Here is a 144,179-nt window from a genome sequence, read left to right on the forward strand (position 1 = left end):
ACACACTTCTTAAATGTGATTATATTTTTTATCTCAGGTTTTGGACTTTATCAAAACAGTAAGAAATTATGAAGTTTGAGATGGAGGAGCAGTAGTCTTGATAAGTGATTAAATGCTTAATTTGGGAGGAGAAAATACTGACAGTTGTCTTGATTACCAGTAGCTTTGGACATAAGGATATTTTGTACATGTGAATATCTCATATTCTTTGTAAATTAAACATCATAATTACATTAGATAAATCCTTCTATGCTTCAGTCATTATAAGGATACATGACTCACTATAGTTTGCTCAGAGAAACTGCTGACCAATAACCATGGTAAACGCTTTCCCTTTACTGATGTGTAGCTTTCTAAAACTACAACAAATCACAGGCAATCTGGCCCGGTCTAACCATCTTGACATGACATGTCTCAGTGTGGAATTAGAGCAAGGCATTAGGAATATAAACTCATTTACAATAGATGGTTATTATTTTTTAAATATTTAAAAGAGTATGTGGAAAGTTTTTTAAAAGATTAATTTATTGTCACTATAGATAGTAACAATATGAAAAGCAGCTTTTAGTTGGAGCCCTCCAACTGAGTATTGCACAAATATTACTTAAAAAACATAGTTCTTTTGCAGTATTAATATATGAGAATTACATTCTTTTTATATTTTTCGATACAAAATAATCCTTGCCTATGATTCAATAATCCCTAAGGCTGTGGTAATGGAAAATCTAAACTGACATTCAGAGTTGCAAATAGCAAATTTATTTAAGATATTATGGAAATGCTGCTGTAACTAGAAAACCTAAATATTTGAAAATGAGAATTTAGTACTTCTAAACAGGCTTATAGCTTACCTTTTATTTTCTAGCTGTGAGAATATTGTGGTAGAGCTTGATCTTTGTAAAAGGAGACAAAGGTGAGGATACTAGTTAAGTTGTTACAGATGCTTTTAGAAACTTTTTATATAATTAGATATCACACTTAAATACCTATATGACTAAATTTTCCATCATATGCCTTACATATTGTAAAAATTTGCCACCTATGGTCAAATCGACCACGTACTTTATGACTTTATGATGGTAGACTTGAAACACCCTTAGACTGTTACTAAACAAAACAAGGGTTCCAGCATGAGCTTGTCAATTCATTGATGCTGTGACCATGAAAGTAACCTTAGGCAAGCCAGCCTAACTTCCTCTGTAGTCTGGGACATCAGATTTTAGATCTGTTAGAGTGGGTTCTCCTGGGATAGAGTTAATTTCCTTTCTAGCAGCTAGTACAGTATTATATTTTGGATTTAGTATGAGAATAATGTTGATAACACACTGATGTTTTCAGTTGTTGCTGAGCAGTGTTTATACTAAGAAGTCAAGGATTTTTCAGCTTCTCCTGCTCAGCCAGCAAGAAGGCTGGAGGGGCACAAGAAGTTGGGAGGGGACACAGCCAGGACAGCTGACCCAAACTGGCCGAAGGGGTATTCTGTACCATATGACATCATGCCCAGCATATAAAGTGGGGGGGTGTTGCGGGGTGGGGGGGCAGATCACTGCTCAGGGAATAACTGGGCATCAGTTGGCGAGTGGTGGTGCATTTTGCATCACTTGTTTTGTATATTGCAATTCTTTTATTATTATTGTTATTATTGCCATTTTATTATTATTATTATTGTCATCACTATTACTACTTTCTTCCTTTCTGTTCTATTAAACTGTTCTTATCTCAACCCATGAGTTTTACGGGTTTTTTTTCGGATTCTCTCCCCCATCCCACTGGGTGGGGGGAAGTGAGTGAGCGGCTGCGTGGTGCTTAGTTGCTGGCTGGGGTTAAACCACAACAGTCCTTTTTGGTGCCCAACATGGGGCTCAGCAGGTTGAGATGACAAATCCGATTGGAATGCATTAAAACAAATTTGTTATGGGCTTTCATTATATGGGTTCAATAGTTGCTGGTCACAATGTTCATTTATTTGCTCTCAAAACTGGTGCATTTGTTCTTAAATTTGTGTTTCATAATACCTTACTTGTAGTATATGCTCCCTGTTCTGTTTATCACCCGTGGGAACTGGGCTAAGATTATATATTGTACTTTGTAACACTGGCTTAAGATGCGGTAGAATTGCTAGTCATGAAACTAATCTGCTATTTGTACTGAGCATTGCCATCACCTCTGTACTTCAGGAGCCATCTATCAGAAACTATTAATAATTACACCTTTTACCTTTTCTCCTCGGAAAGCCAATCCATGGGCGAGACACCTCCCTTCACCTTCCCCTTCTCCTCCAGACAAATTAAAATAGCTCTTGAGAATTTTGAATATCCTTAGGATGTTCAAACCAGCATGTTCGTCTTGCTATGTCTCCTGAACATGTTCCAGGTCTTGTTTAAGGTTAAAAAACTATTTAAGAATACCACTCAGACATCTGCCCCAAGGCTGGAGAGTTATGAGTGGCAGGGTGCATGGGATAGTATGGGCAAGTACCTAGGACAGTGGGTACCTCCAATGTTTTGGAACTTCACCCCTGAACAAGTGCAGAATCCTGAAAAACTGGTAAAATATTTGGAAAAAGTATGCTGTCACCTTGGCAATTCCAGAGAGACACAAACCACTGCAATGTGCTGGGGCCTGGCCATGCCTGCCGAGACGTGTTCAAGACTATTCGGTACCTTCAAGTGGAATAGAAGGTGTCTGGATCTGATGACAAAATGACAGGCACTGCGGCTACTCCAACCCCTGCAACAGGCCCTGCAGCTGAACCAGAGAACCAACCTCTGCCAGTATCAGTCACCCCTATACAGAAGAAATACACAAAAAAATCAGTTCACTTAGTAAGGGATGAAGATGAACCAGAGTCATCATGAGAATAGGAGGAAGAAGTAGAACCAGAGGTAATCACCCGATCCCTAACCCTGAGTGAACTGGGAGATATGCAAAAAGCTTTTGGTGGTCATCCAGGTGAGCCCATTATCACCTGCCTGCTCCAATGCTGGGACAATGGGTAGCAAATGGCACTTGTTGTTCTTCGACCCTCAGGAACCCCACAAAAGAAGGGTCCTGAGAGAGACCAGGCAGGGTAGACAGCTGTTTAATTTCCTCCATCTCCAAGGCAGCTATATCAACAGCCCACCAATACCCCTTTGGGTCCTTAAAATATCCCCTCCTGAGACAGTCTATGCCAAGGATGCACAGAGCCTCTGGGCCAGTCACAACAGGGATTTTCTTCCGACCATTGCTGTGGTGTAGAGCACATTTTTTACATCTTGTCTTGCCTGGACTGGCCCAAGGGCTACTGCATGAACAATCTCCCATTTAATTTCTTCAAAGCCTTGCCATTGCTCAGGGACCCATTTGAAATCATTCTTCTTCTGGGTCACTTGATAGAGAGGGCTTACAATTTGACTGTAATTTGGAATATGCATTCTCCAAAAACCTGCAATGCCTAAGAAAGCTTGTGTTTGCTTTTTGCTAGTCAGTGGAGACATAGCTTTTATTTTGTTGATCGCATCCTTTGGGATCTGACAACATCCATCTTGCCATTTTATTCCTAAAAACTGGATCTCCTGTGCAGGTCCCTTGACCTTATTTTGTTTTATAGCAAAACAGGCTTTCACAAGGATTTGGACTATTTTCTTCCCTTTCTCAAAACCCTCTTCTGCTGTGTTGCCCCATACGATGACATCATCAATGTATTGCAGGTGTTCCAGAGCTTCACCCTGTTCCAGTGCAGTCTGGATTAGTCCATGGCAAATGGTGGGGCTGTGTTTCCACCCCTGGGGCAGTCGATTCCAGGTGTACTGGATGCCCCTCCAAATGAAAGCAAACTGTGGCCTGCACCCTGCTGCCAAAGGGATTGAGAAAAACACATTAATGATATCAATTGTGGCATACCACTTGGCTGTCTTTGACTCCAGTTCATATTGAAGTTCCAGCATGTCTGGCACAACAGCACTCAGCAGCGATGTGACTTCATTCAGGCCATGATAGTCAGCTGTTAGTCTCTCCATTAGACTTTCACACTGGCCATATGTGGCTGTTAAAGGGTGGGTGAGTTTTGCTGATCACCCCTTGGCTCTCCAGTTGATGAATCAGCTTATGGATGGGAATCAGAGAGTCTTGGCTGGTGCGATATTGCCGCTGGTGCACCACTGTGGTAGTGATTGGCACTTGTTGTTCTTCAGCCCTCAGGAACCCCACAAAAGAAGTGCATTTTGAATCATCATTTTAAGCTTGGATTTGGGTACAGTTCGTGTAGTGATAGTTCCTAACTGATATCCTGAACCTGTAAGGAAGTTTTGTTTGTTGCAGTGTTTACAATCTAATATACCTGTTCAATCTGGCTGTTATATTTCATTGTCACATAACATTCCTGTTCAATTTGACTGTTGCATTTTGATATCATTAAACAAAATTGATTTTTGAAATATATAACTTTTAGCCTAGTGTTTCTGTGACATTAACTGGCATAATCGGCAAGATGTCGACTGAGGGGCTATTACAGACGCACTGCTGTGCCCCTTCTCCCCTGGGACTTGCCTGGGCAAAGGAGAAGTGGTACGACCCAGCAGCGGTTGGGGAGAGAATAGAACAATGCCGCAGTAAAAGTTGGGATGGCAAGGGAAAAGGAACTGTGTGTGCTATCCTTGGCACCTGCCTAATTCAGGCACAAGATCGTTATAAAGATTTCATAAAACAACAACTAGAGTTAAGACAGTCTAAAGCTAAAACAACAACTGGAGGCAGACAGTCTAAAAAATTCATTAAAGAGAGAAAAGGAGCATATGTTTTTGTTAGAACAAAAGATTGAACTCACGCTAGCACAAGCAGAAAAGCCCCCCAGTATTGTCCAAATCTGGAATTTGATTACAGGCACAGGTGAGAAGGATTGGGATGGGGACATGCAGGGATGACCCAAATGCAAATAACTCTAGAGAGATGGAGGAAAGGGCCTTAATGAAACTGACTTTTGAAATATATTGCTGTTGGCCTAATGCTTCTGCAACAGACAAGAAAGCACCAGGGGACACTTGAGGTCGACCCCTGGGGTTTTGGAGTTGGGGATATCAAGATCCAACGCTCGCTATACTCCAACTGAAGAAGAGGTCTTGGCAGCATATGAAGGAGTTCGAGCTGCCTCAGAAGTGGTTGGTACTGCAACACAGCTCTTCTTAGCATCCCGACTGCCGGTTCTGGGCTGGATGTTCAAAGGGAAGGTTCCCTCTACACATCATGCAATTGATGCCACGTGGAGTAAGTGGGTCGCACTGATCACACAACTGGCTTGAATAGGAAACCTGAGTAGCCCAGGAATTTTGGAAGCGATCATGGGCTGGCCAGAAGGCAAAGATTTTGGCATATCACCAGAGGCAGAGGTGATGTGTGCTGAAGAGGCCCCGCTGTATAATAAACTGCCAGAAAATGAGAAGTAATATGCACTGTTCACTGAGGGGTCCTGTCGCATTGTAGGAAAGCATTGGAGGTGAAAGGCCCCTGTATGGAGTGCTATATGACAAGTTGCAGAAACCGCTGAAGGAGAAGGTGAATCAAGTCAGTTTGCAGAGGTGAAAGACATCCAAGTAGCTTTAGACATTGCTGAACGAGAAAAGTGACCAGTGCTCTATCTCTGTATTGACTCAGGGATGGTGGCAAATGCCCTGTGGGGGTGGCTACAGCAATGGAAGCAGAGCAGCTGGCAGCAGAGGTGAACCCATCTGGGCTGCTGCATTGTGGCAAGATATTGCTGCCTGGGTAGAGAACCTGGCTGTAAAAGTACGCCACGCAGGTACTCACATACACAAGAGCTGGGCCACTGAAGAACATCAAAATAACCAGCAGGTAGATCAGGCTGCTAAGATTGAAGTGGCTCAGGTGGATCTGGATTGGCAACATAAGGGTGAGCTATTTATGGCTTAGTGGGCCCATGACCCCTCAAGCCATCAGCAAAGAGATGCAACATATAGATGGGCTTCTGATCAAGGGGTGGACTTGACCATGGATACTATTGCACAGGTTATCCATGAATGTGAAATGTGCTGCAATCAAGCAAGCCAAGCGGTTAAAAACTCTGTGGTATGGAGGGTGATGGCTGAAATATAAATATGGGGAGGCCTGGCAGATCGACTATATCACACTCCCACAAACCTGCCAAGGCAAGCGCCCTGTGCTTACAATGGTGGAAGTAACCACCGGGTGGCTGGAAATATATCCCGTGCCCCATGCCACTGCCCAGAACGCTATCCTTCTGGGCCTTGAAAAGCAAGTCTTATGGTGACGTGGTACCCCAGAAAGAATTGAGTCAGGCAATGGGACTCATTTCTGAAACAACCTCATAGAGAGCTGGGACAAAGAGCGTGGCATTGAGTGGGTATATCACATCCCCTATCATGCACCAACCTCCAGGAAAATTGATACAATGGGCTGTTAAAGACTACATTGGGAGCAATGTGTTCTGGGACATTCAAATGTTGGGGTAAACATTTAGTAAAAGCCACCTGGTTAGTCAACACTAGATGATCTACCAATCGAGCTGGCCCTGCCCAATCAAAATTTGAGGTACTGTAGAAGGGGACAAACTCCCTGTAGTGCACATAAAAAAACGGCTGGGGAAGACGGTCTGGGTACTCCTGCCTCAGGCAAAGGCAAACCCATCCGTGGGATTGCTTTTGCTCAAGGACCTGGGTGCACTTGGTGGGTGATGCTGAAGGATGGGGAACTCCGATGTGCACCTCAAGAGGATTTGATTTTAGGTGAGAATAGCCAATGATTTAAATTGTATCATGTTAATTGCTATATAAATCTGCCACTGTATGTCATCATTATTGTAATTGTTATATGCTATATCAATGACATTACAGTAAGTATCACTTAGATAAATTAAGAATGAACTTTGATAAAACTGAGCGAAGCATAGTAGTGATGGAACCAGAACTGACTTCAATATGCAACAATCCAACATTGCACATCATCCTCCTCCTGTGTCCAATGTCAGCCACTCGCTGCACTGCACCGAAGCCCGATCCTGCTCTGCCGACTGAGTGGACTTTGCACCACCCCTCCTCCCCAGAAAGACTGGTATGACATATGGAGCCCAAAGTCATGGACTAAATGAACTCAATGGACATTTTATAGGGATGGCGCATTGACTAAAAGGGAAAAATATCTCTGTGTGTGTATATATGTCAAAGGACAGGAAAGGTGATGATGATTAATTGGGATGTGTTGGAAAGTGTGGGACGTGATCATGATGTAAATGGTATAGAATAATGGGTGGATACTGTCCTGGCTGTGATATAGTTAATTTTCTTTCTATTAGCTGGTATAGTGTTATATATTGGATTTAGTATGAGAATAATGTTGATAACACACTGATGTTTTCAGTTGTTGCCAAGTAGTGTTATATACTAAGTCAAGGAATTTTCAGCTTCTCATGCCCAGCGAGCAAGAAGGCTGGAGGGTCACTAAACTGGGGGGTAGTTGGTCAGAGGGGGTGGATCGCTGCTTGGGGACTAACTCAGCATTGGTCGGTGAGAGGTGAGCAATTGCATTGTGCATCACTTGTTTTGTATATTCCAATTATTTTATTATTATTATTATTATTGTATTATTGTTGTTATTATTGTTGATATTATTATATTTATAATTATAATTATCATTATTACTATTTTTTTCCTTTCTGTCCTATTAAACTGTCTTTATCTCAGCCCACAAGTTTTACTTTTGTTTGATTCTCTCCCCCAATCCCAATTGGTGGGGGGCAGTGAGCGAGTGGCTGTGTGGTGTCCAGTTGCTGACTAGGGTTAAACCACGACATGAGTTCACAGGAGAGACTTTTTACCAGGGCCTGTAGTGACAGGACAAGAGGCAACAGTTTTAAACTGGAAGAGGCTAAGTTTAGATTGGACGTAAGGAAGAAATTATTTACAATGAGGATGGTGAGACACTGGAACAAGTTGCCTAGAGAAGTTATGGATGTCCCATCATTGGAAGTGTTCGAGGTCAGGTTGGATGGAGCTTTGAGCAACCTGATCTAGTGAAAGGTGTCTCTGCCCTTGGCAGGGAAGTTGGACTAGGTGATCTTCAAAGGTCCCTTCCAAACCAAACCATTCCATGATTCTATGATTTTACATAGTGTATTCTTTTGCAAAGATTATTGGTATCTATTTTAACAGAATATACTTTCTAGTTAGCTACCACACTTCTTCCAATAAGGCATCCAAGCATCCAGTAAGGCATAAGCAGGCACTATCTGGCTGTTTCTAATGAAGAGTATGAGAAAATTATGTTTATAAATGTAATTAATATCTTTTCTTTGTCTCATTGTTTTTCATGCCTTCATACTTAAGTCTCTAATAGGTTTTCTTCCATAATTTTTTTCTAAACTTGTATTGATCCCATGTAAACTTCTGTGCTGTGGCAAGGATCTCCACATGTTGCACAAATAATTATCCCCTTCTGTTTTAGTCTAATTTGAGGTCTCCTAGTACTTGCAGTGCAAGAGACAATGAACTTTTGTTTCCCATCTTCCCTCTTTGTCCCATTTTCTGCTCTACAGTGTCCCTCAATCAGTGTTGGCTTCCTGTCAGCAAAGACTGTAGCAGCTATTATGGCATCTGCTGGGGAAAAATTTTTGATGTTGCATCACTCTATTAATTTGTACATGTTCAATGTCAATCATTTTCACTAAAAACATTGCCTGTATTTTACTGTACTGTAAACAGTGGTAGTATGTTAATTGTCTGCATGCTTTGTGGACTGTTAATTCCCTGTAGTGTATATTTGATAATTACGTTTGTCTACATGATGCAACCACACGGTTACCAGGATCAGGATGGTTACATTAGCACAGTATACACCTGGGCTAAAATGCTTTGTTGCCCAGAACTAATTAGCTGAGTCAAGGTACTGCACTAATGTGTATCTAGTGTTTCTGGTACCTAAGCCACCTCTGAACACCTGAAGCTAGGTTGCTTATCTCTGCACAGCAGTCCATTATGCCATGTAAGCATATCTGAAATGCTAGGTAGCAACATGAAGTCAGGACTGGTCCTAGTAGCAGCTTGAACCACCCTGGGGACCAATTCTACAGAGAAACTACTAGGGACCTGACGCCCTTCCTGCTTTATGAGCTTGTAATAGGTTCAGCAAGTTGCAGTGACAGATAATTACACTATATGCCTCTCTTCACCTGACATTTGGTAAATTTAGTCCTTAAACTTCTCTTAGTTTCTCTTGGGTGTACAACTGATTTATTTATAATTTTGAAGAGAAATTAAAAACCCTTTTTTGAGCCATCTGCCAAATTAATTTGAAGTATAAATCTCTTTCGCTGATTCTCTCCAAGCTTCTATGCTGAAAGTCTATCAATCAGATTTATTATTTCACTCATTGGAGAAACACTTAGTGAGTTTTAACAGATGTTCAAATTCCTTAATTTCTAGATTTTGCAATTCCCCCCCTGGTCTTAGCGAGTATCTTCAGTACCTCTGGGTTACAAGGTGTTTATGTTCTCACAGAAAATTTGATTTCTCAAATCTCCCATCAAGGTTGAAAAATCACTTATCCCCTGCCACACTTGTAAGGAAGATACCCTTGTAAGCAATGCAGGACTGTCACTCCTGTACTTGGTACACACTCCTCTATCAGACTGCTGATGCTTATGGCTTAATGAAAGCTTGAGGCAGCTGAAAGTCAGAAGACAAAACTGGTATATATATTTTTTTTCTCAAAACTGTTTATAACTGGGTATAAACATACTGTTCCTGAATAAAATTGCAGAGGCAAAGTAAGTCTTATTACACTATTGGAAGATAAATTTGCCTGTTCAAAGTATTTAGAGCATTTCCTTTACAGTTCGTACAAAAAGATTCAAATAAAGGTGTTCCCAAAGCTGAGAGAATTATATGAAGTAAGAGATGGATGTTTTTCCTGAGACAGAAAGTAGAAGGTAACGAATCTGCACCTGGATCCAAAGAAAATGTGATTAGTTGGGCTTAGTATGTGCTTGCAAACATATTAGATGCCTGCTCCTTGCTATGGCTTCCAGGGCCATACACAGGCAGGGAACATTTGCTGCATTACAAAATGATGCTGGGCCAAAAGCTGACTTAGCAAGGAAGAATATAGACAAGGGTATTCAAATCTTTCTCCCTCCTCAGACTGAGGCATTTCCTATCATGTAAGGTTTATGGATCATGAAGTTCTCTGGCTAGTTGATACCTGAAACAAAAGCTTGCTCCTTTTTGTGCAGCGTAGAGATGTCCACATATACACAGAATAATTCAGTGGGCAGACCCTCCACCCGGAGTGTAGCAGACCCTGATTTAATTTTCTTTCCTCCCTTTGTTTGGACTGAGGGGTCTCTTGATCAAGGGCACTACTATGACATTTCCAGAGTGAGCTAGGTTAAATACTTCTGGTTTTAAATGTCAATAATGCCATGTATGAGGGCTGTGAGATGGAACAATCTCGGCATCAAATGCAGGGACTGTGGCCAACTCAGCACACCATTAGCTAGGACAGTCTAGGTTATTTTTGCAAGAAATGTGAGTTTAAATCCCTTCCAAGAAGGATCTTGATTCATTTGTCTGAGTGCCAAGTGGTACCTGGGCAGGAAGGTATATCTTCTAAGAGAGAAGTCTGGGTACAGTCCTCAAAATCAGATAGAGAAATGTCTGATTTATGAATTCTAGCAGGGTGTACCTGAAGGTAGAACAAAAGTATATCAGGAAAGAAAGATGGAGTCATCTAGGTAAATTCAATGTCACAAATGTAATGCTGATGGATCTCAAGGTGTGAAGACCCAGGCAGCAGACCTGGATGGGGGCTGAGTGTTGGGAGTAACAATACTGGTAGACTTCTCTAGGTACTTACAGAGATTTGGAAAAAGGCTTTTTGATCTCTCCAGCTTGAGTAAATTATGTAAGAACTGTTTCTCTCTAATTTTTCTGAGGATAGTTTCAATACCCAGATCCAACATTTATTTCACTACAGAGGAAAAGCACAGTGGCATTATTAGAAAAATCATCTGCAGAAGATGTCTGCAGTGAGGGTGACCTTGCAGGCACAGATGTGTGAAGGCAGCAGCAATGTTCCTGCAGTGAAGTTCACACTAGTTCTCATGCATTGGGTCCCAGAAAAGGAGAACACACACAGTAAGCTGGAAGAGGGAAGGAGAAAGGGTGCTTGTAGCCACATGAGCGGGATGATGGGATCTGTGCTGCAGGGCAGGTGGTTGCATGCAAACTAGTGGTCCAAGCTAGTTTATGCAAAGAGCAGTCCTAAAAACTACAAGGGTTTTTCTCCTGCTGCCAGCTTCCCTCCTGTCCCTCTTGTCAAGTCTTTCCTATTGTAAAACACGCAAGGGGGAGCAGGAGGTGTAGGAACGTCTCTCTTGCTGTCTGCAGCAGCTTCTTGATGTTCAAGAACATCTGTGTATGTTAAGGTAATACAGGGGTATGAGATATAATAGGTTCAATATTTTTGTGCCTTTACCTTCCCATGTTTCTGTAGTTGCCTGGGCATTTAGAGTTCTTTTTTTCAAGGCTCAAGTTCTCAAATGATACGGACATGAGAGAAGAGCATGGGAGGGAAAGGGTGATTTTTGTTTAGTTGGGTTTAGTTTATTTTCTAAAATTACATTATTATTCTTCATTCCTCCTGCATACAAATTAGATTCAGAGTTCAAATATTATTAACAGCAGCTTTAAAATTCATCACTTTTCAGTTGTTAAATCCATTTCCTCTTGGTTTGTCCCCTTGGCAACAAAAATTAAAAGGCAACCATATGATGAAAAAAAAAATTGCAGCTCATCTGAGCCTGTCTTCGCATAACACATTTTGAGATTCTGACTGGTTGTAGACCTGATGTTGGCTCAAGCCAGAAAACTGGAGGAAGTTTATGAGTGCCTTGAGATCTTGTCCTGTGCTCTGCACACTGTATGAATCCTTAAAAGGCTGGAGAAAGAAAATGGAGACTTAGCCAATGACTGTGGCAACACCATCTAGCTAGAAAATGAACTGTTTTCTGCATACAGGTTGTGAGTACAGATGGGCAACCATTTTACTGCTGAAAGTGAGGGCTTCAGCTTACTACAGTTTTGTGTTCTCATATGGAATATTCATTCTTATTTTTACTTATGATGAAAGTTTCTGGCACTTACTGAAGAGCCAAGGGCAAATTTTCACATTTCATGTCAAAGCCTTTAAGAGCTCCTCATGGCAATACCACTGTGAGAAGGAATCCTTATCTATAAGAGAAGCAGCTGACCTAAACCAAAGTGCAGTTTAACAGAAAAAAGTGATTTACTGAATCAGCTTCCTGCTCTAACATAGCTTTTTTAATGTTGGTGAGAGTACAGTTGAACTAAATTTATATCTGTTTCATTTGCTAAAGCGATTTTCACTTAGTACTAAACTCCTATTTAAGAATTAAGTAAAATGGACCTTTCAGTTGTCAGATACTTGCATAAATGGGTTTATTCCAGAAACACTAACCTTTTTATGTCTTTTAGTCAGTTCAAGCCTCTTTCCTCACTGTGGTTTTTTCAGTTTTTTCTAGTACTTTCTTGGTGGTGTGTAGGAACGGAGAACTCCTTTACAGCAGCCAAGCACATACAGAGGAAGGCAAGTCCAGCACCAATCAAAGCAAATTGTAAGGATTTTACATCAGAGAACCTGCCTGAGACCTTAAGAACTCAGTTACAGACATGTTCATTCATGCCTGGGCCAGTAGTCTGTACCACAAAGCACCAGAAGCTTCCTCTTTTCATCCAGCTCACCGAATAGGAGATATTCTCAATATGGGAAAAGGTCCCCCCACTCTTCCTGTTTTTACAGGTTTTGATCTTGCTAGACAAAATAGCATTGGTACAGGATGACAGGGATAATAGCTAATAAAGCCTTTTTCCTGGGCAGCCTCTTCAAGAGGTCAGAGCTATTTCCTTTGGGTATGTCACCTGCCATTCACAAATGACTGGGCTGATGTTGAATGAGCAATATATAGTTTTCAAGTTACTAGGCAGAGGGATGTGCATTTGGCATGTTTGGATTTTAGACTCAAAGTCTCCATACTGACACCAACGCCAACACTGTGTTGGTAATTCTCAGTCTGTAATAATCAGCTATTCAACTCAGCTACATATTAATAATGCTGGTAATACTAATAGTTTTAGTCCTAAACCAAAGTGCAGCCACATCATAGATAAGGTGAAAGAAGGACACAAATGTACGTTTCAGCCTCTTCTCTACACATAACTTAAAATTGAGAGAGATCACGAAAAGCCACGTGGAAACAGCTCCTTTGAAAAAGCATCTGTGGAAGGTCACGGAGGATGGTTGTGTGCAAGATCTCTCTGTATACACAATGACTTGGCAAAGCGATCTGTAAATCTTCGTTGCCCTCTCAGACTGACTACAACTCTGATGCTGGTCCTTGTCTGAGACTGGGAGATACCATTTTGATAGTCCAATAGGTAGGGAATGGTTTATCCAAAATGGGTAATATCATGACTATTTCTGAGAACAAAAGGCTCGAGATTGCAAATGTAGAGCTGTATTTTTCCTAAGCTTTTAACTCTGAAAAGCACTGAAACAGAAACATCTCTCCAATTTCACAGTTTGGATCAGAAGCCAAGAATTGAAGTTGACATACACTCTTAAAGCTAATCTGCGTCATGTGCTGTGTAGGGCAGGATCTCAGACCCACTGATAGCTAAACAGTGCATACCGAAGAAAATACAACCTATTTGGACAGTGATAAACTGCAGACCCGTATGACAAATTGATCTATACATACTGCTCTGCTTTACTTTAGTTTAACCAATTCATCTTCAAGAGGATTTAGTCTGAAAATAAATCAACCTGCCAGAGAAATATTTCCTTTTCTTCCTATAAACATGGCTCCCTCCCATCTAATGTTCTGTAGTTCACCTGGCTGTAAAACTGGTTAATTACATGGCAATTTTTCAGATAAATTTATATCCCTGTTCTGATATCCCAGCACTTAGGGAAGAGGTGCTATCATTTTCAATACATAACTTCAACATCATCAGCTGCATACAAACTCCTGAACTAGTCAGGTCAGTTCCTCCCATTCTGAATTTTTTAAAACTCAAGGAAATCTCACATAGGACCAATGAATTTTTCTAACACAAAATTTATTAATGAGATATCATCTTGTCTTTTAAATACTGGAACAACTGTTGCATTGACAAGTACCCCTGACCACATGTTGCTCTGGACTGTGTCCCTTGAGGCACTTCTGAAAAAAGCCTTTTAAATTAGATTTTCTGAGAGTAGGGTCTGTCAAATATGTGGTCACCTTAGGCAAAACACAACATTTGGAAAAAAAAAAAAAAAGCCTTAATCTGACAAAACCAGACTCTCCTTATAGGTATTATGTGTCTGAAAAATCTACGATAAGGTTAATATGCTTTGTCACTTACTTGGCTTCACTTCTCTGCTATGGGCAAGGCCTGTGGTTTTAAACAATCCTGTTTGTGTGTAAATAAATTCCCTTTTAATTTGCCATAATTTCAAGTATTTTGTTTTGTAGTTATAAATAATTAACATACCTTTTATGATTTTTTTACTCCGTTTTACCTTACGGGGCATACTTCCTCTTCTACGCACATGTGTAACCTCCAATAGCAATAATAACAGTTATGAAGTATGTCCCCAGGGGAGACAATTTCCCTAAAAACCTTTAAAATGTAAATCTATGCACCGTTCTTGCCAACATGTATGCTCCAGTAAATGAAACTAATATTCTCTACTTGCCAGCATAATAATCCAAAAATTGAATAAACTCCAAGCACCAAAGTTAAGAGAAAGTTCCTAATTTTAACTCTGCATAACAACATGCATGCTGTTAACTTCCAACTGCATAGCTACTTCCTGCCATCTGACTTTTGAAGCATAGCTTTTATGTTGAGGTGATGGAGGAGAAGAGTGTTACATTTAATTTGACTGTATGCTTCTGCTAGTGTAACTTCTGGAAAATGTAGTACAAAAGTATTCTAAAGAGCTCCATAAAAAAGAAGAAAGATGGTGATCCAGCCTTATTTGGATAGATAAGGATAGAATGCATAACCACATAGTTAATATATTTAGATTTGCAGCTATAGCAATTAGGATCATAGTTACCTTTGATCTCAGATTGGTTTTCTACAGTTTAATTCCACTTAATGCAATGGATTACTCTTTGTTTACGCATCTGGGAATAAAATTTGATCTATAATAATTATGACCATTTTCTAACAAGGAAGATTGCTATTAGTTGTGTTTAACCTAAAATTTGAGTAAATGCTCTGCTGAAAAGTGTAATATTGTGTCTATGTGTGCATAAATACACATGAATATACATTAACCAAATGATGGTGTAATATTGAAGGATAAGCTTATAAAAGCAGAAATGTATTCAATTTTTAATTAAGGTAGTCCTTATGAAAAGGGTTTTTTGGTCTCTTTTTATGTTTTACTCTAAGTTCAGAGATGGAATTTTTCAAGCATAAATATAAAATATACAAATATTTCTGAGTCCTTCCTCTCAGAATTCTTCTAGGTCCCTAAAAGATATATTCTACCCATTCTACAGTGGGGCATGCAATACCAATGCCCATACCAAAATATAATACCCAGAGATAAAACTAAACAATTACTGTTGTGAATGCATCTTTTTTGTTAGGAAATAAATTGACTTGTTCCATAAATGTTGTCAAATGCGTTTCACAGGCAACATCCTTCTCACAGTGAAGTCAATATTTGCAACTCAGAGCAGGATCAGACTCTCACTCTCATTTCATTTGCTAGATCCTGTTCCCATTACTATTTTAAAAGACTGCGTTCCCAACAGTGGTCTGATGAATGATTTAATGGACACATAGCCTTGTTTTTGGCGCCCCTGTTATTTTTGTTATGACTTTTTTTCTGAGTTTACTTCTCCTTCATGTTTTCTAATAAATCTAAGCAGTACATCATTAATATTAACCGCTGCTATTTTACCATCAGTAAGTAAATCATGAAGGCAGATATCTCATCCAATATTGATACTTCTACCATGAGTATATTATAAATTGGCCTGAGAAATGAAATATTACTGGAGATTAATACTGGATAACATAAAATGTTTTAGTTCCCCTTCATCCTCTCCTTAAGAGTCCTTTCTGACAGAATATTATATTATGGATTTTGTAGTTGTAATGGTTGTTTGAAGAAAGCTTATGTTTTAAAAAACTGCTTGCAGTTTTTATTTAAAATCACATGGATAAATGTATGCAGATACATCAATTATTTTCTAGTTTGTAAACACATTGAGACTTGAAATACAAAGTAGATTCTCTTTCCTCATATTTTAAGGACATTTTAATGTCAGCATCTCTAAAAATTACACAACATTAAAGGCCACAGTACACTAACGAAGCCATGACATAATTTAAACATCATGTGTCACTGTACGTTACTTAACCCACCCTGGAGAATCATTAATACTTTGAGACCCTCTTTTTCTGGGAAGCGGTTGTAGAGGTAATATAGTTTCCTCATTGTGGAATCAGTGAAATGGTTATCTTTTTGTCCTACTTGATAACACTTCTGGCAAAAAGAAGAAATGAGTAAACAGTAATTGCTGATGTCTTCCTAGTTACCTTTCTAACCTATTAGCAGGTATATCCGCAAGACCACTAGTGTATTCCAACCCCTAATAGTTTGCCTTGCTATTTGCTAGACCTATGTCTGCATGAGTCTTCGTAAGTCATCAGCTACTGTACGTGAGAACTCATTATGTTACTGTGATGCAAACTCCCGTTACAGATGTGCTGTATGTTTACCAAAAGGGCTAGGTTTGTGGGTACAGCTATGTTAGCATAATTATACCCAGGCAAATATTTTTAATACATGCACAGCCTAAGGTAGCGTGATGTTTTGAACTTCAGTAGGTATAATCTACTTAATATGTACTTCAAGGGACTTGACAAAATCTGAATATAATTGAAAATGCAATTCTACTTGAGAATAGCAGTTTGCATGTTAAAAAGTTATCTGAACGGTATATCCCATACAAACACAAATTGCACTGGGAAGAACTATTACACAGCTGAAGTTGTTATACATCAGGAGTAAAGTACCATTGCACCTAATTTTGACCTGGTTTTAGCTCCAAATAAAATTACTAGAGTCACTGTATTTTACTTCAGTGGGATGCAATGGTTAAAGCCTGAGCAACAGAAGAAATAACAATAGTTGTCTGATTTTGCACTCATCTAATCTACTGTGGCTTATTTATTGAACAATGATACATGCGAACGAATTGTACCTTATTTTAAAGATTTCATTCTGGATTCAGTAAAGGCTCATGTAACACAGAAAGCCTGTGGGACATTCCATGTCCTAGCTGTAGCAAACAGAGCCTTTATATTTCATTTAAAAAAGCAATATGCTCACCAGCACATGCTGGATCGAACAATGTAACCTGTGAAAAAAATCTTGAAAATTATTTTTCCTTAGTTAAGAAGTGGAAAAGTGATTGTTAAACAGGTGTAATTACATGCATATTTTAATATACCGCAGAGGAAAAGGCAGCTAATCATTTGGAGTTCTTCAAACTTCCAGCTGTAATAAGGAAGAGAAATATTGTTTGGAGGGTCAACTTTTTTTCAGAAGTTAATCTTCAAAAAAAAAAAAATCCATGCAATGTACAAAGAGCTTTGTTTCGTAAAGTTTACATGATAGATGTTTTGCTTGTAAAAGTGTTTGTACCGGGATTGCATTTATTGATCCTCTCTCAAATAAATAGGGCAGTATTCCGTTCTATTTCCAAACCAGTAACTTTCTTTAAATTGTTTGTAGGACAAAAACCCCACCCCAAACAACTATCACTTGAATATGATGACGCTTACAGTTAAAATCCATTTGGAGAAAGAACAAAGCCAAACCAGAAGGCAAGGCGATGCAGAGCGCACCGAGCCTCTGCAGAGCCAGGGCCGACGTGCCCAGCAGAACAGCCCGGGTTCCCCTCCCCGTGCAGGGTGTTACTTCAACCGAGCCGCCCGAGCGCATCTGCGACAAAGAATTACCTTCTGGCAAGGAAAAGGGGAGACCGTGATCCTGAGGACGTTTGCAAAGCGAAGCAAAGTTAACAAACAGTAAAATACTTCCACTTCTTGCAGAACTTTTTTTTTTTGTGGTCATTGCAAACACTCCCGCGTTACGTGCTTTATTCTTATGATGTGCATACAGACGTGAAATGGACACAGCATCTTCCTTACTTTTAGTTAAGACGCTAACCAGCTCTTGCTTACAGGGAAAAATCCTTTCCTTAGCCCTATGACCTTACTCATCATTTCGTCTAACTTCATCACGGACTGCTTGTGGTTTCTTTTTTTTGTCTAACATTTCCAAACATTTCCCATTTTCCTCCGTTCCAGCCCAGGCTCGTCTTGTTGAACCAGAAGGGCTACGGCGGGGGCTAGCCGCGCAGCAAGACGGGGCAGCCAGCCCCTCGGCGCACTGCAGGGCCAGGCCCAGCCGGAGGAGGCACGGCACCACCTGGAAGAGCCAGGGGTGAGCGCACCGCCGCCGCCGCCGCCTTCGTTTCACCGGCCCGGGAAGGAGAACCCGGGCAGCCCAGCCTCTCGGTGTCATCCCCGGCAAGGCGTGCGCTCCGCCGCTCGGCCCCCTCTGCCGCCTCGCCCGCAGCCGCGGGGAGAGAAACTTGGCTGGAAGGGCTGCGACGCGACGCAACCGGACACGCCAAGGGAGGCAGCGGACCGGGAAACCCGCAAACGTGCCCTCCCCCCAGCCCCCTTGATACCACCCCCCCCCGCTGTCGGGATGCGGCCGCCGTCCCGCTGCAGGCGGCGGGCTCCGCGCTGCGGGCGGCCGCGCCGGGGGGAGCGCTGCGACCGGAGACCCGCCGGCGCGGGCGGGGGGGGAGGACTGGGGCCGGGGCCGGGCTGGGGGGGGGGCGGCGGGGCAGGATTAGGTTTCAGGCCGCCGGGGCGTGCCTGAGCGCGCTTCCCCCGCGGCGCGGCTCGGCGCCGTTACTTGGGGGCGGGAAGGGCGACGGCGGAGAACGGGGGTCGGGCCGCCGGGGTAAGCGGGGCGCCGGGCCGGGGAGCGGGGTGATCTCGCCGGTGTCGTCTTCCCGGGGTGCGGGCAGGGCGGGGAGGGGCCCGCCGCGTCGCTGGAGTTTTGAGCGGCCTTTTAAAACACATTCACCCCGCCAAGTTTTATTTATTATTGTTCTGCTGGTCCGGCGGGTTTGGCCGGGGCCCGGGGCCCGGGTGGGGGTGGTTGGAGGACGACAGAGGCCGTGGAGCGGCGCGGGGGGGGGGGGGCTGAGCCTGTTGTCCCGTCGTCGTGTCCCCCCCCCCCCTCGCCCCGGGCCGAGCTGTCCGTGGGCGGCGGGGAGCGGCGCTGGGGGCCGGGCCGCGGCTCCGGCCTGCGGCTCCGGCCTGCGGCAGGCAGTGGGTCCGTGGGCTCGGGCGGCCTGGCGGGGAGCCGTCCTCGCGTAAACAAAAGCCCGGCCTCCCCCACCGGCTGCTGCAGGGAGCTCTGCCGCCGTCCGCCCCCCCCTCCACCACCCTTTTCTCCTTTTAACGCCAGCGGGAGTATTTCGTGCCGGGGGAGGTCTCCGCATCTGCTGCCGCCATAGACCTGCGGGCGGCCGCGGCCCTGGGCGGGGGGGTCCTCGACGCCGCGGCCCTCGCCCGGCGCTTGCGGTCGGCGGCGTTGAGACTCGCTGGGAGGCAGCGCCGGTCCGGGGGCCCCAGCGAGGCCGGCGGCTTCTTCCGCGGCGGGTGTGCGGGCTCCTGGCGGGGCGAGTCCTCGGGTGCCCGTGCCGGTACCTGTTGCCGTGCTGATCTTGGCGCTTCTCGCAGGTCCGGAGCCCGCTGTAGCCCTGCAGCATCCCCCCACCACCGGTCTGCATGTAAACGTGACCGTTTTGGCAAAGTGGAGGCGGAGGGGCGAGGCGCAAGCCTCGCTTGTGCCCTGTGATGGGTCTGGTTGTGCAAAGGAAAGGATCTGCTTTTTGGGATGGTTTGTGTCTCGTGTGGTGTACCCGCTTGCTGCCGTTACTTCCCTACGTTTACCGGAAAGAGTAATAGGAGGAAAGAAAAAGTAAAACTCTGACAAAGCCGACCATTTGAACTCCGTGTACCTCATTTAAGAGATTTGCTTTGCCATTTGGCTGAACAATGTATTATTTTTTTCCCCTTTTCTTTCGCTTTTCTAAACACTGTCTCATCCCTTTATGTTTTTACTTTTTAACACGTGCAGAAGGTTTTGTTAGCGTAAGCTGTTGAACAGAAAATGTCCTTACTGGCTTCGGTGCCAGGAAGTGTAGCGGAGTCTCTTGGTGGAGCAGAGCAGTGATTTACTGTCATCAAGCTGAAGGGTCTGAATTCTGCCGTTGCAGAAGTCTATTGTGTAATGCCTTGTGGTTTCCATATCAGCACTGCGTTTTCCAAGATAACAGCTTTTTGGGAGGGAAGAATCTAAACTGGAAAAGGGGAAGGTTGTAAAACATTTTTGGGAAATGTTATTTGATGCTCCTGTGTAGATGGAAAGTAATGTAACATTAGAAGAAAAGAATGCAGAATGAAAATATCTAAGGACATACCCACCTTAACTAGCAACATTTTTTATGACAGAAGACATCACCTTGTTTTTTTCTTTTCAAAATTATTATCCATTTTTAGTATATATATTTTTTGTGTTTCCGTGGCTTGTTAATGGTAACATGCATGTAACATTTACTGATTAGCACTGCTGTTTCTAACGGCTTCCTTTGTGCTTTCAAGAAGCTTTTTCATCAGGAACTGGATACATTCTCCCTTCTCTTTGCACAAAAGTGCACTAGGAAAGTTAGATCAGTATCAGCACTATGGAAAAGAGAACTGCACTACTTACTGATGGATGATCTTTATATTCCATCTGGCTCTGTGAATTCTTCAGAGAGGAATGCCATACAACTTCTCAGTCACGCAGATCGCTGTAAATGGTTTTGTTTTAATAGATAACACTTTAATCAGTGTATTGAGAGCCATTATAAAGACCTTTTAAATTATCTGCTCCATGTTTCATGTAAGAAAATTTACAATTCTGTGGAGTATATCCAGTAAATTTTCTAATTGGCTTTATATTTGAGCATCCTGCTGAAGCAGTTTAAGCCAATACAATGCCATGCTGGCATTATACTGTGTCATCATTGGTAAGGACAGTTTTGTTTCACCATTGGCATTCCCAACAAGTCAATATATAAGTACACCATTTTTGCCTAGACAGTATTGGAATATTTCTTTCGTAGGCTTTTCAGACCCTGTCCTTGCATCTGAGACACCTTGCATGGTAGTCTGTTACGTGCTGTAATGATTTCCTGCATTACTTGCTCATTGTTATCACAATATACAAAGAGAAGTTTGTGTTTTCAGTTTGTAAGGAAAATGGCGACTCTTCGTTGAAGCTTACTGGCAACTGTTCAATGGGGCTTCTCTTTTATTCATTTATGTATGCTGCTGTTACCTCTCTGAAGAATCCAGTATATGTTAAGAGGTGCAACTGTTAAAGGAACTATGTTTCATCAGGTTTAACTGAGTTTAATGAATATGGTAATCAATTGCCTATGCTGAAAACATAAAGAGGCAGTATTAACCATGCCTGGGTTTCATACATTAATTCAGTATATGTAGTGTCGCATGTATTGTGCATATACTGAAAAGTTGCTTTTCAGTTTCTGAAGCTAATCCTGTATTTCAAAAGTTAGAAGAAAGTGATTCCCATTCATCTCAAGTTAAAATATTTACTGAAAGGTGATCTATTAGTTTCCTTAACCAAAAAAATTCCCCCCAAACCCAACCCCTACAAGAAATATTTCCCCTACTATGTTGTTGTTTTTGCAATACTCTTTACAAAATACCTTTGAATACCCTGTACCACACAGGTTTATCAGTAGGTGAGAGCATTAGGTATAGTTTAGGCCCATTTCCCTGTTGCAGTTTTAATTTGCACATCAGCTAACATGGATACCATGCTCATGTAGGGCTCCTTAACAGTGTTACGGAACGTTATTAATTAAACACAGCGAACAGGCTGCTTGTTTATCCAAAAGCATTGTAAGTTTCCTTAAGACATTAGTGTGATGTGTACAGAAGCTTAAAAATAGTTGAGTGTTCAGAATTCTGTTTTCATAGTTGCTTCCAAATACATGGTGCTGGTCAGCTCTATCACAGTACTTAACATACAGAGCCACTACTGTCATCTCTTTGATGCATTCAGCGTTGTGCTAAATTTCAAGAGGCTAGAAACATCACTTTTCAAGCAGTACTGCTTGTAGTCTTAATGTAGGCTGTGCATTAGTTTCTGAACTGCCTTTTTATTTCTGCTTTGAATGTTTCAGAACAATTTTTATTAGCATAGCTTTTAAATGTAAATTTCAGGCTTCTCGTTCTTGCCTGTTACGTTCTAGGTAGTCAGTGGAAATCTGCTTTGTTCCTTGTGGAACACTGCACATTAATTTTGCTTGTATTAAATCCTTAATTTGAATCAGTTCTCTTTTCTGTCATCTAGAAGCGTGCAGTCCAGGGTCTCTTGGCTGATGAAACTAAGTGGTTGATGTTAATTTGGCAAGCTTATGTCCTGTCAGTAAAATGGTAGGCTAGCCTTTTTTCCCCTTCTTTCTTCCTTTCTACTTTTTATCTCCTTTCCCTGTTGGTCACTGCTCCCCCACATTTAATTCCACACCCTTTTGGTGCGTGCTCAAGTATGTGTATCTCTTTCATTACAAGTAGTGAAGGCTATACCAGTCAGGCTGCAGTTGTCAAGTCCTTGTAATATTGCTCATAATCCTAGAAAGTGCTTTATGCAACAGCAAAATTGCCTTTGTGACAGTGGAAGAATACATAGAAAAGCGTGAGATCTTTCATTTACTGTGAATGGTTTCTGCCGTCTTTATATTGACAAGACTCCCTGCAAAGAGTCTGGGGATCACCTTAGTTTTCTTCCCAGGGATGGCAGCCAGCGCACGGGAGGTAACTGGGCAAAACAGAAGAGTTCCTGGAAATTGCAGGCAAAGCAGAAGATTTAGCAGAAATTAGTATCTTCCACTTCCTGTGTGGTTTGGTTTCCATTCGTGCGCCAGGCTGTTCTAACACAACATGCTGTTTGAGTGATAGCCAGAAAGCAGGGGAGGGAAATGACAGGGCATAAAAATCAAGTATGAAAGGATATCTCTAGCCCAGCCAAATCCAGACCCAGGTGTTTAAATTTAGATTAGAAGTTTTGAAATACTCTTTTTAGCAGCTATAAAATGCATGTTGTGATTACTGTGCTGCTTAATTGAAACAGGTTTAGTTGTAATCTCAAGCAACTCCTAGCCAAAGTTTGGGCCTAGAGATCACTCTTAAGGTAGGCATTTCCTCTGTATCCTCAGAGCACTTAAAGTAATGCAGGAGCTGCAGGACAAAGCCTATTACTAGGTTTTCTATCTTTGGCATTGCATGTTAGCTAATCCAGTGCTATGAGCGTTGGTTTCTGGACTATTATCTGAAATGGCTTTGTGAAATAAGAGAGAGAGTATCCGTCAATGAAACAGAGTAAGTTTCCTTGTAGGAAGTACATGATCAGGTGTGAAGGAGTAGTCATTGGAAGTGGGTCATCTTTCCCTTTTCATGAATCTTTTGGCTGTTTAGCTGAGTGGTTTGCGTGGTTGTAGTGGAAAGGAGGCGATTAACCCAAATTTCATGTCTGTTGTTTAAAATTCTGACACCCGTGGATTTTAGTGTTTTAGGAGTGGGCACAAAGAAACCAGAGCTGCAGCATGCCAACTGTTTTCTGGCAGCTGACCTTACAGAAGAACAGCAGCATAAAGAGTGGAGAAGTGTGTATATAGCACATTTTTTTGGTTAGCCTGGGAAGAATCAAATTTCAGAAGTGCAGATTTGAAAGGGATCATCTTTAACTTTTGTGCATGCTCAGTAGAAGATGTCATGTTTCTCACCATGTACCTGTCTTAAGATTACTTGTGTTTTCTACTGTCCTGTTGTAAAACAGGAGGAGAAGGTGCCTTTTTTTTTTTAAACCCACCTGTGCCTTTAAAAACCTGGAAGTGAATTTAACTTGCTATTCATTTAACAGTATTTCTTCAAGTTGCAAATAAAAAGGTCTAACTTTGTCAGTCTTTGTTCTTATTACTGTGAAGAGATTAACAAACTTTAGCACTGAAATACAAAAATAGTTAAATCTGCTTTGAGCTAAGCTAGTAAGCTGTTTGAGGCGTGAACACTATTTGTGTCATGTATAGAAGGGCTGGTTTTGGCTTCAGACTCCTGTGATACAGAGTGCCAGGAGTATGCAGAATGATATAATCAGAACTAAACTTCCCATTTGTGCATCTAGAAGTCTGTGATGGCATTATAAAAATATTCACTATAGCAAATAATAGGCTTATGCCTTTCAACAAATAATCATGCATGCCTCAATACTTCTTCCCAGCACATTATTGTTAAAATATCTAGAAGCAAGCTGGTTTAAAGGCCAGGAATTGCAGCTGTAGTGGGTGGTGGTTATGGGTATGTCTCTGTGGTGCATTTTGGACAGATGTGTGCTTGCTTGCCCTGTACTTCGGCAATGTTAATGTGCCACTGAGCTGGTGCTGACAGATCCCACTTGTTAGCATGGATGTAACACAGCAGGAGCACAGTCACGTGGCTTTTCGCCATTTCAGAGTGTGGGCCGAGTGTACAGGGGTCATCTTGGACTGCGACATGTAGAAATGCTGGTGTGCCTTCTGTGTCAGAGGAAGCATCCTGAAGGAAAACATCCTGACAGCAGTTTCAGTCTTGCTCCTGCTTAGTGCCGCAGTCGACAGAAGCATTAATCTGGTCAGCTGAGGAGGGATTCCCCACTAATATAAACACAAAATAAGGAGAATTAAACTGAGAGTTAAAAATGGATTTCCTGATGCTAAGATAGCTCTGGAGCAGTATTCCTACCTCTAAAACATGAGGTAAATAGGAAGTATATCATTAGTGTCTTAGCAGAGCTAAGGACTTCTTTTCATTGCAAATTAGATAGGATCATCTCCATCTATAGAGTATGTTTAGGACTTGTGTCTCCTTTTAGAAAGCTTCCATTATAAATCATCAGAGTTCATACCTCTGGGATTGCATGAACACAGTGGTGACCGTGTCCATACTGTCACTTGCAAAACATGCCTTTCACAGCACACCAAAAATGAGATTTTAGGCAAGTTGAATCATAACATAAAGCAATATCCAGCTGCTCCAAAAGATACGGACTTTTTACAGCTGCATGTCTTCTTGAGGTTCTCAGGGAGCTAAAGCAGAAGAACAGTAACCCTGTATTTTTCCTGTTTGGTTTCTTTAGAAGATGAGAGTTGAACATACGATGCCATGTGCTTGTGCATATAGTACTGTTATAAACAGGATCATGGCACTGAAATGACTGAGGAATACTCCACATCATTTTTTTTCACACAGTTCTCTGGTTGCATCCACAACACAGCCTCAAGAGCAGCTGTAGAGGAAGAAATGGAATGGTGTAAGAACTGCTTTGGTTGGCATCACCACTGGGAAAAACACCTGTGAACATGACATAAATGCCTCTATTTGTAAATAGGGGTGCTGCATAGAAGAAGTGATAGTAGTTTGTTAATTTAGAAGGAAAAGCTATGAGTGATTAAGCTTTCAGGAAGCCAGCTTCCTTCATAATGTTTAAATAAACCCATCCAGCCCTTCCCATGTAAAATAGACATTTTTTTTGTCTTGTTTTTGTAGAGTGACAAGGTTGAAAACACAAGATACTTGGTTTGTTTTTCAGATCTGGTAGTCATGTGCTGGGATTTGCCTTGCCGAGTGAGAAAACAAATTCATAAAGGGTTGGTTTTATTTATTACTGATGGGCGTAATTTGGATCATGGAATAAGGTTACTTTAACAAAGTCAGGTTCAAAGGGTTTGAATATCTGTCCCTAAGTGGTACATTGTGTCGTAAAAAGGATGATCAGTGATTCTATACCAATGTATTGGCAAATTCAAATGCAATAAAATAAACTGATACAAAGCCTCAGGTGTATTGAAACTAGGGAAGTCTTGGCGATGGAATTTGAAACCATTTTAAACCCACTTGATTGGGTTTGCTGCACAAACTGCAAATAATACAGGCTTGTCAAAATGTTCATCCTGGCTTGTGTCCCTTCTAAGTGAATCTATGTTAACAGCTATTTTCTTGCATTTATTGTGAGGATCAATTCATGCTTGTCCTGCTCAGGTTCTCTAACTAATGGTCCTGCTGAATTTTAGTTACGCTGTCTTACTCAGAGACTTGTCAACACCATTCCTTTCCCTATTTTTCTCCAAAGTTTCAAGAAAAAATAATCTTTCCTGAGTGCTTAAATATCACAGCTCTCTGCATATTGGTAAGCTCACCAGATTCAAGTCAGGATGCTATACTGGAGTGCTTTCCTATTACCAAGAAAACAAAGGCACCATTATGAAAGATAAGATGGTAAAATGCATAGCTCAGTTCATACACGTGCAGTGATATTTGAACTGCTCGCTTCTCAGCTATCTCCACCAAATATATTCCGTCACTACAAATTTCTGAGCAATTGCAGACACGCTGTTGAATAAAAAAAAAACAACCCCCCAAAAGCAACAAAAAAGAATAAACAAAGCAATTTCAGAATTTCTTCTTCCCAGTGTAGAATTTCCTGCCTGGAAACCCACACTGGTGAAAACCAAGCTGTCATCCAGATCCGAGTCTCAATTCCAGTAGGCGTTAATAGTGGAAGCTGTACTGTGGGAATCCTGCAAGCCTATGTAGCATGAAGACTTTGTGACTTCTTTTTACAAGGCAACTTTAAAAAATGTGCTATGGCTCATGCACCTGAAATTGTCAACATAGAGCTTGAAAACTGATCCCACAGGGAAGGTTTTTTTATGAATCACTGAAAAGGAAAGCAATGAAACTGTGTAAAAGTATCAGTGACAGCTGTGATTCATAGCTTCTGATTAAAGCAATGCAGGACGTGTTGTGCAACAGTATGCAGACAGCAGCTTTGGTGTGGAATTGCAAAAATATTACAAAGCATATTCCTAAAAGCTACTTTCAGGCAGGTTTTAAGCTCCAAAGTGACTCAGAATATGGTCACTTCTGAGGTTATTTTAATTATCCAAGGAGATACAGTTTTTGTGGATTGTTATTCTGTGGGCTGTTGCTTATTTTCAGAAGTCAAGCTTTTTTCTTCTCCTTCAGAGCTTAGTGCTTCTATAAATGTGACCTTTTTCCTTTTCTGTTATTTTTCAGGGAAATACTGTATTTGCTGCCTCTTACCATTATTGGAGTAGAAGCTGAGAAGCAGAAAACATGTTGGAAACAATTGGTAATCTTTTTTTTGTTTGTATCACTATATTTTTGTGGCCAAATTAAGTGTGAATGATGGATTTAGGACACAGGTATATACTGCTGAGAGAGGTTTTGTAAAAAAATTCTATTGTGCTTAGAAATACATGATGTATTTGGGTTTTTGTATTTTGTATTTGAAAACAAAAGGTGTACCATCATTTGATTAGTGTATTTAATTTTTAGCCTGTTGTCTTGATTTCATTGTTTTAATCTTTACTAGAATTAAAAAAGTTGACATGAAAAAGACAGTTGTTTTCTGTTATGGCTATTTTTGTCACTGCTTAGTTAGAGTGGTCTGTAAACACAGTTCTTGTAACTGAATTTTAATGAAGGCTTTTTCACTTTTGCAACCCAGTTCTTGTGGGTTAGAGTGGTCTGTAAACACAGTTCCTGTAACTGAATTTTAATGAAGGCTTTTTCACTTTTGCAGCCCAGTTCTTGATGGACAAAAATGTAATTTTTGTTGGCTTCTGGTTTGTGCTCTGCCTCTGACTTCCTGATTCATTAGACATGTTTGGGCTGGGATTTTTGTTCAGAACTGAACCATTCAAGTCCTCTGTAGTTTAAACAGTAGAGAGGCATACATTTAAACCTGTTACGTGCTTGTATGTGGCTGTTTCTAAACTGCTACTGACCAGGAATGATTATTGCTACAGATACACATCGGGCCCTCCAGGCCATGGAGCGCTTACAGGCAAAACTTCGGGATCGAGGTGACATTGCAAATGAAGAGAAACTGAGCTTATTGAAATCAGTGCTGCAGAGTCCTCTCTTTAACCAAATTCTCAACCTTCAGACTTCTGTTCAACAACTGAGAGATCAGGTAAGGATCAGCCTCCCAGGCACAAAAGAAAAATTGCTAAGAAGGTGCAAAAATGTGTGTGTCTCTGCATGTTGAATAGTGAAATTAAATAGCCTAAATTAAATGTCTGGTCCAAAGCTTCAGGGAACTGAGGGGGACATACCCATTGAATTTCTGGGATTTTTTGAGACCCATAGTTTGTGTAGGTATTTTTTCTGTTATGCTTGTTAGTTATGATGTGCATGGTAGGGAAATTGTGATACTGGTTGGGGAATTAACATTAGGCTTTCTGTCTCTGTCCTTCAAAAGGAACATGTTTTGTATGAGATCTTAGGATTTTTTTCCTATGAGCTTTTTATTGCTCTCTTGTGTCTTACCCTGCTAACATGAGAATATATAAGGGAAGCTGTGGAATGTTGACTTCAGAAGGACATGAAAATCTATTTTTTTTTGTGTAGGAATAAAAGATCAAAGAGAACCAAGAGCTCCTACCTTCTTTTTCCTTGCTCAGGGTTTTAAGTAAAAGTATTGTTTTTCTGCATGTCTTCGGCGAGGATGAGAAAAGGGGCAGCAACTCGACTATATTGACTTGATTGTTTGTTACTATAATTTAATTTCCTTATCAGCAGAATAAGAACTTGAAGAATATAAAAAGGAGTTCAGTAACTGAATTAGGACTAAACTGTGTATCTGGCTTTGCAAATAGTTGTTCCTGTTGACTCCTGCAAGATGGGCAGCTTGATGGCTGTATGCAGAAATGCCAAAGTGGGAGGATGCAGCTCCTGCACGCTGGGCGTGTGGAGCTGCATCTGGTGTCTGACTGGACTCTGGCTGGTGAGGAGTCGTCACAATCTTGACGCTACTTCAACTGTGTGGCAGAAGAGCACGATCTGGTCTTTACTGCTTCTTGTGGATTATCTTGATGCTATTTTGCACAGACAAGAAGGAAGTTAGAATGGTGTCTACAGTGCTATACCTGACCATGCGTTTCAGATTTTGCATGCTTGGTATGTAGAGACTTGATGACATTGGCGTGATTTAAAAAAATGTAGCAGAAAAGCCTTTCTGAGGGTTTGTTTGCTCTGCTCTTTGACAAGGAGAATTTAACAGTGACAACCAGAAATTATGCGAATTATGTGGTGGTGACTCTGGGAACACTTAGTGAGAAACGAAAGTGTGCCTGAAGCATTAATGGGAATTTGGTGAAAAGACAAATTAAATTTTCACTTCCAGACATTAGCTGTGAAGTTAAAGGTGCTTCTCTTTTTAAATACAGACACCTAAATTAGTAAAATGAAGCAGCTGATGCTACAGATGGGTAATTTCAGATGTGTAATTTTTAAAAAGCAAATAACAATTTTACCTTCTGCCCTGACTCTGCAGGTTTATCTGTCTGGTAACTTTAGTGGCCTGTGCGTGTTGCATGGTACGTTTCCAGTCTAGTTGACAGGGGAGCTACTTGGATGTGAATTCCCTTCTTGATAAGTGCTTATATGAACACTTGCACGTGCAAATAAATGTATGTTTCTGGCCATTCTTAGATTTGGGACAGCTCTTCAAAAAGTATCCTGTATTTTCTCTATAGAACCATTTCTTCCCTGCAATATAACATGAGATTGTCTGTCTCTTCTTTGCTTTATTTAAATGTTTATAAAGCATATTGAAACAGGACAAAGAATAAAATCATGAAATAGGCAGTCATGTTAAAGAAATCGCATTTCTTGGCATTGTCAAAGGCTCAATTTTGTTCAAGGACACCCTTTAGTTTTCTTTTTATGTCTGTGAATGTGCTGTGCTCTTGAAACTCTTTAAACTACAGATTGGTGAAAGCTGCAAGGCATGTGAATAGTGACCAGGCTTTTCGGCCAAGCTGTGCCAGACTGAGGAAAGAGACAAGTTGTTTTCCAAGCACTTGCAGTCAGAGGTGTGTTTGAGACAGGATGACAAGTGGTGCTGGGCTGTGCAGTGACTAGGTGTTGCAGTCTCTACCCACTCAAGACTAAGATGGCTAAATTTTTGTGATGTTTCACGATGAGCTGCACTGAAAGTTGAATGGGGGCCTGTTTCTTCTCAAGGTGAAGTGTAAGTGACAGTCTGTTAAACTGCTCCTGTGTTTTTAATTAGTTTATGAGTTTTTAAAAAGCTACAAGACTATTGCAAAATTCTCAGATGGCCATCTTTAAGGAAAGTGTTGGTTGAAAAAGAGGATGAGAGTAGAGCAGCAATAATGGCAATTTACTTTCTAAGTCAAACTGATTCCTTGCAAGCATCCCAGCAGAAGTAGGTCACTAAGTGAGACCTACTTGTGGGCCTATAGTGGCCTGAATAAATTTGTGGGTAGGGCATATTCCTGTCTTGAGGCACTGTGTCTGGAAGGCGTAAAGATGATAATGAGAACCCCATCTTACATTTGTGCAGTGAGTCTGGAAAATGAGCTGGCAAATCTTGTAAACATCTGTCATGTTTTCTTAGGAAAAAATAGGATACAAATACATAGTTTTGGCAGTGAAATATTCCTTGCATTCCAGTGAGATACTACCATTTTTTGTGGTCTAAATAGTAGACTTCCTTTTCTTTTTTTTTCCCTACAGATAAATGTTCTTTTAAGCACCAAAAGATCTGAAAAACTGTGTTTTTCTGCATGCATGGAGGTGTTTCAGATTTGCTGTCCCATTTCTCTAAAAATTCTGTGAGTTAGTTGGAAATTGATCCCCTTCATTGTTGTTGTGTACTTAACAAGAGCCTCTTGAGTTTGCAGTTGTGTTAGGAGTAGTGTGGACTGAGTGGTAGGTTGCTTCATCTGGATGTTGGTGAGGCATGATGCTGAAGTCAGCAATTCTGATGCTTTGGTGCTTATTGGTAGGTGCTTTGAAGTTTTTTTCTTGAACGAGCAAGCAAAATTTGTTTGCAGTGCAAATCTGTCATTGCAAAGTTGAGAACTGGAGTGGGAAAAGTCTAGGGACAGCAAAGGGATGTTTTTTTGAGAATTACCGTCCTGACTTCACTAGTCACTTCAGTTGAGGAGCACTGAAGGAACTAGGGTTTTTTCTGCCTCTCTGTATCCTTATTTTTCAGTGAGTGCTTGTCTTGTCATGCTGAAGAGCTGTCTTGTTGTTTGAAGATAAGGGAGTGACAGAAAAGAAGAATAGATATTGTGATGTTTTGAACTTTTCAATGGTGATTTCTTTTCTTTATAAAATATTTTAAAGAAAATACTCAGACCGTGATGGCAGTCCTCTCCTGCTTCTCTTCCTTTCCTTTTTGTCTCTCCCTTGTCCACCACTTCCTCCCCTCCTCCTGCCATCTCCACTCCCCTCAGGGCTGTGCCAGAACAAAATACGCTTCCCTTGGCTGGGCTGCATTCCTCAGATTTTTTCTGCTTTCGAGTTTGATCATAGTTTTTTGTTTGCAGTGCAGTAGTGGGGAAGAGTCCCCCTGCAGCGCAGAACATACTGGGTTGCATGGAGTAGCTGGGTGTCAGCACTAGAGTGGATGTCGGGAGGAAGTGGAGAAACTGTGTCTTTTCATACCGCCTGTGAACACTCGCTTAATTTTGTGGTTTGCACAAATAGAGGAGACCTTTAATTCTTATCCTGAACCCCTTTCTGCAACAACGCCGTTTGCTCTGTGTTTTGAAGCAAAATGCTTATAACAGATGCTGATTTGGGATATGCTTCATCCGCCCTGAGGACGGAGACATAAAGGAGCGGCCAGCAGGGCGGTGCTGGAGCGGTGCTGGAGCCAGTGCCAGTGCCTGTTCCTGAGGTTCCCCGGGGCTTTCGCTGTGGCACAGGCAGCATGCCTGTGGGGAACGCCGGACAGGGCAAGGCAGGGCACTGGGCAGTGCTGTCCTCGCTGCTGGCTCCCTGCAGGGCTTGCATGGCGGCTGGCTTGCGCTTCGTCACTTCAAGTGTGGTCGCTGCTGCAGCTGACCTTTTTGCCACTCAGGATGCTTGCAGTCAGCTGAAGTACTGCCCTGTGCTTCTTGGGGTCTCCAAGGGCCGGGGCTCAATGGCTGGAGTGCAGAAACACTGAGAATTTCTTCTTATTCAGGTTGAGACCTAGCAATGCTGATTACATTGCTTTAAGTATTGATACACTGCAGACATGGCTTGAGTAGCTCCCTTTTTGTTAAAAACATATTTTGAGCAACTGCATGTAAGCACTATTTGATTGCGTTTAGTGTCCATCTGTGCAACTGTAACGTAAGTTTTATCATACTCAGTGGTATTTGTGAATTTTTCTTTTTGTCTTATGCCAAATTATGTCCACATTGCCGAAGTTACATACAGTAAGGAGAAAGCCAATCAAGGAAAATTAGCATAAGCCAAATTATAAAACAAAGCAATATTCTTTCATACGGTACTTACACAATCACAGTGCTATAAAGCTACTTCTTGATGGATTTATGGTGATTTTATTACTGCAAAGTAGTGCAATTTATATGTTATGAAAAATATTTCATGCAACCACAAGAGCATCATCTTCTTGAGATTTCCACTTGTGGTTTATTGCTCCCCCTGGAATGACCTATACTTCTGTGGTTAGCAAGAATATAAACCAGTTCTTCTCAACTTTTACATGCTGTAAGCCTGTATTTTGGGGAGGGGGACGACAAGGAAGAGAGTGGTCGTCACATTTCTGCTTGTAATTTGTCTGGGGATTCTGAACTTCTACCTTTAGGATCATTATAAATGTCATTATAAAACAAATGTTTTTCAAGTGTAAGAGTGCATGTGTGTTTCAGGAGAGGAGACATTCTGAAATTTAAGTTTTTTGCGCACACACGTACACAAAACTTTATTCTGTTAACAATTTGACATTTTTCTTAGAGTTTTGTTTTTTTCTTGGAGTTTCACAAGTCAGAAGCCACTTTATGTGAGGTAGGCTTCCTGTGTTAAGCTCATCCTCCACTGAACGTGTAGCTGTGTTTGTTTAAAAAAAGTGTGATGAAAATGAGGTGTTGCTATCAATTGCTATTGAAGAGGTGGTGGTTGATACTGCATTGTAGCTGTGCTGTAATCACAGTTGTACTGAAGATTTGAGGTGAAGCTTTTTAAAGTTCTAGTTAAACTGGTGTGGATTGGAGGGTCATTTTTGCTTTTTCCTGCTGTATATAGTATGCAGCACTCCTTTTCAGTGGTTTCAACCATCACGCAAATAAAAACTATCCAGTGTCTTCAGAATAATAGCGTTAATTAGTTATGCAAAATGTCTTAGAAAAACATGAACAACTTCGATCTTCTGGTTTGGAAGGCAGAAGGAATGGGAGTGGTCAGTCAATTCCTGTATGTTTGCAGTAGTGTCCCAGCTCATACAAGTATGCAGAAGGGATGAAATGTCAGAGTGAGAAGGTGGGCACTATATCGCCAATTTGAACAGGATTTGGTCTATGAAAACATACAATGTAAAACTAAAATATGAATCGGCCTGGTGCTACTTCTATTTTAGCATGGGGATGTGTGAGTTTTCTACCAGAGAGAAGCATGCAAATCCCTAAGGAGACTGTTGTATCTTAATTGAAGAACTCCTTCAAACTTACCTAGAGAGGAAAATGGCGATACTGGGCACATGTTCAGGTGGAAGTTAATATGCCTGTCATGGCTAGCCTGCTGTTTGAACATTACAAACAGTCAATGAGCTGCATAAAGCAATCTTCTGTTAAACAATACTAGCAGAACATATGTAGAACATAGCACAGGATGGACACAGAACTCCTCTGCATACTGAAGGTTGTGCTGTATGGGATATTGAGTGGCACAAGAAGTATTTTAGATTCAGAGAAGGCATATAATACAATTTAGCATAAGGGCAATGTGTCATACTCAACAACCTTTTATTTTTGATGTGTAGCTTCATTTTTTTTCTTTGCTGTTTGTGCATACAGGGAAGTGTATATTAAAGAAAAACAATATCATGATATAAACACCACTTGTATCATTCATACTATTCAAAAAATGTGGTGTCTTAGGATTACTGTGGCTTGCTTGATCTATTTTGTGTGCATTACGTCATTTTTCCAGTGTTGCAACTTGCTCCCTACACATTTCTGTGTAAAGGAGTGTTCTGGATACAGGAAGAGACATTGGCTTTTTATCCAGAAAGAGGTTTCACAGATTGGGATTGTCTCTGTGTTAGCAGTCTGCACACTGTGTGGTAACATGCAAAAAACTTCAGTGAAATTCATGAAGGAAGGTAGAAGGGAAGTAGACAGTGGGATGGGCATGGCAAGGGTTCCTTACCTAGTCAGTTTCTGTGCCTTAAAAGTCTGTTACTGTTCTTTTTTTCGCCTGCATGGCTCTTTCTTTGTAAAGCAAAAGAGGTTCTAGCTTTCTGTATATAGTCTCAAATTTTGCTCTTAGCATTATTGTGGAATTTTCCTTCTTTGCCCTTTTTTGTCTTGGAAGATGACTGCACACTCCATTCAAAGCAGGGAATTCATGCATGGTTGAGTTATATAGGACTATCAGTAATATCAGTGACCCTTCCCCTTCTGCCATCCCGAAGGACAAAACCTCAGGAAGCTCCTGCCGCGTTAAAAGGGTCACAAGACAGAGTAATGCTGTGCTTAGAATGGTGCTAAATGAAATTGAAGGCATTTCATATATTTTTTTCCAGGTTTAATCAGATTCGCTGGAGTCATTAGTACTCTCAGCTGCTGAGGCTTGCCTACTTAGTTTGAGGTTACCACTCCAAAGGCTGCACCGAAGAGGTTATGTGAGCTCTCAGTAATCTACATTGGGCAAAATCAGTAGATTTTGCTCATATTATGCTGTTGCTTGTTTAGGCTAACCCTGCTGGCTTTACCTGAGCAGTTGGTGAGTTCTTTAGTGACTCCTTTCACCAAGCAAGCTCTGAGGATGGTAACCTTCAGCAGGAAGAGCAGTTGAGTGCTGTTTTCTACAATGAACACTGCAATTTAGAAAATGAACATATATCCATGACTTACTAACATTTGTGATATCAGACCCATATACTATGGCCTTGAGAAGTAGTTTGGGTTTGCATCTCATATGCTATTAGGCAGCCTTGTGTTGCTGTGGAAATGTGAAATGTTTTTAAATAGAAGCAGTGCAAGACCGGCTAATTACAGTGGTGTTAGATACTTTTAGGAATAGTAATTTGACCCATGACAGTTTTTTTGCGGGAAGGAATGTGACAGCAGAAGATATAAGAAGATTTGAAGGTGGAGGAGAACAAGAAATGAAGCATGTTAATTGACCAAGTTCAGTGATACACTTTTATACATTGAAATGGATGACATTGGGAAGGTGGAAGTGAATTAACCTATTATATGGACTCATGCAGATAAGAAATGCAGTATGGCATAGACTTTATTAGTTTCTAATCCATGTATATAATGTAAGGGGAAATCTTGCATTCATGGAACGGCAGAATTTGATTATGTCTCTGGGTGTTGTTACATGCAATGAACTGTGAAACAAGGCTTATCTACCTGTGCCTTACAGGCTTGCTGAAATGACTGTATGTGATTAAAGAAAGTGCATGTGTGCACATTTTGGGCATTATGATTTGTTTGAAACATAACCCAAGTGATTCCTCACAAATACGGACAGCAGAACGTAATCGCTGTGTGATGGAAATCACTGAGTTGCAAACATCCTGTCTTTCCTCTTTCCAGTTTTCTATGGCAGAGCAGGCTAAGTGCTGTTGAGGACTTTTCTTTCCACTGCCGTCTTGTGATATCTTTTCTGTAACTGGAGGGTCTTCCCAGGCACATAAGGTGTTCAACAAATGATGTTTGTTCTATTGTATTTTCCTAAAGCACCCAGATGAGAAAGAATTGTGTGATGGAGAACAATACTGACCTTTTAATGACTGAACTGTTGGGAGAATGATATGATAAACTTAATGGAAGTAGCATGCTTAAACAGTTGAGACTGGTCCATTAGACATTTTAGAATACATTTAACGTTTTGAAATTTTTTGTTGATACTTGAAGTTTAAAAATAAGGCTTCAATGAAGGGGAATCCCAGTCTTTTGTATTGTGGTGCAGAATGCTAGAAAATTTGCACTGTACAACTATGAAAAGTATTCTGCTGCAATATTGTCCTAAATTGTGGTTAGTGTGCCAGGCAAGTATGAACCGGATCGATGTGGAGTAAAACAGTGCCTGTTGACAGTCAACAGGCAAGTGGGACAACAAGCCAAATGAAGGCTCCTGCTTCACCTGAGCTTTATATCACCACCAGCCATTCATTAGATTAGTTGGCAGAGACCTGCTTGAAAATAGGTAAATTACTATGGCTGGGCAAAGCAGAGAATTTTCTTATTTTCTTTTCTGCTCTAACAGAATGGTATTGGCAAGGCTGTCTGTGTAAAGGTATGACTGTGTTTTTCAGATCAGCCTGGTAATTTTAAGACTTGTTCAGTAATTCTCTATTTAATTCTAGCATATGTAGAGAGTCGCATTGGCAGCTGTAGTGCATAGTGATGCAGAAACCCTGACCAGTGAAATTTGTTTCCTATGTAGCTGGTGAGGTTTCTTTCTTTTTTCATCAAAATACACATGCTTTTTTTTTAGTTTTCTTGTAAAATAATTGGTAAATCCATTTTAAAAAATACTGGTACTGTAGAGAAATCTTGTTCATACTTGCTTACCTTTACCATTGTGTTGGAGTACTTCAAGCTGCTATGCTGATACAATCAAAAGAATTTTAGGCAGAGTATGGAAAAGAATTTTAGATTATTTTCATCAGTTTCTTTCATGTTTTATGCAGATAATTCACAACTTCAATAATAAATATCAAAGATAATTTTTCTTTTTAAGATGTCTTTTTAAAATTGCAAGTTGGGATTTCAGATGTTTTTAACAAGCAATTGGCCTATCATGATGCTTTTGGGTAAGGAGGAGGTTTCTGCTGTGTCTATAAATCTGTGTCGCCATCAATCTTTTACAGGTGAATATTACACCTTCTGTACATTCCACTGGTGAATTCCCTCAGCTTCTCCATCATGGTGTGAACGTGGGGTCCTTGCCACATAATGAGCCATATTTGTTGGCTCACCAGAATGGCAGCCCAGCTAATGTGCTAGAAGCATCAATGAGATCCATTACTCCTCAGGTTAATGGGAAGTCTTCTAGTGATGACTTTGAGCAGCTGATCAGAAATATGTCCCAGGTAGGCATGTCATCTGGTAACCATGAAATGTGGATCACTGATTGTGTAGAAGATGAAAATATATGTATGTTTATTTAAAAGCAATTTGAGTTATTAAGCAAACCAGAGCTCACTTGCTATGTAAAACAAAACCAAGCTTTTAATTTGAGGAACAATTGGTAAATGAGAAAACAGTTGGAAAAGTAGCCTTGACATTGTCACTGCTGAGTTATTGTCCTTGGCTGGGCAGTGTGCCTTTCAGCATGCCATTATATTTCCATGCTCATTGTAGGACTGCCGTGCTGTGCATGAGGGAAATGCTTTGTCAGAGCATGCTCTTGTATGCATAACTAATGAAAGCTAGTTCTGTGACTTGATTGGAAATAAGATGGAAAATTCCTTTTTGGCCTTGCTACGCATTGTTCTGTAGTCTTACTGCTTTCCTGTGGTAGGCAGAAATGGTGTATGAGTCCCTTCAGTGAATGGAGCTGGGAATGGCCAGGCATATATTCTAGCATTTTTCTAATTAACCTGTAATAGAGCCAGATAGGGGTAGTCTCCTGCTGTTCTCCTGGAGAGCCTTTTGCATGGTCCTGCTTTTTTCCTCTTTCTGAAATTCATCCTTTTTCTAGTTCTGCTTGAGAGTTGGCCTGTACCCTCTAAAATTTTATACACACATACATCCTAGTTGAGTCACTACTAAGCCTAAACTCTGCATATTTAGTTGTTGTTTCCCGATTTCCTCTTCTGGACTGTAATAATCTTTATTTCTCAAATCTTTAATATTGTCACTTTTCTGTATGATAGCAAGAAATTGGAAGTGAACAACTATGTTTCAGTTATTAGCTGGTATAGCCTTGTCCAGCTGTAGCCGTCAAATTAGAAACTCATTTCCAAGTTGTTTACCACATTCATTAGTGCTGCTATTCAACATTTTTAACATTTGTACCCTTTTTTTTTCTTCTACTGAACAGGGTCGTCTTGTTGAGACCATTGAGCTTATTAAACCATTAAGTGGTGGTCTGGGCTTCAGTGTTGTGGGACTCAAGAGTGAAAACAGGGGAGAACTAGGAATATTTGTGCAAGAAATCCAGGAGGGAAGTGTGGCACATAGGTAAGAGTACTACTGGAATATTTTACTGTGCCAAGTGTTAACATGACACTGCAATTTACTTGTGTTACTGCTGTTGTTTTTGTGGTACAAGGGCATGTTTCTCTCATGTTCTAAGCCATACATCATAGCAGATTTAAAATTACTTATCACTACAATTTATGTAATGACAGAACAGGGCAGCATATGATCTGTTCTGAATTTCTAGAAACTACAGATGTAGTTTCTCTGTGATTTGTTCATAATATCCCCTTTCCAACAGGGAAAATGGGGAGGTTACTGTTCTGTGTCATGGCTTTTAAAGCTGAAATACAGATTTTGCCATCCTTGAATGGACCCCCAAAAAATTTGGTGCAAAAAAAATTGCTTGTAACTAGCAGGGTTGTTTGTTAGGTAGGGTCGCACTGAGCAGGTGTGAAACCCAGCATGCAAGGCTTGATCTAAAGTTGTTGGACTCTTAAAAAGAGATGTTCAGCTGGTATTACCAGAAACTCAGCAATAATAATAGCTTGCTGAAAGTTTGTTTTAGACTCTAGTCCTGATTCCACAAGTAGCGCTGAGAGAAATGGATTTCTGCTGTAAGAACAGCCTGAGGGAGCAAATTAACTCAGTGGTGAATGGCAGCAGCACTGGTTCGCTGCGGTCTGGTGGGGTGTATCACTGTTTGTGGATTTGCTGATCAGGATCCTGGCCAGAGCTGTTTCGTGGTGTACTCTGTATGTTGTGTGAGGTGGCTAAGTCATCTCGGTGCTATTTCTCACTGTGCTGTAGGGAGAAGTGTTCTGATGATTTGTGGTCTGAACACTGTCCTTTTAACAGAGGGCAGAGTGTGGCCTACAGAGTTAAATCAGTTATGAAAAGTGACATGCTTTATGTCATTACATTATTTTTTAATCTGCCTAAATTCTACTTTCTTTTTTTTTTTTTTTCTTTTTCCACCCTCTTCCCCTTCAAGAAGTCTTTGCTTTTACTTCTCTTATTCCATGGAGTTGAGACCTATCTTTACTGAATCAGGGCCTGCCTGATTCACTGATGAGAAGAGAAACATTCAACAACTGCTACAGGGCTCATAAATCAGAAAGACCCTGGCCGTAATAAGTCTTCAAGAGCACTCTGAAAAACAGTTCAAATTCACAATTGAAATACTATGGGTTGAAGCTAAATAGTGTTTTTCCTGAATGCTGTTGAGTACCTTGGCTTCTACACTGTAGGTATTCACAAAAGCTGGTGTAATAGGGATCCTTGTTTTTGTTGCTGCCCTTTGTTTTCAAAGCATTGCCACTTTGGGATGTCAAAGGCAAGATCCCAGAGTTTTTGCTGGTTTGTTGCAGAAGCAATAGAAGCAGTGGAGGAGGCAGAGGGTAACTCATCTGTGTAGGCTTCATACACTTCTTTAAAGTAAATCTGGGGCGGGGCTCAGTATGTAATTTTACAGTAGTGCTTCCTTTTGTCAGAAAGTGAAGAGTTATTTTTTAATTTGTTAAGGGCTTTTTTCCACTCCTTTAAAAGAGATCTGTTTTATCATTGTTTTCCTGTTTCTCTCTCTGCCTCCCATTCTTTTTTTCTTCTTTTTTTTCCCCTGGTTTTGTGCAAAACAAAATTTGTTTCCATAACATCTTGATGAAAGTGTGTTCCACTCCATGGTTTGATGAATATTCAGAGTGGGCGCACTGAACAAAAAGTGGAGCACTTGGTCTGTTAAGCAAGAGGCTCAAAGTCAAGAATAAACATAAGTTCCCAGGCTATAGTTGGGAGCGACTGAGATCTAATGTGCTTAGTCTCGCATGGGGGTCCAGGGAGAAGAAAGCTAGCTAGGGGGTAGTAGCCAGGGGAGAGTGGCAGTGGGATTAGCTTCAAAGGAAGCAATCACCAGGGTGCCGCATCAGCTCCTTTCAGCAAAACTGCAGGGAGAGATTAAAAAGTGGGGGGAATAGAGAACAGGTTATTAAAAATACTGGAAAATTGTCAAAATACTGTAATTTCTGTGGCAACACTTCTTTGGTTTTTCTTGTTTGTTTATTTTGTCGTCCCCCTTCCCCGTTTACCCATACGTGGCAGAGATGGAAAGCTGAAGGAAGCAGACCAAATCCTTGCTATTAACGGACAAGCCCTTGATCAGACAATTACACATCAACAGGCTATCAGCATCCTACAGAAAGCAAAAGATAATGTCCAGCTAGTTGTGGCCAGGGGCACTTTCCCTCAGCTCATCAGTCCTGTAGTTTCCCGGTCTCCATCTGCTGCTAGCACAGTTTCAGCCCATTCCAACCCGGTGAGTATACCCCAAACATCTGTGTATTCAGTTCTGGGCATGTATGCGTTTACTGCATCTAGTATTTTGAGACTTTTTTTTGTAACTTATATGTACATTTCTTTCACAGTTGTTGAGTTTTTTCTTCTGTTTATCTTTGTTGCACATTTTCCTATGCAAAGAGTAGAAAATAGTCAAGGTTGCTGCGGGGGCATCTTGATCTTGGACATATTCCTTCTTCCCGTCTGCCAAAGTCTCTGTATCCACCAATGCAAATACAGCATGTTTACCTTACTACATGAAGCTTTATTTTGAGGTAGCAGTAAATGGGATCTTTTTTCCTCTTCGCCTTCTGCTTGGGCAAACAGAAATTTTTGAGGCATTGCAATCTGATCTGCACCACCAGCTGGATGGGTGCTTCTCTGTTTGTTTCTCTGTTGTCTGTTAGCGGTGAGACTCAAGTAAAACACCAAGAGAGAGCCATCAAAATGCCATGTGTAGGGACATTCTTTAGGACCCCCATAAAACAGCTCTGCTACATTTCCTTTCCTTTGAAAGCTTTTGCACATCTAGGTGTAGAGAACATAGCTCAGAAATATGGTGATATTAACTGCACTTTCTCTTCCTGGTATCTTATTCATGTAATGGCCTGGTATGAAACGGCCTATCTTCAGTTTCTGTAGGTTTCTCTGTTCAGTCATCTGTGGCTGTTCTTTAAGGGAGTCGATAATCAGAAGTATACAGAGCAATCAGTCTGGAAAAAGCAGCTATTTTAGTGTTTATTTTAATCATTAGCATAAGACTTTTAGTGAAGAAATTTCAGAATTATTCTTTTTTTCTGTTGGCTGATTGGCCTAACGTTTCCTGTCAGCACATAGGAGAGGCCTGCTCTCTTCCAGTATTCTTGTGACAGACACACTTCTTTCTCTGTGTGGTTGCCTCCATATTCTCCGAACAGCTTCCCTTGCTTCAAAAAATGTTCCTTTCAAACCTGCTACAACTCCTTCTGTTTTTTTATGCATGCCTTTCCCAGTCCTTGTGTTCCCTTCACTTTCAAATGCTGGGGGAAGGCAGCTTATCTAGAGCCATTCTTTTTCCTTCAGGCTTTGCTTGATCATCATTGATTAATGTTAAGACTGCGGATTCCCAAACAGGTACTACAGGGCTTTGAATTTGCAGTACCTTGATTATTCCAGAATAACTGCTTGTTTTCAAGATCCTAGTTGGTGGAGGACCAGCTGCGGTTTTAAATTTCAGATGAGTTTACGGTGTGGGTTGTTCTTCAGGAGAAACAATATCAGGAGCTTCCAGTCGTCCCGTCAGTACCGCCACATGTGAGCGAGCTAGCGTTCGCCTTTCTTTCAGGGGAGTTTTGCTCCTGTCAGAACAGGAAGCCTGCCGTCAGAGCTACTTCTTTCCAGTGCTGTTGACATCAGACAACCCAGAAATCTGTTTATTACAGAGGGGGCAGTTCTGCTAATGCCTACCTTGTGATACTGGTGTTGCTTTCAGCCTTAACATCTGAATTGGGTTTACGCTTCCTGCTGTGCTTTGTTACAATAGCCGATGTGAACATGCACTTACCTGAAGGTTTTAATTTACAGTCCTGTGAGATTTCCTACCAGCATTATTTTTCTCACTGACCAAAATGGGGCATGGAGGTGGACAGTTGTAGGTTGCTTCTTAAATTCATTCTGCAAGTTCTTTAAAGGTCTGACCCATTACCCAGCTCTGGTTTGTACCAGAGAAATTCCAACTGTTACGGAATGAGCAATTTATTGCTTGAATATTATGTAATCTTATACCTAATAGTAACTGTTAGAAAGGGCCCACATTTCCACCTTCCTCCCACCTTCCTTTGTTCAAAAACATACCCAAGAAATAAGAGAAAATATTTTGCAAGTTTTAATACGTGTGTCCTTATTTTAATCATTTGCAAGCTTATATTTATTCCTTTTAGGTTCACTGGCAGCACGTGGAGACCATAGAGTTGGTAAACGATGGCTCAGGTCTGGGATTTGGGATAGTGGGAGGAAAGACAACTGGAGTGATTGTTAAAACCATCCTCCCGGGAGGGGTGGCTGATCAGGTAAATTCAACTTATTTTTCTGTTTGCTGTTCAGTAAGGTGTGGAGTTACTCTTTACTTTTATAATCATGCTACTTAGTGGTAGCTTTTTTCCTCATAAGTGTAAAAAAGAGAGAGCGAGTGGTGAAATTTATCCTCAGTAAAGGTGTGTTCAGTGCAGGGGATCTGTGCGTTTGAATGCAAAAGCTGCATTAGGCTCTAAATCACATTTTCAAACCTGTTTAGATTATACGTGTTTGGTGTAGATGCATTTAGACTCCTGATTCTTTCATGAATGTACTGGTTGTAATCCAAGGGTGGGGACGCACACCAAACACTTACTTGCTTTGCCCTGACAGCTGAGAAAAGCATCTGCTTCTATCTACTGGGCTTAACTGAAGCTTGGAGCAGGCATGTGCCTTCATGTGTCTGCTTCAGGACATGAGCTCTGCTTCTGCCTGAAGAGGTCAAGTGAACTGCATTTGGTGATAATAGCTCATTTATAGCTTCTCCATTCGACAAGTATCTGGGGCTGTGTTAGTGATGGTCAAGGATTGAATAGACAGAGAGACTGGTCAGTCTTCCAGCCACAGAAGTGGTGGCCTGATAACAGGGCCTGGAGATGCATGGATAGGGTTTACTGCTGCACTCTTTCCATGAGCAGGTAGATGGGTTCCTTTTACAGACCTGTCTCCTTAAGTACTTTTCATATGGGCTTGTCCTAGTTTCAGCTGGGGTAGAGTTAACTGTCTTCCTAGTAGCTGGTACAGTGCTATGTTTTGAGTTCAGTATGCGAAGAATGTTGATAACACTGATGTTTTCAGTTGTTGCTCAGTAGTGTTTAGACTAAAGTCAAGGATTCTTCAGCTTCTCATGCCCAGCCAGCGAGAAAGCTGGAGGGGCACAAGAAGTTGGCACAGGACACAGCCAGGGCAGCTGACCCAAAGTGGCCAACAGTGTATTCCATACCATGTGACGTCCCATCTAGTATAGGAACTGGGAGGTGGGGGTGGGGAATCGCTGCTCGGGGACTGGCTGGGTGTCGGTCAGCGGGTGGTGAGCAATTGTACTGTGCATCATTTGTACATTCCAATCCTTTTATTATTGCTGTTGTCATTTTATTAGTGTTATCATTATCATTATTAGTTTCTTCTTTTCTGTTCTATTAAACCGTTCTTATCTCAACCCACGGGTTTTGCTTCTTTTCCCGATTTTCTCCCCCATCCCACTGGGTGGGGGGGGAGTGAGTGAGCGGCTGCGTGGTGTTTAGTTGCTGGCTGGGGTTAAACCACGACAGGGCTAAATTCATGTGGAGCTTTTTTACTGATTAAAGGTAAATCATGGAGAGTAAACCAGTGGAAAGCAATATAAATAACTGGATCACAGTAACGGAGAAAAGTATTTTATTTTGAAGTTACAGTTAATCCTGAGGGCCAGTTTTTAAACGGAAGTGCAAAGCTGTATATACGTTTGTATGCTGTCTTTTGGAAGTGTGTTTGGAAATGAAACCTGAACTTCTGTAATCTCTATGCAGTTGGTAAATACCAGTAGGTAGTAGCCATAACTATATGCATTTTTTTCTGTGCTCGCGTGACTGATTGCTTGAAAAAGGATGTCCTGGATATTTCTGGGGAAATTTCTAGTAAAATTAGTGTGCCATTAGGCAACCTACTTTTCTTCTGCATGTTATCAGGTTATTGACTTGGCACCCCAAAAAGTCACCTGATTCGTATGTCTTAAAAGTGACTAAAGCTAGGTAGTCTTTTTCTAATTGTATGATACGTGGGAAAAATGGCAGGATGTTAGTAGATTTTTTTCATCATTCTTCCTCCAGCATGGGAGATTGTGTAGTGGAGACCACATTTTGAAAATTGGTGATACGGACCTAGCTGGAATGAGCAGTGAGCAGGTGGCACAAGTTCTGAGGCAGTGTGGAAATCGAGTAAAACTGGTGATTGCAAGAGGTCCTATTGAGGAGCTACCTCTACCAGCAGTCCCTCCAGGTACACCAGTACCCACCTCCACACCAGAGAAACAGGTAAGCAACAGTGAATATACTTAACTCACAGCAAACTTACTTCAAACTTCCTTTTCTTTCAGCTGCTATTTGAATGTCTGTCCTGGTTTCGGCTGGGATAGAGTTAATTTTCTTTCTAGTAGCTGGTATAGTGTTATGTTTTGGATTCAGTATGAGAAGAATGTTGATAACACGCTGATGTTTTCAGTTGTTGCTAAGTAGTTTTTATATTAAGTCAAGGATTTTTCAGCTTCTCATGCCCAGCCAGCAAGAAGGCTGGAGGGGCACAAGAAGTTGGGAGGGAACACAGCTGGGACAGCTGACCCAAACTAGTGAAAGGAATATTCCATACCACGTGACGTCATGCCTAGTATATAAACTGGGGGGAGTTGGCCTGGGGGGGATTGCTGCTCTGGGACTAACTGGGCATCAGATGGTGAGTGGTGAGCAATTGCATTGTGCATCACTTGTTTTGTATATTCCAATCCTTTAATTATTATTGTCATTTTATTATTGTTATTAATATCATTATTACTTTATTCCTTTCTGTTCTATTAAACTGTTCTTATCTCAGCCCACGAGTTTTACCTTTTTCCTTCTGATTGTCTCCCCCATCCCACTGTGTGTGGGGGAAGTGTGTGAGCGGCTGTGTGGTGCTTAGTTGCTGGCTGGGGTTAAACCACGGCAATGTCTTTCACGCTTATGTTCTCAAAAGCCAGGATTTTCCTTCCCAGTAGCAGTGTTCTCAGCTGACAGTCTGGGAGAATTTAAATGTCATGAGTCCAGAATGCAAGGAACTATATGCTTGAAGCCTTTTGGGATCAAGGCTTAGGAGTTCCCTAAGTATGATCTGAATAACGTCTGGTTCTGGGTTGCTTGTGATTCTGCAGTAATACATTCGGAACAACTGAAGCCATGCAGTCTTTTCTTCAGACAGAGCAAGCTGGCTGTGTAGTATTTCTCTGCCTGCCTGTCCTTCTCCTCTCCAGGAACATTTCTTATTTCCATATCATTGCAGCTATCCATCAGACAATTCCTTCCTGTGCCAACCAGCACACAGATGCTGCTTCTTTCCTACATTACCTGGCATTGCTCATTTGCTAGACATCTTCCAAAAAAAGTCAGCCAGCTGCTACCCTTATTCCCCTGCTGATGAATGTACTCTCTGTGCTGTTACTCCTCTATAACTGTCAGCCACTTAAAAAATGCTGTAAATATTATCATGTCCTGTCAGCTCAAAACCTCTACAAAATAGGTCATTTACATGTTTGCAGCAAAGGCTGGTTTCATGGGAGACAGGAACAGTAGTGTTTTGTCACATACAGTTATGACCAGATACATTTAAATGTGAATACGTAGAGTAAGTAAATGACAGAAGAAAAAGGTGTTTGTTTTTGAGCCTACAACTAGATAGAATTTATGCCTTACAAAGAATTTCTTGTTTTAATTTTTCCTGTTGTTTTTGTAGATATTTTCTTTCCAATTACAAATTACATTTCAGATAGGTCACTTTGGAAGAAAAAAAGCCTTAGTAATTTTTGCATGATTACTGTTATTTTGCCTCTGTTGATTGTAGTGGTACCTGCGGAAAACAAACGTATATTCATCACCTTTTTTGTGGCTATAAGGCAAAGAAAGTTAATCTTGACATGGAGTCTTCTGAGCATCTAAGAGGAAAAACAGACTGGTACTTCTGTGTCTCTACAGCACTCAGAGTGCTGTATTTGGCTGTATTTTAGATAATGGGATCAGTGTTTAGCCCGAATATTACTCATCTGAAAAGCAGCAGTCTCAAAAGAGAAGTCAAATTTGATAATTTCATCTGTGTATATGTCTTCAGTATTTGGCTTTCTGAGGTTATATTTTGCAGTGTTGAAGGCCATATCTGCAGCTGCAGGATGTATAGGATTTCTAGTACTGAGGAAATAGCTCAAAGCCGCCAAGTGGCAAAATTTAACTTTTTGCCACCTTTGTCTCCATTTTCATCCTTTTCAATACCTTGTTCCTGGTGCGTTACTCCTGGCAGGAGGCAGGCTATTTTCAGACTGCTGCCTGCATGAAGTCTCATTCTTGGAGGGAGCACCCAGTTAATGGTGCTGCAAGCCTCATTAATTTGCGTCTGGAGTGAAGGTGATGTTGGAAACAGTTTGGTTTGTTAATTTCTTCTGACAAATACAGAGTGGGTGAAGACTTCATGATGCTCTTGAAGTTATTAGTGATAGCAGAATAGCTTTCCAAAACAGGCACTTTTCATCCTGTCCCCTGTAGATGTCTATCCTGTAAAATTCATGAGGTTATAGAAATTGGAGCTGTTTTTTAGTGGCATTAACTGTGGCCAAAGTAATCCTGAATTATTAAGCAGAGATGTAGTTAAAGCAGTAGAAATTTATTTTTCTTGTGTTTGATTGTGGTTTTGGGTGGAGTTGTTCAGATTAAGAACTGAAGTCAGATTCTCTTTTGGCAAGTAGCATCATAGCTCTCCTGAAGTTGTCTTTTTTTTTGGCACATGCATACTCATCTAGTTAAACTGAGTTTAGTTAGTATCTGTCTGTTTGCCATATTGGCACTTTAAAAAATACTAGCTGTTATTTGTCATGAAGAAGAGACAGAATAAAATAGGAGTATAGCAGGATCTTGATAGATTTGTACTATATCTGTGAATTCCCATTTTAAATATTTGCATAAATATTGATGTCCATATAAATACAATGAAATTGAAGCCTTGTATATGTAATCATATACTGATACATATCAGCTGTGGAAGTGTCTAGTAACTATCTGCTTTAGACCGCTGAAAGATGAAAAATTAAAAAAAATTTTTTTTTAAGTTGAAATGAAGTTTTATAAGTTTTTTTTTTTTCTTTTAATACAAAAGCAATATTGTTGAAATGGGATTTTAATATGTAATATACATTCATTAACAAGAAAGATATGAATTCATTACCCCCAAAATTCTTTGTTATTGAAATTGAGAGGGTTGTAGTAGACATTAGCAGAGATTGTAATTTTTTAATTAGCTGGAAGTATAATTGCTACTTTTTAAAACAGAATTTTTAAGTTTTTCCAAATTAGAAATGTGATTGCCTCATTAGTAATAGCTTTTATTATGTTTTAAACTTGGCATGCATAGGAAAAAAATAGCTACAGTTATTGAAGAGGAATTTAAACAAAAAGAATACAAAATATAGTGTGGGGGTTTTTTTCTTCTTTTTAATGATACAGTAGTCTAAAGCTGGTTCTGAGGAGGTCCCAGAAGGGCAGCAAGCTACATAGTCTAACGTTTAAGCATGGTTTGTGTAACTTACTGTGCAAGAGCCTCATTGTTTAATTTGTACAAATTTCACCAGTCATTTTAGTCATCAAATTATTATTTTAAAGGTTAGAGGGTAATATCCCAGGGGTGATGTGGTGGGGAGGGCATGACGTGCATTGCTTTACAGTGAGGAATGTTACCTACGTCTAGTTTCTCTGCTGAACACCAAATAAGAGCAGAAGCAAAGTTGGTACTTTCTTTTTTACATTTGTGTCTAATTTTACATGTTAATGACATCAAAGAATGTGGTGGATCTTTAAATATAAAAAAGCTTCCTTTCTAATCACGCTTTCCTTATTAGGCAGATGCTTCTGTTGGTAGCTCTGAAGATGGGGAGAAATTTAATGTTGAACTCACTAAAAACAACCAGGGATTAGGAATAACTATTGCTGGTTACATTGGAGACAAAACGTCAGGTAATGATTGATTCCTGCAGTTTACTGTACAATCTGTTGCATGCTGTAGTGTATGTGCATTAAAGACTTAATTTTAGTTTCGGTATAGCATCTCTAAAACCCACCTTGACTATCTAAAATCTTTTTAAATTTTGTAAAGAAAAAGGAGTTGTGTTCCTCTTGTGAGAAGGACATTCAAATTAGAAGCAATTAGTTTTATTATAAAATCCCACCTCAGCATTTTTAAATCAATTTTTATATTTACTCTTGGCTAAAGCTTGTGCTTACATGTTTTTGCAAAACAATTCTAAAATAGATTGAGCCATTTTTGTTAGAACTAGCTGGGCTTTTTAAATTACATTTTCATTTTTAAAAGACTCTTGCAAGATAATACATTAGTATTCTGAGTAGTTTTAGGAAGTATTGTTACTATTTTAAAAACAATGTGTAGAGTACTGCTGGCAGATCAAGAATGCCTTAGTGACTTCTGGATAGAATAAATGTTTGTTGACCTCTGGGCTGTTGCAGCCAATAAATGTTTGTTTAAATAAATAAATGCAACAGTGTTCATGTACAGTTGTGTATTTTTACTTCGTAATTTCCACTACATTTTTCAGAAAAATGGTCCAAAACTCTGTTAGCCCTCCCTAGGGGGAATTAGGCAAATGCAATACTCTAGGAAGGGACAGTTGTTGAATGTGTTGTAAAACTTCTCAAAGAGCTGTTGGTTTGACTTTTACCCATGTATATATTGTTAGAAAAACGTATGGATAGAAATATCCCACGTTATTAGAGGTTTATAGATGTAATGTGTTGGCTTTCAGAAGCTGGACTAAATTTTAACTATCTGTTCCATAGGATAGGGTGGTCACAGTTTGTGTAAGTCCACTCTTTAGCAGCTTCCAGTTGAATCTTCAAAAGGCAAATTAAATTGTAGAACACATGATAGATCTGATAGTATATTTTAACTGATTTAGTGTTGGAGTATCACCAGTCTTTGATTTTAAATTATCATGCTGCATGTAACTGCATTAGAAACTATTCTTGCCTTAGGAACTAATTGGGCATCTCACTCTAATTGGGCATCTCACTTAATTTTGTGACTTAGCACTTAGTTAAAGAACAACTTTGCTGTCAGAGAAGCAGCAGTAAAACTACTGGACAACAAGATCTGTGGCTGAATCTTTCATGAATGACAAATAGCAACTCGTCATGTTACCATACAGCTCTTACAGGATATAAAACCACTTGGAAGTTAGTAAGACCAGCCATTTAATTATTCACAAAACCTGAGAAAACTACAATTTAAGAAAAAACGGAAAAAAATTGTTGATATTGTGACTTAAATATATTTGTAGTCTTATTCTTCCTAAGCTGAATATAGTCATTAGAGCAAAACAGATTTAGCCCTCCTTCCTGCTAACTTTTGTCATATTGAGGCCCAGTAAAAGGTGAGTTTCAGGTCTGCAAAGGCACTGGGGTGTCTTGATAGCTGTTAAACCCCATTTTGTAGTGGATTATCTTCCCATCAAATGTATTCATTTACAGTTAGATCTTTTGTTGAGAGAAACTAAGTTCTGTTAAGATTTCTGATACAAGTGGTACAGGCCTGTGACCCTCGGTTCTGATTTCATGCCAGTTCATGCTAGTATTTTTCTCAGTTTCACATATACTATGCAAAGTGTGCATGTAGGAGCTCCATAGATTTTCACTTTACTAAACTGCTGAAGTTGTTTCAAATTCCCATGTGTTTTTCCTGAAACAGATTTCTTTTTGTAAAATGTCCCTTATGTAGGTGTTTTATATATACTACTTTTCTTTCTGATTCAAAATCAGTAACTGTCTAAAATGGTTCTGTTTTGGGGTTTGGATTTTTTTTTTTCTTTTCTGTCTTTCTTTTTGTTTTTATTGGATCAAATACTGACTTACAGCTATAAGTTAAAAGCTGGTTCAAAAGTAAGTTGTAGTCCTGCTTGCTTATAATTTTCTGTGTTTGGTTATCCAAGCATGCATTTTCTTCAGCAGTTATTAAGTACCTAGAAAATAGAGAATTTACCAGGTTAGTGTACTCAAACTGAATTTTTTGACCTGCAATTTTAAATCTGACCAAGAGCCAGAGAGACTTTTTTGTCAATGTTGGTTTCAACATTTAGATCAAAATCAGTTAGAATATTTCTTCTTTTGCAGCAAGAATTGGGAATTCGGCATTGTAAGATTTTGAATGAAATCTGGTCCAATGCAAGCTGATATTAATCAGGCTTATTCTTTAGGAAAATAATTACATGGTTTACTGAGGCACATACTTTCTTGATGACTCTTTCCGTATCTTACCTGGAGATTGTGTTTTCTTTCTTTTTCTCCTTTTGGCTGGTGGCATTAGTTGGAGATTGTTGCATTATTTAAATTGTTTCTTAATAAATTAGTTAATTTAATTTTCTCTCTTTCTTCATCCCAGAACCTTCCGGTATCTTTGTGAAAAGCATTACAAAAGGCAGTGCTGTTGAACATGATGGCAGAATCCACGTGGGAGATCAAATTATAGTTGTAAGTAAACACAGAAAGAAATGAGATGACTTATCCGCAAAACTCTACTGTAAGTTTTAAAGACGTCCTCATGTAGTACTTGTTTAAAACATTTAGGATTGGTGTTGAAATGGTGACTTTTTTTGACTGAGTATTCAATCACATTATCTTTCTGATTATGCTGCCTGTGTGTAACCTGTGATTCTTAAGACAATCTGTATTGTATGTGTGTATCTTATCAGCAGGAGCTTTGAGACTGCTTAATAAAGACAAAGTTTCAAAGTTTGATTCAAATTAAGCAACTGTTTTCAAAATGTTTTTTTAAAGTATATCATTAAAATTTTAGATGCTCAGAGAAAGAAGAAAATATTTTCATGCATAAAATGTTAGTTGTGTGGTGAAAATCAGGTCACGAATGCAAGAACCACATTTTTGTGGCTGTCATAGATCTGTCCTTGCATTTGTGTGAAGGCAGCAGTAAGAACAAGTTATGGTCTCTCTCCAAGTACAAATGTGCCTGCATGCTTGGATGTGGAAGTATATCTGTTTTTTATAATGATTTAAATGTTGAGTATAAATTGCTAAAATTGATTATTCCAAAGTTTGATTTCTTCTTCTACTGCAGATGCAGAAGGAGGAAAAGATTCGAGTGACCTCAGACAAAAGAATAATAAACATTTATAAAATATTGTTTCCTTAAATGTGGAGGAAAAATTAAATAACCCCAGCTCATTCTTAATTACTTTATATTTAGAAGAGCACCAGAGGTGGAAGAAGTTCAGAGAAGGACAACAAAATGATTAAGGGTCTGGGGAGAGTCATGCTTCATGCAGGAGGAATTAAAATAATGGAATACGTGTATTGTATAGTTAGACTGAAACAACTACAGGAGTCAAGGAATATAGTATTGTTGAAAGTATTTCAGAAATTGAAGGGTCTGAGGGGTCAGATGGAGAAAGAATAGAATAATACGGAGTTTGCAGGGAGAAGGAGAATAAAAAGTGGTGTGTACTAGGGATAATGGGATGAAATTGAGCAATGCCAAAGTCTTGAGTTTCAGAAAAAAACCCTGAGTTAATGAGATAACAGGGTAGCTTCAAACAGAAGAGGCCAAAATCTTTTCTTTAAAATATTAAAATGATGGACCAGAGGTAACATCTGGCTGGCTGGGACAGTGTTTGATTGGGAAATTGGACTTCATGGTAGTAGCAGACTTCACCGCGTCTGAGGTTACTTGGCCTCAGAACAGCTGTGCTCTGTGGATGGATGTCTCTCCTCACCCTTCCCTCCACAGCTCTCCCAGCCACGGCTGTGTTGGTTTATCCACCCAGTGTTTTCTCCTCGGAGGTGGGGGTGGCTGAAGTGGTTGAGCAGGCAGGCTGCACAATGTGCCCTGCAGAGCATATGCTGCATCCTCTAACACCTCACAGAGCAGATCTGCCTGGCCCCACTGTGGTGGGCACCCAAAGCACTTCTCCCCACTTTGCTGGTTTTTACCGAGCTATGGGGTACTCCAGTGAAAGTGCTTAGTGTATCCAATGTCATTAAGTCGTCCAGGTTTTTGTTCTTGTCCCTCCACTTGCTTTGTGCTCAGGCTAGCAGGTGCTGAGAGCTCACCGTATTATGTTGCCCTGGACATCTTTTTTTTCTGGGTGGTGTCTTGTGGGCTGAAAAGCTGCTTAATCCTGCAGGTGGATGGAACAAATCTTCAGGGTTTTACTAACCAGCAAGCAGTTGACGTTTTGCGGCACACAGGACAAACGGTTCGGCTCACTTTGATGAGAAGAGGGCTTAAGCAGGAAAATCATATTCAGCCCCCGGAGGACTTCAGTGCTGCTGTTGAAAAGGACTTACTGTTCCAAACAATGGATAGTAGCACAGCCAAAGGTAATTAAAACTGGCTTTGCTTTAAAGTTGGCTTGAACATTTTTCTTCTCAGTTGCAAACTGGAAATAAAATGGGCCGGATTCATTCTGGGTAGCTATTACTGATGGCAGAGCTGTTGTACATGTGGCGAGAATTTGGTCTATTATGGTTTGATTAATCTTTTAGACACAGTGGTATTATTTGCTACATTTTCAAAGTGAGTGTTGAAAGCTCTGCGCTGCATTGCACTGCTGGCTGAATTGCTTCAAGACTTTGATCCTGCAAATCTTCAAATGGTAAGGAGGCAGTGAATGTTTTATTTGTGCTCAAGAGTGAGAGCTGCATTCAAGAGCAAGCAAAGAGATAGCCTCCACAACGAGCAAAAGCAAGTCTCAGTTCCTTTCACTCTTGCGTATCAGTGTCACAAGCTCGAGGTATGAGAGGAGCGGCCCATATCTAGAGGTTATTAATAATCTGATAGGGCATTAACTATATACGTGTACAACGTTCAGAAGCCAATGACCATTATTAATTTTGCTGCTGATGAGATGAGATCAGTGAAGCTTACTCTTGCACTGTGCACATCCTGAAAAATATGTGCCAAATCTTGAAAGTCCGTGTGTTTGAACAGAATATCTGCACAGAGGCTGGATGCGCAAACAGATTTTTGTGAGCTATTTGTGTTATAGGTTGATGTCAGTGGAAGTGTATCAGAACTCATAGACTAAGGTGTAATCCCCACGTCGCATAAGATTTTGAAAGACTCAGTAGTATGTTATCTGTATGGTATCCTCTCATTCCCACTTCTAGCAAAAATTACAGAGGAGATGCTCAGAAAGTACTGTTTCTCCAGCCTAGAGGTGTTCAATATAGCTGACAGCCAGAAACATACCTAACAGAACTCCGTGGTAGGTGAGGCTTTCTACAAGTGAAGAGTCTGTCAGGTATGCAGGTCTCCAAGTCTGTAGCATTTTTGTTTTTCAGCATCAGCTTCCTGAATTGCACAAAGGAAAGAAGAGGAAGGGGGGTGGGGAAGGTAATGCAAGAGTGCTAAAGAATGTTATATTTATATGTTTTCCAGTAACTTTTCTTTCAATCATAGAGATGCAGCTACTGATAGTTGTGCTTTTTTTTGTTTCATTGAAGAATTCACTGGAGAAGGCAAAGCATTAACAGAAGACAAAATGTCTTTAAAATGTGGCATTTGTTCTGGGCCTCTCATGCCAGATTCCATTTGCCAAATATGGATCCTCTGAAGTCCATTGGAAGAGAGAGTCAGTGCCCTGAGGCATGCCTGTGAGCCTGATGAATATTACAACACATAAAATATCTGAAAAGGCTTCTTCTTTTTCCAGATAACAGTGAAACAGAGCAGGGATCCCCATCACTGCCATGCAGTGCCAGTGTTGTAAATACTGGAGAGGACATGAAACACCAGGAAACAGGTTCTCAACGTTTAATATTTTATTCTGGGAAAATGCACTTGGGTGTGCTTACACAAAGATCAGGTGTTTTGTGTGCCTTTCCATCTCCTGTGTGCTGTGTAGCTGAGGTACTGCTAGAAAGTGAAAGTAATCATACATGTCAGCATGTACTCTTGAGTGCTGTAAGATCATTGACTACTGTATGTCTGAAAATAATTATGTCAAAGATGTCACATGAAGCAGTCTGCTTTTGCTACATGCTCAGCCCTCTTTTTAGTCTAGTTTTGTATTTCCACTCTTTTAGTCTAGTTGTGTATTAAACTTTTTCTGTCCTCATTCCCCAACATGCCTTATCTTTCCAACTGCGTGCAGCTGCCCAGCTGCAGTTCCAGGACTTCTACCTCTTCTGATAAACCTCCTTTTCACAAATTCCTGAGCTTGCATTCATTTCAATCTGTCTTCTCTGATAATGTTTGAAGTTCAGTCTGGTGCACTGGTATGCTCTGACTTTTCCCATGTTCTTGGTAGAAATTCTTATTTTCTAAAGAGTATTTTCCTTTCACTCTTGTGCTGTTAGGGCACTGTGCTGCTTTTCGGAAGTCCTATGTGATGATACATTTTCCATATTGAGACAGCACTTGATGTGTTTTCTAACATTTTCCTCCTTCCAGAGCTAGAGGGGAACTGAAAAGCATCACCCATATGAGTTCTGTAATATGTATCTTTTCATAACTCATACTTTCCATTAGCTTGGATAGCTGAAGGATTTCTTTCTAAAACTTTTCCTTCAGATAGTGCAGGGTCTCTGCTTTGGGGAAAGTATTGTCATGTTTGAATGCCACGTACCACCTGGCTTTCTTTTTAGTAATGTTTCTGAGCAATGACTAGATTTAAAACACTGTCTGAGGCTGTTAGTCACTTTAAATTCTTACTAAAAGTCAGTGGGAGTTGGGAACTTAATCTTGTAATGAAGATTCTAGTCTTTGCCTGTAATGAGCATTCAGATCTGAAGAGTTTATTTTGATACTTATTGTAGGCACAGCACAGACCGTGGACCTTGAATATGTAGGGTCCTGTTATATCTGCTGTGTTTGCTGGCTATCGAAATACTGCTTTTTATTGTTTCCTGCCCTAGAATCTAAACAGTGTGAATGAGGGGAAAATGAGCAGGAGGAAAGCATTTCTCTGTTTTTTTCAGCCTGCAGATAAACTTTCAATCAAGTTAAGAGTTGCTGCAGTTTGCCGCCTAACCTGTTATTGTATTTTTCACAGCATCATTACTTTTCTCCTCTCCTTCCCTTCCAGTTTCATTGCTGCTCTTTAGCTATTAGAATTATTTCTAATTGTATCTGTGCACATATGTGAATCTAACAAAAAAAAAAAAAGAAAATGAGCTAGGACACTTGTTCTCTCACTGCCCTCTAGGGCCTACAGTTTCAAAAAAATCTTTTACAGTGGTGCTCATAATTTTGAAAGTACAAAACCTCCAGATTCTGTTTGAAAACTTTACTTGGACACTCTCTCTAAAATGCAGGCACTGTCCAAAAGATCAGTATGCAGTATCACATATGTGAGTATTTCAGCCATCCCCCTGAACCAATCTGATCAGTCCACATACAATGTGGTTTAACAAATGCCAGGGGCATGCATGTAACTTTTTTATTTGCTTTGTGCCCATTATCTTGTAGAGTTGCATTAAATTCACTCAACACTGAGGCTAGTTTAAATATATGTTCTTTCTTCTCAGCCGTGCACACCAAACTTTTTGACTGAACTTCGTGTCTTTCAAAATACAGAGTTTTGCAAGGGTGGGATCTAATACTATTTGGCAAGTTTTTCCTCTGATAAACCCAAGCCTGCTGAGACAAAACATGCCAAGTTTTTAGTCATATTTAGGAGAGTTCTGGCATCATGGGAATGATTGTGTAGTCTTGCATGGTCCATATGCTTTATCAGTTGTAGGAATAGACAGGACATTTTATTTTTTGTCACAGTAATCTCAGACTTAACTTTCAGATTTCCAGCTAACTACCACAGAAGCAGAAGCTACGAAAGCAAAGTGGCAGAGGATTATGGGTTCAAATTATGAAATAGTGGTAGGTAAACTTTGATTACTATTATTAAATGCCCTTTGATCTGTCCACCTATTATGTTGCTTACCGATAGAAATATGTCTGTATTTTATTTGTTTCTTTATTTATAAAAATCATACATATGCTCCTTAATCTGTTGAGATTCTTTTATTTTAAGTTTTGAATATAGATACATATATTTCTGTATTGATTTTAGCAAAATAATCCCAGGCTTCTCAGTTTTCTGTGCCTATGAATATTGTTTTATAGATTTCCTAGCTTCAAGAGGATAAATGTGTATTAGAGGAAAAATAATATTTAAGGTGAACTTCAAAGCACCCTTTATTAGCCAGAATTTGAAACATCCTACCCATTCTGCATACTGAATGACTTGTTTGATGTAATGATCTAAATAACGCATAGGACATGTACCGTAGATAGAGTTGAAAAGCAGTATCTGAGTTTAGGACTTTATTTCAAAATTATATGCCAGACCTGTAGTTTTCTGCGGAAGTATATATTATTAGATATATTATTGTCATATACAGCTCCCACTTGTTCATGCTGAAGTGGTATGTGATCAAAGTTTTGGTTTTTACCTGACTGTCCCCATTACACATGACAATATTTCTGGTTTCTCACTTCTGGAATATTCACCTCATTGTATGTAAATTAAAACAGAAAGTAACAGTTACGGCTGTAAATATGTCAAAAGTAACCATTTCTTAATCTTATTTTAGGTGGCTGTAGTTAACAAATTTAGCGAAAGCAGTGGGTTAGGGATAAGCCTTGAAGCTACAGTGGGACATCATTTCATCAGATCTATCTTACCGGAGGGGCCAGTTGGACGAAGCGGCAAGCTGTTCAGTGGAGATGAGCTGCTGGAAGTAAGAAAAAATAGTACTTTATCTTAGTCTGCATTCAGTAAGATTTTTGAACAGTGACTTGCTTCTCACAGGTTATGACTTTGAGAATGCAGCATATTTAACTGCATACTAGCTGTCACCAGAAGTGCCTGAGCAGTCACTTCATGTGTACTTACGCATATTTATGTGAATGCATATGCTTACATACATTTCTCAGCTGATAGCTCATTTTTCAGATACAGTTCAAGGTCACCAGAAAGAATATCTAGCAAAAGCATTAAGATTTAATAGGAATATCTCTACACAGTGAAGAGACTGAACACCTGTTTTACTTTTCTAAATAATTTTCTTAGAATTAAAATGTGAATTTGGCTCACAAGAGTGCCAGAAACGTGAAGTGATAGAGTATGTGGTGTTTGTAGGGTGGTGTCATGCAATTTATGAGTCCATTCAGTTCAAAACTTACCTTGGTGCTGATTCTGAACACCAAATAGAGGAGAAATTAAGGGTTGACAATGTCCATCAGCATGTTGTTTTTTTTTTTTTAAATCAGGTGATTAGTGAATTGGGGTTTTTTTTAGCCATTTTAGTTCATTGTACTTCTAAACACTGTGTACTTCTAAACACTGTATTCTTTATTTATTGAGGTGAATGAGATCTCTTTGCTTGGAGAAAACCACAAGGATGTGGTCAATATCTTGAAGGAACTGCCTATTAAGGTGACAATGGTGTGCTGTCGTCCGGTAGCTCCCCCCATCACTCACCCAGAAGCACTGGAGAGTCTAAGTCTATCTGAGGTTCAGCTCACAGAAAAGGTATTTTGTCTTAAAAAAATGACTGAGAAAATGACCGTTTCCTTGAGAAAAAAAATATAAAGGTCTTGTACAAGATTAGAAATACTTCTTAATATTTTAGGACTTGGAACCAGGTAAACAGAAAAAGGGAAATGATGTTCATCAACTGTATTTTAAGCCACCAGAAGCTGTCAATCCTGGTAGGTCATGGGCAGAAATATTCTGGGATGCAGGTCTGTCTTACCCAAGTACTTAATTTCTGTTCTGCAGATGGGCTGTGGAGGTATGGCAAACTGAACTGTGTGTTCTTTAGAATCTGAATATATTTAATCTGGTTTTGAACTTTGCTGTCTGAGTTTGTGTTGTGCAGCACTGCGTGTGCATTCACTGGCAGACACATTTCTGTCACTCCTAAGTGCTCTGCTCTGGGCAGCCTGATGTGCTAAACATGTAGGAATGGCCTGCAGTAATAGTATACGAGGCAATAGCATTTATATGAAAAGAGACACAGTTAATTCTGAGTTCTGGGCAAGGCATCAAATTCAGCTTATAGTTGCTAAGCTTTTCTATGAAACCAAATGAAGAATGTATATGTGTGTGTATGTATGTGTGTATGTTTTCTTATTGTAAATGTTCTGACTCCTGTCAGTGCTACTATGTTTAGATCAAGGCGTATTTTTAGACATATCATTTAATAACAGATATTGCCTGTATATTTGAATACATGTACTAAGTAAGTTTTATGAAGTTTTTAGTTGGACAGAAATTCCATTTCGTAATTATTTTTTTCCAGTGAGTACTTTCATATACTTGCAGCCTAGCTATTTTGTTACAAGTATATGTGAACTCTGTGCTAGATTTTTCAGACTTGTTTGTTAACTCTGAGTACTTGCACTTTCCTTGCTTTATAGAGACATATCACTTAGTTTTTATCTTATTCTTTGTGAACAGAGTTTTGTCTCTGCAGATTCACAAACATATACATTTTATTCACTGTTTTCTCAGGCTCACATAGAACTTGGATTCATTGGCTCTTCGGACACGGAGGGAACAGTTTTGGAAATAGCTGACGAGGGTCAGAGTATGGAAGAGGTACAAAGCTCATCTTTGGCGATGTGGGAAACAGAAGTACAGCACATTGAGCTGGAGAAAGGGAGTATGGGACTTGGATTTAGCATATTGGACTACCAGGTAACTTCTTGTCCTGGTTTCAGCTGGGATAGAGGTAATTTTCTTCTTAGTAGCTGGTACAGCATGTTTTGGATTTAGCGTGAGAACAGTGTTGATTAACACACTGATGTTTTAGTTGTTGCGAAGTAGCGCTTATCCTAAGTTAAAGATTTTTCAGCTTCCCATGCTCTGCGAACAAGCGGGTGTACAAGAAGCTGGGAGGGAGCATGGCCAGGACAACTGACCCTAACTAGCCAAGGGGATATTCCATACCACAGATCGTCATGCTCAGTATATAAACTGGGGGGAGTTGGCCAGGAGGGGTGGATCGCTGCTTAGGCGTCAGTCAGCAGGTGGTGAGCAATTGCACATCACTTCTTTTTTATTGGTTTTTTTTTGTTGTTGTTTTGTTTTAATTTAATTTTATTTTATTATATTCTTTTTCATTACTATTATTATTTTATTATTATTGTTAGTATTACCTTTTATTTTACTTTAGTTATTAAACTGTTCTTATCTCAACCCACTTTTTTTTACCTTTTTTTTTTTCGATTCTCCTCCCCATCCCACTGGGAGTGGGGGAGTGGGCAAGTGGCTGTGTCATGCTTAGTTGCTGGCTGCGCTTAAACCACAACAATTCTGTGCTCCTTTCTTTGAGTAGAGGACAAAATACTTTGTATTGTTTGGATCTCTCAATATGATCTAAACACATATTTTAAGGGTAAATGTTAATGGAAACCAAGCAATACGGTAAAGCTAAGTGGATATCACTACTGGTAGGCATCCCATTAGCTACATTACTTATTCCTCTTACTGTATTAAGGCTACAGGTTCTAATGGTAATAGTAATACTGGTCCAGAAAAATAGATAATCCATAATATACAAGTGTCTTCAGAAGGCTCATCTTCTAGTGCCCCAGGGGCAATGAATGATGTGGTCAGAATATTCAGGCATTTATTTAGCCATGTATTTTGTACCTGCAGTGAGGTGCTTAGGACAAGATCCAATAAAGGACTTTAGATGCTTAAAGAAGGATTTACTAAAATCCAGAACTGCAATTCTGAAATCCCTTGCTTAGCTGCTGTCTGTCCAGGACGTGCCTAAACGCCCCCATTCATTTTGTGTTTGACTTCAAAATCCCTGGGTATCTCAAGCTGTGATTCTTGGTGAATCCTGATGGACAGCTCAGTCCCTGTCTCCTGCCTTCACTTGGTCAGGATCCCAGAAAAAATTTTACTCCTCTTCCCAGTTGCCACGGTGGATAATTTCTAATTTGACTTCAAGTAATTTCTCCCTGCAGTCAGCGTAGGCTTTTGCCCAGCTGGCTGGTAGTGCTGCAGGACCCAGTCTCCTCCCAGGTCTCTGCTGGATCTTGTCCCTAAGAGTATATGCATTTGCATCTGGAGGTCATTTCCAGGTGAAAATTATGCATGCAGAATATTGCGCTTAGAATTAATTTGTGCCTTGGTAGTGTTTTGCATTTGCACACTGATAAAGGTGAAGAGCAGTGTATTTTAATCATCTGAAAGGCACAGTACCTGTTTCATGAAACAGTGGTTACTCCTAAATGTGTTACTCATGATGCTCTGTAGTGAGACACTGTAGCTGAGCCTGAGTATTTGGAGTCCATGTCAGGACAAAGTAAAGCATATATTTGCTTCAGCCTCTTCAGAAGCATTGACACAAATGGTGGTTTGCCTATGTTGTTAGTTACTGAATTTTGTTTATGGATGGTAATACTGAAGGGTTGTGGGAAGTACCTTAAATTGTTTTATATATTTTGCAAATGTGAATTTGATTATATCCTACATCTCTAGTCAGCTTTCTGAAACTTACCCTTTTTTGGTGTTATAATATTTGCGATTTGTCCTATGTTCTCTCCTCTGACATGTAGTTAAAACATTTCAGTTTGTCACTGAAGTTTCTGCTTTCATCTAAGACTGAACAATAAGTTTACAGTGAGATTTATCTTTGTATTTCGCTGTTTCCGTCAAATGAATGAACAGTGACTAAAGTTAAGGACAGTTATGTTCATACTAATACATTCCTCACGTTTTATACAATGGCAGGCCTGTAGGAAAGTCTACATTACTTCTTACCCCAGGGAAGACTATCACAAACTCTAGAGACGTGATTTTTTTAAAAAAATGTGTCATGCAGTGTCATCTAAAGTGAGAGTGGAAATGCTTGTTGTTAAAATAGTGAGGAAGATGCCAATGTTCAGGCTTAAGCACTATCTCTAGCAGTGCTAGCTGTATTTCCATTTGTAGTGTTCTATTGCTCCATGGCGTTCTTCTTACCGTATTAACTGCCATGAACTGTTAAGGGTCTTTTTGGTGTCCTTCCCTCCCTCCTTCCCTCCCTCCACACTTCCCTGTCACTCTAGCTTTCAGCAGTCTCCAATTCCTGTGGTTTTGGGTGCTGCCTTGATGATGTGCATCCTTTCAGATGTACATTTTGGCATGGAAACTTGTTACAGTTGCCTGCCAGTTTGTAGATGTTTGCTTTTCACTTGCTTTTGCTATCAATAAAGCTGGTACATTATTACATTTCTTGTTTTTTTCCGTGCATGCACTCAAGTCAATTGCTGTGTGTTGGAAGTAATTAACATGCGATGATGTTCCTTGTGAATGTAATTCTATAAGAATCATGCAAATGTGTGCACCTGTGATAATTGTTACAACAGAATCGTATGTTCCTGTTACTAGTATTTGATGCTAGCGTTTTTATAAACATCAGTGTGTTGGAGGATGGGGACTTCAAAGCAGGGTTTTTTTTAAAAGCAAATGCCACTTTGTTGTGTCTTTTTGAGTAGAGTGCTGTATTGGTATGTTCCTGTCTCGCATAAAGTGTGTAATTAGGGATGCACAAGGACTTGCCTCTTAAAAAGTGCTTTCTCAGCTGAGCAAGATCTGGTGCCATGAAGTATAAGAGAGTTATTGAAAATAAGCCCTTTGTTCCACCAGAGTGCACGTGTTAACTTTGCCCCAGTCTGCACTGCTGTATTGGCTTTGTGTGGCAAGGTTTTGGTAGCTGGGGGGGTTACAGGGGTGGCTTCTGTGAGAAGCTGCTGGAAGCTTCCCCTGTGTCCCACAGAGCCAATGCCAGCTGGCTCCAAGATGGACCCGCTGCCGGCCAAGGCCGAGCCCATCAGCAATAGTGGTAGTGCCTCTGTGATAACATTTTTAAGAAGGAAAAAAAAGGTGCTGGGACAGACAAACTGCAGACGGAGAGAGGAGTGAGAACATGTAAGAGAAACAACCCTGCAGACACCAAGGTCAGTGAAGAAGGAGGGGGAGGAGATGCTCCAGGCGCCGCCGGAGCAGAGATTCTCCTGCAGCCCGTGGTGAAGACCATGGTGAGGCAGGCTGTCCCCCTGCAGCCCAGGGAGGTCCACGGTGGAGCAGATATCCACCTGCAGCCCGTGGAGGACCCCACGCTGGAGCAAGTGGGTTCCCAAAGGAGGCTGTGACCCTGTGGGAAGCCCACGCAGGAGCAGGTGGATGCCCGAAGGAGGCTGTGACCCTGTGGGAAGCCCACGCTGGAGCAGGTTCCTGGCAGGACCTGTGGATCTGTGGAGAGAGGAGCCCACGGAGCAGGTTTTCTGGCAGGACTTGTGACCCCGTGGGGGACCCACACTGGAGCAGTCTGTTCCTGAAGTACTGCACGCCATGGAAGGGACCCATGCTGGAGCAGTTGGTGAAGAGCTGCAGCCCATGGGAAGGACCCACATTGGAGAAGTTCGTGGAGGACTGTCTCCCATGGGAGGGACCCCACGCTGGAGCAGGGGAAGAGTGTGATGAGTCCTGCCCCTGAGGAGGATGAAGCGGCAGAAATAATGTGTGATGAACTGACCGTAAACCCCATTCCCTGTCCCCCTGCGCCACTGGGGGGGGTAGGTAGAGAATCCGGGAGTGAAGTTGTGCCCGGGAAGAAAGGAGGGGTGGAGGGAAGGTGTTCTGAGATTTGGGTTTATTTCTCATTACCCTGCTCTGGTTGATTGGTAATAAATTGAGTTAATTTTCCCCAAGTTGAGTCTGTTTTGCCCATGATGGTAATTGGTGAGTGATCTCTCCTGTCCTTATTTCGACCCATGAGCCCTTTGTTATATTTTCTCTCCCCTGTCCAGCTGAGGAGGGGGAGTGATAGAACGGCTTTGGTGGGCACCTGGCACCCAGCCAGGGTCAACCCGCCACAACTGCCCAGCTCTATTCCCGAAACACTGAGTGTAAGGGAGGATAAAGTCTGCAACGCTGTCATTGCAGTAGGAAGTAGTTGAATTTCTGGTGTGTAATTACTCATTATAATGCAAACAGGACTCTCTGTTGGAGATATATGATGGGACATCACCTAGAAAGGAGTAATAATTTTCACATTTAAGAATTAAAAATAGGTGGAAGTCTAAATCTATGGGCAGTATGGACAGGAAGGTATGTTCCCACTGAAGGTTCATCTGGAGCAGAGCTCCAACTTTTTTAATAACTCAACTCTCTTGGGTTATTAAAAGCTCATGTATAAAAAATTAGCCTCTCAAGGCATAAAAGAGTAAATAAAATGAGATGTTTTTCTTCCTTTTATTTAATTAGGATCCTGTTGATCCAGCAAACACCGTAATTGTGATTCGCTCATTGGTTCCTGGGGGTGTGGCTGAGCAAGATGGCAGACTTCTTCCCGGAGATCGGCTTATGTTTGTTAATGATACCAACTTGGAAAATGGCAGCCTGGAGGAAGCGGTACAAGCACTGAAAGGAGCCCCAACAGGAACAGTTAAAATAGGAGTTGCCAAACCACTGCCTGTAAGGATTTGGGAATTTGATCAGTACTTTTCATGTCATTTAAGCTGGTACATGATGATCCTGACTTCTGCATACACTTTGTGTTCTGCATACACTTGCGTTGGGGTACAACTGGGTGGCTCAAAATACCCAGAAGCTCTTTAACAGATTCGTGTATCTCCTTGCATGGAGGAGTGGCCTGTGTAGTGTATGGCTGGTGTAGTGATTGCAAGACCTAGCACACCTGTCTTGCAGCTGAGAAAACAGTGAAGCATCTTGCAACCAGCACAGTCTTTCAGGGCTGCAAGTTGCCAGGCATAATTTTTTTTGTACACTTTACAAGATTCTCTGAATGTGTGAGGTGGTGACATAAACTCAATTTTATGTGGTTTGCCTGGAATTTGCCTATTCCTTGCTTTGTGAGGTATAGTACATATGCAGTCTTTGTATTTAGACTGCACACTTTGTGTTTAAACAATGGTGAGTAGTCTTCCGTTCATATACCTCAAACTGTTTATTTTAGCATAGCCATAAATAATTTCAGGCTTGATTTTAGAAGGTAGTCTGTAACTATTAGAAGAATGAAGTTGAAGGAGACCTAAGGTTGCCAAGATAGTGTATCAGTAAGGATGCTAGTGGACTAGTGTCCCTAGTGTGTTAAATTCAAATCAGTAGAATGGCATCAGTTCATACATACGACGAAGATACCTTTCACTATATTTGTAGGCCTAAGTGCAGTCTTTGGGGTTCATTTTTGCTTTTCATGAAATGATAATCATGTAATCCTGTAATCCTTGATGCAGTTACCAAATTTTCATTCTTAGTAGAACTTTGTGGAGAGGGTGGGAGGGAATGGCTGATGTTTAGGTTACTAGAAACTTTGCTTTTTATAGTAAGTAAGTGGGTACTTTTTAAACTTGCTTTGTTAAATTAGTTTTTTGTAGTGGACACTTACTAAAATGTCTTGCAAATCAACATTTTCATACTTAAGAAGATACTCTAAAAGAGAAAATATGTGGAAATGCATGGGGGTTTCTGTTCCCAGCAGTTTGTAAACATTCAGCATTTGCACTTCAGTATTTCATAAATTATGCTTGCCAATTAAACATTTTGAATAATCACTGGCTTCTTTGCAGTACTGGACAAATGCACTTACCATCAAATTATGTTGGAAAAAGCTACTGGTTTGTAGTCAGAATTATGTTTTGTCATCTTGAGGCTGTTCACCCGGCAGATACAATCTAAAACACAGACAGTGTATGCAGTCTTCCTGCCTGCTAACAAGGTTACTCTGTGGCTAGCAAGGTTGTAAAGGCCTTTGCTGTTAGGCTCTTTCCTTGGTGGCATCTCTGATGGCAGTTTTAGTATATGTTTAATAAGAGCAGAAATTTAAAATCAGTTTAGGCTAAGCTGTGGGCTCTGTGGTGTAGCTGGATAGGCCTTTTTCATTACTTGGGGATATAAAATGAGATGTGAAGCTGAATCAATTCAGGTAAATTTGAAGAAAAGTAATTGTCTCTTTACCTACCCAACACTGTGACTGTGATCGAAATGAACTTTCCTGCATTTGGAATTCATTTGCCTCTGTAAACCTCCACACATCACACACTGCACGCCCTGTGTCCTGGCCACTCATCCAACTCAGAGCTTCGTTCTTTCTGCAGCTTTCACCAGAGGAGGGCTGTGTCTCTGCTAAGGAAGATTGCTTTTTCTACACTGCCCAGTCACTTGAGGAGGAGGGGCCAGCTGATGCAGCCCTCTTCCATGCTGAGCTGGCTCTGGTTAGTGGCCCAACTTACCAAAGATTCCTTAAGTCTTTGCATTTTGTAATGAAAGGGGTTGCTTTGTCACTGTTCATGCTTATTTTTTAGTGTTTACTGTCACCACATTACTCATCCACCATAGTTGGGATGCATCCCCACATGGTAGAAACTGGCATCTGAAGATGTTGGCTGTTTGCATGAGCTGTGAATCTGGCCTATTATATGTTAGTTGCTGGAAAAAAGTAAGCATTTTGCTGAGATTTTCAAAAGTGCATGGCTACCCACTTCTCCTTGCATGCACTGAGTATCCCTTTGAAAATCTCACCTTGTGTAGAGAAACGTTCTTGTGCTTATTTTGTAAATAAATATCTTTGCCTATATATCATAATATATCACTTCTCTACCTTGAAAAGTTTGTGGAACCCTCTTTTTGCATGTAAGCCAGCCCTAGAAGGAATGCTGTCTATCTTCAAAAGCTGCCAACGCTTCCTCCTAATAGTATTCTTTAGACTTCAGCATCAATCAGTGATTATGAGATTTGCAAGGTCAAAAGGTGTTCACTTGTACAAACAATGTGGCTTACCTGAGCATTCAGTGCCTTACATGGCCCAGAAGTTACCAGTAAGAACTCAGATTAAAAAGACCAAGGAAATAGGACTCTACAACCCCCGCTCCAAACCCCCCAAACCAGAATATAAATGTATTCTGAGTGTGTCTTCTCATGGTTATTTGTACTGGTCTGGATCTGACATTGAAGTTACTTGGCCCTCATTTTCCAGGCACATGTGTAGGGAAGCAGTTTCTACTAAATACCAGAACTTAATTCATGAGAAAAAAACCAAAACCAAACAAAAACCTGAAATGGATCCTTCCTAGGCAAAAATCTCTGAATTACTGATTTGAGTATGTTTGCTATTTTTTCACATTTGCAAATGACAAGCTGTTTTTAATAACTTGCTTTTAAACAAGACTGCCTATTTTTTCTTCTGCAGTTTGTTACCTTCGTACGGTAGTTAGATAATAGTATTTGCCTTACTCTGTTCATTGAGAAGAAGTATGAAGAAGCCATGTTATATATTGTAAATATCCTTTAATTTAAGGTGTATTGATAAGATTAAAACTTAAATATTTAAAAAATTAACTTCTATCTGTGATTCATATAAAAAAAATTGTGAAAGAACAATGAAAATACATGGCAGATAATAATATGGTTAAATTGTCAACTCTGTCAGCTGCCTAATTAAAAGTGCAAAATTTGAAATTGAATGTGCAGTAACCCAGTTGAAGATATGTTTGCAGAGTACACTCATGAGGTACTGTTTTTCATAGGTATATCTACACTCAGATTCTACAGGTCTGTCACCATTTTTCACAATCCTTTATTTAGGGCATAGCTTCGGTAACACTAGTCTGCATTTTCCAGAAGATGGGCTGAGAGTAAGTTACACCAAAGGAGCAGTTTGAATTAGTTGTTAAGCCTTTAGGTTTGAGACAATAAAAAATTGGATCATTGTACCCTAAAAAGGAATCAATATGTTGAATCACTGCAGGTTGTTGCTGTTGTGGATCTGACATAATGAATTCATAGTATGATTAACCACAGAGGCTGAAAAACAACAGTTAGGTCTCATCTCTGCAGATGGGTACACTTGGCTGCTTCATACAAGTTTATGGTATGGTCATGGCTCTGAACTCACTGATCGTTTTTGTTAGCATACACTGCTTTCTTGAGCTCTACCAGGGGAGATGAAATTATAATCAAAGTGTAGTATGTGAAGCACCATAAATTAAATCTTTTAGGACTTAATTTTATTCTAGTATTTGAAAGTATACAAGTCTTGAAAAAAATTATATATCATGTAAGGAAAAAAAAAGGCAAAAAGTACTGCCCATGTCCATGTCTGGAACTCTTTTAAAAATTTTATTTCTCATGTAAGACAGGAGAATTGTCCATATTGATCTTGTTGTCAAATGTAAAATATTTTGGAAATCATAAAATATCATGTTATAAATTTTTCTTATAAATGTAGTGGAAAGCATTGCAGTTTCCGGAAGATTATTTTTTGTACGTTGTAAAAACAACTGAACCTGTGAAGCTGGGTGGAGGGACCATTCCTGACAGGTGGCACTAAATGAAGCTCATTTTCTTTAAGTGCTAATTCTTGTGGAATAAAATTAAAAAAAAAAAAAAAAAGCCCTACAGAAATCAAAATATTGATACCAGGGAGTACAGCAGAATTCCCCCAACACCTCGTACTTCTATTAACAGGCATGAGTCTGCCTCAGCCCTGCAACTCATTCCAGTTAAGACCCTCACTTTACTTCAGATATTCTTTGCAAACTCTGAAGGTGTAGTAACATGAATTGTAACTGGAAGCAGAAATTTTTCCTACTATGCTGTGCAAAGGTATCTTCAATATAAAACATAGAGGGAAAAAAAAAGGAGGAACGTGTCAGTCAGTATGTAGCAGCTGAGTTGCATGTGTTTGGGGCTTATGTGGTGTGCAGGTAACAGCCTGGCTGATTGAATTGCTTTTGTTGTTAGGTGGACTCCAGCGAGGCAGATCTAGCGGATGAGTCCACCTTTGAATCGCAGTATTCTCTAGAGAATGACGTCTTCGAGGCTTCAGTGATAGCTCTGCATGGCAGTGCCTGTAGCGGTGAGCTGAACTACAGCTTCTCTCTTCCGTTGTCAACTCCCAAGGTAAAAAGGAGGATGGTTTTATTGATGACAAACTTTGATTATAAGTGTGAAGAGGCTGTATTATTAGATATAAATATTTTACGGCATCCTGGTTCAAACTGCACTATTTATTACCAGATTAAAGTGCAGTTTTGTTTAGGGTAGTGCTGGTGTCTTTCAGATGCCTGTGTTGAAGAGAGAGGCAGCTAGAAGGTTGAAAGCTTGGATTTGTGTTTTGTATAGCCAGAAAAAGTATGGTGAGATGTTTGTAGTGTTGAAATTGTGGTGAGCAGTCTGCTACAAAACTTAATTCAGAGCATAGTAAAGAGTGGTAACACAAAATAACTGCATTATTCTACAATATTTTTGGTGTGAAAAGCAAGAGTAAGTTATCATCCTAAGCTTTGCTTTTATGCTTCATAGTTATTATGTTTGCTAATTAATTTACTATGTTCTTGAATGAAATGTTCATAATGATACTATAATTAAAAGTAATTCTTTATATATCAAACCTCTGATTGCTAGTAATTTCTGTTTAAAGTCAGTAAATGGAGATGAGTTCCTTAAGAGTACTACAAAAATCAGTATCTTTTTTCTTGCTGGTCACATACCTATAATGACTTGATTCTTTGTATCAGAGTTGGTGTTTTGTTTCTCTCCATGGTTCTTTTTTTGTGGCAATCTATAGATTTATTTTGCTAACCCAGAGTCTTCCAAGTCATTTCTCCTAGCAGTCTTCTTTGCAAGCAACATTGTAGGGATTTCTCCCAGGTTTGCAGTCTGGGGTCTTGAATAGAGTAGCTGCTGCTTTTTCCTCCACACCTGAGCTGCAGTAACTCCCTTTAGCTCTTGTGGAATATGTTCAGCCCTGGTTGGAAAGCTAAATTCATCTTCTAATGGTTTCTCCTAATCCACAGAAGAGCACATGTCTGCTGTGCCAGTGGGACAGATTGCATTGTTGAACTCTGTAATTGTTACTTAAATGGATTATGCATTTTGCATGCTGAGAAGCATTTTATGAGATAGAGGCTGGATTTACATTATATATGAAGTTGAGGCTCTAGAAAGTCTTAAGTTATTTTCAGCATTGACTTAAAGATGGCTTTAGTTTGCATGTTTTTTTAAAGATTACGGTCCTGACTTTTCAGTGTTCCTCTTTGTGCACCAGTATGAAGTGAGTAAGTTCTCATCAGGTAACTTTCTGTACTCTGCAGTTATGAGTGACTTCACAAAGTAAACATAGCGAGAAAATCTGTTCATAAAAGAAGACATTTGAAGCAAGTGAAATGCAGTAAAAATGAAAAAAATTGCTATTCAATGCTATGAGGAATGCAGAGGTATTTCAGCTATTTCTGGCTGCAGGGCAGTTGACAGGTTCTGACTGCCTTTGGTGTCACTTTTAAAAATACGTGATGAAAAAAATACTTAATGCAAATGCTGTAATGAGGCCACATGTTGCTGTGGTTACAAATTCCTGAAATTGTGCTTGTCTTCAAAAATTACAGCATTGCTTTTCTTTAAGTGAAAAAAAAAAATGGGCATATGCTGCAACTCTAATATGTATATATGGCATATGGAATAAATGTTGAGTACAATCTGGGTCTTGTTTTCACCATTTGGAAATGGATATAAAACAGACTTAAAAGTAGATGTCCCAGCTGTCTTTGAAACCTTATGAAATAATTTAAATAGATTATAGTCCTGGTGTTCTGTTCTCCAAAAGGTAGGAAATTATTTCATTGATTACATTATGCAGACTAGTTGTATTTAGGCTTTTCTCAATTATCTTCTCAGATGTTACTTAAACCACTTACTTACAGGTGAACCTTTTCTGATGGTTGTTTGGGGACAGAGCAAGCACATATGCACTTCATGCAAGATAAGAAAAACTAATTCTAAGACCCTTGATACAAAATGTTGCAAAATATCCCAAAATCCTGGGAAACATGTTTTCCCCACCTTTTGGAAAAGAAATAGAAGAATTAATAGGACCAGTGGGTAACAACTAAGACAGATAGAGGTAGACGTTCTTGTGACTACATTTACTACATTTCAGAGAAAAATTCTTAATACTGATACAATCCTCTAAGTCCAACCTTTAAGTCCTTGATATATCTTTCTAATATCTAATAGCCTACATGTTTTTAAAATTACTTACTTTGAAAGCTCAGCTAGAGAATATTTGAAGATTTTTTTTTCAGAAGGTTGTGATTCTTGCAATACCTTAAAATATTTGAAATGCAGGACCTTGGAATCTTGAAAGTCTAAACAAATTTTGTGTAGAGAACTTAATCCTAGTACTGCAGCCATAATTGATATACTTGCAATAAGTACTAACTGCTAATTTTCTGTAACTGCATGATTGTATTTCATTGTTGTCACACTTCAAAACCTCTATGTTCATTTTTTGCTGAGATTTGACCAAGTTTTTACATTTCCCTCTTTGTGTGGAAGGGATGTCTAAAGATGTCTGATAGGTTTCTATTCAGTTAAATGGATTATTAGATTGCATTCTTCTTGTCTGAACTGCTTGAAATTGCTCCTTTCTTGCTAACGTGTTTTGAAAGTAAAGACCTTAGTCTTGCAAAGTTCTTCCACCTAAGACAATTCGATGCTTTAATTTTAATAACTTGCTGGAGTTATGTCTAGTTTGGGAATCTGTGAGTGGACGTTACTTTGCTGAAGTTAGCAGAGAGTTACTGATGAGTAAGTACCAAATTAGAATTTGGCCTTCAGCAGTAACTTACTGATTTCTGTTATTTTAAAACAGAAGAAATTGTCTGGGGAACCAAGTAAATTTTATAGTAAAATTCCTGTACGGATCTACTGAAGACACTGATGTTACAACAAATATGTTTAAGTTCTGGGAGATTAGTTTCTGTTTAATATTTTAGCATGAAATGTACTATTAAATTCTATTACAAAAGAATGTTGATTGTTCGTTGTCTTCTGTGTTTAACAGTCTGTTGGAGAGGAATGTTCAAATGCTGCAGCTGATTTCTGTGTATCTGACAAGAACCTGTACAGCATGGATCTGAATCAGAGAGTGACAGAGCAAAAGTCCATAGTGGGCAGTAGCCTGGAAACTGCAACTGGTTTTGCTAAAAAGGATCTTCTGCCTCTGGCTGTTTCGGATATCAACCAAAATGAAAGTGAAAACACAGCAACATGGACTGCAACTCAGACAACAGCAGAAATTGCACAATGTACAAGCCTTGCTACTGCAATGCAGCTTGATCCCACTGGACAAGTAAAGAATTTTTTAAAATAGTAATTGAGAAAAACCTATGGAAAGGCCGTATTACACCATAGAATCTCCTACAGAAATAGACACTGGCCAACAGCTGTGTATGGTTCTTTCATTATAAATATCTGTCAGATGTGGTAGCTCACATCAAAACTTAGGGATTTAGATCTATCCAAAATGGAGATAATCTATGGCATCAAGATAGTCATCTACCAGAGACTAGCGATACAGGGGTATGTAAGTCTGCTCATACCTCACAGCAGTAGACACTGCTGGACCACAGTGTACCCATTGGGCAGGCCAGGGGGTTCTTCTTATACCCTATTAATCTCCGCAGAGGCATGGGCCCAAGGAGGAGGTGCACAGCTGGAAACCAGGCTTTTCCTAAGCCAGGGGGGAGTGGTGTGAAAGTCTTGCATCCTGGTGTTCACACAAGCCTGCGCAGTTCAGTTCACAAACTGCTCTGTGATGCCACAGTGTGCAAACATAATATTCCTTTATATGTCAGTCGCTGTGATGTGTTTCTTTTTTCTTACATTCAGTGGTTTGTTAAGAAATTCTTAAAAAGAGCTGCAATTTCTTACAAGATTTGTTACTTCAGCACTGGCAGATTGTTAGACATGTGGTGAATGAGTCTGAGAGCCCTCGAACTCATCCCTCTACTTTTAGGAGTGTAACTTAGATGTCTCTAAATTAAAAGCATACTTTGTGGTAGATTTGCTATATTACCTGAATGAAAACAGAAACCTTATGTATGTCAGTTTGATCTTTGGTGGACTGACTTTTCCAATGTCTGTATAAGGAATTTGTAACAATTATGCACCTAGATTTTGTATAAGGTGAGTCCAGGTCAGTATGTCCAATCGTATTTTTATCTTGGTATTCTGAACTGATGTTATTTTCCCTTGTGTTAGGATCAAGTGCTTTTAATGGAAAAGAGATGCCCAGTATCTCTGGAGGGAAGTTCCACAACCCCAAATTCAGTCAAAAACATGTTTGAGAAGACTATCACTATTGCAAAAGGCAATTCAAGTCTAGGTAAGGTAGCTAACATTTTTTGTAACCTGTTCAGGAACATGGCTTTCTGTTTTTCCCATACGTTTCTTGTTTTATTAGTAAAGACTAAACGTTTTCCTTTTAGTGGGGAAAGCATAACAGGATATTCATTCTTTGCTGCTCTTGCCCTGTTTGGCTGTGATGGCAGTGGATGCATTTGCTCTCACCGTGAACACAAAAGTGAACTGTACAGTCTCACTGAGAATTTTTTTTTCCTCTAAAGGAGTTTAGTCATTCCTAAATGTTAACAGAACAATTTTAATACATTGTTTTTTAATGTCTATACATTTATATAATATAGCGTAAAAATGAGATATAGCCAAGGAATGCTGTAGAAGAACACGTTAGTCAAAAAGCTGCAGACTAGACTTTCAAATGTATGTAAACACAAAATGATCTTGCTTTCTGAGAATGGTCAAAAGGGTCTAAACAAGCTATTCACTTCCTTGCTACATATTTGTGCTTGTATCTTAAGTGCCTCAGTATTTCTGAAAATCAGATCATAGATACATTTAATAGGTAGTATTTTTAGCTCAATGATACTATAATTTTGTAGAGAATTTCAGGGTTTTAAATATCTGCAATCCGCAACTTCCTGAGCATACTGACTGGAGGCACATTTTGGAGCGCAGAGGCACAGCAGATGGAAATGTTTTTCAGCATCCTTTCCTGGTCTCTGGTGTGGCCCTGGGCAGTGTGAGGGGGAGCACAGGGATAGCATTGTCCCAGTCCAGTTCCCAGAGCCAGTGCAAGGGAGACTTTGTGGTAGGAAGCAGTGGTGCTGCCCTCCCATTCGAAGCTGGTGTGTTCATTTGCTTTGATTAAGGTTCCTGGTACCGTTTCTTCTGGCTAACTGCACGTTCTTGAATACTCTCTGGTGTTGGTAGGGCAGGCGTTTGTGTAGGCACTGGCTGTTTGCAATAACTCCACAAATGCTTTAAGATGGGTTGTCCACAGGAAACACCCTGGAAGTGGCCTGTTGGCCCTTTGTTCATAAAGAGCCACCACTCAGGACTCCCTTGCTGTGCAGTGGCGGATGGGGTGCTCTGGTGCTGTAATTCCATGGGTGCCTCTGCCTGGAATAAACTGCGCTCTGATGGCTGGATGCTCAGTCTGCCTCATATCCCTTCTCCTTTGTGATACAGCCAGCCTCCAAAGTGGACTGGGAATTGACCTGGTTTAAAATCAGCTTCCCCAAAATATAAAGCTGTAGGCAAGGCTGATGTGGGTATAAGTTTTGACTTTCATTGGTGTGAGGTGCTTGGGTAACTACTGCCTTCAGTAGCCTCATTGCCAGGATGAATAAAGTGCAGGTCACAGTGCAGTTTCAGGCATTTGGATTTTGTTTTGTTTTGTTTGCAGTACCCTCCTAACTCAATACAGTTGTGTTTTTGATGTATGTCTATGAGTATTTTAAGTGCAGTGAACATACCAAGCAAATTCATGTCAAGCGTAATATAGCATAAAAATACATACTTGGGGCAGGGTACACACTGGCAGACATTACATGCATGAAAATTAAGACTGGCCTCTCATACACATGGTATGAATGTGAATAACGTTTTCTCCTGGCTTTTAACTGTAGTCTTTTTCTTCCAGGCTGTGTGTGCTCTGGCCTGGGAAGCTGCCTGGGCACAGTGACCAATTTACACACATGGCTGCACTGCTTTTAACTTCCATTTTTACAGAAGGAGCTAAATCAAGAGCTGTGAATGGTGTTGAAAGCCGCAGCTGCATCAATTATTTCAGTTGAGAACTGGTACTTTTTTTTTCTTTTTAAATGGTGTCACCCATAGCTTGCAACAGCTCTTCAAATCCAGCCAGAGCTGGAGCTCTAACCTTTTGATTGTGATTTTTAAAAGGTGAGAGGACAGAGCACCCACATGCAAGACCTGAAATGCCATTGTCCTGTGTGATTCATGTGGCAACTTGACAGTGACATTTGCATTTTTAACCTGAAACTATAGCTGTCCAAAGTGTGACATCAGCCTTGCAGATCTGTTGTAATGAGGATGTCAGCATAAAAACCAGGGGTGATGTTTTTCTAAAGTGCTATTACGCTAGCCTCAGTAATACTGTTGGTTGTTACTGGCTTAACCAAGCAGCAAACTTAGGTTCAGAATTTCAGACCACGTTTCAGCTGTTTGCTTGGCAGTTTGCTTTTCTGTGCATGCTGCCTGTATTCTGGTGGAGACCACTTTGTTGCAGAGTTGTGTTTACATTCAGATCTAACTGAGTAACCTGTGTGAGCGGATCTGTCAAGAGGTGGTTGTTGGAAGGAGTATGTGAGTGTAAACACCACAGGACAGCACCTGTAAATGCCATCTGTGATGTGCTCAACATTATAACGTTACTAATTGGAGGGATAGGTCACAAGATCTCCAGTCAGTGGTAACACCATATTCTTTCATCAGTTTACTATAAAGTGCCATCATGAAGATGGGTTTTGCAGTTTTTCCAAAAGATAAACCTTGACTTCTGCATACCAAAGTAGAGAGGTACATGTATTCCTGTGTCTAAGAAGCTTATTGGGCAGTTCCTTGCTAGTCAGGGCCACCGTCTCGTACTTAGACAGCTATGTTAATCTCAGCCACAAGTAGGTGTGAGGAGCCAACACTGTGAAGAGATTTTTATTTTCTGGAAGGAGTTGAAAAAGCACAAATGAATATCCAGAATCATGTTGTTCTTTAAATGGTTACAGTATTTTATTTTTTTCTCTGAGACAGATATATAGACATATGTTTGTAAGGTTGGCTGAATCTGGGTAGCCTGGGTCTTATAGCTACCTTCTAAACTCTGTTCAGCCAGTCTGTCTCCCAGGGTCTAAGGTCACACGGTAAAGTGTTCAGTCTCATTCTGTAGCCACGTTTGTGTATAAATGGTCAGAATTTTTTCATAGTCGGTATCCTTGGAGGTTTTGCTCTGGGTAGCTATCATCTTCCTTCCGCTCACAGTCTGGACAATAAGGTAAGGGCTTGTAGACACACAGCTGCACTCCCAGTGCTTGCTAGCCTGATGTTTACATGCAAAACCAGGAGAACACATAGTGGGGTAGTCCCTGCTTCCTTCTCCAATAGATATTCCTCCATAAGGCACTCTTACTTCAGTGGCTTCATCTTGTTACTAAAGGAAAGCTTCCATGTTAGTGCACAAAAAAGAATAAAAATGAGTTTGGCAGTATTAAGGTAGTGGAAGTCCACTGGGTGGACTGGTGGGTGGGAGGAGTGGGAAGAGCATCTCTGTCTCATTTCCCATTACTGAAAAGAAAGTAGAGTTAAATGGTGTGTATAAACATTGAGAAGTAGTGTCCTGCTGTGCCACAGGTGGGATTGTGGTGTAACTCACGTAGTGTCCTGTATCTGTCAGTAGTGCACAGGCTCTCACAGAAGTCAGGATACTCTTCTGGGCCTAAGTAATGGCCCACCTAGGAGAGCAGGAAGGCAGCCACTATCTCAGTGGGATCTGATTCAGGCTTTCTGTTGAAAATAAGTGTGTGGTTGTATTGGCCCTATGCTCCTAATTAACTGTTTAATCATTTCACCTCCTTTCCAGAGAGAACCATCATAAACTAAACGGAAATGCGATGTATAAACTCAGTGAACTATGGTGGTAAATTTGACTGTTTTAGAAGCGATTTCATTACCTTTCTTGTGTATTTTCTGCTTAAATTTTCCACTGTCTTTTTATGTTGAGCCTGGTATGTGAAATGACACAAGGTAAAGATACTGTGATTGTGATTTGTAACTGCTGTCTCCTATTGGAAAGAAGGAAATGCAAGGGCGAATAAGAGCAATGTTTTTATAGGCTTGCTGACATTGGCAGGTCAGCTGACTGGCTTTTACCTTCCCTGCCCAAGGTCACATTTCTTTTTCTTGGCACTCAGAGTTGGGGCTCAAAGATGTTATTAACTGTTTAATGTGTTTTTCACCCTAGGGATGACAGTAAGTTCCAATAAAGATGGCTCAGGAATGATTGTCCGCAGCATCATTCATGGAGGCTCCATAAGTCGTGATGGACGGATTGGTGTGGGGGATTGCATCCTGTCCATTAATGAAGAGTCAACCACTAACTTAACCAATGCACAAGCCCGGGCTATGCTAAGGAGGCATTCACTCATAGGACCAGATATAAAGTAGGTAAAGCTAGATGATGAATTGTGGTAGGAAAAGGCTAATAATCAAAATTTGGGTATTTATGCAAGTATTCTAAATGAAAATTTTGTTTGTGTTCACAACATGAATTTACCTTTAAGTTACAGCTTCAGATGGATAATTCACCTTCAGATTACAGCTTCATGGGTTTGAAAGATAAAATCACTTGTGTGAGAGGCTTTGGATATTCTTAGAAAAGTTAATACTGTCATTAGTAATCATCATCATTACTGCCCTGTCTGGTTTTATTGAAGGAATAGGATTAGTTGGAGTTTTGCATTCATAGTATGACTCTTCTAAAGAAAGTAAGGATTTGCTCATGGTGTTTGTGTTTCTTAAAGGTGGACTATCCTGGCCATTGCACAAGTGGTTTCATTTGATGGAGATCTTTGTAATGGATTTTGGTTTTGACCGCTAGACAGAAAGTGTGGCACATGATGTTAGTGCAGAAAAGTAATACTTAAAACATTTTCAGTATATCTGTGACAAACAGCAGAAACAGTCTGTTTTGTGAAATCACTTCCAAGTTTTTATGAGTACGTACAAAGGAGCTGTTGTTGTAGTGCATAAATATTTGCTCTCGGGAGTACTACATTAAACTTGCAATAATTAATACAAGTTTTGGAAAATCTGCTTGGTTGATGAGGAAGTTTCTTCTCAAGTTCACTCAATTTACAGAATTTTAACTTTCCCTTAAAGTACAATTCTTTCTAGCCGTCATGGTTGTGGAGTTAACTTTGCCCACATGCACCATCTAGAAGTGAGGTTGTTCCTGAACTTGTGGAAGGTGCTCTAGACACCTCTAGTAGCTATTTTTCTCAAACACATGGTAACATGGTTTGGGTCAGATCTGCAAATGGGATTAATGGAGCTGTTGGTAATAGAAGCCTCTACTTATTTAAGAGGGTGGCCTTGAAAGGGATCAGTTCAGCCTCAGTGAGGCTGTGGCTAACTGTGTGGTTTCCATCAGTTCAAAATGGACTGCAGGGCACTCCTTTCTTCGCTAGAAGGATTCTAGCTTTGAAGAGACTTGGCATTTCGGGAACAGGTAGGCAAAGTATCTTCACTGTGGGTGGTAGGTGTAATTGTCTGCCCCATAGCTGTCATGCGTTTAGGATTATGATTTAAAGCAAGCTTGTTTAAAAAATAAGATATCCTTATATAATGAATTACATTATTGTCAGTGCTGTCATGAATATGAGTCAGTGTTGATAAAATGTGACATTGATTATTATTGTAGGCTTTCAAACTGTATTGTAATTCCGACTGCCACGACTGAAATCAGTTGGTATGTGTGCATGCATGTGTGTGTATGTCTGCTTAGATACACAGATGCTACAGCACCATTCTTCTGTGAGGAGTCTTTTATTAGTGCCGTAGTTACGTGATCAAACACACGTGTGTACATTATTTGTGCTTATCCTTTTATAGCTGCTGCATTTTACTCTGTGTGACTATAAGTTTTGTTTTGTAGTCTTAGTCTTTTGCAGATATGTTGGAAATATAAAAATCTTGTCTTAGATGTGAATATTCAGACTTTCAAGAGAAAAGTGCATCCCCTTTCTGAAAGATCTCATAGAAAAGGGGTAGTTGCTATTCATATTCTTACTTAGGATTTTTGTCTTTCATTTTATATTTATGTTCTTCGGTGCACTTTCATGATAAGGGTTTAAAGTGAAGCCGGCTTCTGCACTTCAAAGAACTGAAAGACCAAGTCCTTTGGTAGCTTCTAAAGGACTCTTGCAAGAATAAGGACAATATTTTTGAGCCTACATAGTTTTGATACAAGACTATTGAGCATAATTAAACTTTTCTGTAATTTGTACTTTCAGGAGCAGTACAGGATCCCAGAAAAAAATTATGATACAAACATGTGGGTAATGTCCCAAATCAGAAATTTGGAGATATGGAGCATTATCTTATGATAGTTCTTCCTCTTTGCTGAGAGGGATACACAGCTATAGAGATGTCATTTCAGAGCTAATGTGGTGCACCACCATGCAGGATTTGTGATTTAAGGGCCAGCATTTCAAATAAGCAAGTTGAATCTCTTTGGTGTCTTCCTTGGGAAACAAGGGTGCACAAGCACTCAGGTGTGGCCATCTAGATATCATTCCTCTTTATCCATACAGGGCTGCAAACTAGCATGGTGCCCCTACAAAGTGATTAAGCAGAAGTATTTTAATTTCAAAGCTGTATTTCAGTGGCGAACATTATTTGCTGAGAAAACATAAAGCTGTTCTTACTTGCCACATAAAGGCTTTATTTTGTTTTATTAAAGGAAATTTTATTTTGAATAGTTCAAGAACCAGCAGTCTGAGTTTCAGACTTAGGTATTTAATGCTTTTCTTCTCTGTGAGTGGAAAACCAGATGTGTGGCCTTACCAGAATATGTTCTGTTTCACTTCTCACTCCACCTTGCCAGAAGCTCTTATATTTCTGTAGTAATAGCCAGGGTTTTGTGCTCAGCAGCAGCTGCTTGTAACATCTGTCAGATAATTACAGAGCTGAATCAGAATTCACCTGCCTAAAGTGTGGGGATGAATTCCTGATCAAGAAATAAAAGATAGATTGCAATTCCATTTTCCATGCTTGTTAATGATCACTGCTATAGACAATAATAAAGAGCAGATGCTTTCTGGGGGAGTTGTAGATGAAGTGGAGGTGGAACAGGAGAAAAAAAGAAAAGAAAATATAAAGAAGAAGAAGTTAAAAAAAAGGCAGGTCATAGTTTTAACTACATAAGTATGCCTCTCTCATTCAGCATGAGACATTGACATTTGTTAACACTATTGTAAAAAGATGCTGCATCGTATGCTTCACATTCTAGATCTTCTCCAGCACCTGCTGATGATCAGGCCCTCTGTTATGTGTGAGTATTGGCGATTCAGAAACTCATTATGGCTCTATGTTGCAACTTGTCTGTAAAATCATTCCATGCTTTTATGACATCCATAGTAATGTCAGGGATATATCCAGATATAGGTACATATTCTCTGTCTCTTTGTGTGTGTGTGTGTGTGTGCATGCGCATGCAGCTGCACATGTGGACGTATATATATATATTTTTAAAAAAAGCTGTGAGAGAGTGTGTGTGTATATGTATGTATATATATGGCTTTAAACTTGAAGATTGGAGCGTACTTCCTAAGACTGGAATGAAAACACCTGTATTCTAAAAAAAATATTGGTAATATTTTTAAATTTCATCTCTGATGGCCACCCCAGACATGTTCAGAGCACATGTGCGCGCGCGTGTGTGTGTATGTGTGTTTACAGGGTTCACTGCTCAAATTGGCATGAGTACAATGTACTGATATCTGGATTAATCTCAGTGTCATACTTTCTGTGGCACTTATATTTTACTTCCTTCATGTATAAAAAGGTTCAAATTAGACCTTATGTGTTAATGACAGTAATTTGTCCTGAACATTTTCCATACTTTGTTATTTGGTTTGTTGGTATTTCAAGGTTTTGTGTGGCTGTTCAGTCAAGCATGTGATAAATGTTCCTCTGTACTGCATGCGGTGTTGTGTTTACAAGATATTTTCATATGTGCACCCTTTGGTGTTTCCATTGTCACTGCTTTCATTGCTAGTGCATATCTCTGGGGGGAGAAGGGTGGCTGTAGCTCTCAAGAAAGGAAACCAGAACATACTCTTCTTCAAGCTGTACAGCTATGAAAGAGAGGAATTGATTAAACCCTGCATATACTTTCCCTTGAAACTGTTGAACTTTAACTTCTCTTGCAGATAAGAAATGCAACACAAGAGTAGAGCAGTCATTTACTTGTTTCCTGTCTTCTGTGTCTTCATCCCGATTTCCTGGCACTTGTTTCTCTTACCCTCTTCCCTGTCACCATATTAAGACAATTATCAGTCCCATTGCAGATGAAGTATTCAGGTGCCTGGATGGATTTTTATTTCCAGTTTACAGCACAAGGGTCAACAGAGTTGACCAGAGGAGCCCAACACACTTCTTGTTCTGGGCCCCTCATCATCTCAGTCACACACTGAGCTGTTCAGGATGATGCTGGATGTCTTCAGACCTCATTGTGACCTCCAAGAAATTAGCTACAGTAGCAATCCAGAAAGTGATGGATTTGGTAACTGTGGGGTGTCTGCCCAGGAAGTACAAAACAGGGAAAAAATTCTTGGCAGATATTAGGTCCAAGATCTTTAGTACAGTCTGACCTTGCCGTGTGTCAGAAGGCAGGAGCAGGACAGACAGCCACTTAGCAAAGATGACTTTCTGATATACATATTTTCTAAAACTCTTAATTCACAGCAGAGCTAGATTTTTTTTATAACTTTTCAATAATAAGATGCAGAGGAGAGAGAGGAGGAGGAAAGCCACATAAGTAATACAGCTTAGCTAATAAGAGCAGCTAGGGAAACCTTTGCAGTTAACTGAACTTTGGAAATGATGAGCAACAAACAAAGGTGAACTCCTACACAGAATATACCTTTTCATGCATTTGATCCATGTAATTTAGTTTTCTTTTCTCTGGTATTTTTTGCAAAAGGCAAGTAAGTGTTCTGGTTTATATTTATGAAGTAGCTGAAGCATTATTAAAGTTTAGTTGTAGATAAGAATGAACACTTAAAGACATACTGAATGTTCCTTTGAGTGCTTAAAATTAGGCAATTAGAACTGTAGTTAAGCACTAGAATAGAAATAATGTAATTTTCCAAAGAGCTAAAATGTAACTGCTCCCAGTGATACTATCTAAATTTGACTCCATCTGTGGAGATCAATTAGGTAATTCAGTTGCTCGATTTTAGACGCATTTTTAAAAATGGTGGGTTGAACCTCTTCTCAGTTCCTGTGCTGTACACAGAAAGGGAAGCTTACCTACTTAAGAAGAGCTTTTGGGAGGTGTTTGTGGGTAGCGTATAAGGCTGTTTGAGAGCACTCTTTGAGCTGTACCTTTTGAATGTCCCAGCACAATGTCAGTTACTCATTCATATAATGAAAAACAACAGAGTATACCAGATGTTGGGGTGTATGTGGTTTGTCTCCCCCTTATCTGATCTCTTAATGCTGATGTGGCACAAAAGTATGAGGTAAGGACTACTACTACCCATGGACCTTGGGACCCTGCAGAGTTGTTTGCTGTGTGCTCCTTGTGCAAAAGGACTGGACAAGAGTTGAAGGATGCTGGACACTCTATCAGTGATCACAGTTAACTGTCTAGATCCAGGCTGAATCTGGGCATATCTGTTCCCTTTTTAGGAGCCAGCCATTCTCCTTTCAATTCTTTGAACAATAGCTTCCAGATGCAATTTAGCATAAAGGAGATTGTCCAAGACTTCTAGCCAGCAGAAATTTTTCTTGCAATTCTAGTTTCCTTACTGCAGCTGTCTTTCAAGGGAAAATACATTATTTCCTACTTATTTTTATGGGGTGAAAATTGATGAATTTGATTGGGATAAAACTGATGAATGTAAGTGGATGAATGATACATTTTCTTTCATTGAAATGCAGCTTGCACATCTCATAGCTTTTGTAGAGGCAAGATACTAGCATGGGCTTATTGCGTAGTGCTTGTGCAGCAGCATTCGCCCTGTGAGAGTTTTGTGACCATAATACTAGCACTTTGCTATGGTTCAGTGCATTTGGAGTTGGAGATGGCTGAGAAGTAGTAGTGATTATTTTCAAAAACTCTTTTCCCTCTTGCTACTCTCTGTTTCACTGCTAGGGCTTTGCAGAATAACTGCTGCATGTCTTGCTTGTTTCCAGTGCTGAAATGCCCTCAGGGAAGAGAGATAAAAGTCAGTGACCTTCTGCTGAGTGTTTTTTCCCTAGTGTATGTTAATTCCCCAGCACTTCAAAATGAAAACACTTTGTGTCAAGCACATAACACTTGTAGTTTGAAAAAAGGCCAAAGCAGAAGAGAAAGGAGTTTTAAGGAAGAGAAAAAGCTGGTGATAATATGGATAATTTAGAAATTTCTGTTAAAAGAACTGCAGAGTTCCTCCTGTTCAGCACCCTAGCCACCTCCTTAACGACCATTTTCTGGACTTTTCTAGATATGGTAGATGTGAGAGGAGCTAGGGAACACACTTGGCACAAAGAAGACAAATAAAGATGGTCCTTCTGATAATATTGGTAGAGTGGTTTGGACAGACAGCATTAGTCATATAAAAGTTTTTTTGCTCTGCCTTCTGCTCCTTTGTCTATTCAGCAGAAAACCAATGAGAGGGGGAATCAGTGGCAGTTAGGGAGTGACAGACAGAAGAGGACTCCAAGTAAGTGAGAGACTTAGAGCTGAAGGAGTCTCTCCTCAGCAGCTTACATGTCCTTGTGAAGTGCTCAAGATTATTTTTTTTTCCCCTGTCTGTTCTGTGGGGAAATACGTTCATATTTCTTTTAACCATGTGATGGATCGGAGGACAGCCATTTTTTTTGTGTTCTTTTTCCGTCAGCCTTACTTCTTGGCAGACTTGGATCTGTTAGCTGCTTATTGAACAACTAAAGGTTTTTAAGAAGACAAAGCATCGTTAAAGGAGGGCCGTCTAAATAGCCCTGTTTAGATCATAGTGTCCTGTTGCCTGTGGAGGGAGGTTTTTTAAGAAATATTCTTCATGCCTTAATCCTTTTTCCATCTCTTTGTTTCCCCCTTCCCGGTCTATTGGGCCATTTCTGTTTCTGGCATTCAAACATGATTGGGTTACACCAGGGCTTCAGGAGTCTGCATGTCATTTGGCTGGTGAAACATGACTATCTGACTGTCTGAAGCTGGCTGGAAGTGCATGAAGGAATGGAGGAAGGAGCTGAGCAGGGGATTGCTCCCTGCGACATAGGTGATGTGCTATAGCGCATTTGTACATCCAAACCCATGCATTATTTTTCACCAAAAGCATAGAAACCTAAAATAGATACAAAACTGACAAGGAAAGCACAAAACCTCCTGCAGGCCAACTTCCAGAAGCATTTTCAGCCAGCATTTGGGATGGTAATGGTGGTTCACACCTCACAGATCCTTCAGTGTTTGTCTTTGCACGAGGAATCTCTGTTTTGACTGAAGCTAGATTGTCTCTATTACACACTTGTCGCTGTTCAAGCACCATTTACTTAAAATGGAGTGGCCAGCCCTCAGAACATTATGTGCTGTTCAGCTACCTAGTTTGACCATAAATGCACATTTGTTGCAAGGTCACGAAGGATTCATCTAACTCCTTATTCCCAACATACCAGCATTGTGGCTTTGAAGTCAAGTGGCTTCCTCATATCCTTTCCTCACACCCACCAAAGGCAGGACCAGCAGTCCTCATGCTACTTTAATCATGTCCCGTTTTGTTGCAGTATTACGTATGTGCCAGGAGAAAATTTAGACGAGTACAGGGCCAGTTTGGGACAACAGGCAGAAGGAGCTGTGCCATTTGATCTTTTTCCTTCACATACTGTCAGGTGAGTTAAAAGACTTACTGTTTTCTCCTATAGGGCTCTCAGATATGACTCTTTCCATACACTTTGCACAGTTCAGGAAGATAAGTTTTATTTTAGAAGAGCTGAAAGATGGATGATTTTCATTAAACCAGCAGCCATTACAATAAAAAGCTGTTCAGAATACAATTTCTGCTTCAGCTAGCAAATTTTTCTGATATTTTTACAAGGCTGTTTTTTAGGTGTTTGATCTACCCAAAAAGGAGATTGAATACTGCCTCATCCTAAACTTCTCTTGAATACCATGCAATTTGATTTATGTATTGCCACAAATACTCAGTGCTTCCAACATGAGAATTTGGCATCGATGGTCTTTCCAGAACATATACTGGAAGGAATGAAGTACGCTGTCCTTTTCTTTGAGTTTCAAAAATTCATTACAATTATAGGCCAAAATATTCAAAGTGACTAATAATTTTTTTTATTGAAAATTAATTTCCAAAAGCAGTAACTGTTTTTCAATGCTGCTGTTGTAATTTCTTCCATTTTGGAAACAATAAATAATTACCTTCAGCTTTAATTTGGTTCTAGTTCCAAAATGCAAAGTCTTTTATTCTGTGGTTGTCAGTTGATGATAGCAACTTAATTGCGGAGACAAGTAGACAGGGAATCCCCAAATGCAATATGTATTCTAAAGGACATCTGAAAAAGAAATTCATTACACAGACCCTGTGTATGAATTCTCATGCTGGCAGGGTGATCCAATACATGAAATTTTGCAGTGAAATCTAGTGATTATGTGGGTTCTTTAAAAATGAATTGCATGTTCCTGTTCATCAGCAGGGAACTCCCAGAGCTTCCAGAACGTGAAGAGGGGGAAGGAGAAGAAAGTGATCTTCAAAATGTAGCTTTCAGTAACTGGAACCAGCCCAGAAAGTAAGTGCAGATCTAGTTGCACAGTATAAAATCTCATCTGAAATTAAAAAGTTTTGAAACCTGTAATGTATTTTAGGAGGAATAAGAAAACGACAGAATTGCTGCACTTAAGTATATTGTGCATTGCAGGAGTAATTCACTATTGATTTTTACTGCCATGGGGCTAAATCCCTGCAATCTAGCAGTTTCTTGGTTGCTTTAGTAATTTATCTCTATAGGCTGACTCTTTGGGAGACAGTAAGAAGAGATGAAGAGAAGGATTCAAAGTTTTGATTAGAATCCAAAATAAAGTGAACAACAGTAGCCACAATTACAGACTTTCTGAGCAACTCAGTAGGTAACTCCCAGTGAAAGACAGAACTTTCCAAGGAGGAGTTATTCCTGAATGTTTTTAAACCATTGTGCAAATCGAGGTGTCTTCAGTGTGCTGCATTGTCATAATCACAACAGATTTTCATTTATTTTGGTCCTTGTTTTGTCACAACAGGGTTGAACTCTGGAGAGAGCCTAGCAAGTCACTGGGGATCAGCATTGTTGGAGGACGAGGGATGGGGAGCCGCCTGAGTAATGGAGAAGTAATGAGAGGGATCTTTATCAAGCACATCCTGGAAGACAGCCCAGCTGGCAAAAATGGAACGCTGAAAACCGGAGATCGGATCGTGGAGGTACCAGCCGAGTGCCTTTTGCTTGCAATATCCCCAGCATTTCAGGAGCCACTGAGATGGATGTGTGGTCCTGGGCTGACAGCTGTGTAATTGCTCCAGCTGGCACCACTTGAGCCATACAGAGTGTAGTACCATCTGCTGATGTTTGTGTGCAGACAGCTTTAAGTTGAATATACAACCTAAAGCATAGATGACTGACTGTGTGAGCAGGGGTCTACAAAGCCAGCAGTTCTACCTGCCTGTTTTAAAGCCAGCATGTGTGGGAAAATGCTTAAGTTTTGTGAAGCTAAAAGGTTTTACCTTTGGATATTGGATAGCAACAGAAATGGCCAGTGAACAGCAAATCATGCAAATAAATGCCAAGCTTATTTCCCTCTTAAATCTCACTCAGATCACATGATTCTTGTACATCTTTTGCAGGAATTAAGGGAGACAAAATTTTTTTCCTGCTGACATGAAGAAAGCTGGATTTGATACAGAGGATAGGGTAGTCACTGATGTTGGAGGGAGGAATTTATCTAGATTTGTCTTCTGCTTAGCCAATCCTGTGCTCATGCAGCCACTTGTGCTTTCTCACTTAAAGATATTGAAGAATGAACATACTAAAAGGAATGTGTCTTTCCTGTAGTGATTATCAGTAAGTTAGACATTACCCTGTTTCCAGTGTCAGGCTGTTAGGAACTGCATTCTTCTTCGCCCTGCTGGATGTCCTTAGCTGACTGTCCATCAGTAAGACATAGTAAGCAGGGTGATGGAGATGGTGATTCTCCCCGGGATCAGACTGGGCTTGCTTTACATGGTGATACTTAAACTGCAGTTTACTTTCTGCTACAAGATCTGTATGAAGGATCTTGAATTAATACCTTAAAGCACTTTCTACAACAAGGTGGAAGAGTTTCCAGTGTATAACAGGTTGGGAGGTGGAATTTTGCTTGATGGCCACAAAGTTAAAAAACATGCATTATATTTGAATACCTGGATTTTTATGAATGCAGGAATTGTCTCTGACAGTGATGCTTGCAGAAGTTGGAGTGCATGAGTGAAATGAGCTAGTGTTGTGTTAATGTGACTGTTTCTGAATGGATTATTTCAGTTTCTCAAGTTGTGGTGTATCTAGGCTTTTCTCTCTGCTAGTGCATACAGTATTTCAGACATGGGGAGTCAGAGAGCCTTAGTGTTATTGTTCAGTTCCTCATAGGTGTAGAGTTACCTCTCTCAGATTTTTTTTGTTCTCTCTTTATTTACATTGGATGGTTAAGTTTAAGGTAGAGTTAGACAGTTAAAAAGGTAGGGGTAGTCCTCATTGCATAACTCTGTGTGCAAGAATTGCCACTAACAAATAACCTTTCTGTGTTAGCTTCTAGCTTTTATTATGGTCATTGTGAGAATGCTTTACTGATGCTAACCTCACCATAACATGGTTCTTACCTGGATCACAAGACAAACTGTTTTACACACCAGTACATCCAAAAGCATGAAGAAAAGCAGGCAAAAATTTGTCCTTAGCCATCCTTTGTAAATGCTTTCTTCTAGAAGAGAGAAAGCTTTTGAGCTCTGACCTAAAAATTTAACTTCTGGGGAAAGTGTCTAGTAGCTAAAATTGGTCTTATCTTGCTTTCTAAAAAGAAAAAAAAATAAAAAGGAAAAAAAATACACTGTACTGACATAATACCCCATAATGAAAGACCCTCCAGCACCTAACAAGTTTCAGTTTGTAAATCTCAGAAAGTCCTCAGAGGTGGGTTATTCCGAGATAGGTTTGCAGAAAGCGGTATTTGGCAAACACTACCACTCTCTTCAGATTACCTTATCTCTTCATGTTACCATACCTCTTCTGTTACGTTGCCTGTGGGAAAACCTATGCAGCCTGAACCAAGAATGTTGAAAAACCTGTTTTTAAAAAGCATGGAGAATATTTATTTGATGTCCTTTCAGTGCTCTTGGAAATCTCAAACTTGTGTGTGAGGGACCTCAGGCCAACTCAGTAGAAACCTTTCCACCAGTAACAGAGGTTTGGGCTTAGGTTTTAGTCAAAGTTCCCTAACCAAACCCCAAAGCTGACTCATCATTCTTGTAGCTTCTTGCAATGTTAAGATGAGGCCTTCCAATTACAGGTGGATGGAATTGACCTCAGAGATGCCAGCCACGAACAAGCTGTGGAAGCCATACGGAAGGCAGGCAATCCTGTAGTCTTTATGGTACAGAGCATTATAAGCAGACCAAGGGTAAGCATAAAGAATGTGAAAAGAGATGTAATACATAGTAATAGATGAAACAAATGTTCAAGGTGGTGGTGTTTGGGAATGGGATATTTAATCTTAATCCTGAAAGTTCCATCTCAGCTATTTTAGGAACAAAGATTTGATTTAAGTATTATTTCCATTTAGAATGAAATCGATTTGGATTTGGAATTACCCTCCAGCACGCCGTCCTCAAACTATTTTGAAAAGCCTCAAGAAAGATAATTTGTTGGGGGGCAGAGTAGGAGTCTAACTAAAACCAGCTCTTAGAGGTTGACAGCATGTCTGAGGAGCGCATGCAGAAATACAGCACCTGTTAAAAAATTCATTGGACATTAATGAAAGGACCTAGAAGTACACGGAAGTTTTCCGTCACTAAGCTGCATGGACATTGCAGATAAAAGCTACTGAGCTTTAATATAAGTTGTTTGCATCATTAGAAACTAAACTTCCTCATTGCAGAGTCTGTGTAAGCTGCATGTTTATTTACTAGTTGTCTCATAACTCTTGTTCCCCAGCCAGAGTCTCTTTATAGCCCTTCTTCAGCTTCTGCTCCCTGTGGGCAGAAAACTACTAACCCATTTTATCGTCAGTCATCTAAGGTAAAGTTGCATGAAAAAGCTCTATTGAATGTTGGTTATTGATACTCAAGCTACTAAAGTAAGGCTTTTACATTTGCTGTGATATGAACAAAATTGCCACTGCTGAATGTTTAGGCCATTTTGGGATGGGAATGATGCCATTACTTTATCACAACTTACTTTTATTTAGAGAATGCTCCTTTGCTATTTTTAATTGTAGTTCTTTGTTCTCTTTATTTTCGGATTATTAAGCTTGTTGGTTATTTCTTGACTGTTTATGGACAAACCTATTTTTCTGTAAGCAGGAACATTGCAAATGCTCTTACTGTACACATGGGTTGCATTGTGATCTTTGTAAATGACATTATATTTATTGTCTTCATCTTTTGAAACTTGCCTCTGTACTTTATAATAAGATCTTATAAAGGAATTTCCTGCCTTCATTCATGTGCAGTCACCCAGATAGCTAGCTGCCTGCACACAGCTATGTATTTAGCAAGGCAGTCGGTTTCAACTGACATGTTGCTGAGTCAGTTTCTTCCCCTTTGTTTTTTTCATTCAGGCTGCTGTAGTAGTTAAAGAGATCCTCAGTGTACTCCAGAATAGCCCAAATAATGCAAATGCAATGTGAAAAACTAGTTGATAGTTTTGCTAGCAAGCAGTTATCCATCAAATCTGTGTTTCATGCTGATACTGCTCTGGGTATCTCTGAGTAAGAATTAATCTATCACCATGGTTATAGTCCCATTTGTAGGGTTACAGGATTGTGCAATATGAAATGCTAGCTAGTTTCTGATAACTTAGCATCCTGGGCACACTAATAAAATGCTGAACACAAGTTAGTTGGAAAAAAACAAAAGAAAAAAAAAGGTAAAGTAAATCCTGTTATTTTAGGTTTTGTTTTGAAAAAAATGAGTAAAAGGAAAAATACCCTTTATTTTAGTATTTGCTTTTTGTGGTCCTAGACTGTGCAAGAAGGCATGCTAAACGGAACTGTTTAGGCAAACTCAAATGCCCCATATTTTACCACAGTAATCAGTCCATATTAATACAATGCTCTTGCATGAATTAGAATTTGAGCTGGCAGTAGTATTTTAGGTGCTATGCCATCATGGCAAAATACAAAAGGCAAGATTTTGAATTACTGTGGCTGATCTTTTGTTTTCTCTTTTACTAGGATTTCACTGTTACACTATATTCCTGACTTTTATTATTTTTATTATTTTATGTTACTGATTTCACTATATACAAAATGTTTGTGATGCTTATTCTAGTTAGCTAAAATTTCATCAAGATACAATTTAAAATTTTATGCAGATGACAAATGTAATTGTTAAAGTGTAATAGGATCATTACACAGGCAAATTACTTCTCCCAAATTTCTCTTTATGAAAGACAAATTCAAAGGTGAATCACATGTGTAAACAGAAAATCTTGTTGTACTGTAGGGAATTCATCCTGCTGAATTCTGCACTTCATGCATTTTGTAGACTAGAACAGGTATGAGGATCAGTGCTTTTCCTCTATGCTCTGCTAAACATAGCTGATACAAACACAGGGCAGGTACAGTTTTACTTACCTTCACGTGTCTGTAGCAAAGTGCAGGAAGTGAACCTTGTTTGGTTAGCACAAATAGCTAAATAAATATGTTTTGCTTCATAAGTCAAAAAGGATTCATTTAAAAATGTTTTTGCTTAGTTTCTATTAACGTTTTCCTTTTAGAACACTTCCTTGCCTTTCCTGCTGAACAGTCTTTTCTGTAGGCCAGCTGTCTTCAGCAGCACTAACCCGTTTGCTGATTCTTCTCAGTTCAACACTAACAAGGTTGGATGATGACACACTGTCTGCTTTTGACTCACCAAACATTATGTGTGTGCTTCTTTGCCATTAGTGTCTCTCTGCATTTAAATTCTTTTATACCAAGTTGGGTAAAATACTGTGCTGATGAGAGTGGAAATTCTGTGCAGTGAATTAAAAAGACACAGACATGCATGCACACAGAACAGTTTTGAAAAAGTTAAAAAATGCCAGCTCTATTAATCATAACCACTGAATCTGATCTAATCACAACTACCAAAGGAGTAGGTTCTCAATTACAAAATCAGTCCCCATGTTATATGTTAAATACCCACCTGAGTGTAACTCTCTCATCAGTGTGAGGTGTTTTGCTGCTATGTACTTAATTTTCTTTTTATGTGGTTAGGACTTTCCAACTATGATATCTCTTCTTTCTTTTTGCATGAAAAAAAAAACATTGGCAGCTTTCGTTTTATGATGCTGAAAATATTTTCCCTCTGCTTCTTGAAAATTCTTCTAATGCACCATGAACAGGATGCTGACATCTTTGGAAATATGAAAGAAGTTAGAATCTTTTTTTTTTTTTGTGCTTAGTGCTTACTGCTTGTTATTCATATTGCGAACAGAGTTAACCTCTAACACAATAATAAATAAAGGATTAATTCTTATATGCATGCATTTCTGATTTAATAAAATAATTTCTAGCTGGTTATACATCTTGGGAGTGATTGTGCCCTTTGTCTGTTTTCCTGTGTTGTCAAATATATTGAATGTACAATGAAAATTTATGATATGATATGTGGTGTATAATTGCATGTGTGTTTTTGAAATCTGTCTTTGTGTTTGTTACAGTTTTAAGGAAAGGGAGTAGAGGTGTAATATAAATGATGGCTTGTATTTTCTATATTTTCAAAAGTATTTCTGAAAAAAATTACACATATTTTTAGAGAAAACCTAATGTTTTTGCAGTTCCTGCAATAATTCTTTTTTTAACACTGAGACAAGAATGGCCTTTTGTCATCTCTGTCTGCTTCTGCTGAACTAAGGTTCACGTACAGTAAGAAACCTCGCTGAAACAGGGTCCTTAATAACCCCTTAAATACTTTTGTCCATTTATAAGTGGAGTTAATAAAGTTGCTGCAGTTAGTGAAATGAATCCGTAACTAAAAATGAGTTACTCATTAATAATGCTGTGTATTGACAAAAGTGCTGTAACATATGGATTGCTGTTTTCTGTTACTGTAGGAGGTATCGAGTCCAATTAGGGTTACCTTCCGTTGTTCCCCAACTAACCCTTTTGCTCCCACACCATTCAAGGTTTGTCTTGATTCCAGTGAGTGGGTCCTACCATATGTGTGCTGTACGTTTGTACGTGGCCTGTGATACCTTCCGGAGTTCTGCTTCTTCCTCCACGTGTGCCTCCTTTGTTGAAAGTGATACTGCACCAAACTTGCTGCCATTTTTAATATTTGCTTGGCTGTGATCGGAGTGACCTTGGTAGCCAAATGGGTTCATGCACTGTCTAATGCTTTGCATTTTAAATGAAATACTGTGCCAGGGCACACCGAAAGTATTTCATGAGTTAAAGCATTTTACGGTTTTTGTGTGTGGCCCGATTCAGGGAGCAAAAGTCTTATGTGTGTGTAAACTGCAGGGCCCAGCTTCTGCTGCTGGGGATGCATGTGTGGCAGGCTGAGTTCTGGAGGCAGGACATAGTCCCCTCCACCCAAATGGCATTGTAACACTCTTTTTATCCTTCTTACAAAGGAGCTGTGCTTTTACTTTCATTTCAGCATTTCCTTAAACATCAGACTTGTTCAGACTTATGTATGCGTGCAGAGGTACAGAAAAAAGCATTTTTTTGTCAATTAGATTATGGTGGCTGCAGTTCATAAGTGCTAATCTGTCAGGATGTAGCCGTACATCCACACCTTATAGATCTTCCAGAGGTCCTTGACAGCAATTTTTTGTTCTTTTTTTTTGCTCATGTTTTCTTTAATTTTGCAAAGATCTTGGACACTGTCATTTACCAGGAGTACCACTAAAGTGATATGTTAATTTTGGTTTTAAAACATGGAGACTACTGTAAGGTCTGCTGATCTGGTCTGCTCTCACACTGTATTTCCTCATTTTTTCAGTATATTATGTAGCTTTCCAGTTAAAACTCTAGGATGCACTCTGAAAAATCAATGTTTCTGGAACTACTCTCCCCTTCACCCCTCCTTGAGGTAGAGGTCTGTCACCAGTTTTTCTCCATGGTGCATACATGAATTTTTGATTTTGAAAAATCACTTTGAATGTTATTAAGTAGTGTTTCCACCCTACTCTGATTCTGACGGGTAACAATGTCTTTACTAGAATTTTGCTGCTTCACTTGAGGTTTATGTCTGCCCTGTAACTATTAGCATGTTTTAGAGTATAATTTGCATAAACTGTAAATGATTTCTACATGAAATTTAGTAATGCAGGGTATCATCTCAGCAGGATGGCATTGTCTTAGATTTGAAGCACAGATCAATGTGACTGATATAATGATAGAAAAAATCATATAGGATTTATTTGCATTTTTTATGAAAATTACTGGCTTGATTGCCATATTAAAACTTCCCAGACTTTTGGCATTTAATGACTTCTTAGTTAAGCTCCTTGAACAAGTTCCTGAATGAAAAGAAAATCTTTTTCAAGCAGAAACAGAACAAGAGAACTGAAATACGGCATTTGCGTTTTCTTTAAATCTTTGGAGTATACAGAGAATGAAGGTAACTCATTCTCCCTGAGAGGTCAGACTTTCCTTAAATCTCAGTATGACTAAATTGGTAACTTCCTAGTTTTTTCAACACCTTCAATTTAAAGCAGACTGAAGTCTTCCAAGGTGTATGTTGTTATCCATTTCACTATTGCCTGTGATGAAGAAACTGTCTCAGTGTTTTTGGCACCCAGAGACACCATCTGAGATACTGCGTTCAAACTTTTCATAATGGAGGTAATGAAAGCTGAAATGATGAGAACAGGGCTATGAAGCTAGGGCAACACCTGAAAATCCTAGTGTTGGAAAAATACGTGGTTTTCATCTGAAGTTTTTGTTGTTTACATCAACAGCTGATCTGGCAAGTATCAAAGTCTCTTGGGCATGCATAAGCTTCAGAATGATGATATTCAGACACCCGTTTCTTGCCTGCGTGTTTACTCTGACCAAGCCAAAATTATGTAAATTACAAACACTTAGCCAAATCCCTGATCAGAGTCCATATTCCTCAGGGAAACTGACTTAAATGGAGGCTTGCCAGATTGTGGATTTGGGCGTTCAACGATTATATTGCAGTAGTCGTGTGTTTATACTTTTTAACTTTTTGTGAATATGAATAGACCACATACATCAAGACCACAAGTATTTGTGTCCTTTGTGATTTAATCTGTATCCTCCTTTATTTGATCTCCCCTGTGCAGCTTACAGGAAATCAGTAAATAAGACTGAGGAAGTCCAGTTACTGTGGATTTCTTAAGTTATCATCTGTTTCATTTTGGTTTTAAATTGTCCTTTCAGTTAATAGGCCAGTTATTGTCTTTTTTCTGTTGACATTTTTGAAAGCACCAAGTTCTCTGTTTCCTTTCCCTTTCCTCCTATTTGGCTTCCAAAGCACATGATAGGAAGAAATTATGTGTGGTGGCTTTTAAAAATAAAATGAAGTAGAAGTCTTTTACAAATGTGACATTAAAAAAAAATCACTTGAGTCTACATAAGAGACTTTTTCTGAAATGTAAAGCGGCACATAAAACTTTACTGAATTGGGCTTTTATTGTGAGTTCTGTTTGCTTCCCAATACATTTTGGAGTGATGTTATCTCTTACCTTGCCTGGTGTTTGTTTCCGTCTTTTATCTCTTGCAGCCTTTCTGTGCCGTGTTATTAATTTAGAATTCCAGCTGCTTGGTATTTAAACTTCAAAGCCATAGTCATTGCCATTTCGACATTTTTGTATACTAGTTTGCCCTACATAGAGTCTGCATCTGCTTAGCCACTGCATTTTTCTTATTCTCCACAGGCATTTGATCAGTCCGATCTAGAGCCAGAAAAGACTTCGCTTTGTAACAACTTGCCTCTGCCCCCTCCTTCAGCATTTTCAGGAATGAGCTGTGATGTTGCACAGTCATCTTCTAGCAGAGTCCCAGAGGATGTGGAGAAGGAGGATGAGTTTGGTTACAGCTGGAGTAAGTTAATCCTTTGTGATAATTCAGTATTGAAATAGCACTGTAGCAGAAGATAATGGGGGGTCCAGTTTGAACTATTTTGTTCTCGTGTGCTTTGTGGTTTGGGTGTTAAGTGTTGCTGTCAACTTTCAGTTGTGCTTGGTCAGATGCACATGGTGAAATATAAAACTAATTTGTTCTTCTTCATTGCACTCCAATCTCTGTTTTCCTCTGTGGTCCAAATGCACTGTTTCACATGTAGGACTACTTGAAGAATTTCAGTGTACTCTGTGTAACTGATGGCAGTGATTAATGTGATAGCTTCTGTTACCTGAAGGTGTTACCGGAGGGAAGGTTCTTGCTTTTATGTGTGAAAAGCCTTTTTTTAAGAGAGGTTTTAATGTTTTCCAAAGTTAGAAGGAAAACAAGGAACTAGAAATATTGTTATAAATCACCTAAGGCTTAGCTTAAAAGAACGTGTGTTGTACGCTTAAAATTTTCTCATCTATTTCGAGATTCTTCTGTCAGATACTGCCCACTGGACACTGATCTTGACTCTCTAGGTGACTTGTGAAACTTTCTAATGTAAATCCAACCTCTGCTGCCCACACTTTTACATTTAGAAAAGATCGTGCAGCGCTATGGAAATCTACTGGGGGAGCTACACATGATTGAGCTGGAAAAAGGAAGGACAGGTCTGGGACTTAGTCTTGCTGGTAACAAAGACCGATCCAGGATGAGTGTCTTTGTAGTGGGAATTGATCCAAATGGAGCAGCTGGCAAAGATGGCAGGTTACAGATTGCAGATGAGTTACTAGAGGTGAGTTTTTGCAATTTATACTGAAACCCAAACATACTGACCTAAGATGCACTAAAATATTAGAATCTTTCTGCAATATAGATGTTCTTCAGTGGACTTTGAAATCCCCAAGTTATCCAAGTTGACATCACTATGCTACCAGATTTTCATTCTGGTGTATGCCAAATAGCTGCAGCTGGGATTTTTTTTCCTGGTTATAGTAGTACTAAGTAAAGGGTTGTGTGTATTTAAAATGGATAAAAATGGGGGAAGACAGCAGTTTCTGGGTTACAGAGATGTATGGAAGGGCAGTGCATTGCAGACCATGGAGAATATTGAAGTCTTTTAGTCTATCCATCTGTGGAGTGCTCCAGACTTTCTAGTTACTTCTCTGTCTACTGGAAGTATGATAATATCAGAATATTTTTATCTTGTGTAATGGATATGAACATAGATATGTAATGGATATTTCCATGAAAATGGAAATGAAATTGGGGAAACAGGAACAGATCCATTTGTGTTATGGACTTTTATCTCATGACACATTCAGGCTGTTTTCTAGTGGCTTTGTGGAGGGACCCAACCGCTGAATGTGCAGCTAACATTCCCAGTACATATATGAGCATAAGGTACATTTTTATATTACCACAGTTTAGTTGATGATACTTGCACATACATTCTCTGCTATAGGTTTTCCCATTCTTTCTGATAGCAGTAAGTTACATTACCCTCACAGAAATGCTTTGTGTAACTTCAAAACTGTATGTGGAGGTGTTTGAGGACCACTGGGGAGATGGTACGGGGGGGAATGGTGAGACTGAACAAAGCTTGAGGGAGACACTGAGAGAGTAAATACTGTAGGTTGGCAGTTGCAGACTGGGAGAGAAACTAGGGGATTTGTGGCACCATGGATCTCGTCTCATGGAGGGACCTGTTAATTGCAGAGTCCAGTGTTACCTGCTAGACAGTTCTCTTGAATCAGCTAAAATGTGTGTTTTTAAAAGCTTGATGTTGCTAGTGCTGAGTATCCTCAGGACACATTGAAACACAGCTGTCTGAGTCTGCTCTCATGTGATTTCTTGCTTACTGTCCATGCTGTGAACCTGCAAACTGATGCTAAAAGATTATCTTAGCATCTTAGAGGTTGAGATTGTCTCAACCTCTTCTGAGAGGAGACATCTGAGCTTGCTCCTCATGTTGCCAAGTAGCTGTCCATCAGCTGTGGCAGGCCATGCCCTGTCCCCCAGCTGACAGCTTGACCGTGGTTCTTCACAAGCCCATGGCAAACACTGGAAGCAGTACTGCATCTGGATTGTCACCTTCAGTGTAAATGACTGGGCTCAGTATCCCTGTGACCATGGCTGCATGGGAGCTGAGGGGTTGCTGTTAATGCTCAGCCCTCAGTTCAGTCTTATGTCTGTTGCTCACTGTCCGTTGCTTCTCTGCTTCTATTAGTATTACCTCGGGGTGTGTTGCATTATTTTCCCTTTGTGTAAGTCCAAGCTATCCTTTTCCAATCATTTCGCCTGTCTTAGAGTGGACTTCTGCACTGTAGTTTTCCATTTCCAAAAAGAAATGCAACTAATAAAATGTGAGCTAATAATGGCCTTATTCTGCAAACTCACACTGATACTTCCAACTGTATCCAAATCATAGGGGCTTCAAAGGGTTTCAGTGAGTCTGCTCTGCCAAATGAAGACAACGATTGTCAGGTCAAATCTTCAGATTGTAAATGCACCAGTGTTCAGACCTCTGTGTATGAAGTGCCTGGCTTAGAGCTGAGATTCAATAAATAATAGCAATCTCGTTGCTGGATATAAGCGATTCATTTATTTGTTGTGGTTAGAATTTCCCATGGCCATGCTTTATCATCACATCAGTCAGGAGGTGATCAATGGCAAGTGGAAATAGATGATGTGCCAAGTCAACCCAGTGTAACTCCGAGAATGACATTTTTAGCACTATGACAGTGTTAGTCTGAAATCGAACCGTAAGGAATTTTTTACTGGAAGAACGGAGTGAAAGCAGGACATAACATACTTCGTTATTTTAATACAATTGCTGCTTTAGCCAGTGATGTGAGATAATGGATTTTTTTAAGGTTTAAAAATTAGTTTAATTATAAGGGAATTAAAATATTTTGAGAAATAATTGCTACCTTCCTTTATATAGATAAATGGGCAAATACTCTATGGAAGGACTCATCAGAATGCTTCCTCAATAATCAAATGTGCACCATCTAAAGTAAAAATAATCTTTATCAGGTATGTTCTGGTTAAAGGTTTGGCTAAAAAGGTTTACTTTTAATATGCTCAAGTTTTACACAGAGTGTTTGTGTTTTAATTTTGATAAGGTAGATGTGCTTTTGAACCCAGTTCTTAGTAGTTGTTAAATATATCTTGTTTTCTGTTTTGATATTTGCATTGTGAGTGCCAGAAATAAAGTAAAAGAAAGCACTAGACTTAAACTTGTTCTAAGAAATATGGTACTGTATTACTACATTCTTACTACATTCTTTAACTGAATCTATTGTAGAAATAAAGATGCAGTAAATCAGATGGCTGTTTGCCCTGCAAAGTCAGTAGAGGCTTCACAGTGTACTTCAGGGACACTTCCACATCAAGAGGTAAAGTAAATTTTTGTTTTTCTCATTTGACTGAGATACTAACATTGTGCTGTATAGAGGAGTGCCCTGTCTGCTTAGCAAATACTAGAAGAAAAAGAAATCCAAGGGAAAAACAAATGAGATTTTAGTAAAGCTGCTAAATTTAGTACAGCTGTGCTAAATTCTGTTCTATTTTATTTTCATCTAAAGTATGAAGTAAATCTAACATTCTCATGCATAGGGTTATAGCAGTTTAAATGAATCTGGAAAATGATCAGACCCACTTTAAATGTTTGTGTGCTACTTTATTTTGATGTAAAATGTTGGATATAGTTGTTCACAGTTATGTTTTCATTTTCTATTAGACTGATAGCAGCGCTGCAAACTCCAGTGCTTGTTCTGACTTCAGTTCATGTAAAAACATTCAGTATGTGGAACTCCCTAAGGTATGTGCTGAAAATTAAATTCACATCAGCCACATTTGTATTCACTAGCTTGCTTTTTTGTAATGGTGTCTCTCTTATGGTGAATAAACTTTGTCTCTTACTTACCTGAAGTCAGAACAGAGATTTCTAGATGTCTTCTCTTCCTATTTGTGAGTAGACCCCAAAGTTTTCCTGATGTAATGACTGTCTTTGGCAACCTCATGAGTCTTTTTAACTCCACATAAATTTGCCAACTGTTCTGTGTCTATAGAAGAAGTTACCTCTTGTCCTATTTGCAGAACTTTTGGTACCCAGCTGCTGGTGGTGCCTCAGGTCAAGTCATTGCCTTAGATGTTTGAAGTAAATGAATTAGCAGATTATAAGCACCAAATCCCCCCAAATAACATACATATTTAGTGGAAATTGTGCATCCGGGAGAAAATGACCAGGTGTTCTGAACTATGAAGCTTCCAAATAAGGGTGGAAAAATTGCTGCTCCTGCTTATTGACATGGAGAAGACAGTTGCATTCAGTGGACATAAGAATAGAGACTTGCAGACTGTTAGTAAGTTTTTCTCCTTGGAAGGCATCTACCCTTCCAGTATTAACCAGGAGAATATCTTACAGATAGTGGTGTCTGGATGATTTAGTTCTAGGTGAAAGCTTCAGGGAAATTTCACTCTGCCTCAAACATTTAATAATTTCACAGGAAGAGCATACATTTTTCCATCCTCTTTATTTTCCACTCCCATGTGTATTTCTTCTGTGGTTTCAAAGAATGAATTTAAGCTATGTCATGAAGTTTTATTTACCTCAGTTTGTAGTTTCCACATATTTTGTGTTTCTTACTCTTATTTGTGAATTTAACAACTTAATCACAATTGACCTTGTAAATTTCAAAGGAGTGGATTTGAATTTAAAAGTGCTTCAGATTTATTTTGGTAGCCAATATACTGTTTGTAGGTTGGCAAAATCTATTTCAGAAATAGATTAGTTTAAAACAAAAATATTGATGCATTGTGAAAACCCAAACTTTTGTTATGTCTGCTGCCTTCACTAGTCTTTAGTGAATGTATTCTACCATTTTGATAAATACAGTACCTAACCATTTGCATTTTTCTGTTTGCCCCAGGATCAAGGAGGCTTTGGAATTGCCATTAGTGAAGAAGACACAATTAATGGAGTAGTTATTAAGAGCTTAACAGATCATGGTGCAGCAGCAAAGGTGTGAGAACATTTACAATCCGAACAGGGAATGAAAAACCTTTTTTGGAGTAGTATCCAGAGCTTATATTTTTTATTCTGTGTTGTTTCCAGGATGGACGAATCAAAGTTGGAGATCAGATCCTGGCAGTGGATGATGAAATTGTTGTGGGGCATCCCATAGAAAAGGTGCTTCTGAAGTGTCAGAAATGTTGCAGAAATCACACCACTTAGTGTAGGAGGTGATTGTGTCTTAAACAAACCAGTGAGGTTTTCATGACTATAATCTGACTTCATTCTCAAAGCTGGCTAAAGAACCAAAGATCCACAGGCGTTGTTTGGATAAGGAAACTACTGCAGAATAAGCTAAAGCCTGAATTTAAAGCTCAGCTGCTATTTTATATTAATGCATTACATGAATCATCTATCTCTGTGCTAAAAATGTGATTTTTTTTTTTTTCCCCTGTGGTTCAGATCTGATGACTGAGAGGTACTTAGTTGTGAGATAAAAGCCATGAACTGTCACTCAATAATGACTCTTTATAGCTACTCCACTTCAAAAGTATTAGAACCAGTAAAATTAGTATGTGTAAATTTACATGGGTGAGTTGCATCAGTGGTAAATCAGGCCATGAACTGTGCTTATACATGGGGAGTGTATGTAATAACGGCCTCATTATACTCCAAGCCTGGTATTTCAACCCTTTGGAGAAAACAATCTCCATTCCTAAATAACAAGATTTATTTCTAACTTCTAGCTCTGCAAACTCAGTTTGGGTTCTGTAATGAATCAGGGAGGGCTTTTTTCTAGCACCTGCCTTGCTACAAAAAAAAGTGATTCTTCAGAAGAAGATTGCTTTCTGATTTTTAGAGGGCAATTAAGAGAGCATCCAGTTTACTCTTTGATGTGCTGCTGTCTCTGAAGCGGTAAATGAGTAAGAGATAGTGAAGTTCTCTGCAGGGAAGTAGGGAGGCTTTGGAAGAAAGAGAGCTTGAGTAAGTAATTTCAGAAAATACTTCTGATTCTACTGAAATGTAAAGTCTTGGGAGGATTTGGTGTTTTTCCTGTGAGATGGCAGTTAATTGTGAAGGTTTTTCAGTATCCCTTTAAACTAGATTCTGCATTACACACCAGTGTCCTCTCCCTCCCATAGTTCAGATAATATTTTCAGATTTTCCTTCCAGCGGTGCATCTGATGAAGGAGCTAGGGTGGCAGTAGCACATTTATTTACATCAGTAGATATTTTGGCATTGACTTCTGTGGGATCAGAATTGGGGTCCACCCAAGCATTTAAAGACAATACTAGTTTTCTGATTTTTCTATTTGTTATAAACATAGTATTTTGTCCAGAGAAGCCATGAAAATACTGCCACATTCTCATCTGGTGTTGTTTGCCGAAGTTTCATGGAAGCTACTTGATTAACATCAGCCAGGTCTGGCCCACAGATAAATCTATTGCTGTTTCTTGTAAAAAAAAGTCAATATTTGTCCTTATTCATTACCAAGAAAACCTGCAGGATTGTGACCTTTAGCTCCAGTTTGCAGAACAGTTCTTCTGCTTCACTTTTGTTTTACAACTGAACAGTCCAGTTACAGTCTTCACCAGGTTTTCTTTATCATTCAGTTTATTAGTCTACTGAAGACATCCAAAACTATGGTGAAGCTTACAATCAACTCAGCAGAGACGGATAGCCTGACTGCAGCACCAGTCCCTTCCAGCACTGCCCCAGCAGAGAGGAGGAATATGCAGCCACCAGCAACTGTCCCCTCTTCCAGCTCACCAGAACCAGAAGCAGTCAAAAGTAAGGTTCTCCTTGTGTGTCTGTCTTCACTGGGGCTGTGACATGGAAATATACACCCAGCTTGTAAACAAGTTCTCTCTTTATGTATGCACTCAGCTGTCTTCTGAGTTGCATTTTCTAGTACTTCTGGATTACAGATCCATCTAAGTAAAGCAGTGAGGCTCCACACCAAAGAGCTAGCTCTTGCCTTCCCACTGGCCTGTTTTAGAGGCAGGAGGATGGAGGGGTTTCCTCCCCGCTCCCAAAGGCTGTGCAGCAGGTGCCTCTATCAAGGTTGTCCAGAACTAAGTAGGGGGCTTTCCTTTAAATGAGGGAGAAAAGTCGTGTCATCTTTCCTAGAACAGGGGAATGATTCAGACTGTCTTGCCATTTATGACTAGCCATGTTTCACTCTCTCCCTTTAGAGTGGAGAGTCGAGATGTGACCAATTGATGATGGTTATTGGTTAAGCAGCACACTACTAAGAAGCTAGTAATAACTTAACTGAGTAATGTGCACATCACAGTTTATGTATATGTACATCACTGTAAGTATTACTGAGTCCACTGCAAGTATTACTGAGTCGTGTTTCTATTGATTATTACTAGAAGGGGTATTGATACACAATTATACTACTATAAAGAAATCTTAAGAAACACATGGGAGACCTACTAGGTAATAATTCTGTTGTCTTCCCTTCTGCGTTTATATAATCTATTGCTTTGTCCAAGTCTATCCCTTCCATTTCTACCCTGCCACAGCAAGTCTCAGGGATAAAGACCTGATGGAGATTTCAGCAATGCCCCCTCCAGCATCCTGGGGATTTGTGATTGCAGCTTGGCTTCACTACCATTTACAGGCATCTACAACCCAATTGCTGGAAGATCTCGTCCTCTTGGTTCTCCACCTGATTTTACCATTTATTCCCCCACTTTCTTTTACCAAGCCCACCTTTTTGCTGCCCCTGCACCTTGTTTTCTCTGCACAGACTCCTTGCAAATAAGCAACCCATCCCTAACTACTTTTTTTTCCATATTGGTCTGATTTCTACTACATCAATACCGCACTTTGGTGTTTCCAGCAGTGCTGTGTAGGCAATTTTTGTCTCAGTACCGATGCAGCTATCTAGATGAGCTCAACCTTGCATACCAAGATTCCCTTCCAATTCTTCAGTTCATGTATTTCTTGTACATTTTATGCCTTCTGGACAGAATTACATTACTTAAGCTTTGACTCCCCTACTTAGCTCGGACTAAGCATGGACAGTTGCTCATCAGACACATGAAGAACTTGCATAACAGAGCAATAGAGTAACCTGTTCTGTACTCGCACAGAAGCTTTACCCTTAAAAAGTCTTAATTGCCTTTCTGGTTCGCTTCAGAGGCCAAGACTCATAGTTTTGAGTCTTACTGTTCCTGAAGGACCTATTGCTCACACTATACCTAAGTATTTGTCTAACATAAATCCGTATTTCTGAATGGTCAAGTCCTCTTTTAGTTTCAGTGGAACTTCTTTTAATCAGTGCCCTTTTAAAATGTCTCAAAAGGATTTAGATGCCTATTTTTACCTCTTGGAAAAAATGTAATTTTGGTGTTTCTTTAAAGCACAGGAGATATCAGTGACAGAAATAATCTGAACATCCCAGACCTTTTGATTGCTGATTCTTTTCTTTAGTTGCTACACAGTATCCCCTCCTAGTATTTTCAGCTTTTTTTTCTGTGAAGGATACAGAACTGACAAATACTGAAGCAAAGATCCATTTGTGACATACCAGGGATACTGAATTTACGGATAAATTGCTACATAGGGATGCGATATGTATTTGCGCTAGGAGAATATATATTTACACCGCAAGACTTACTGTTTCCAAAAGCTGTGTCAGTGGCCAGTTAAAAGTTGGACTGGCGTGAAGAAGTTCTTTTTGAGGGCCACTAAATATATCATTGTGTATAAAACCTTTGACTTGACCATGGATTGCTGGACTTGTGAAATACCACTATATATGATTCATACTTAACATTCTTTCTCATGGTACAAATCTGAGTCTGAGACAGAATATTTAGTTAGATGGACCTTGACTTGACCCATTGCAAAAGTGCAGGGCTGACATCCTTGATATTTAATACATACTATATACTTCATTTATCTCTGGTCTACATTGCATAGTTGCTGGTATAGATATTTAAATTAAATTCTATCCTAAATAGAATCTGTTGTGTACAATAGCTTCTTTGGCTATCCAGACTGTGATTCAGGAACTTGATGGTATAAAAATGGGACAATTGTGATTAAAACTAGAGGATAGTACTTGTCTGAGGGGAAGGGAGAGTTGGCAGCATCATTCTCTGTAGGTCAGCTGCTCAGCTGTTGCTGTAGAACTGTCAATGGGCTCTCAAAATGCTGTTTTAAAGTCACTTTTCTAATACCAAGCTGTCTTACTGTAACCAGGTGTTTAATTGTTGTTTTAGACACAAGTAGATCTTCAACTCCAGCCACACTAACCTCTGACCCAGCTACTTGTCCCATCATTCCTGGATGTGAAACAACCATTGATATCTCCAAAGGGCGGACTGGTCTTGGTCTGAGCATTGTTGGAGGAGCAGACACTTTGCTGGTTGGTTGGAAAAATATGTGTCACTCAAGTGAAATAACAATAATGAAATTAAAATGTGTGATAGAAGAGATCTTTCCTTCATTTGTTTCTGTAGCATTTATAAAAAGATACCAAAGATACCAGTTTAGGAAAAAAAAAAAAAAGAAAAAAAAGGCAAAAAGCACTTTTAAAATTGAAAGTATAAATGAACTTCTTAAATGTTTTGGTAGTTTGTTTGTCACACATCTAACTGTTTTGTTTATCACTGATGAATTATAGTAGGAATTTTCAGTTGTTCTTGGTTCAAAGCAGGGGCATGTTCTTTCAACATGCAATTTATTTTTGTTTTATTTATCCACAGGGAGCAATCATTATCCATGAAGTATATGAAGAAGGAGCAGCATCTAAAGATGGGAGACTGTGGGCTGGGGATCAGATATTGGAGGTGTGGTGGTTTCTTTGGTCATTTTTGTTGTCATTTGCTAGTTAGGCATCTTCTGTTTGCTTGGAAGGTCCTGCACACTTTATCATTGTATGCTTTCATTGCAGGTGAATGGGACTGACCTCAGGAATGCCACACATGATGAAGCGATAAATGTCCTCCGACAGACTCCCCAAAAAGTTCGTCTCACTGTGTACAGAGATGAGGCCCAATACAAGGAAGAAGACATGTATGATGTACTCAATATAGAGCTCCAAAAGAAGCCTGGCAAAGGCCTTGGGCTGAGTATTGTTGGGAAAAGGTATGAATGTACCTGGATAGTCAGTGTCTGGGACTTGCTGGGCATGCTCATGTTTCTGTTGGGGTCTGGTGCTCAGATCCTGCAGACTTGAAGGCTGTCCATGTCATTTTTGTGACTAAGTTAATTGGCCATTCCTAGTGGAACTAGCCCAGCATTACTCAACAGAAAAATGAGACAATGCTTATTGTGCTCCCAATAGCAAGCCATAAAAATGGACCTCAAACAATACTGTAATGCAAAATCCATGTGTGTATTTGCAGAAATGATACAGGGGTGTTTGTGTCAGACATCGTCAAAGGAGGAATAGCAGATACGGATGGGAGATTGATGCAAGGAGACCAGATATTGACAGTGAACGGAGAAGATGTTCGAAATGCTAACCAGGAGGCTGTTGCAGCTTTGCTAAAGGTATTGGTAAAAGAGAAGGTGGATAAAAGTGAAGAATTGAAATGCAGATTTTTTGAAAGCTTTCGTTTCATTCAGACCGAGTTCAGACTGTTATTGAGGTGTCAGTGAGAATGAGCTGTGGATCCAACTTTAAGCTTTCTGAAGTCTAGAGCATTCTGATTTTGATACTTTGCCTGATGAAAATGGGAGTAGTGGTGGTGTAGAGTGCCATATGTTTATAGGGCAATAGAAGACCATTACCTGGAACAACCTAAAACTTAACACTCTATTTTCTCCAACAAACTGATAACTGGTTAAGTATCTCACATTTTTAGAAAGATAAGCAGACCTGACTTTAAATGATGGAGAATTCATCAGCGTAGTTGTGCCAAAAAGTGATTACTTTCATAGTTAATAATGTTCATTGTGCTGTTTTTTTCTATGTATGTCTAGTGTCACCTTACATCTATTAAATACTATAATGCATTTTCCAGTGACCAAGGCATCTAGTATAAGAAATTGCTTTCTCACAAAGATAACTGAAGTAAACTTCTGTCTACAGCTCTCGGAACCAGAATTTCTATTCTCAATAAATTTTGTGCTTCTGATGTCCTCCCCCTATTTCCAAATCAGAATGAAGTCAGTTATACAGCATTTCCTGTGGTCTGGCAGGAAGTCCAGCTGGTCAGCCAGCTTGTCTGTTTTCCATCCAGGGTTTTGAGACATTCCTGCTGCATGGTAAGGATTCCATCAAGTCAGCATTTTCCAATGGAAAGCCATTCCACTGGAAAAAATTTAACAGCCACTACTCATAGCTGACTCTTGGATACATAGACATATGATCATGCTTCTTTGCACTCACATTCAAAGGTATATTTTTCCAGGTCTTGAACAGTTCCTTGAGCCTTTTTTTTTTTTGGGGGGGGGGGGGGGGGGTAGTTAGGAAGGGGAGGTAGGAGTACTTTTTCTGTATTTTCAGCGTGTATGCATAAGTGAGAATGCCAGAACTGGGTCTGTGTTCTGACAGTGAACTCCTTAATATACTCTTCTGGGGTAATAGTACTTTTCCTTTCTTACCTGATACTTTATTTTATCTACAGATAATGTGTTTCTTCTTCATATGCTGCACTTTTATATCCCCTCTAAATTAAAATACCATTTTATGTGGAAAGTTTCTTCCATTTTGGCAAGGATTTTGGAGTATCTAATTGAAGATTTTTAGTTCCCACTTAACCATTCGTATATTCATGTTTTAAATACTTGATCCCACTCAGTAGTACTTGTAATTAATTGTCCTAGCCCTGAGAAATGAGGCTTTTAAAATACCTGAGATAAATTTTTCTTAACAATTCTGTTTTGTTCATGCAGTATAAACGGAGTAAAGCATGATCACTCACATGTAGGCAGTCACCATTTTTAGTTCAGCTAGCAGTTCTGTTTTCATTCACAAGAGTAAGATCTAGGAGCAAATTGTCTTGAACTGCCTGAAATGTACTTTGCTAGAAAATTATTTATAATCTTTGGAGAATCCCAATGTATTTTAAGTAGCATGAGACCACTGGAGTGTGTTGTCAGGCTGAGAATTCTGCCTGTTCTTGCAGTGTTTCTTTTTAAGTATCCCTAAAACATGTGAAAAGTTGATAATTTTTTCCCCTCATTTGACTTAAGATTTATCAAATGGGAGACTTCAGGAAGAGAGAAAGCTGTAATAAAATTAAATGTGAATTGATTTATTCAGAAGTTCAGTTAGAAAGTATTACCTCCCACTTTCACACATTATAACTTTTAAATCTCATTTGTGGGTTTGCGTTCTGTGTGAGGATGTGGTAATTTTAGGTACATAGATTACTTACTTGATTTTCCATTTTGGATTCGAGTTGTCCATGTGGTTTAATACGAGTCAATTCATACAAGCAGGAAAGAATGGTTTTGCCTGAGCTATGATCAAGTCTTTCCCAGAACATAGAGAAGTCAACATTATTTAAAAAATAAAAAGCAATTTAGTAATAAATCTCTTTTAGTGTCACCCCTAAGAAAACAGCAACAGGATATGAGGTATGGAAATCCTATTTGAATGGGTATGTCCTGTTGTTGGTTTTGATATATTGGTCTATTTCTTACTGTGAATTTTCTGACAAATACATGAAACTCTCTTAGGGTAATGCAGCTAAAGCATGATAAATAAAGGCAAACTTATGTAATATTAAGTTCTTTGCATACAGGAGTTCATATAACAACTTCCTAGTGGAAGAAAGAAGGAAAAGCAAAATAGCAACAAAACTTTGAAATTTCCGTATTTTAATACGTTGCAGATAGATGGTCTTCTTTTGACACTACTTGTATTATTTTGGAAGTCCAGTTTTCTAAATGTTTGTGATAAAAACTTACTTGTTTCCAAAATCAGCCTAATGTCTTGGTTTCTACATATTTGATTGCAGGTGAATTTTTTTCCGAGACATGCAGACATGTAAATATTAATAGTGTAATTAAAAGCTTAAAGAGTAGTGGAAGGATTTTCCAATGCGCAAACAGTCCGTATCGCTCAGCTTTCTGTTGGGAATCAGATGCAGAAAGTTCATTTAAACTACAGATGTTTGGAAAACCTCCTGCCCAGAATTTCTTTAGTTACGTTGCTATGGATCCAGAATAACAGATAATTTCAGGAGCAAGCGGGAGATGACTAACTACCAGTTTAGATACCATGTTCTCAGTCATATAAACAGAAATAATGATTAATACTTTGAGGTGTTACACTATTTTTAGTGCTTATTGTGAAAATAGTCAATTTCACTATTCCTTGAAAATGCCATCTTGAAAATATATGTTGACATAACAATTGAGAAACCAAAACTACTCCCTGTTATGTGAACAGTAACAGAATTAGTCTTCTTGTGTAATTTTCACATCTGTATTGTAATACTGGTTAATCCAAAAAGTACCGTGCTCAGTATTGAATATCATAGTACACTTAGTTTGTGTGGCTTTGATACTGTCATGAGCACTGTCTGCTCAGTGCACACCACAGGGTTGTTAGTCTGTTATTTTTGCCTGTCCATATTTTTTTCTTTTTACACCATCTAATAAGTGAATTAAATATTATCATAGGCTTTAATGTTGTAGACAGAAGAGATGTGTTATAAGTGACTGGTTCTTTAGTGTTCATTAGGTACGGTAAGACTAGAGGTCGGAAGAATAAAAGCTGGTCCATTCCACTCTGAGAGGAGAACATCCCAGAGCAGCCAGGTGTGTAACTGTAAAACTGTTTAGTTTGGAAGAAATAATGGTTAAATAATGAAAGCAAGTAAAAAGAATTGGTTTTATGATGACAAGGATTTTCTACATACCTGATCTAAGATGAAGGAAAGTAGTTTTTATCCACTTTGCAGCTTTTTGGTAAACATTTTATGTGTTCACTTTAGCATATTGTATCTGTTAAAGACATGATCCAGCCAAAAACATAATCCAGAAATTACTTTGCTGTGTTGTCTAGTCTGGTTTTTATGGCTCCACCCTGGGAAGCAGGGAGAGCTCTGATTCTCATCAATACCAGAAGAAGTTGGAGTGGACTTTAAACACTTTGTTACTTTAGGAGTGCTTGGCATGCAATGGAGTATTGTTTCGGTAAACTTAGTGAATTTCTCCTTGCGTATTCTTACCATGATCGTGGTCATCAGAAGCAGGAAACCTGCACACTTTCCATCAGGGTTCTGTGAAGTTTATTTATTGTTGGTCTAATGGTGGACTGTAACAAACTCACATCAGTTTCTGCATTTGAATGCATCCTTAATGTGGTAGCAGTTCACATCATGATTCTCTCCAGTAGGAGCTATATTCCCAAGAGTTCACAAGTTACCTTAGAACTTTCTTTGGTTATAAACTGGGTATGCAGATCATCAAGTACTGAAGATAAATAGTTTTAAGACAAATCATAATTAAACAGTTTCAAGTGAGCAGGTTAAGACTGGATAACACTGAAATATTAGACTTTCTTCAAAATGGGGAATGCCAAACAAGATGAAAATGTGCAGGCTCTGGGTGGTCTTCATACAAGTTGTTACGTAAGAAGAAGCTCCCAGTGTTGAATGTTTTGAAGAGTCTGTAACAGTCAGCGAATGAGTCTCACTGGGAGCCATGTTGTTCCTTTACATTGCCCTGCGGGTGTAGTGAAAATTTTTCTGGAAATTGTGCAAGGTGAAGCTGAGTGGAGAGCCTAATCTTAGTTTTAGCTGATGCAGTGGGTGAACATGAGAGTACACATGAGGATGTATAAAGATCTGTCTTTTATATTCTGTCCCTACTTTGATAATCATGGCTAACTTCTGCACCGGAAGATCTCTATGAAGTGGTAGAAGGTGCAAATATAAGGGCACAGTATGGCCTCAGAAGCAGCGCTTCAAAGCATTGCATGGGGTTGTAGGCGTACGCTCCGTGTTGGTCTAATGATGTTTCAAACAAGGACCATTCTAGAGTGACCAAGAGATATGTGGAGGTTCACTGTGCCAGCTTTAACTGGGCACAGGAAAAGTAAAATGCGGCAAAATCTGCTGAATACAGTAGGTTACAGTTTTATCATTTGGGTGTGTGAAGCTGCTCTCTAATCCCAGTTTAATGCTGTATTTAGGTCAGTGAAGGAAGTGGCAGTCTCTCATCATTCGGTTTCCCGGTTTCTGGGTCCAGTGCACCTGAGGTCTTTGAAAGTGGTCTGAAGAAGAATACCAGTAAGGTTTCTTTGGTGCTTTCACTATTTTATACATGTGAACTGACAGCTGAGATCTTTGACTTTCTCTAAAATGTTGTCATATGTGCTGTAGGCCTGAAAGTGATTCCTTAGTCATTAAAACACTTCAGGGGTGGTTATTGTATATCATATATATCTTTGAATAGGTTTTTGTAAAAGAAACTAGCAGCTTGTTACACCAGCAGTTTAGATACTGAGAATCTTAAGTTGAGCCATAATTTTCTGTTTAATCGCAATATGTCTTCAGTCAAACTGTTTCATACATAGAAATCCAGATACTGTATAGTTAAATTAGAGTAGATGTGAAATAGCTGTCTCATGCTCAAATTTAGAACAAAGTTACTTCTGACCAAAGTGTTGCTAGGAAATAATATTTTTTTCTATTTTATGTGAGTATGCTTAGAAGTCTTATTCCAAAAGTTATTTAAATGGTGAGATTGAATGACTTTTTTACCCATTCTAGAAGTATTTCAATCCTGTTAATTTAATGACAGCCACTTTCAAAATCTGCTTAAAACTTAAGTCTATAATAAACCAGCAGAAACTTACAATGATGATAGTGGTTTGGATAACTTTAATGGAAAGTTTCCTAAAAATGCTAATGTAACTTTTCTTTTTTTAAATTTATTTGACAGCAGCTTCTGAAATACAGGGACTAAGAACAGTTGAAATAAAAAAGGTAAGTTACAGCATGAAGTGGTATATATCAGGAACAGGTTTTGTAGATGTTGTCAATAGGCATGTTTGCAGAAATGAAGAAGTCTGGCCCTGTTAATCATTTTGAGAGAGGAGCTGATGTGGCAATAGCTAATTAATTTGCCTGTCTTTTCAGGTCAAGACTGTATGATTTCCACTGCCTATATTTTTATGTAAAATCAGTGCGATTTATGCCATCACATTTTGTGACCTGTTCTGAAAGCAAATGAAGGAAGGATTAGTATAAGAGATAATGGGACCTAGTTTTACTGTTATCAGACCAAGTTAAATCCAGACCCTGTTTTAGTGAAGTCAAGGGAACTATACCAAAGTTGCAAGCCCATTGTTTGGTATTTCACATTTTTCTTCACACGTATTTTTAATGGGCAGGCTTTTAAATGACAGCAGCCAGGTTTTCAACTGTGATACTCAGTCAACTTTCTTATTTACAGGAGCATGAGGTCTGAGTCACAGACTGCTTCCAGTTATCCAAAATATTTATATTTATTTGACTTTGCCTGGCATCTAGTTCACTTGGTTACATGGATGGTATTTAGCCATTCTCTTTTTACAGTAGAATCTGCAAATACCAGTTTACAATAGAAGTTTTTGCAGTTAGGTAGGGTGTTGTACAGTAGTGAACAGGTAGTTTTGTTCTTCAACAGTAGGACACTAGGGGGAGCATAAGGATTAATTCTAGTCTTTGGAAAGTTCGTAATAGGAGATTGATATAGACGGTATTAAGGACAAGCAATCCCATCTATCCAGTTTTCCTTGCCTAGACTTTCTATGCTGACATTAAGGGTCTGACGCTGAATTCCATAAGTATTTAGTTTGGTTAAGATAAAACATACAACTAAGTCAGCAAACTGTCACCTACCACTGATAGGAGGAAACATATATTATGCTTTTGGCACTTTCTCGAAATGATGCAAAGTGTATTAGCTTAAAAAATGGCTTGAGACATGGGAATTCTGATTTTCTTAAGATAGGGGCTTTAGTAATTTTTTTATATAAGCCTACAGTTCTCTGTATGTGTTTTTCTTTACACAAGAATCTAATCTTTTTTCATGACAATAACAGGGCCCTGCAGATTCACTAGGAGTGAGCATTGCTGGAGGTGTGGGAAGTCCTCTTGGAGATGTTCCTATATTTATTGCCATGATGCATCCGAATGGAGTTGCAGCTCAGACTCAGAAACTCAGAGTAAGTTAATTGTTAAGAAGGTTTTAAAGATTGCATGGGTAATGCACAGTAATTACTCTAGGCAGGCAATAAATTAGCAGTTTAATGATACAGTCATAAGTGCTTCTGGCTGTGACAAGAAGTTTTGCTGTTTGGATTGATGAAACAGTAACTCAGATTGGTAGCATGGTAAAAGGTAATTGCTGAAAGATACTAACTTTGGGAAGGAAGTCCTAAAGCAATCTTAGATCATAGAGGTAGTCAGCTTGTGAAAATTAAAAGTAGAGAGAGTGGTTCAGAATGATGGATTCTGTAAGTGAGCTCCACTGATGAGCGTGGTCGTTATTACTGCAACTGTATGTATGCAGTCTGTTTTATCTCATGCTTTCTATGCTTATCTATCTTAGGATAGAGATAGTACTTTGTAAGGTTCTGAGTTAAAGTGAGAGATTTTATCTGGTACAGCACTTAAGTGCATACTGTATCTGATCTGTGCCAGAGGTGGCTGAATTTGACTTATGCTCCGTGGAAAATGGACAGTGGTATTTCAGGATGAATTCAAAAATACATTCTCTGATGATAGTTTACTACTTCAGTCTGTCTGTCTTCACGTGACGTAAAAAATGTAACTCTTTTCTTACATCCGGTATATTTCTAGAGTATTAGGATCAATTCTGTAAAGCATCATTATTTTTTTGTACTGAATACACTAAACCAGTGTAATTTGCTAACTGTGATGTTGAATTTTCTACCTTTGTATTGGGTCTTTATGTAGTTCAGAGATGATTGGCCTTCAAGAGAAAATGTACCATAAACAGTTGCTAATTTCTTTCTTCCTGCCCTATATCACTGATAAAATCTGGCTGAATGCAAATACACAAATCTGCTATTGTTGAAAGAAAGTGACAAACAAATCTATGTAACTGAACTTAGTTAGATTTTCCACCTTTTCTTCTGCAGGTTGGGGACAGGATTGTTAGCATCTGTGGAACATCTACTGAGGGCATTACTCACTCCCAAGCTGTTAGTCTCTTAAAAAATGCTTCAGGCACTGTTGAGTTGCAGGTAAAAAATCTATAGTGACATTTGGAATATTTTCTGAATACCATTTTTCCAGCTGCTACAATGAATTATTTTAGTGTCAGCATTCTCATTTGACTGGTTTACAAACTCCATTCCTAGGTTGTAGCTGGAGGAGAAGTGAGTGTCGTAACTGGTCAGCAGCAGGATCCACCTACGTCCAATCTTTCATTTGCGTCACTAACTTCAACCAGCGTTTTTCAGGATGATTTAGGGTCAGTAAGTACAGAATATACAACCTCTGTAGCCTGTTATTTTAGGTAGAACTCAACCTAAAAAAACTTAACACAGTCTAGCAAATAATGGATGAATTTTTTGACTTAATCAAGACTTGCACATTTGGTATAATGGGACCTGTAGGCCATAGATCCTCTTGTGCATTTTTCATGATGTGATTTGCTGTGCTGCTTTATTTTGCCCCTTTGTAGAGTCATGATGTGATTTGATTTCTTTTCCGTAAATACAGCCTGCTTTTTTCACTGAGCCTTGGTAGCTGGCATTGATTGATACAGCCAAGATGTTTTTTCTCAAACGTAAATAGCAAGGCCCTTTCCACAGTGGTACCTGTGTTTCCATAATGTGCTTTCTAGCACTGGGCTATCAGGAGCATTGACCTTTCCTGTATACAAGGTATACTGCTTCTGGTGTACTGCAAGGTACAGCTACGTAAACAAGTTTTGCCTCAAACTCTGTCATAAATCTGAAGCATTTTTATTCTAGGAACAGGGAAAGAGAGAATGGGGTTCTTTAGCCACACAGATCTACCTTGAAAGATAGAACTTCAAAATTTCTTATAGTCAAAGTATATGTGGGGAAATATACCTATAAATGGTATGTATAAATGCATATGTACAAATACACAGTCATATATTAGTGGAGGAGAGAAGCAATTAAACCTTACAACATAAACTATTGGGTCTAATTTTGCACCTTTTTTAGGAGGTGTAATGGGTTACAGGATTTTTAAAGTAGTTGTTTGTTACAGAGATAGGAGGTACTGGTATTGCATCTCTACTTCACTAGAAAGCACTGTTAGTGGGACATTGCAGCCATAACTATGCCCTGAGTTTGGAGGAAGAGGTGTTTGAAATAGCTACCTTTAAGTGGTAGCGAGGGCATTAGACAGTTACAGTGTTCTACATGAACTAAAATAGCCAATTCATTATAACAACAGCATTTTTAGTTACAGTGGAAAGGGAAATGTATTGCTTAGCTTGAAAGGAAAAATGTTTTTTGTTGAATATTCTACATGTTAAATCATAAGTTCAGACAACATCGCAATACTATTTTTCCTTTTCTTAGACCTCCTCAGTACAAGACCATCACTCTGGATAGAGGACCAGATGGCCTAGGCTTTAGTATTGTGGGCGGTTATGGCAGTCCCCATGGAGACTTACCAATTTATGTGAAGACGGTGTTTGCAAAGGTAAGTGTAAATTTGTTCAGTCGATCCATTTATTAGTTAGTTCACAGCAGCTACTATCTTAAATCATGGCCTGATTTTGAAGCCAAAGGATTGTTACGGTTTCTCACAGCTTTTCTTCCTTAGTGCAAGTGCTGGTCAATATGTGCCTGTAGCATTTGAAGGCTATAGTCTTAGGAAGATTCAGAATTTCCAAATGCATGTGCCCCTGCATATGGCAGAGTCATCTTCAACTCTCAAAACTGGAATTCTGTACAAACTTAGAAAAACAGCCCCCTTGCCTCATGTTTAGAGTGTGTTTTCTTTAGGTAGTAGAAGGGACTGTTTTATTTATTTTTACTGAGAGTCTGAAAGGTAGACCAAGATGAAAGAATTGAACTCAGTCTGGACCTTTGGAGAAGTTCAGATACTGACCTGGATTTGATAGTTGGGACTGCCCTAGGAAACAGCCCTGAGTCAGAGAAAACTGGAATCAAGAATCCTAAACTTTTATCGTAAATCAAAGTACAGAGCTGAGTTTTGATTACTGAATTTCTTATACCAGTTGCTCAAAACTTCTTCAGGCCTTGAAAATCTTACTTCTATGATAGTAGAGTTTAAATGTTATGCTAGCTGGACAAACAGGGTTAAGGGAATATAAAAATCCTGTAGATCTGATGTTGTGAAACTTAGGGCAGAGCATCCTGCAGCACTAGCAGGCTGTACTACAATTGACTGTATTTGAATCATTGAAAACAAAAAAAGTTTTAAGGGGTTTTGTGCACTGAACCCATCTTATTCAGACTATAAGGGCAGTGTGGCAGGGAGAAAAAGAAATGCATGAGTCTGCAGTTACATGTTGTATCGTTTCAGGGTGCAGCAGCAGAAGATGGACGCCTGAAGAGGGGCGATCAAATCATTGCTGTGAATGGGCAGAGTTTAGAAGGGGTGACCCATGAGGAAGCGGTTGCTATTCTGAAAAGGACAAAAGGAACAGTCACTTTGACTGTTTTGTCGTAAACTGGCTGCCCAAAGGGGTAGGGTCAATAAGACTATATTATTTACATTCCGCATAGCAAAGAGAATGGAAATGTTTATATAGACTCCTTGCTCTTCCAGCTTCACAGAACTGTTACAACACTGAAGAAAAATAACACTTAACGATATTTTTGTACACAGTAGATGTATTTCTCTTACTGTCAAACCACTGGGATGGACTTATGTCCACTATGGAAAGACACAGATATCTTTCATATTAGTATGATAATGAATGCTTGTAAGCCACCAAAAAAAAAAAAAAAAAATGTTTGCATTAATAACCATACAACAAAACTGGAATGTTTTGCTAAGAGGCTTTGGATATTTGAAATATGTTGGAAAAATGATAAAGTCACCAAGTCAGCAAGGAGGTGGCATGGGCAGCAGTAGTCAGAAAACAGAAATAATGTTATTGAAGAAAGAAAGTATTAACAAAATAAGGAATTTTGGGAAAAGAAGGAAAAGTATGTAATCTGGAGGCAAATGATTAATGGACTTAGATGGTTATTTGTATTATTTCACAATGCCCAAGCAGAAGGAGCTGAGTGGGTGACTTGGGTGGGTTTTTTTGCTTGTCTGTTTGTGTGTTTAAATTTCCTAAGTCACAGTGTATCCAAAAAAAAGACGACTATGTTTTAGTTTGGCCTGAGTTTGATGGTTTGGGTTAGTTTTTTTTTTAGGCAGGGGTGTGTGTGTGTTTGTGTTGAAAGAAGAGGACTTGTGCTCAGGACTGAAAAATCACTTCGCTAGTGGAAACTACTCCTGGTGAATGAGAGTGCCCAGCAACTGCAGTATTAGAAGAACTAGACTTTTCTTTTATAATAGTAGTGTTTTCTAGCCTATATGGATGTGAAAGCAACCTTCCCAATATCGAATGTATGTAAGTGAAGGTTGTCCTCTTCCAATGTGCAAGATTAACTACAGGCTCAGTGCAGATTTTTCTGCGAGCTGCTTGAATCAGAGCTGCTAACAAACTGCTCAGGGCAGGTTTACTTAGCTGCAGACAGAGACTTGGGGATATTGATTAAGACAAGGTGGAAGAAGTTGATGTTATGGTGTTGCTGCCATTATCAGTAGCAGCAAAGGTAGAGTCCTCCTTGGACTGAGGCGGCCTAAAACCAGGAGTTGAGGGTGGGTAAAAGGCTGAAAATCCCTCCTAGTGGAGGTGAGTAGTAAGACAGCAGTGAAGGTCTTTCTGCATCAGCATTAAGCAGAAGAGGAGGTGTGAGATGCGCAAATACTGTTTTGGGGTTATTAATCTTAGAGCACAAATGCAAGACAGTGTCTAGTGAGCATGATACAGCCATGGAGCTGTTCTTTGGGCAGCAGTGTGGTCACTAAATTTATCAACATCCACAGTTTCCTAAGTTGGGATCCTCACTAAAACTTTCTCCCAAAACTGCACTCACTGAAACCCATAGCTGATTGTAGCCTGCCTTTGCCTTTGGTCCTTCAAAATGGCTCTTAGGAATCTGGCAGATAAAGCACACTTTGCCCATGATTTACCTTCATGCAGAAAAATTTCACCAAGTCTTTTGAGGGAGAAAGATACATTGCTAATTAGCAGCAAGACCCTTTGTGTTAATTAGCCAAAAAAATTGTAGCAAGAACGACACCATGTCAGTTGTCATTTAAGAGAAATCTGAACTGAAAATTGTGGTGGGTTGACCCTGGCTGGATGCCAGCTGCCCACCAAAGCAGCTCTATCACTCCCCCTCCTCAGCTGGACAGGGGAGAGAAAATATAACAAAAGGCTCATGGGTCAAGATAAGGACAGTTTTATAAAGCAAAAGCAAATGTTGCATGTGAAAGCAAAGGAAAATAAAAGATTTTATTCTCTACTTCCCATCAGCAGGCGATGTCTGGCCACTTCCTGGGAAGCAGGGCTTCAGTACTCATAGTGGTTGCTCCAGAAGACAAACATAAATAACAAATGCACCCCCTTGCATCTTCCTTTACATAGCTTTTATATCTGAGGTGATGTCATATGGTATGGAATATCCATTTGGTCAGTTTGGGTCAGCTGTCCTGGCTATGTCCCCTCCCAAGATCTTGCCTGGCCCCAGCCTGCCGGTGAGGGGAGGAAATGTTGGAGAGACAAGCCTTGGTGCTGTGCAAGCACTGCTCAGCAGTAGCCAAAACACTGGTGTGTTATCAACACCTTTCTAGCTACCAATACAGAGCACAGCACTATGAGGGCTGCTATGGGGAGAATTAACTCCATCTCAGCCAGACCCATTACAAAAATGCAGGCAATGGTCAGGCCACTATTAGGGGAAGATACAAAAGACTAGCATTTGTTTTAGTGGGACCCAAAACCAGTATTAGGAATGTCTGTGAAATAGTATTGACAAATTGATAGCTTTGTCTAAGTGAATTAACTAAAAAACCCACCCTCTTTGTCTCTTACTATTCTAGAAGTTACACTGTGGTAGGCTAAGATGAAAGAAAACAGACGGTACTGTTACTGGATGCTGTTGTTATTGCTCTTCTATGCTTACTCCTTGGTTAGAGTGAGAAATGCCTACATTAGAGTATGTAAAGTCACTTTAAATAGTATCTATATTTGTAACAGAAGTAGTGTACAGATATTTTGTTACTGCTGTTCTGTCTAAATGGAGGATTTAAATAAATAAATTCCAAACTGTCATGATGAAGAAATAAAGTTGCAGGTGTGTTTCTGGTTGCTTTACAATGGCATGCTTGCATTGTTCATTCTGTTGTGAAAGATTAATTCAAAACAACTTAAATTAATTTTTTAAAAAAGGCATTACTCTTTATGTGAACCTTAAATCATCTGCTAAAAGTTGCTTTATTTGGATTTTTTTATTTGGATTGCAAACTCAGCAAATCCATGAGACCATATACCAGAACTATTTAGGAATTAATATGAAGCCACCTTGCTTTTTTGAATCAGACAGCATTAATCATTGTTCAGTCTGTTTAAAAAGCATTCCTTCAGCCATGGGACTTGCCATGAGGGATCAAAACAGTGAGCCATGGAGCCTGGGACTTTGCTTTTAGTTGTGACCCATGCTGCTGCTTCAGAGCACAGGATCTCCTCCGAGCCCCACACTGGGAAAGCTGTTGCTAAACTTCGCAGGCTTAGGATGTTTGGTTTTCTTTATCATTTGGTATTCAACACAACTTCATATCACAGGGGTTAGTTCTGTAAGGTGCTAGGTACTGTGGCTCTGGTTCTACTAAGTCTTCCAGTTTTGGTTATGTTTTTTCCACATGAGTGTGTTAACTATGGAACTTGACAGGGTTGGGGCCTGGCATCTTAAAAGCTCCAGCTTATTGTCTGTTCAGATATCCAGTCCTTTCTTTTAACTCTGCTTACCTCTCACCTCTTTGATGCTAGTAATCTTAGAGTGGTGTTAATGAATAAGACTGTCACTTTTTGTAAGCCTGGGTCTGGACAAAGGACAGCTGGCTCATGGGAATGCACATACTTCATTTCTTGGCAGTGAGCAGGTATCATTGGCATGGCTGGTTTCCTATTCATTCCTCTGCTGGAATTTATTTCTGGGTTAGCTATATGGAAGCTGTTGGTAATTCTTAGTTGGGAGAGTGGGTGGAATTTAGTAGCCATTGAGGATCCCCTTCCCTTCACCCTATCCAGCCTCTTTTTAAAAGACAAAAAGAAGGTGTATATTCTGTAGACCTAGACATGGACTTGCCTAAAAAAAAAATCCAAACCTGAAAGAAGAAAAAAGAAAAAAGTTGTCATCTTTATTCTTAAGTGGCAAAAAGTTGTTTTCTTTTACTGACAGAGACTTGCAAGTAATGTGGAGGAACTTAGTACTTTTAATAGTGTTTTGCGAAGAAAGCCTTATCTCAAAGTGAGAGTGACATTGGAAAGAGGCTGGTAGTGGTTTTCCACACACACCTTTTTCTTGCATTTTAAAAACAAATTCTTTGAAGCATTTAAAATATTAATCTGTAGGGACCACTTCTGTCTTAGTCACCACTTGAAACTACTCAAAATAGATAAAAATTTTCACTTCCTTTACAAATACTATTAACACTGTGAACACTGTTGTCCTTAGCATATTCAATACCTGCAGTGTATATACAAGCTGGTTTTATTTCTTTCTGAACTGGAGATCATGCATCTTCCTCAACAGCTGTGTAGATCTTTATTTTAATGCATTTTAGTAGCCACTGTTTCGGGGTTATCTGTTATCTTGTGAAGTTGTGTGGCCAATATTCGGGAAAATGCTAATAGTGTAAGGTTAGACTGATGCATTGAGACACTTGAGAACAGTGGAAGATGATGCCTAAGTAGATAGAGGTTCATAACTTTTTGCCATATGTTTTCATTCTCCTGTGGTAAAATCTTCCACAATACTATTGAACTTTCTACTCCCAGTGAAAGTGGTTGTGTGAAATGGGCAGCAAAAAATAGGTGTTGCTTCTGTTATTTCAGTAGAAGGGAGAATAATTTCTGAAAAGCTACTAATCCTAAAAGCTGCGTATATCTCAGTAGAAGATAACAGAATTATTCAAACTGGATTATTAATTTTTAATTCAAGACTTTTGTTAAGTTGCAGCAGCAGATTGTTTTTAGAAAGTGAACTAAGCAGGCTTTTACTTAGTCTTCCTCATCAAACTACTTTCTGGTCAGTCCATTTTTTTTTGATCTTCAGATAGGTAGTTTAAATATGTAACTTTTTTTTTTTATTACATACATTACATTACAATGTAATTACATACAATACATTACAATAAATCTTATCTGTATTCTTAGCTGAGAGTGCTAAATAGGATATTTTAAGTGCTTGCAGTTAGATGTCCAGTTTACCCATAGATAGGGAAGTGAAAGATTTTTGTCTAAGATGGGAGGCTTTGAATATGTCAGCACTTGCTAATGTTTGCCGGTATTTCAGCCTTTGGCAGTTCATTAGTTAAGATCACACTTCGTTAAGTGTAGTTCAGTTTAGTTAACAGTACACTTTGGCTGAGCAAGGTAGGCATTATAGCTAAAAGGGAGTGAATGTTCTTCATGAGTATTTCTATGGGATGTGGGATACCTTTTTGAGACTCTCAGCACAGGTCAACAGAGTGTCAGAGTTTGGTCTGTTTTCATAGCGGGTTTTTTATGCTCCTCACTGTTCATAGCCACAGAGGAGTGCACAATACCAGGACTGGGAGGACTGAAATCACAGGGTACATTTTCAGGATGCTTTATGCAGTTTCCACTACTGCACACCAGATGGAGATAAGGGAGCCTGAGTTTCTTTTTGGGCACCTCATACAAGCACTTAGGCTGAGGCACATTAAAGGTCTTTGCAGGCTGTAACTTGTCAAGTACCTTCTCATCACAGGGATGCCATAGCCACTGTGTCCAACACTTCAGAGTTTCACATTATTTGGGGATTTTACAAAAAGCAATGGGAGCAGCATCTTGGGTAGTTAATAAGAAATTAGTTACTCTCTGTTTTGGGAGTATCTTTGTCTGAAACTGTCAAAAGACATACACATTTTGTTTTGGCTTGAAAAAGTTTATTTATTCATCAAGTGTTAAATGTGAATATGTCTGATGGGAGTAGAAGGGTCGGTGTTGCAGATGAGTTATATAAATATAATCCTAATGGTTAAAGCAGCAAATGTTCACTGGAATTCCTGTTTGTGACAGGAACCACTGAGGACAGATGATAATAAAGATTGTCGTATGGGGAAAGCATTAACCTTTGTTACTGTCACCAAGACCAGAAGAAGATGGTTAGAAGTGATAGCGTTCACATTTTTGTCATGCTTTTTTAGTAAGTCCACATTGACTCTTTTTCCCAGATTTTATACTTTTCCCCCAAGCATAAAGTGCCTGCAAAGAGCTAACAAGGTGTTATTCTTCTGATATTCTTGGAATGAAAAAAATGACTCAGTCGTTTCAGGTGTGTCATTTTTCTTGGTTTTGATGAATATATACAAATACAGGTAGTGAAGGAAAATGTCACTCTTAATGTTAGAATTCTCTTGGGGAATCCAAGCAACTCCAAACATAGTGTCTGGGCCAGAGACTTCATTTTTGGTAGTTGGGGATTTAAATAGGACAAGTGACACATATAATGTAGTAAATGAATGTTGTTGCATGGTGATCTTAAATGCTTGATAATACCAGCTGCATCTGCAGCTGCTTCTTTTCGCATGCACCTGGATGGTTCACTGCTTGAATTCCCATGTCCTGGAAAAGTTCCTGTAAAGAGAAGGCTTAGGCTCCACCATTTCCCTTGTAAGTCATGCTTTAATGGAAAATAAGGTCCAGCAGCATTTTGGAAGAATAACTGTAGGTTTCTGTCTGCATCAGAAATTCTGAGTTTTAGGTCCCAGGCAGACAAAAGCTCTGATGGATGTGATGTCTGAGAGATGTGGCGGTTAGAAGCCCACCCTTGGGCACAGCAGGCTCCAGGGTCACTCCCTGATGGGATCGATGCGTGCTTGGCTCTCCTCAGTTGGCATACAGGTGTGTACCACAAATCTGACAAACTTCACTTGCAGTCCTAGAAGTCAGGGTTTTTTTGGTTGGTTGCTTATGGGCTTTTTTTAAGATCTAGCCTTGAATGTCTTGGCTTTAATTCAGAGATTATGCAGAGGACCTGCATTTTTCTACCTTTATCTTGAGTTCTATCAGGTACTTCCTGCTTTAAGCATATACATAAGGAGAAGTAATCCACTCAAATTTATTGTTAATGTAGAGTCAGAGGTTGTTCTAACCAAATATGTGTGTTAATTACTGTACAAAAATGTTTGTGGGCACAGTCTCCTGGCGAAGCTTTTACAGCCCCTTTCACAACACTGAACGACAACAGTGATTGCCTTTGTGTTAAATTGCATATCTAACAAAGCCTTTGCAATAAGTATAAATTTGTCCTGGTTAGGAAAGTGAATTGCTTGAGACAAGGTGGGAACCTCCTGGACTGAGCTGAATTTCCTATTATGACTGAGAACACTCTCTTTTCAATCTGTGCCTTATCTCCCCAAGAACAGCTTGGCTTTTGTTCGTGTCAAATGGCAGCTGACCATCAGAGTTCTGTGTATATAGTCTCTTTCTGTCTGGAAAAAGGCCTTTACTTTTCCTACTGCAGTCGCTAGGGCTGGAAACAAAAATATAACTGGACTTTTGTCTTTAAGTGCATATTTATGGAATACTAACATTTAGTAGAAATAACTCAGTTACTGTCTGCTATCATATGGTGTCCTCTTCTTTCTACGCTAAGAAGTCAGAGACTTTTCAAAGCTATTTATTTTGCCAGCAGCCAAACAATTCCTTTTTGCACTTCCCTTGCTCCCATTTCTTTTGATTTGTGTGTTGGTGTTATATGTGAGGGGAGGATGTCAAAGGCTTTGTGTGTGTGCGCGTGCGTATGTATATATATGTGTAGTTTGGAGAATAGTACTGTGTAAGTGCTAATTACTAGCCTGCAGATCCTTCCTTCCAGGCATGATTTTTTTTTATGGAAGAAATTAAAATAGGCACTCCAATGCTTTTTTACCCATAGGTCTCAAAGGATTTTTAAAAAGGGAGTAAATATTTGATGTATTTTAATGTCAGGAAAAGCTGCAGCAGAGGGATTACTTGTTTCTTCTCCATTGGATTGTGATTATCGTGATTCCCAATGAACCTTTTTCTAATGTGAGTGTATATCGTGATTCCCAATGAAACTTTCTCTAATGTGAGAATACATCTTTTCTATTAGCCTGGTATGTCTAAGAATGGAGTATGTTCCAGTTTGTGCTTTCAGGACAATGAAATCCTATATGAAGTTGAGCAATATTTGGGTCTGGGATACTGATGCAGTGTTTGTGGGGCTAAGAGCACCTCATGAAGTATGAATACACTCCAGACTTCCTCATTGCTAAAAGCTTTTTTATTTAGGCCCATGACAAAGATCTCACATTCATAGGACTGTCCCTTTTATATATAGGAATTGTACTCAATTTTACTCAGTTGATAGGTTGAACTCATGTACCTGTATATATTATTGACCTCAGACTTGAGCTTAAACCTTAAATCTGTTGGCCAAGCTACAAAACCTCTTTGACCAAGGCCAAAAGTGGCAACCCTGAATTGGATTGGTTTCCTTCTCAATGTCAAGAAGATGTCAAGAAACTGTCAAGAAAAAATCTTGGGCAACAAGCAGAAAGGAGACAAAGGTACTTGCTGGTGCCCAGCAGGCTGTTTGCTTTTCTCTGTAGTAAAAGCTGGCTGGAACTGCCCTAGTCTGAACTTCCAGTTCAAAAGTGAATGGGAACAGGATAGGGGAAGTGCTTACCTGTTTAGGTAGAAATAGGCCTGGAGGTGGCCACCAGCAGTCAAGATAACTCTGCCTGCATGAGTGTTTCTTTGGTATTTCAAGACACAAAAAAGTGTTTATGCTGTCAGCTGCCGGTTTCAGCTTGGGCACTTAGCCTGGGAGCTTGGGAGTGCTGAAGCTTTGTGGGAGAGGCTCTTTGTCTGTAGTACCCAGCCCCATGCTCACACCTCGAAGTCAGACTAGCCATGGAAGAGGGACCTAGGTTTGTCCATAGATGCTGACTTTTGTGTAGCTGCGCTTCTACGCATTTATCGTTTTCCGTACTAGCCGCTAGATAGCACTAGAGAATCGAGGTAAGTCTCGAACAGCGTGCGTTGTAAAGATTGAAACGAACTGGAGCACTCCAAAACTAACAGCCACTGGAGTCTGTGGTTGGTCTTCAGCTCTGATCAGCAGCCCAATAGAAATTGTTCAATCAGGACAAAGTTATTTTAACTTATGGTGTATTTAAAAGGTCTACACTGATGTATTCCCAAGCAAAAAAACCATAGAAGTAGCATAAACAGTTACCTTACTCCAGCCCTCTTTTTATTACTTTTGATCTTTATTGAATGCCACAAGCGTCAACAAAATATCCATTAAATCCAAAACGTTTCATACTGGCCATCACGAAAAGAACGCTTTAAAATTGAAGTAAAAATACACCTCTAAAAATAGCCATAGGGATACGTGCTTTCCAAAATTATGCCTTCAAAAACATATCCTCAACAGAACTCATTTGCAGAGAGGGTAGAAAGTCATCTGTGCCTGTCACTTTCTGGAAGTTTACTCTATCCCTTGCAAAATTATTTGGCATTTCTGGCTTTCCAAGAAGAGTTTAAGGTAATGAAGAAATCATTACTGACCATCTCTGCGAGAAGCCCAAACCTGATGTTTTTAATCTCTGCTATGACAAGCAATAAGGGTACAGCTTCTACTTGCTTACTGATAGCCTTTCAAGAAGCCCCATACGAAGTTTTTTCTAAGGGATTAGGAAACACAAAAAGGTCTTAGGAGTAAGGCATGAATTACTGCCTCCTTGTGCTGTGCATTTTCATAGGTTTTGCACTCCTCTTGCTAACCATCTACTTAATGCATGTAAATACTTTTGATCTGCACATCCATAAACAGTTTTTCTGGCAGTCCTGAGGAATATACACAGGTATACACGGTGCCATGCAAGGTAGGAAACTTGGTAATCTCCTCTGAAAACTGCATTCCTGACTTTGGTTTCAAAATATTGTGTAGGTGATCACAAATTCTTCTATTATTTATTAACAGGATTTGTATGATAACATGTCTCAAGAGTTTTTGGCAAGGATCTAAAATTTGAAGTTTGAAGGTCTTGAACTCATAGAGTAATGACTTCTAAATGGTTGTCTTGGAGAGATTCATAATCAGTTCAGGGCATCTGGCTCTTGTGGCTTGCTTCTAAAGTACATTAAACAGACTGATATCAAAATATGCAACTGTACTGTGGATTATTTGCTATAGGCATGCTTCATCTTAGGTACAGGGACTTCAAGGACTGCAGTCTTGGCTGTCGTTGATAGAAGCTCGCAAGAACTCCCAGCAGACTGTGCTGATGCATGTGTGTGAACTTTCAGCCAGTAAGCTGTTTCTTGCAGAAATGACAGCCTGTTATCAAGAGATGCATGGGCTATCTTTGAGGCTTGCTTACACTTACAGTACCTCCAGAATATCATTACCTACCAGCTTTCTGTAGAAATTCACCTTTTCCCATTAGTATATGAGAGGCATGTGTTTAAACAAGGTAAGAATTTTAGCAGCACTGAAGGTTGATCATCTTTTCTCCACAATTTAAATGAAGATTTTGCAGCCCTCCTTTTCCCTCCCACACCAGTCCCTCAGCTGCAGCTTGGAGGGCTGAACTTTCTTTGGTGTTAAGAGTCAATTATGCAAACATAAAGCTGAGTAAGATTTGTCAATCACACTTCTAGCCTGTATCAGGCATCCTTTACTGGTCGACAGCTATTTGCAGTTGGCAGGCTGGTGAAGTGGTTACCTACAGGACCGGAAGGTGAACTAGCGTTATAGTGCAGCTAAAGCAAGATTAGTGACTGACGTTGTATCACAAATCCTTCCAGCCCCTTTCTGGCCTTATTGATTTATTGCACATAGAAAACTATACTAAGCATGTCCAGACTACTACTATGCTTCGTTCTCAAATGCAGCAGATTTTACTGAGTTTGTTCTGTGATTTGTTTTGCTCCAAGTGCCAGTGGCAAGGAAGCTGTTTTTTTAAGTGCTTTGAAAACAAGTTCAAGCAAAACCGATCTTTATCAGATCCCGTTGAAAAGGCTGCACATACTGAATAGTGAAACACACCAGTTAAATTTTAATCTGGGTTACATAAAAGATTGTTCTTAAAGTGGCACATATTGACATTTTTCCCACACCCATTAACTTGCAGCTGGAAAGTGAAAAGGCCAAGAGACAAATAAAACCTCTGTGTGTGTGTGTGTGTCTGTGCATGTGTGTATAAACAACTTTTAGGTAGGTTATGGTAGAATCACAGAAACCTTTCTGCAGCATCTTGGCTGTGGTGGTGTTTTGTTTTTATCTCGTGTGGTGGCGGGATGGTGCCTTACAGACTAAGAGTTACATAATTCAATAGCTCTTTTGGGAGAAGAGTCATAGTTTTGGGGACCCACTGTAAATGCACTGAGGATCTTTTTCATGTAAGTTTAGAGGAGTAGTGAGGTTGTGCCTGGAAGCCCACATGTGGTCTGAGCTGGAAGATTCCTAAGTCAAGGCAAAGGTAAGGCACATATACTCAGGCAAAAGACAGCATGTATTTAGCTTATGACAGGTGGTAAAATTTAGTTGAGTTGCCCATGTACAATTCTAGCCAGTTGTTTTTAAAGTATGTGCTGTTGGATGCTATTCTTTGTAAAGGATCTGCAGTTACTGCAAGAGGAGAAGCAAGTAAAGACACATGTGCCTAAATAAACCAAACTACCACTCCTGAGAGCTCTAGGATTGCATCAGTGCAGCCTAAGAAAAATGATAAGACAGTCTGGTGCTTTAGTTCTGGTTTTTGGATTTCTGATAGTATTTCTTATCTGTAGTGAAACTTGAAGCAAGAATTTTTCCAAGTAAGTAATCTCTGATGTTTAATACTCATTTTAAAGTATTTACAAGGTTTCCCTTCTAATTTACTTTAAAAGGACTTGGAGTTTTTGTAGGGAATTAAGAACAGTTTTTTCTGTGTTGTGAAGTCACACTTCAGGATATTTTAAGATCTAAGAACAAGTAAGTTCTATAGTGTGCCAAACTCAGAGGTCATTTACATACCTGTGATGCCTATTAATCTAGATCAGAGACCTTTCATATTTACACCTGTGTGCCTGGGATGATGAAATGGCCTGAGGCATTTGGTTCCCCCTTTGGTTTCAAATACTGTTCCATTAGCATTGGGTATGACTTCACTTACATGCAGGAGAAATTTTTCCTTGATTCACTTTTTGCCATGGGAATTAACTATTAATCAAAATCCCAGGAACATTGCTGTAGCTAAAAGTTTAGTCAAGCGGGTTGCAATGGCCAGCTGCTGGGTGAAGTGGTAAGGCCAGGTGAGAATGATACATGCGCAAGCATCAGAAGCAACAGAATACAAAATAATCTCAAGAGCTGGAGGGCCAAACTCATTTTCCTTAACTTATTTGCTGCTGAGTCTTTGGGAAGTCACACATCCTCCCTGTTAATTTTATTCAGTCCCCAAAGACAGCTAAGGATGTCTTTGAGGCTGTGTCTTCAATGCAGTGAAGTCTCAAAATGATGGGCAATGCAGTCTTCATCTGTGAGGAAGGATCAGAGCAGGGAAGAAGGGTCAGAAATAGGGAAATGGCCTTCCATTTTGTCAAAAAAGCTGTGCCTTTTATTAAAGCTTGACCTGGGGTCAAGCCCTGGCCCAGGAAAGCCAACCACACAATGAAATCTTATGGTTTGTTGACCAAAAACAGTTGTCAAACCCACACTTCACACATTTTAGTAGTGATGATTAAACCAGACTTCCTCTCCACTGTGGATGTGGTCTTAAACTTGCTTGCACCCCACAAAATTGTGTGGGTAATTGTTTGCTTGTGTACACTGCCCAGGATAACTTAATTAGGAAAATGTGCTTGGCAGGAGGGAGATGGAAGCTGGAAAAGACAGAATCCTTGTCAATGACCCATGTAGTTCCCAAAAAAGGAGGGTGGAAGTGTGTGAAAGATCATAAACCACTGCATAAGTGGTGGTATGTGTGGTTGCTAACAACCCAGAAAGTGAGGATGAGCAAAGGTATCCGACTGAAAACTTCAGGAGCCACACACTGATATCCTGTCTCAGGACAAGTGCAGGAAGGCTTGGGCTTGCCTTTCTGGTGCTCTGTAATCATTCTTCTAGTGCTTACAGTGCACCTGAGTAAGACATGGCTCAGAGAGGTCAAGAAATTTCCTGCCTAAGTATTTCTGCTGACAACAGGTAGTCTGGGAAAATTGTGCTCTATCACTTAAGAATCAGTGGGGAGATCTGCTAAGCAATCTCCTTTCTGTTCTCATTAAACAGCAAACTTTGTCTTCCACACATCTTACAGACACACCAGAGATTCAGATTTTGGCCCTTTGATCCCTAAAGCCCAGTTAAAATTAATCAGGGACACCACCAAAATAAAGCAAAAGGAGGTGTCTTTTGAAAAGTGCAGTTACCCCAAGAAACTGTCTTCACACGATGCTGTGGCATTCAGACAAGAGATGAGGTGAGCTGAAAGCAAGCAGCAGACAGTCTGAAAGATGGCTAAGGTTTAAAACCAAGCTCATTTCTAAAGAGAAGTAGTATATGTATTGTATGCTCTATTGATAGGCTCCCAAGGTAGGTGATGTGGGAAAAGAAATCTGAATTTCAGCTGGAAAGTCTTCCCTCTCCATCTGTATAATTATTGTTTCCCTCCTTGCTTTTTCCAAAGATGTATAATTACTACTTCAGCAGATAAAACCTGTAGCTGGAGTTAAGTCAACTATAGTAAGCAGCTGTCTTTGCATTAGTAATTAAATCAAGCAGGGTAGATCTGAATCAGATTTGTAAAGCATAAATTTACCTTGTAGCCAAAGCAACTAGAAGTAACACACCCCTGCTCAATGCAAGTGTCCAGCAGTCATGCTGCAAACATCCCCTGGAAATACTGTTATGGAAAAATATTTGACAGTCCAAATGTTTTAAGGGATGATCGGTCCAGTGGGTGGCATCAGGGCTCCCTGGAGTTCAAGGGGCCAGAGCAAGTGCCCATTTTGCATCCAAATGTATATTTTTAATCCAGAGTGTAGTTGTGATATGAATCCAGCTACACTATTCCACCCGTTAAAGGTATAAATTCATGAACTTTATGAAGAAACGTGTTCAAATACCCCAATAGAATATAAAGAAAATCCTTACTAAATGCTTCTATTTATCTGGGACAACTAGGGTGTAGATTGCTAGAAAAGTCTTACCATATGTTAAGGACTGTCTGCTGTTCCAGACAATGTGACGGAATTCAGGAGTTTATTTCAGTTTTGGTGGAGGCTTCAGGTATCATCCTGAGGAAGTCATATAGTTAAATATAGGCACAGCTGCCAGTTCAGATTATTCCAATTGCTTGTCTTTGCTGAGATATACCTGCCACAATGCTGTTCATTTATGACTTGGTTTTTCCAGATTTGGTGAGGCACTCCAACAGGAGATGCAGGTAAGCTGGAGACTGCCTTTACAAGGTACATGTTTCCAAAGAAATGAATTTGTAGGGTGGAACTGTTGTTTCTGAAGATAGCCATCTTATTTATTTTTCAGTGTAGTTATTCTCAACTAATTCTCATGTGGCTTCTTCAGCTGACTGCTTTTACGGGACAGCTTCAGCTTTAGTCTCCTCCAAAAGGTGTCCAGTTTGAGTGATCCACTACATGAGGTGAATCAGTATAGTCAAAACCGTACTTCAGGACTAAACTCCTGATCCAGACTGATGTGCTAACGCAGGGAAACCCAGACAAAAATACATATACTTGAAATAAGGTTTTGACAATACAAGGTAATTGTTGTTAGCAATCAAAATTGTTGGTAATTTTTAGAAACTGTTTTAACCAACAGATTAGTTATTACAATATCTGTGCCTTGATAAAGAGGGGTAGTGTTCGCTTGAGGTCCAAGTCTAACCTGTTTCAGATGAAGAACATAATGTGTTTGCATGTAAGAGGCTGCATGCAAATAGGGAGGAACTGGGCTGTGGCTTAGGTAAACCTTGTGTGTTCTTATACAGAACAGCATCTGATTGATGGGATTTAAGTGTGTGCTTTAGGACTGTCCTCAACATAGATGCTCCCATGTTTTACAGCCATAAAAAATTAATCCTTTTTCTTTGCACATGTTTTAGGAAGGAAATATTAGATGTCGTTCAGGAAATGCCATTGAAATATACATCTCTAAAACAGGTAGAGTCTGTCTCTCCAGGTTACTACTTGGCCACTGCAGTTTCACAAATCAGTCCACAGCTTAATGTAGTAAACGACTAAGACGAATCATAAACAGCATCTGGGAAGTGGCATTCCTGGCTCACTGCAAAAGATGAATCATCTTGTCTTTGTATTGGATCTAGGACCTATACTTAGTACCAGTTGCACTGAGTCCATCAACAATTCTAGCTTATTTAAGGCCTATACAGGGAATGATGTTCACATGCAAGATTATGACGTAGAACTTCTGAGAAGGTGCACTTGCCTGTCTTCTGTATCCAGGAAAGCTGCAGTGCTGAAGGGAGGAGCAATTGGAAAATCAGCAAAGCCCAAATTTTATTTAGAGCTTTGTGGGTTGAATCAATACTGTCTGCTCTGGCCAGAAAGTCAGAGATGGTGAAGGAGTGAGCAAGAAGGTTCAGGCAGACGAAGTAAGCAGCAGTGTTTTGCCCACAGTGGGCAGAAGTAGTGCAGATATCAATGCTGCCAAAGTCTGAAGCTCGATGTGTTTCTCCAGGAGGGAACAGTGCCATGCTGCTCTTGGGTGAGAGGACATCCCAAACGCTGCGCTCCAGCTTGGCCCCACCATGAACTGGGTTTCATGTCCTGCTCAGAGAATGGGCTTTGCGCTCTGATGCAGGGCAGCGTTTCACAGATCATAACTGCAGATGTGCGGGACAAGGGCCAGTGGGCTCTGCTAGGTTAATGCAAATTCTGGCTTTCTTACCCTTCCCGTCTTTTCTGGGGTTTTCAACAGCTGCTGAACATGGCAGCAATACTTTTTCAAGGGTTGTTAGCTCTGTGTGTCACTTTGGCCTGATTAGCTGTGAAGATATTACTGAGACACTGCTGGAGCAGTTTAGGGAAGAGCTAGTGAAGTGGAACAATCTTCACTAGATTGCTGCCTCTGTGATCAGTAGCTTCTGATGTTGCATCTTACGCTTCATCTATTTAATGGAGACATAATAGGAAGAGGATAGATTTTCTTTTTTCTCTCTGCTGTTTCTCCGTGAGTGGTCACAAAACCACAGGTTACTCTGTGCTTTGCTTCAGTATTTCTAAGGTAATAAGATATTAATCCTGAATTAGGTATTTGAGTCAGAGGTGTGAGAGATATATGAATATATATAGTTTAAATATACACTATATATTATTATATTGTATATAGTATATATTTAGTGTACATGTAGTATACATATATATGTACACTATAGTATACTGTGCACTATACTATAGTGTACTTCTAGTATATATGTATAATATATATCTATGCAGTATATCTACATATAAAAGCATATATAGTATATATACACACTCTTTTATGTAAGTGTGTATATATATATACACACTGTTTTAATTGTATTTACCCTCATCTGTTTGCTGTTGGATGTGATATTTAGAAACATAGAGCAATATAAAGCAGATTGCAATGTCTCATTATAAAGTCTCTTGAGCACAAAATGGGTGAGTTTGCTCCCACAATGCTTTAAAGTCAAATGGTCCTCACGCACTTACTTGTTACAAACCTCCAGATAATTTCTCCCAACTCCAAGTACCTTCAGAGTGTTTGCGTTCAGGAGCTATCTTAATAGTTTCCTTTTCACTGCCATGGGTACATATTTGCACATTATTAAAGCTATTCTCCATCTTGCCTTATTACATAATTATTATTTAGTCTACTGCATACAAGTCTTGCATTTTCACACACCGTGACAACTCAAAAATTATAATGATAATTTAAAACCTAGAATCTGTATTAGATGTACTTTTTGCTTTAGGGGAATGAAAAGGACCAGATAACAGCCTCTGCTTGCCAGTTAAAATGTGTTGGCCACTTGCTTCTGATCAAAAGGCCTTATAGCTTGGACTGGAGAAACAGGACTGGTCTAGCCCATAAGCTGGTGCACGTCTGCCACCAGCAGTATTGGTTTTTGGTGTCAACAGAGATCCCATCCTGTGGTGCTCTGCATCACATGGTACAGCAGAGCAAAGGCAGGTCGAATGCCAGTGGGCTACTGGACTGTACAGACCTGGATGAGGCGCACCAGGACAGATCAGAAGGAGCATGCACTGTGTCATGGGGTTGACACCTTGCGGGATAGCTCATTCAGAGAGGCGCTGAGAGCAGAGGCATCAGACTTGGAAGAGCACCACACAGTGACTGCTGGCATTCTGGAAATGGCCAGTGGCCTGTGAGTAGAGGTAACAAGAAAGTTGAGCTTGGTCACAGATGATCTTAGCTCCCAGGCCCCACTCCCCTTGCCCCCTCAAGAAGAACAGTAACAACAAAACATGTACCATGGACAAGGAAGAACTTACCATTTGTTGTGCTTGACATGCAGGAAGATGTCTACAGAAGCAGATCGTTTCCATGTGGCAGTGACCAATAGAGAATACAGATGATAAAATTAAGTCAGCCAAAGTGACCAAGGAAACTCCAAAACTGTTTCAGCTGTAGGAACTATTACAGTATAGTGTTTCCCTGAGATACTTCTTGGACATACATATATATTTTTTAGAATGTTTTAAAGGAGGGATTTTATTTCAAATGCACTTTCTTAACTTAGAAGAGCTCTGGCTCACAGGAGTCTAAATATTTTGATATCTGTACGTCCACCAAGATTACCAAGTATCTCTGTACAAAAATATAGGAAAAATCAAACACCCACAAGTAGACCACTTACAGTTCTCAGATTAATTAGCCACCTGCACCAGTTAACTGAATTGCTTTCTTAGATCCTACCCCTCATGTCACCCTTCACCCCATTTAGACTGTGAACCTCAGTCCTTCCAGGATCCAAAATCTTGAGTATTTTCCTCAGGGGAGGCATGTAATACTTTTCATTCAGGAACATGTTACTTCCCAGCACAGAAAGAAAAAGGGCTGGCCCTAAGCTATTTACCAACAGCACCACTGGAGCATTTATTTACCAGGGGAGGTACCAGCTCACAGCTGCCTTAATGACAAAGGATATGATGTCCTGCTCTATGCAAAGTACTGAAGCTTTCTTTGGGCTGGCACCTTGTAGAGTGTGAGACTGCTTGTATTGCTCACTAATTGCATGACAACGTAAAAGAATTACAAAGCTGTATAAATTGTTTAGCTGATCTAAACTATATAACTGTATATAAACTTACATTGTAAGATATTCAGTGGAGGAAGGGGATGCAGTTCTACCCCATTAATAGTAAATAGGCTTGGAAAGGCTGTAATACCAGAGCCAATGTGATTCAGTAAAAGTGTTCAAGTGGGAGAATATAAAAGTTTGCAACAACATACTGGATCTCATAACAGAGTTGACCAGGGAAGTTGTATTTGATCTTGAAAATATCATCACAAGAGAAATGTCAAACTAATCAAGGAAACTTGAAGCAGGATTATAAAAACTGATGGTCACATCTGGGGGTCCTCAGAGACCTTGGGACAGCTGCTGACAAACTGAGATGGGATTTGATTTTGATATGGCTGGCACAGAACATGGGTCACACATATAGGCTAAAAATTCTATTGTAGCTGTTCTTGAGCTTGAATCCCGTGGCCTTATGCTTCAAGTAAACACACAAATTTGAGTGGTGGTGGGAGCTCTAATCTTTCTATTTATTTGGGAATTTTTTATATGTTACCCTTTACCAGTGTGGCCAAACCATCAGCCCAAGGGGCAGCTCCAGTTTGTCCGAACCTCAGGGTTGGGAGGGGGGTGATGGGAAATGACTGTCAGGACAGCATCCGAAACATGTCAGCCAAACATTTCTTTCTGTCAGCTCACAGTGATAGGCTTAAACTGGGATTATCCACGCAGCTTGCAGAGATGCCACAAACCTGGCAGGGGCCTTCTGAAAGACTGAAAACCCCCCTTGTTCTAGGTCCTTCAGCTCTGGGATATGCAACAGCACCTATTACTCTGCGCACACTTGAATGAGAAGTCCCAAGCTCGGCAGAATAAATCCTGACGACGCTGAACCTGATTGCAACAGTCTGGCTGGTTTTAAGAGAGGCAGTATTTCACCTGGGAAGTCTACTGCTTAGTGTCAGAAACTGCAGAATCTCAGCAAGAGGAAAATAAAACCTCTTCAGCTGAGACACTCCAAAGAAATAGAAAGTTGTGCCAGAAATGTTCCCATATTTGCCCTGAAGATGTAATATGTAGACTCGGGTAAGCAGCCATCTTCAGACAAGGTGCATTTACAATTGCCATGTGATGGTGACTTGGTTATGGTTGCTGAGAACAGTAACAATCTATTTGATGCAGTATCTGTGATGGGTTAATAATTGAAACTCAGAGGACATGGTTTTCAGCCCTTTATTTATATCCGGATCTTTGGCTGCTAACTGGGTCTTAACCAATCCGTTTGATTAACTGTGCCCTGGTATCTCGTCTGTTAAAAGTAATTGCAACATTCCAGGAAAAAGAGAAAAGAAAAGTCTGTGGAACAGATTGGGATAGGCCCATGGTATTTTATTTCAACTAAAGAACAAAAAGTAACTTTTCTAAATTGTCTCCTGAAATAAAGATGCAGTTTGGTTATTCAGGATAGAATTATGGATATACCTGTTGCAGAGAAGTAGAATAACCAATGTGATTGTGTAATGAATTTCCCGATTAGTGTCTGCAGGAAGGAATCTTAATTGGTGCTAAAATAATAGGTCGTTTGTGTCCAGCACTGTAAAGAGGATGAGTTTTTCTATCCAAGAAATTGTTTCATGCAGGAGGGAATCTTACAGACCATGTATAAAGCTATCTTGATCTCTGACCTTGTTTGTTGGAGGTTATATAACTTTTCCCAGATAATTATTTTGCTGCAATGATGAAAATCTATTGAGCTGTTATTTAATGCTTAGCTACTACGCTGTGCTTTTGAAAAAGAGGTCATAAAAGGATTTTCTCTGTCTCTCTCTCATGCTTATAAATTTGAGTACAATTTTTTGTCCTGAGTCTGTTCTCCTTTTCTCAGCTGAAGGTCTTAATGCTTTGGAAATTTCTAGCTTGAGCCCAAACTAAAGAAGTTGTCTTCCTCTGAATCATGGAAAAATATACTTGCCTGCAGAAAATGAGTGATAAAAAGGTACAGGTGGAACTGAGCTGTTTAACACAACTGTTCAGTGTCATATAAGGTGCTTTATCTGAGACATCTCCACTGGGGTGGAAGAGACAACTCAGAACAAGAAAATTCATTTCCTGGGTTTATTTTGTCCAAGAACACTTTGCTGTGCCTTCCACTTAAGAATCTGGAAGTCTTGTGAAGAGGGAACTATCTATTGATGCTTCCTACTCATTTCATTAGAGGCAGAAATCATCCTGGATGTTGCGTTGTGAATGCATCAGTTTCTAACTACATTTCAGAGCAGCAGCGCTGGCAGAGAAAGGAAACCATGCCTCTGATTTCACAGGCAGTCTGCACATGCACTCAATCTGAAGGTTTTGGTGTGTAGGATTTGAATCTGTGTTTACACAAGTCTTCCTAGTTAATACTAAAACAGCATAGGGATCACTAACCAAAAAAATAGCAGGTCCCACCTGGGATCATACTGAATGATGGCTCCATTTTCTACATGATACCAGTTTTAGATTGTCATCTATGCCCAGCCTGCTTTCCTTCTATAGATTTAGGAATGGAGCAATTTTTAGGGTCTGATTTCCCATTAATTTCAATGTTAATAAGATGCCTAAACAAACTCTTGAGGTTCTGGGTATTTGTCTCCAATTCACGGAAGTAATTTAGCTTCCCTGAATTCTTTTCACACATTTAGTTTTACACCAGTATGCCTTGTTGGGTTTGTTGCTCTTAAATCTTAACTTTAGCAGGTGATTGATTTTCTTCTCTCCTCTTGGATTATTTAAGTTTCTTGTGAGTCTTGTTATAGAACAGAACACAAAATGCATGAAAACGGACAGTGCAGGCATTAAAATAAAAAAGAAAATCAGAAGTCAGGAAGTTGAGAGGGTTAAATGAGTCAGTAGAAAGAAACTACAGCCACTCCTACCTACTTCTAATCATTTGACTGTGTATTTTTCCTACAGATTTGAACTCTTGAAAACAGACAGCTCATTTGAATTTTTAGTACAGTCTTGGTTGCCAGGTAAAGTAAATTATAACATTGTATTATGCAAAAAACTTCTGCCTGTTTTCTGGGGCATTCATTTTGCAGTTCCTAAAACCTGAATTCAAGCACTGGGGTCATCCTCCTGTCTCAGTAAGGACATTGTGCAGTCCAGCCTGATTGCTGTCACTTCATATTCTCTTACCATGAGATTCTCCTGTTGCTCCCAAGTCTTTGACTTCCCCTAAGCTAGTGAAGAAAATTGCAGGTAGGATTTCTGGAAGCAAACATCTGGATATGCGTCCACTGACACCTGTAAGAAAAGTGTGCTGCGTTCTGGGGGTAGGTGTGTGGTCCTGATGAGGAGCCCTGGCTCACAGTAACCCTTGCTGTTGAGATGGGATCCCTAGTAGATGAGGATCCAGGTCTGATCCCACCCAGCTGCACAACCCTGTTTCAGAGAAGTAAGAGCACTAAGAGGGTGTGAGGACGAGCAGAAAGTCTGTAGAGAGATAAGGATGATAAGATTACAGACTGCAGGTGGTTGGAACAGGATCATCAGGTGTGTGAGGATCCAAGAGGGAAAACACCTACATGAGAACTGTAAAGTCTAAAGGAAGAAAACAGAGAGGTTAATCTAAGGACTGCCTGGTGTCACTAAGTCACCAGTGTAACACCTGTGGATGGAGCTGGTGGCAGAGGGCAGCTCCGCAGCACTGAGGATCTGGCCTGGGGAGCTCCAGGCACTGGCTTTTCTCCACCAGTTCACTGATGCTTGCCTCATCAGCAAAGGATGTTTGAGTGCCTTACCAGGGTGGCAAGAAGACCTGAATCCTACCTCTCTTGTGTGTGTCAGCTGAGAAACAGCTGTTTCATATTTTTTAGTTGCATTTATCTTGCCTGCAGGGTCTTTTCATATGGCTAAGGGGGCCCAACTGGACTCAGCCAGAAGAAGGTTGTTTAAAAGGTAAATATCAAATTGAATAAAGATTTTTTTTTTTGAAGGAATTGTTACTTTTTGCAAAATTTTGCTGGACTTGAATGCACTGAATGTCTGAACTGAGTGACTGGTGAAGACACACTGCTTGAAGCAAGCTGGTAATGTATGACTCCAAGGTGGAAACAACAGCAGATATATTGGGTCAGCAAAAATATGTTAGGAGTTGTTATCTCTGACTATGTTATTAGGCAGACTTCTGTAATGACTCAAATGGCAATAACTGCCACTTTTACTTAAAAATTGCTCTATGGAAATAGGCTCCCCCCGTCTTTTTTTTTTTTTCTCCCCCCCCCCCCCTTGGTTATTTAATTCTTCAGATTTCTCTCCTTCTTGTTAGTACTTTATCAATAATTAACCAAGACTTCCCCAGCTTCATGTATTTAAAACAGGTGGTGTGACTTCAGCAGTCCCTCATGATATTTTTGAAACCTGGTGATTTACAGCTATAAATAATGACTTTTATTTTCCTTTCATGCTGCTTGATTTTTTTCCATCACTTGTAACATTTGTCTAAATGATGCATTTATGTTACATGTGACAAACATATTACATTCATACAGACTCAGGAGTTCAGACTGTTGCACCAAGAAATGTTTCATGCTTGGATTTAATAGGTAAGAAGCCATAGATTAATTCTGGTACGGTACTTCTTGGAATTCAGTGTTATCTATTCATAATGCTATATGTCTAACCTTTTCTCTTTCATTCTTACAGGCTGAGGAAGAAGAAAATAAGAGCTATTGGTCTTGGATTTAGATTCTGGAAGTTAAAGAGCAACTCAGTGAGATAGCTTTTAATTTGGACCCATAATCCATTCGTGTAAATATTCATCTCCAGATCTTTCAATCTAACTTGAATGGCCTGGCCGTTCTGAGAAGCTGTTTCCCACTGCTGTGTGACAACAAAATGTCAATTGACATGATATATCACTAAACACAGTTCCAATGACAGCCGTGACTCAGATTGTATTGCCTTCAGTGGCATGCTTACACTCTCAAAACACGACCTCTGTAACTAATAGGTGACAGGTGGGAGTACTTTTCAGAAAATTCGCCCCCACCTGGGTCCTTGCATATACATAGCTTTTCTTTCCCAGGGAACAGGGAGGTATTTACCATTAAAGCACTGATGAAGTTCTCAAAAGTGATTTCTACTAGATAACCATTTCAATGACATCGCTTTTCTTCAAGACTTGTGGGATTGTCCTACAGCGTGCGTTATGTAATGTTTGTTCATACTATTGTGGTAGGTTAATTGCAGTGTGATTGTTCATTTTATTCATACATTTTTCAAGCAATCAACATGGTTTGCCTTTTGTATTTGTATTATTGGGCTCTCTCCATAGTATGTTTCAAAATTCCATTACATGAATTTCCTTTTTCCTTTCCTGTCACCAACACAGATCATTTGTAGAATCAATAGTAAATGCTCCCCAACCTTCAATTCAATGTTAAACCACTGCTCAGCTCCACCAGACATTTTTGAGTAATGAAAAGCACGTAAAATGTTGATTTATGCCTGTTTCATGCGTATTAATGTATACAAATGTCTATATATGTCTATATACAGCTGTGTATTTGCCTCTCTATGAACTAATTATTCATGTTGTGTTTCATTCTTAAAGAAACAAATGACATCTGAGAGACATGACATAGATCTTTTTCTTTTGTTTAGGGTTGTTTTTTGTTTTTTTTTTTTTTTCCAGGAAAAAAAGAGTTCTCATTTGCCTTTAAATTTTCTGGTAACTTGTATCTATTAAGAAATTGCATCTTCCTTCGTTGGCTCAGTCATGTATCATAGGTCAGAGCAAAAAAAGGTTTTCCTCTTCTTCTGGTGAATTGGGCCAACAAAGTTGTTGCTGGGATCTGTCAGTCTGTAAGTATTCAGAACTTGATGGAAGTATTTTTTCCATGTTTTACTGTCAAATGGTTTGATCACCTGTGTAGCATAGTAACACCTGCATGGGAACATGCACATGCAACACAAGGACAGTACTGTTCTTTTAGGAACTGAATTTATTTCCTGCAGGTACTGCATTTGATGGATTTTGAAAAGAAGTTTTGTTAAGTAAGTGCCAAAGCCAACAAAGAAGAAAAGTCATCTTTCACACAAAACAAGCACTTTTTAAAGAATCAAGCATGTTACTGGTGGCTATTGTACTTTAGCTTAAAGCCACCACATAAATTATATTTGACAAATTAGTTGTGGAAGGTTATGCACACCTGTTTGTATGAGTGCTATGAAATATTAATCTCAACATAGCCTCTGTTGAACTGAACACATTATTCCCTTCTCAAGGTTATCTTAGGATCTTCCTTGTGTCTAGGCATACTAATAAAGCTCCATTATCTTGGTTTATAACTAATTGAGGCAAACATACTATATTATGGTATCCCTCCCATTTAAAACAATGCCAATGATCCCCATTGAGAGCACCAGTTAAACTGTCAGAAAATTCAGGGGACATTGATTTGTTATTCTACATCAATTACCCATTGATTTGTTTATTTAAAATGAAGTCGCAATGCATGATGCATTCACTGGATTTTTTAACTCGTGTGGAATATTTTCAGCTGAACCCTATATGTTGAACTGTCAGGTTTTTAGAAAATTACTAAAAGATAAAAATGGCAGTGACCACGTTTGAATTGAAATACAATACTTGTGATATAAAAGCTGGTAGAGTATATTACAGCATAGGCATAAACAAATAAATCTTCCTAAATATAAATTACTGTATCTGCATTGACTAGCCAATCTGCCCCAGCATGTCCCAGGAATGCTACTGGTTTTGGGTTTTTTTTAATGTATCTATACTCCTACAAGGAATGTTAAAACCCAGAAGTTGTAAATATACTAGTGAATTAGAAACAACAATGATTTATTGTAAATCCATAGTAGAAAGCTGTCACTGCAGATTACAGCCAGGATGGATTTGACCTGTGCCCCTTTCACCCTTTCTATTTGCTGGACATTTCTCTTACACTCCCTGTTGCTTAGCAGATGCAGTAAAATACGTGCATATTGAAGTAAGTCTTCCCCCCAGCCCTGTCCACCCCACCCCACAAAACAAAAAGATACCACAATGAAAATATTTTGATGGACAAAGTCTGGAGTTTGTGATTTAATACATTACCCTAATCTGTGTTCTGGGCTGTGCTGTTGAGAAGATGACACTCAAGATTCTGGATTCAGGGTGATGTTTCTCCTTATTAGGTCAAATATGGAAGTGACTCAGTCCAGAATATGCAGTATTTCTGTGAGGCTTTGCACTGTGGTGGAAAAATATGCAACAGGTGCTTGGAATATCTCTTAACACACTCCATTTTGCAGCACAGTTTTGGCTGCCTGTGTGTTGCCCACAGCATTTGGGAGCCAGAATCAAACCTCAAGGCACAAGAGGAATTTGATTCAAACTACTTTCTCTGCTGGCTTTGGCTGCATTCAGTTGATGTGTGTTATTAGTGCATGGCAATGGAGTGATTTGAAACCCAGCTGATGAGAGCTTATTTGTTATCTTTCTTCCTCTTTCACACATATGATTTGAGTAAATGTGATACCAGAATTCAGGAGTCAGATGAGAAGAGATCTTCTCAGGAAAGAAAGTGAGTTCAGTTTCTTCCCAGTGCTGATGCAGAGCATACTGCTTCTTTGCCCTTCCCTGCTGTTTGGCTTGCTGCTAATCTTGTGCTTGAAAGATTTATATATATTCCCCTTACTAGTCATGGCCTAAGAGATGTCTTTTCTGGCCTTTCTTGTTCCTTGGGAAAAGGTCCAAATATGACACAATGCAGTGTTGTCTTCCTGATCCTGCAGCTGGCCTGAAAACTGGTAGCAGAAAACAGTGCACATGCTTAACTTTGAATTTTACTGATAACAACTGGGTGATGTTAATTCTAGCAAGCTACAGATGTTTGCCTTTCCTACTGTGAGAATTATTCCTTGAAAAAAAATTGAACCTTCTTGCCTGGAGTTGGAATTATATTTAACCAAAAGTTAATTTCTCCTCAGTTTCTAAGTCATGACCCAACTCATGATTACTGAATAAAATTGCATAAGAATTACCAGACTGCACCATGATACAAATCATTGCGTGGCTGATCATTTCATGCGGTAGTCCAAACAAATATTCTTCTCCAGTATTGGCTATATTGTTAAGATGACATTGTTATCAGTGATGATGCTCTGCGATTTATCACTACCCCCTGGCGAGAGTGAACAGATGCTGGCTGGACAACTCCTGCAAGCATCTCCAGGGTTTAGGAGATGTTGGCAGATGGTAACTTTTGGTAAGAAATGGAAGGAATAAGGTAAGAAATAACAGGTACCTTGTGTTTGGCCTATATCTGATGATGCTACCCTCCAAAACTTTTAAAATTTCTGACAGAATGCTACTTAACTCTATTCATATTATATCTTCATGCTTAATAACTTAGGTGGGGTAAAGTGCATTTAAAAGTAGAAAGAAAAGAATCTTAACTTCATTCTGTGGGAAAAAACAGTTCTGGGTTCTTACTGTTCCCACAAACGGAGTATAAAATGAGGCTTTCCTCAGCATGAAGAGAGAGCCAAGCTGTTGCATAAAGTTAACTGGCAGTGACCATGGTGTTCATTTTTTATTAGGACCTGTAAAAACTGTACCTACACATAGGCTCCACTGACCAGTGATGACTGGCTTTTGTGTCCTAACTGTTCAGTATGGATTCAGTATGTATTTGGCTTGAGAAGGGTGCCAAATATTTGTGAGATGGTAAAGGTGGGTTATAAAATAGCAGGTATGGAACATCCCACTAGCTCTACCTAATATAGAATCATAGAATCATAGAATCATTTCGGTTGGAAAAGACCTTCAAGATCCTGGAGTCCAACCATTAACCATGCCCCCTAAACCATGCCCTGGAGTACCCTGTCCACTCGCTTTTTGAATACCTCCAGGGATGGTGACTCAACCACTTCCCTGGGCAGCCCATTCCAATGTTTGACAACCCTCTCAGTAAAAAAATTTTTCCTAATATCTAACCTAAATCTCCCTTGCCTCAGCTTGAGGCCATTTCCTCTTGTCCTGTCTCCAGACACCTGACAGAAGAGACCAACACCCTCCTCACTACAACCCCCTTTCAGGTAGTTGTAGAGAGCGATAAGGTCCCCCCTCAGCCTCCTCTTTTCTAGACTGAACAACCCCAGCTCCCTCAGCTGCTCCTCATAAGACTTGTGCTCAAGGCCCCTCACCAACTTGGTTGCTCTCCTCTAGACACGCTCTAGCAGCTCAATGTCTTTCCTGTAGTGAGGGGCCCAAAACTGAACACAGTACTCAAGGTGCGGCCTCACCAGTGCCGAGTACAGGGGAACAACCACCTCCCTGTTCCTGCTGGCCACACTGTTCCTGATACAGGCCAGGATGCCATTGGCCTTCTTGGCCACCTGGGCACACTGCTGGCTCATTTTCAGCCGGCTGTCAACCAGCACCCCCAGGTCTTTCTCTGCCGGGCAGCTTTCCAGCCACTCTTCCCCAAGCCTGTAGTGCCGCATGGGGTTGCTGTGACCGAAGTGCAGGATCTGGCACTTGGCCTTGTTGAACTTCATACAGTTGGCCTCAGCCCATCGATCCAGCCTGTCCAGATCTCTCTGTAGAGCCTCCCTACCCTCAAGCAGATCGACCCTGCCTCCCAACTTGGTGTCGTCTGCGAACTTTCTGAGGGTGCACTCAATCCCCTCATCCAAATCATCGATAAAGATATTAAACAGAACAGGGCCCAACACCGAGCCCTGGGGAACACCACTTGTGACCCGCCGCCAACTGGATTTCACCCCATTCACCACTACCCTCTGGGCTGGGCCATCCAGCCAGTTTTTCACCCAGTGAATAGTGCACTTATCCAGGCCACGAGACGCCAGCTTCTCAAGGAGTATGCCATGAGAGACAGTGTCAAAGGCCTTGCTGAAGTCTAGGAAAATAACATCGACAGCCTTTCCCTCATCCACTAGGCGGGTCACCTGGTCATAGAAGAAGATCAGGTTGGTCAAGCAGGACCTGCCTTTCGTAAACCCATGCTGACTGGGCCTGATCCCCTTCTTATCCTGGACTTGCCACGTGAGTGCTTTTAAAACAAACCGTTCCATAATCTTTCCCGGTACCAAGGTCAGGCTGACAGGCCTGTAGTTCCCTGGATCCTCCCTCCGACCCTTCTTATAAATGGGAGTCACACTGGCAAGCCTCCAGTCCTCTGGGACCTCCCCTGTTGACCAGGAACGCTGATAGGTGATAGAGAGTGGCTTTGGCAAGGACCTCTGCCAGTTCCCTCAGTACTCTTGGATGGATCCCATCAGGTCCCATAGATTTGTGAGTGTCCAGATGGCGTATGGAGTGTTTTGGTTTTTTTTCTATTTTGTTTCTTATTTTCCTGCCAGCTGTCTTGCTATTGCTTCCTTAGTGAGTTTATCTGGGCAAATCCAGACTGGAGTTTCCATGGTGTTGTCATGTAAGGACCTAATCCAGTACATCTTGTATGTGTAAGTAATGCTCATCTGCATTAATGGTCCTGCTGGCAACACTGATATTACTCATGTGAACAAATCTTGAAAGCGCAGATCCAGCCTTATTCTGGTAAAACTGGAGAGGTAGGTAAAAACTCACTGGGAGACCAGATTTGCCACCTAATATAAACTATGAGATGGTGGGAGGAGGGAGAAAGGGTGTGAGTGCCCTGTCGCTATCTGGCAGTTCTCAAAACTGGTTATGACCATCTTTCCTCTGCCATCCTGAAGATAAATGTTCTTTTGCCTTGGACCATTTTACTGGAAGGGGCTCAATAAATGTCACTAGATGCAAGTGACAACTCTATGATAAAAGCAGTAATGTGATACTGAATCATCTCCAGAGGAACTCTTCCTTTTGGCTGTACCAAAAGACTTTCTAGTCCAGGGCCTGTCAGTACTTGACCCTTCTTTTCTCTGTCCAGTCAGCATCCATCTACCTGGTCTAGATGTGATGTGTTTATCCCAA

At 39.7% G+C, this 144,179-nt stretch overlaps 1 protein-coding gene across 17 annotated transcripts; it reads left to right on the plus strand.

Moving 5' to 3' along the window:
• Positions 1 to 22,509: 22,509 nt before the first annotated feature.
• MPDZ (multiple PDZ domain crumbs cell polarity complex component) lies at positions 22,510 to 118,019 on the plus strand. 17 transcript variants are annotated; one of them, XM_052776296.1, is made up of 50 exons: positions 22,510 to 22,640; positions 27,315 to 27,390; positions 28,070 to 28,236; positions 37,138 to 37,359; positions 38,313 to 38,452; positions 40,508 to 40,721; positions 42,661 to 42,789; positions 44,602 to 44,805; positions 48,399 to 48,513; positions 50,948 to 51,036; positions 52,707 to 52,902; positions 54,237 to 54,326; positions 56,322 to 56,401; positions 57,118 to 57,264; positions 57,891 to 58,058; positions 59,043 to 59,228; positions 63,795 to 64,004; positions 65,648 to 65,764; positions 68,292 to 68,450; positions 71,392 to 71,679; positions 72,591 to 72,714; positions 76,666 to 76,864; positions 79,714 to 79,755; positions 84,192 to 84,296; positions 85,113 to 85,208; positions 85,696 to 85,873; positions 87,988 to 88,098; positions 88,632 to 88,715; positions 90,417 to 90,518; positions 91,737 to 91,808; positions 94,533 to 94,698; positions 95,301 to 95,497; positions 97,649 to 97,740; positions 98,012 to 98,102; positions 98,447 to 98,527; positions 99,639 to 99,731; positions 99,824 to 99,898; positions 101,336 to 101,513; positions 103,961 to 104,106; positions 104,447 to 104,530; positions 104,635 to 104,828; positions 105,089 to 105,236; positions 108,372 to 108,458; positions 109,837 to 109,933; positions 110,592 to 110,632; positions 111,733 to 111,855; positions 112,795 to 112,899; positions 113,017 to 113,129; positions 114,217 to 114,340; positions 115,190 to 118,019. In XM_052776296.1, exons 2-50 carry the CDS (start codon positions 27,375 to 27,377, stop codon positions 115,334 to 115,336), a joined length of 6,432 nt encoding a protein of 2,143 aa, XP_052632256.1. In that variant the 5' UTR covers positions 22,510 to 22,640; positions 27,315 to 27,374; the 3' UTR covers positions 115,337 to 118,019. The 17 variants fall into 17 exon arrangements, with proteins under 17 accessions (XP_052632256.1, XP_052632255.1, XP_052632254.1 ...); XM_052776295.1 differs by having other exon boundaries at positions 85,116 to 85,208; positions 110,589 to 110,632; XM_052776294.1 differs by having other exon boundaries at positions 22,511 to 22,640; positions 110,589 to 110,632.
• The last annotated feature ends 26,160 nt before the right edge of the window (positions 118,020 to 144,179 follow it).

This window comes from Harpia harpyja, chromosome Z (genome assembly GCF_026419915.1).
Source record: "Harpia harpyja isolate bHarHar1 chromosome Z, bHarHar1 primary haplotype, whole genome shotgun sequence".
Classification (NCBI taxonomy): domain Eukaryota; kingdom Metazoa; phylum Chordata; class Aves; order Accipitriformes; family Accipitridae; genus Harpia; species Harpia harpyja.

What these genes read in the sequence shown, in the direction of transcription:
- MPDZ (XM_052776294.1), top strand. An exon ending in TCCATGCTGAGCTGGCTCTG is followed by an intron (nt 65,765 to 68,291) that starts GTTAGTGGCCCA and finishes TTTTGTTGTTAG; the next exon opens with GTGGACTCCAGCGAGGCAGA. An exon ending in GAGGAGCAGACACTTTGCTG is followed by an intron (nt 104,107 to 104,446) that starts GTTGGTTGGAAA and finishes ATTTATCCACAG; the next exon opens with GGAGCAATCATTATCCATGA.